The sequence below is a fragment of the Heterocephalus glaber genome, unplaced genomic scaffold (assembly GCF_053883595.1).
Source record: "Heterocephalus glaber isolate CG9 unplaced genomic scaffold, H.glaber_assembly_v1.0 deba00000122, whole genome shotgun sequence".
In the NCBI taxonomy this organism is placed as follows: Eukaryota; Metazoa; Chordata; class Mammalia; order Rodentia; family Bathyergidae; genus Heterocephalus; species Heterocephalus glaber.
In genome coordinates, this window is record NW_028258138.1 from 9,425,509 (window position 1) to 9,569,687 (window position 144,179).

Here is a 144,179-nt window from a genome sequence, read left to right on the forward strand (position 1 = left end):
CGAGGCAAACCAGGCCTGTGGTCAAGGGCTGAGTGAATAGAAACTAGGCTCCAAGATGCAGATGAGATAGCCAGGCCTGCAAGACTCCCCAGAGATAAACAATCCAAAGCTGTACTGTAACTAGCACCATCTGGTCAAATAAGCCTAAACCAAATAACAAACATGTAGAAACAACGTAACAAACATGTAGTTAGATGACTAAAACACTCTGAGACCTCATTCTTACCCCTTTCAGAAACGCCTTTTTCTCCATGCTATGTACCCTTGCTGCACACCTTGTTTTTCTCTTAGATCACTATCAGTTAAACGACTGTGCTTATAATCCCATAGGTTGATTGTAGTTTGACCCAAAGTAAAATCTGTGGTGTGATTTTACTGTATAAAACCCCCTTGTCAGAGAGCCTCAGCAGCAACCCTCTTCCAGGAACCCTCCTTCCTTTTGGGAGCTTTCTCTTGATAAAACTTTCATACTCTTCACCTCCTTTATCCTCAAGTCCATTCTTCCACCTTGTGAGACACAAATTCAGCACATCTAACAGGTTGGGAGTTACTTCCCTGTAACACTTTTACAGAGGAGGAAAGCCAGAGAAATGCTCAGAAACACAAGATACAACTTGGTGGGTGGCCAAAGCAGAAAAGCACAATTAAGAGAGTCCTTTGATTCTTGTTGATACTATTAATCTTAGCTTGTGTTGTGGTATGTACTCTTCGCATTCACTGAGGTTATTAGGTTCCTATACATGGCGGATCTTTGTTCTTCATATTTCTCCTCTCCCTCCTCCTCCTCTCACCCTTGTTCCCTTGGTCCTCTTCCCTACTGCAAGAGATCCATCCCCTTGTCCCCTTCTATCCATTCTTTATTATTCTCTTTCTTTGTACTTTGCCTCACTCCAATGAAAGATACCATGTGGTGTTTAAATTTGTGTCTGTTTTACCTCACTCAGCGTTGTGTTTTCAGGGACATCTATTTCCTGCAAATGTCTCAAATTTACCATTCATTACAGCCAAGTGGTATTTCATTATATAGAGATACCACATTTTCTTTATCCAATTTTCTGTTGATGGGTGTACAGGCTGCTCCCAGGATTTAGCTATTAGGAATTGTGCTGCTATAAACGTTGGTATGCATGTGTCACTATAGCATGATGACTTAAGCTCTTTGGGGAAGATACCTAGCAGGGAATAGCTGGATCATATGGAATTTCTGACTTGAGAAATCTCCATACTGATTTCCATAATGGTTGTACTGGTTTACATTCCCACCAACAATGAAGGAGCATTCCTTTTTCATCGTATCCATGCCAGGGTTTATTACTGTTCAATTTCTTGATGATTGCCATTCTTTCCAGAGTAAGATGGAACCTTAGGCTTGTTTTAATTTGCATTTCTCTAATGGCCAGAGATGTTAAACATTTTTTCACATATTTACTAGAGGAGGAGGGAGGGAGGGGGAGGGAAGGGGACAGGGATTTTAAAAAAAGAAAAAAGAAACAGCTTTCTATTTTTCCTCCCTGGCTGCCCAAAGACCTGCTGCCATCAGGAATGACATGGTAACTACCTAGACCAGGAAGTTCCTGACCAACCGACTACTTCAAAGGAAACAAAAAGTCATTGATGCCCTTCACCCTGGGAAAGCAACAGTACCTAAGGCAGAAATTCAGGAAAAACTCACCAAAATGTCCAAGACTACACCAGATGTCATTTTTGTGTTTGGATTCAGAACCCATTTCGGTGGTGGCAAAACAACTGGCTCAGCCTGATGTATGATTTATTGGATTATGTGAAGAAAAGTGAACCCAAATAGACTTGTAAGACACAGCCTGTAGGAGGAGAGAAAGACCTCAAGAAAGCAGTGGGAGGAACTCAAGAGCAGAATGAAGAAAGTCAGGGCCACCAGAAAGGCCAACATCGGTGCTGGCAAAAAGCAAGCTAGAGGGCTGGGGATTTAGCTCAGTGGTTTCGCCGCCTGCTGCGCAAGCGCAAGGACCCGAGTTCGATCTTCGATACCAAAAAAAAAAAAAAGCGAACTGGAGATTCGATAACAGCTGAAGGAGTGAAGATTCTGCAGTGATTGTGTGAGTTTTTCACGAGAGGATTAATAAACTGTAAAAACTTCAGAAAAAGAAATAAGCTGTGGTATGCACCTGTACCATTCCCCAAGATGATTGGAAACCACATGTACGCAAACATGTACTAATAAAATAAATTTTTTTAGAAAGTCATTTGAGAGTGTCCCACTCATAATTAGCAACAATGATCACCTGTTGGGTTAAACAAAATGTACCCACCTTTCTTAGAGTCTCTCCTTGAATAATTATATGCTTAAATCTCTCCCGGTTTATTCACTTTATTCTTTTCTTTTTCTGCCAAACAATTGAGTACCTACTACATACCAGTCTACACTACTAGGTATGGGACATAGATGGCAGAACCAAAAAGACACAATTCCTATACAGCATTTTTAACCTGGGACCATGTCCCCTCCCCTCAAGGGGCTAATGATTAGAACTCAGGGGCCTATCCATTTGGATGGGGAAAAATTACAAGTGTCTTCACTAGCCTCTTACTTCTGGAAATCATTGATTTTATTCCTTGTCAGTAGTTTTCTCTTTTTGAGAATTTCATATAAATGGAATTATGCAGTATGGAGAGCTTTTGCCGCTGGCTTCTTTCACTCAGCCCAATACCTTTGAGATTCATCCAGGTTGTTGTGTGTGTGTCAATAGTTCATTCCATTTTATTGCTAATTGAGAAGTATTCCATTGTAGGAATGTACCACGGTTTATTTATCCATTCATTCACTGAAGGATATTTGGGCTGTTTCCTGCTGGTGATTATGAGCAGAGCTGCTATAAACATTCATGCACAGATTTTTGTGTGAATGTAAGTTTTCAGTTCACTTGGGATTGCTGGGTCGTATGTTAAGTGTGTGTTTAGCTTTATAAGAAACTGCCAAGTGGTTTTTCAGAGTGGCTGTGCAATTTTGCATTCCCACTGGCAGTGTCTCAGAGTTCCAATTGGTCTGCATTATTGTGAACACTTGACGTTGTTAGCATTTTTATTTTCAACATTCGAATAGGTACATGACTGTATCTTATCAGGTTTTAATTCGTATTTCTCTACTGGTCAATAATGTTGATTTGTTTATGTACTCCTGAATATTTGCTCATATTTTGCAGAGAATTTTTTCAATGTGTCTGTGAGAGGTATTATCCTGTACATGGACTGCACCACCTTTGTCTGGTTTTGGTATCAGATTAGTGCTGGTCTTATAAAATAATTTGAGAAGTGGACCCTCCTCTTCTATTTCCTGGAAGAGATTATACAGAATACACTGTATTTCTCTTTTAAATATTTGGTAGCACATCCTGAGTGCTAGAACCTGGGCTTGGAAATTCTTTTTATAGAGACTTTTAAATTACAAATTCAGTTATTAAAACAGTAATAGGGCTACTCAAGTTATCTACATGCTATTTTGGATGAGTTTTGATAATTTGTGGGGTGTTTTTGCAGAATTTTTCCATTTTATTTAAATTGTGAAATTTATGAGCAGAATCTGTAACAATAATCCTTTGTCATTCCTGCTATTGATGATCTCTCTCTCTCTCTCTCTCACAGGTTTATCAATGTTAGAGGTTTTATCAACTTTATTGAATTTCTCAAAGAACAAGTTTTGGTTTAATTGATTTTTCTGTTTTTGGAATTATTTTCAATTCTATTGAGTTATGCTTTTGTTTTTAATACTTCCTTCCTTTACTTGTTTTGGTTTTATTTTGCTCTTATTTTTCCATGTTCTTAAGATGACAGCTTAGATTGTTAGTTTGGTATTTTTCTCTTTTTAATATGAGCACCGTATAAGTACTGTTACCTGCATCCAGCAGATTTTGATATGTTTCATATTTATTCAGTTCAAAATACTTTTTAATTTCTGTGAGACCTGTTCTTTGACCCATGGATCATTTTTAAATGTGTTGTTTAATTTCCAAAGATATGGAAATTTTCTTATCTACTTGTTATTGATTTCTAGTCTAATTGTATTAGGGTCAGAGAATATATTTTATGTGATTTGAAGTCTTTTTAAATTTGTTAAAAATTTGTCTGATGACCTAGGATATGATATATCGTGGTGAAAATTCCATGCAAACTTGAGAAGAATGTGTATTTTGCTGCTCTTCACTGGCATGTGTTATAAATGTTAATTAGAATCAACTGATTATAGTGTTGTTTGGTTTCTAAACTATATACCCTTGCTGATTTTGTGTCTACTGAGCTCTACTGATTACTGGAAGAAGAATACTGAAGTCTGTAATTGTGCATTTGTCCTATTTCTTAGTTCTGTTAGGTTTTGTGTCATGTGTCATTTCCAGCTCTGTTCTTTGGTACATACACATTTAGAATTGTTGTGTCTTCCCTTTTTTTTTATATACAAGGTCTTGTTATGTAGGGTAGGTTGGCCTTAAATTCACAGCAATCCTCCTGCCTCAGCCTGCTGAGTGCTGGGATTACAGGTGTACACCACGATGGTGGGCTCTGTAATGTCTCCTTAATGAAAAGCATTATATATTATCCTTTTTAATCCTTGGTAATTTTCTTCATTCTGGAGTCTTTGACTAATATTATTTATATCCACATTAGCTTTCTCCTATATATATATATATATATATATATGGGGGGGTACTGGGGATCAAACTCAGGACCTTGCACTTGCAAGGTGAGCATGGTGCCACTGAGCTAAATCTCTGGCTCATAATTAATGATATTTTTATTAGTGATAAATATATCACTAATGCATGGTGTCATCAATTTACCTTTAATATAATTACTAATGTTTTTATTTATGTCTACCATTTTATTATTTATTTTCTATTTTTTTATTTTTAGTTTCTGTGTTTTTCCTTTTCTTGTCTTCTTTTAGGTTATTTGAACAGTTTTTAGTTTTCTATTTTATCTCTTGCATTTTTGCTAAATAGCTCTTTGTGTAATTTTAAAGTGTTTATTTTAGGGATTAAAATATACCTACTTAACTTTTCACTGTCTGTGTAGAATCACTGTTTTATCTTCTCAGTGATATGTTTTCAACAAATAAGTATCTTTCTGTTGTGATTGTCTTGTTACATCAACATCTATTACAATCCCCACTAGACAATGTTAAACCTTTTGCTTCCAACCATCGATCATATTCTAAAGGACTCAAGAGAACAGTCTATTATATTTACCCAGGTATTTACCATTTCTGTTGACTTCCTTCATATCTTTCTGATATTCTGGCTTTCTTTATAGTGCAGGCTAGTGACAATGAAATCGCTCAGTATTCCTTCACTTGAAAATGGCTTCACTTCTTTATTCCTGAAGGATGTTTTTACTAGATATAGAAGTATGGGTTGACAATTCTTTTCTTTCTGCACTTTAAAAATGTTTCCTTTCTTCGAACCCTGGTACCAAAAAAAAAATGTTTCCTTTCCTTCTGGAAAAATCTGTAGCAATTTAAATCACATCGTCTCAGAAGTAATGTATTTTCTCTAGCTGCTTTAAATATTTTTTTCCTTTAGTTTTCAGCAGTTTGATAACAAGGTGTCTAGGCATGGGTCTTGTTTGGAATTTTCTAAAATCTGTAGGATTTTCCTCCAAATTTGGGAAACATTCAGGCATTCTTTCTTAAGATTTTCTTATACACCATATTCTTTTCTCCTTTCTTTCTAGGACTCCTATGACAAGATTTTTGGACCTTTTGGTATTTCCCCAAGGTTCATGAGCCTCGGTTCTTTATTTTGCAATGTTTTGGTATTGTTTAGATTTTGTAATTGTATTGATCTATAACACTCACTGACTCTTTGTCATCTCAATTCTGCTATTGAAACCAAGCAGTGAAGTTTTTATCTGTTATATTAGTTTTTATTTCTAAAATTCCCTCCTGCTTCTTCTTTAAACCTTGTATTTCTCTTCTAAAACTTGTTTTTCGGTGGGGGCGGTGCTGTGGATGGAACGCAGGGCCTCACACATGCTAGGCAAGCATATTACCACTGAGCTACATCCCCAGCCTTTTCTAAGACATTTTATCCTTTCATTCATTTCAAGAATGTTTACCTTATATGTTGTAATGTTTTTTGGGGGGTACCGGGGATTGAACTCGGGTCCTTGCGCTTGCACAGCAGGCAGCCAAACCACTGAGCTAAATCCCCGGCCCCTGTTGTAATACTTTTATAGCAGCTATTTTGAATTCTGGATCATCTTGGCATTGGCATTTTTTATTCTTTTCCCATACACACTGAAATTTTCTCAATTCTTCATATGTGATGAGAAATTTTTATATTAACCTGACATTTTGATGATTTTAGGACTCCTGATCTCATTAGATTCCGTAGAGAATGTTGCTTTGCTACCTGCTTGAGCTCGGGTCACAAGTTCCAACCAGTCTTCTGTGGGTTAGGGTTTCAAGATCAGTTCTGTTTTCCCAGACTTCAGATCTGTCCCCTTGTACATGTCCCATGTCCCGTCTGGGACCTGAGCATCGTTTGTTTTGTAGTTCAGCTCTCAACTGATGGTCTCTTATTGAGGGTCAGGTCTATTTTTGTACATCTCAGGATTGAGCCCAGAACAACTTTATAGGGTTGCTTTTCCTAGCTCATCCTTCTCTCTGGTACTTTCTAGTTCCCAGAGCTCAACTTTTTGGTCTGGTGGCCAGAAAGTAGGGAATTTACTTATCCTGCTCTGCTATGTACTTCCCACAACTGTATTTGTACCCTGGGACAATTAGTGGGAGGACAGAGAGGAAAAAAAAAAGGATTAAGGGTTTTCCTACCCTCTCCTGAAGTTCCTCCAATCTGGAGGAAGATTCCCCTCCCTCAGAATCTTAGGCTCCATCGAGTGTTGCCTAGGGGCTAGGGAACAAAAGAATGGGAAAAGTGAGTGAGTGAATGAATGAGAGAGAGAGAGATTTCTCCCAGGGCTCTCTCTGTTTGCAGCCCATGTCCATTTCTGTGTTTCAGGCTGCATTGACTCTAGGCCAGGCAGTTCTGGAAGAGAAAAATGGTAATTTATTACAGTACCAAATCAGGAGGACTTGATATTCTTTTTTACCAATCTGCTAACAGTGACTTTTCAGAGTCTTCAAGGAGCTGCTATTCATGGCAGTGTTCACTGGGAAAGAGAATGGAATGCGCTTTCTCCATCTTGCCCTGAACCAGAAGGACCCAGTGTGTTTTATCTCACACATTTAGAACATGATTCTTACATAAGATCCTCATTCTCATCAATAGCCAAAGAGGTCCATGGCACAGCAAAGACCCTTAGCTGAAGGGAGGGATGGATTTTAACAATAGTCAGTTGCAAACCAACGTTGTTCCTGCTCAGAAGGAGCCGCTGGGATCTTTGAAAGCCCTTGGAGAACAATCAAGCTGGTTTGGGCACAGGGAACCTTCCCAGTGAACAGAAGAAGAGTGATTTTGGCAGATGGAAAGGCACATTCTCAAGCCAGGAAAGCGTAGTCATATAGCAAGTGTTTCAGAATGGCCAGGATGGCCATGAGCTTCAACAGCCTCTTGAGACTATGCAGAAAAGAGAATCACATTGTTTTGTTAGATAGCATTGGTGAGCCATTAATTTCAATGAAATTCTCAATCCATTGGAAGCTGTCATCTTGATGATAATCTATCAGAGAACCCTACTGCAGATCCATCTCAGTTCTATACATAGACTGCTCTGCAGGCATTAAACATTTGAATAAGGAATCCATTCATTTCATATGCTTGGCAACAAACTCTGCTGTGGATACATATACCATTGGATAGCTATTTAAAATGGCTATTTTCAGAGATCAAAAATTCACTGAGGAGACTGAAAGAAAAATACAGAAGTGAAGACTGCAAAAGAATAAAATAGTCAAAGGGAAAATTTTAGTCCCATCTTTTCATTATTATAAACTAAAAGAACAACTACAAATAACTGACATAATTGGAATGTATTTCTCCATGCTTTTGAAAAAATTCAAATTAGTCAGAGCTTGAGGCAGAGCACAAAAATAAATATTATGATATGAAGAAAATACATTTAGAAATAAAACGGATCCAAATTCCTAAAGAAGGTAAATCCAGCATGCAATAACATGATTCAGGTCCCCATAAACAAACACAGATAGGGCTACTGTGAAAAATCCAGTGGCTTTGCCACAGAGACTATGGGCTGAATCTGACCTCGGGCATAGAATTTGTTGCCTCACCATACAACAGAAGGATATTCTGGGGAGAGAAAAGATCACATATTCACACTACGATCGAGTTGTTTACCAAAAAAATAAGACTGGCTGAGGAACAAAATGAATATGAAGAGAGTTCTTTTAATCGTCTTAAGAAAAAAATAGTCCCACCCCGGGCAATACAGTTTTCTTGAAAATCAAACTTGGCACAGAGAACAAAATGGGAGATTGATTCAGGCACCCAACTAACATTAATTAAGCAATATTATAATATTATAAGCCAAGCCTTCGTTGAGCCCTAAGGGTGTGTTATAAATTAAATTATGTCCTTCTAAAATTCTGTGTTCAAGGCCTAACCCCCAGCACTTCAGAAAATGACAGTATTTGGAGACATTTAAAGGGGCGAATAAGTTAAAATGAGACCACTAGGGTAGGCCCTAAGCCAATCTGATGGGGGTCCTTGTGAGAAGAGAAGATTTGGATGCAGAAAGAGACACCAGGAAGTGCACACAGAGGAAAGGCCATTGGAGGACACAGTGAAAGCATGGTTATCTGCAAGGCAGAGCAAGGCCTAGGAGAAACCAAACCTTCTGCCACCTTGATCTCGGCCTTCCAGCCCCCAGGACTGTGATAAATGCAAACTTCTGTTGTTTAAGCTACCCAGACCATGGTAACTTGTTATGGTGGTACAAACAAACTAAAACAGGTACAAAGGTGGATGCAACTCCCAGGCTTCTGAGGAAGCCAACCCAGAAAAAACAAATGCCAATAATAACCAGAACAGGTGGCAAGCCTGGGGGTCTGGAAACAGAGCTCAAAGGGGAAAGAGAAGTGATTCCGGGAAACAACCCAAAAGGATACACTCAATCAAAACTGTCAACACTGCTCCTTCCTCATGAAGCTGGATTCGTCCCAGAACTGGGCAGATTGAAAACACTGCCTGGGTCAGCCTGTCAGTCTGAAGCTGCCCCTGTCCCAAGGTGGTCTCCCCGTCAAGGGGCTTGGGATCCTATTGCCATCCAGGCGTAAAGCATCCCCAAGCAATCAGCACATAAAAGCAGGACCCAAAACTTATATGCATCTTTCAGCCTTGAAGTTTCTCATCATGGAACCAGTAAACAAGCTGACCAGAACTGAGAGAGACTATCTCAGAGCACGGAGCAAAGACTCAGTGAAATGAAGATCGCAAATGAAAATATTAGAGCCAGGGAGTACAGATTCAAGAATATTAGATACTGGGAGAATACTGACGACTAAATATCAAGGGTTTCCAAAAAAGAGGGGAAAAAGATATGAAGATGCAAACTTGAAATACAAATAGAAAAAAAAATGCTCTTTAACTGAATAAAGACCAATTTGGGGACCAGAACTTAAGTGCTAGGTAAGATTAACAATACTATGTAAGATTCACAATAATGTGAAGAGCAAAACAGAGAATCATTCCTGGACATAATCCAGTGAAACCCCCAAATTCCCAAATCTGGTGAAACTCCCAAATGGTAGCTGGGGAGATCCTCAAGATTGTGGACCCCAATCTGCACCACTTGAGGGGCAGGTCTCGTGAAACAACTCAAACTGATTGGCTCAGGTATAGCCATTAGGTTCTTTTTTATAAATGTCAGTGGTTCTCCAGGATTAGAAATGGTGGGGGGCGGGGGATGTAGCTCAGTGGCACCGTACCTGCCTTGCAAACGCAAGGTCCTGAGTTCGATCCCAGGAACCACACACAAAAAAAAGAAAAACAAAAAGAAAGAAATGGTGAGGGGTATAGGTTTTCTGCTCGCAACTTCCTACTAGAGCATGATAGGAGCAAGTTTCAGACCAAATTCTGCCACACATACTGACATTTACGTAGCAGCAAGCAGCTCCGTAAGTCATTAGCTCTGCTTTTTGAAGTCTTCTGACCAAACTTGGTGTAAAAGACCCATGAGAGGAAAATGTGGCAATATCCCAGAAGTTAGAGTTAGCTAGCATCATTTTTTAAATATTTTATTTTCTATCTTTTATTTGCAACTGTTTTAATTCTTATTGACCAAAATAAAATTGCATATATTTTAGTATACACCATGGTGTTTTGTAATACATATACATTATAAAGTGACTAAATCAAGCTAATTAACATGTGCATTCCCAGGTAGAGGGAATAAGAACAAAATACAACAAGAATTTTTGTAACATACCCAAGCTCATAACCAGAGAGGCCCAAGATGAATGGGCATCACAAAGTAGTGAGCAGATGTGAGATCTCAAGAACAGTCCATGGCCCAGTAAAGTCAAACACAGACAAATATGTGATGTGACCAAAACATACAGTGAATTCACATTTTCAGATGTTACATGTCTGAAAATGTCACCTCGGCACCACTGGGGCATCTTCTCAACATTCCTCTACACCGCTCGGCCAGCCTGAGGTCAGGTGCACTCTGTGGGAGATGCTACACATCGGAAAATGAGGCAGGTGTCCCACATTTTGGAAGATGTATGTCGGCAGACTGTAATACAGGGAAGTGGGCCAGGCATTGGGGCAGAATTTTCAAGAAGTATTGTGCTTTTTCAAAACTCAGTTTCCTCAGCTGAAAGTGGATGATAGCAACTATTTTTGAAGGTTATCATGTGATATGTAGAACAATAACTATAATCAAGAAATGAGCATTGTTATTATTACATGTTTAGGTATATATAGGGTCCTTGACTTAAAGTAAAAAAAAAAAGGCTCAATGGCTTACTTTTCAGTTTTGATTTTTAAACACCTTGCTAAACTTCCTAACAAAATTTGTAATTTGTGGACAAAAATGTCATGATATTAAAAGTATGGTCATTTAATAACATCTGCCTGAGTGATACGGCTACATGAGTGTAAGACTCTAGGAGGCAAAAATGTGGTAGCCCACCCACCTTGCCTGGGCCTGTAAACCTGTAGAGACAGCCGGGGTGGCAGAGTCTGAAACATCCTTGGTGGACATCTAAAGTGCCCCCTCAGCCAAATCCCTTCTGTAAGCAGAGGTCCCGATGCATTTCAAGCCCAGCACACTCTGTATCTCCTGGAAAAGCTAAATCTAGAAGTCCCCATGGAGAGCTGAGATTGCCCCCACATCCTCTGTCATTTATCATGCTGGGATCAGGAGTTTTAGGAGCCTTCCCTTTAAAAATAAGAGCTCTACCAGGATATAATTCCCAGGCCACAGTAGCCACCCATTTAGAGTATACAATTCAGTGGCTTTCAGTGTGGTCATAGAGGTGGGCAGCCATCAACATACCCAACTTTAGAACACTTTCATCACACTAGAAAGGAAGCCCTCTCTCACTAGCTGTCACTCTCCACTTGTCCCCAACTCCCCCACTAGTCTACTCTCTTTATATGGATTCGCATCTTTGGCACATTTTCTTATAAATGGAATCATACAATATGTGGTCTTTGGGGACTAGATTCCATTTCTTAGCATGATGTTTTCAAGGTTTGTCCATGTTGTACCATGTATCAGTACTGCATTCCTCTTTACTGCAAATAACTTTTGGCTGTATGAATAGATTACACATTACTTGCCCACTCATCACTGGATGGACGTTTGAGTGGTCTCCACTTCTGGGCTATTATGAATAATGCTGCCATGCATGTTTGTGTGCAACATTTTGTATGGACATATGTTTTTCAGTTCTCCTGCATATATACACCTAGGAGTGGAATTTCTTGGTTATATGCTAACTCTGTTTGACTTTTTTGAGGAACTGCCAGACTGTTTTCCAAAGCAGCTGTATCATTTTACATTCTCGCCAGCAGTGTATGAGGCTTCCAATTTCTCCACATTGGTAGGAGGTTTTTTAAGCAACCTGAAGAGCAAGTCAGCTACAGAAAAATGGGAAATTTAGCATGCCCACCTCTTTCCTGGAGAGCTTTACAAATTGATAAAATTCAGCTTCCCTTTTATCGGTACAAATTGAAACAGAAGCAGTATCTTTTGATCAAAGCCCTTCCCCTAAGTTGAGGGGACTTCGGGCAAGGCTGTGCCTTCCCCTGAGATCCCATTTTCTCTTCTAGAAATGAAGGTAGAAAAGAAGTCTCTTATTTTAGTTACACATGGCAAGATTTCAGTGAATGACAGACCACACATATCTGGTAATGGTCTCATAGGTCATATCATCTAGTGACACCATAGCCATGTTAGTCTGTGTAAGTGTACTCTATCGTGTTTACATAGGGTCAAAAATGATCCATTTCACAGACTATCCCCATTATTCAGCAATGCGCAACTGCGTCTACTGAGCCCAATACTGTAAAAACCAGGAGAAAACAGTAAGAAATCTAGATTCAAAACTAAGAATTTAGAACATATGACCAAGCTTTAAGAGAAAAACAACCAAATCTTTTCAAACCTACTTGAGCAATTTAGGAAGCTCCTTAATTCTAAGAGGAGACATCTTCCTTGACCTTTAACCAAGCACAAGAAAGCAAAGATCAGGCGACGGCGAAGTAGCCCAGAGACCCAAGGTAGCTGTGACCAAAGGCTCTTCCAACATACCTGGAGTTAGGCCATGTTTTCACCTGGTTTGAATAGAAAGGCACAAAAGCAAAATAAAATTGTGCTCAAACTTTCCAGCTCAAATGATCATGCTATGCAAAGCATATTGCAGCTTTGAAGAGTGCTATCAGTGATAGAAGAAATGGACATATGGTGTCATGCTGAGGTTGGCCGTACTTTGAATCTTTTCTTTTCTTTTTCTTTTTTTTTTTTTTGTTTTTTGAGACAGGGTCTGACCATGTAGTTCAGGTTGGCCTTGAACTCACAGCAATCCTCCTGCCTCAGGCTGCTGAGTGTACAGGTGTACACCACCACACTCAGATTTTTCTCTTCTTTTTGATACAGGGTCAAACTATGTTATCCAGGTTGACCTGGAACTCCTGGGCTCAAGTGGTCCTCCTGTCTCAGTCTCCCAAGTCACTGTGACTATATGTGGCCACTGTTGGCACTCATACTTTGAATCTTACATCCACTTTTGTTGACAGGGTGCACATGAAGAATTCTTTTGAACATAAAGTGCAATTCTGTTGGTCATAAGCAAAAAATTGTCATGGGACAGGGTGACCAACAGATTGTTATATCTTTTTTTTCTATAGTCAGCTACAAGGGAGGTAGTGTGGGATGGATATGCTTTTATGTGTTTCCTCCTTGCTGCAATCTCAAATGCAATGAGGTAGAATAATAAAATCAAATCTGTCGCCATGGAAGGAAACAAATTCCACTATAAATAAGGTTTATTACTCCATCTGAGAAAGAAAAAAGGTAGCTGGAGTGTATGTCTTTTCCTTTCAAAACTGAAACATAATCAAAAGCAAATGGGCTCAAAACCACAACAGAGATAAAACTGGAATTTGTAGCTGTGGCCACGGGGCATGTGGAGTGGGGCAGCAACCACACAAGAGTGCAGAGGAACAGGCAGTTTTACTTGGGGTGCCTCTGAGAAGCTCACACCTTGAGTAGGGCCCCCAGACTCTCTGCAGTGGGGACCTTCGATAATCAGGGATCTTCAGATCACGTGGCAGCCCCAGGGGGGAGGGAGGCATGGGGTTTAACAGTCTGTCGATAGCCAGCCGAGAGCACCATGGAGCCCAGCAGGTCCACAAGACTCTGCCCACTGTGGTGTGTTGCTTGGGAAGTGGGACCATGCCTCGTTAGCTTTCCTCACCTGTGGACCCTTGTGAGACACAGCAGGTTGTTTTCAGAGAAAGTTCTAGAATGGGATATCTGCTCCATACAAGTTGGTGTCTGAGAAACACAACCATGCCTCTGTGCCTTCAGGCAGCAGAATGGACCTCAGTTTCATTCAGATACTCAGAGCCTTTGGTTGTGCTGCCCAAGAAACTGTGGAGGTGGGGTTGGGCATCTCCCAGCCAACTTCTTTCACTCATGCATCTCATTTTGGAAACTGTAGGACATGGTGCAAAATGTTCGCCCCTGTGGTCACCAGTTCTCTCCTAGGCCCTTGTTCCCCCAGCTCCATGGCAGCCCTACTCCTTATCCCTGTCATGCTGTGTCCCCCATAAGTCCACCCTCTTCAGCCCATGCTCGAGGCCTGGCTCTCCTCCAAGCTGTCTTCTTCCCAGCAGGCCAAGGGCAGATGCTCCTGTGCCCACCCCTGGGTAAAGAGTGTGGAATCCCCACAGGTGGCCCCTACAGCTCCCAGCCACTCTCTGCCTGACATCCTCTGTTCCAGTGAACTTCAGCCCCCTTTAGAAGCTTCTCTACAGCCACATCCAGACCTCCTCTCCCCGTTTTCCTGCCTCTGAAATTTCCTTCTGCACTTTGACCTTGGCATCTGTCAGGGTTCTTTTCAGAATCCTTAATCGTAATAGCAATCGGAAGTCCCCTCCTAGCTGGTTGTGGTGGTGCACACCTGTAATCTCAACACTTGGAAGGCTGAGGCAGGAGGATCATGAGTTCAAGGTCAACCTGAGCAACTGAGCAAGGCCCTGTCTCAAAATGAAAGATTTTATTCTAAGGGCCGGAGATGTAGTTCAGGGTGAAGGCCCCGGCTCTACTCCTTAGTACTATAAGGGAGTCCCTTCCTCCTATTCTGTTGGCCCTGGCTCCACCCACATCGTCTTCTATAGACCTTGCTCTCAGCTGGCTGTTAAACAGGGAAAAATCCAATTCCTTCTTGTTGACTTAGGGGTTGTCCAGCCACAGGTGAGCTGAGTCCTGAATCCCCCTCCTCCTTCAGGCAATGACTGTGTACCGTACGCACCACATCCAGCTAAGAATCCATACTGTGCTCTTCAGCCTATGGCCCTTGTTTTACTCTCCTTCCAGTCACATTATTGTTTCAAAAGTTAAACAAATGACTCTTATACAAACATAAAATGAAATTTAACTCTCTAAACCAGTAGGACAGTAAAGAAGCCTCCAAGAGCAACTGTGGGATCTTACCAGCATTTAAGAACAAAACAGAATGGGAGAATAACTGACAAGTTAGATATGAAACTGGTTAGTTCCCTACATGGAAATCAGACAATATCCTTTGTGGTTCTCTTTGCTAAGGGACAGAAATCCACGAGTTAACATGTATATGTACTCTGTCTGGGCTTATCAACTAGTAATCAGTAAAGTCAAACTCAGGCATATTCACCTGAGGAATTAAACTATCCTTGGTTAAGTCTGTTAAACAATGTCCCAGTACGACATTGCAAGGACATGCCTCTCTGCCTTATTGCCAAGTTTTATATAAGATTTCTGAACAATGCCTCAAGAGAGAAAATTCTAAATCAGTTATCTCAAAATCTTCAACTTTACTCCTTCCTGAATTTAAAAAATGAATAGTAAAAAGAGAACCATAAATGCATCACTCACATCCTATTGAACTCTTGATCACCAAAAAAAGAAGACTGTCACCTGGCAGGATTTCACGCAGCATGACACAGCAATAGAGGCCATATGCTGGCAACCTTCCAATCACACAGATGGTCACCAGCTCTCTTGAAGCCAGTCCTGGCCAAGAACACAGACACTTCAAGTTCCAGGATAGTTCATTCAGGAATTGATTGACTGGATTTACACCTTCATCAAGCCATCACAGCATCGGAACTTCAAGGAATCTTTGGCCAGCCCAATCAGGAGAACTCCCTACACCTTCTACGACAGATGGCACTTCCCATATTTAGTCCTCCTGAGGTTAGCAGCCCACTGTCTGCCCATGCTACAGCACCAGCCTCTTGGTCAAGGGTTTCGTCTTCAAGCTCTTGATCAACTTAGGGCCACTTCCTTTAGCTCTGTTCTCTGTGAAAATAGTTAACAATTGATCAGTGTCTTCCATCTAAACCTCTATATGAGCTTAAAACAATTTTTAAGCCATAATTTCTGCTAAGCTAAATAATACAAACTCTTATCGTTTTAATTTTATCATTAGTTGTGCTTTCCTGAGAACCTCTTGGGTCTCTTGTAAGACCAGAAAGAGCATGATAAGGCCCCAGGGACACTGACTTCATAAACCAGGCATGCTATCTTCCAAATCACATTAGCTTTCTCTAAATAAAAGGTTGGCATTGCTCACATGTTTGCAACGAAGGAAGGTTTTCTCTGATGACCTTTTAGGTTGTTCTCACATTATTTTGCTTGCTCAATTTTTCTGAACTGTTATTGAATATTTTTGTAATGTGTTTTTAGCACATGATCATTGTTCTAAAAATCAGAAATTGTAGTTAACAAAAGAAGAAAGTAAAAAATACCCATCACCACCGTCTTCTGAGATAACCAACACTCACATGTGGTGCACAGTATTTTGGTCTTTTCTCCTGATTTTAAGGAGTTAAAATTGTACCTCAATGGTCTTTGTAAACTGCTTATTATTCACACAATAGCATGGAACATGGGTGGACACCGAGGGTCCCACACTCTCCTCTCCCTCTGGGCAGCTTCACCCTTCATGGTATTTGGCTGTCACCATCGCTACAAACCAAGTTCAAATTCAAAGGCAGCTCCTAGTCTCAGAACCATTCCTGCAGTGGTTCAGAAAGGTTTATGAGGCAAAATGTAATGGATCTGCCAACTGTGATTTGCCTGGAAGAGGAAGCTTCTCAGTCAATAAGAGAACACTACAATGGCAAGCCCTCAAAGGTACACTGTAGTCCTTTGCCACAGTGAGCCCAGGAAACTAGCACAAGAGGCTCTGGCTATGGTCTAGGACAAAGAGGATGTGTGGGCACTGGTGCAGGCAGTGCAGGTGATGAGTTGTTGGAGGCCAGATATATTTGGAAGGTGAGACAATAGTTTTCTCCCAGAAGACTAGATGTGGGATGGGAGAGAAAGAGAAGAGTTCCTGGAAGATTCCAAGACGTTTGGCTGAAGCCAGTGGAAGTGGGAAGACTCAGAAGAGCAGGCCTGAGACAGAGGCAGAAGCTCAAATTGTGGACAGGAGTCAAAATGCCTGTTTGGTTTTCAAGGAAAAATGCATACAGGTTGTCAGAGATACCATGGAGAGCCTAGAGAAAAATTCAGGCTGAGGACAGAAACTGGGAATACTTAGTATATTCACAAATAGCATTTAAAACCAGAGGTTGCGTGAAATCACCAGGATGAATGAGGGTAGACAGTCTGGCCTAGACTACTCCAACACAAAGAGGAAGAAATGAAGAGGAACCAGAAAAGGAGGTGATGGAAGAGCCCTGAGTCAGAGCAACCAGGTCTGGCTGACAACACACCAGCCAAAGAGGCACTTCAAGGGGAAGGGAATGAGCAACTGTGTTAAGTCGTGCTGGCAGGAAAATGAAAGCAGGGCTGAGAAGGAGCAGGAGGTTTAGAGACCTTGACACAAATGAGCAGGGTCAAGGCAAAAGCCTGATGTGAGTGAGCTCAAAAGAGTATAGGAGGACACATCATTACAAAGCCTGGGGTATCTTTTCTTTTCTTCAGCTATTATTATTTTTTGTCATCCTTTACATTTATTGAGGGTGGCAACTATGCCTTCTCCTTTTGTATTTTCCACTCTTAACACAGCAGTCATCTGGTAGACATACAAAAGATATACATTGGATGACTTAACAAGAACAACAGTGTAAACAATCTAGACTATCAGGTAATTGGAAAGAATGTGTATTCCTATTGGGGGAAGTCTACACATGATTTGCAAAGATGAGAATTACATGATTCATGGTTAGCTGATATTTGTAATTAGATTGCATTCCATGGGAATGCACATGTTGAGCTGAAAGCCACCCAAAACCTTCTGAACAATTAAGAGGCAACTGGCCCAGGGCTAATAATCCTTATAAAAATTAAATAGAATTCAATAACAATGCCAATCCCTTTATATTTATTTTTTTAAACCATGAAATCAATGGAATCAGGCCAACATTTATTAAATATTATAGTACATTAATAAGAGCTTATCTTATCATTAAGAGCTCTCCTTTTGGGTATATTCAAATTTTTTGAGTGCATGTGGGAGGGTACTTTAGCACATTTGGGGATTTTGGGTACCGGGGATCGAACTCGGGTCCTTGTGCTTGCGTAGCAAGCAGCGAAACCACTGAGCTAAATCCCACATTTGGGGATTTTGATCCTAGCTCTGAAAAATTCCTGATCTTCAGCTATTATTTTCATTGAAGAGACTGAGAAGGGAGGAAATGATACAAAATATTTTTGAAGAATTTCTTTCCAGGAGGAATTACAGTATTTTTTTCCTGATAAGAATGATCAGAAGATGAGGAGTTTGCTGATACAAGAGGGCAGGAGGACATTTTTTGCGGTAATGCCACAATAGATATGAGAGGACCAAACCTTGGACACAGAGGACACGCAAGCCCATCAGTGACATCATGAGTTCACCCAGGAGGGGAAATGGAGAACGCAGGTACAGATGCAAGGACAATAGATGTACTTTGAGCATTTGTGGAATTTTTCTTCTGATTGCCTTCATTTTTTCAATAAAATAGTTTCATGAGCAAGGAAACAGCTACTACTGGGAGAACTATAAGCAAGGCTGAGGCCTTGAGATCCTAGTTTCAGTTGGAGCAACATGAAAGAACTGCTTAGAGAAAAGGTTGAGGCAATCAGGAATTTGGCTGATGAGTGGGAGTTCTCAGGGTACTGAGAACAGATTTCAGGTTGGAGAGGAAGACGGGTCAAAGCAAGTGAGGACTGGGTTCCTGAGGGTGTTGGAGAGAGCCCTGGGATTCTCCTGGTGACCCTCATCAACAACAGCAAAGGGCATTGTCACGGTAATCCTGAGGTTCTCAAGGCAGATGGTGGAGGCAGGCAGTGTGTGGGTGGGGTGAAGTGTTGGGTTAGGCAAGAATGAATTCCAGGTGCTTCCAGAAGCATGCAGAATGTTCACTCCTGTCAATGGCAGAGGGAAACAGGATGGTGGTATTACACTCTCTTTTGAAGTGCATTTGTATAGATGATGAGCACTGTCTTTGTTTTCTTAGGTTAGAAAAATGACAGGCAATCTAGGAAGGAAATCAGCAAAGCATATAAACAAGCAATTAACAGGGAAAAAACCCCAAGAGGACTGTTACTATGAAAGTAAGTTTATGTGTAATAATAAAGAAAATGTAAGTTTGAAAAAGAGACACTTCTTTTGTTTGTTTTTGTTTTTGTTTTTATTTTGGTACCGGGGATTGAACTCGGGTCCTTGCACTTGCAAGGCAGGCAGTGGAACCACTGAACTAAATCCCCGGCCCCCAAGAGACACTTCTTGGCATTTTTAAACTGGTAGAATTTTTTTTTTAAAGATATAACACCACTTATTGGGAGGTGGCTGAAAACAGGAGCTCTCAAATCTTGCTGAAAGGTGTGTAAATCAATACAACTTAGTCAATAACTCCTACAAATGAAAACTAAAATACCAAATGTGTCAGCAATTCACCTTCTACTGAAAACCTGCATACAGGTCACAGGGGCTATCTACCAGTAAGCTTACTGCAGCACTCCTTGAAATATTGTCAAATTGAAAATGCTCATTAATAGTCAAGTAGACAAACTGTGACATAAAACCAGTGACTGAGAATTACAAGTATCCATATAAGCAAAATGATGGTACTGAATGAAAACAAGAAATGTTACTGAAGGCTACCTACCATAATCCATTTAGGTGATTGAAATCTACAAAACAATATTATGAATTATAGCTGTGAAAATATAAAATGAATGATGGTTACCTCTTGGGAAGAAAGGAATAGGATAATCAAGGGTGAAAGGATTAGTTGAATCTACAGATAACACTTTATTTCCCTAAAGGATCTGAGGTATATACAGCAAAAGTACATTATGTCTTCAACTTAAGTGCTAGTTACTTCCAATAGGTTGTATTATCTTCTGTATTTTGATGCCTATTTGAACTTTCTTAAAAACTAAAATGTTTCTAGCATCTAGTGCCTTTAGGGAAGGCAGTACAGTATGAACTATGCTGTGAGGACAGTCAGTGCTATGCTATCATGTTTCACCAGAACAGGTTTAACCTCAAACCATATGATTACGATTTGGAGGTATAATGGAGTACTGATCTAACAGATTTCCTTAACATTTCACTTATTAAATAACTTTTCCCATACTATTTTATTTAGTTCTGGTAAGAGTTGTACAAAAGAGGAAAAAGCATTTACACACTTGCTAATTTTATAAAATCAGCACCTTAAAATTCCTTGTGATTCTGCTAAATGAACAAACCTTGGCAGTTGTTCTAAAGTTAATTAGAATTAATTTTATTTAGAGTATTTGAAAAGCCCTGAGCTTTCATATACCTTAAGAGCAGAGTTGCTATCTGTTATAGCTTGTATCTAGATGTCTCCCCATTACTTTTGGGCCTTTTGGCTAAGATCGAGTGTAGATGTCCTCCTGGAAGCCTCATGTGGTCACAGGTGGGACTTTCTGGAGGTGGCTGGATCTGGGTGTGTGATGCTGGGATCAAGGATGTGATGCTGGGATTGAGGATGTGATCCTGGGATTGATTCACAGTTCATGCTAGGATTAAGGGTGTCCTACCCTGGGTGTGAGTGCTACCTGCCCTGAGGGAGGGTAGCCTGGATAGGATATGAGAGACAGAAAGAGGACTGCTGTTGCTGCTCATCGCTTGCTGCTTTTGCTGCCTTCTGCTCGCCTTGAACTGTTTCTCCTCTGCAATGCCCCTCTGCCATGCCACCTTGCCTTGAAGCCAGCCAATTATGAACTGAAACCTCTACAAACAGTGAGCCAAAGAAGCCTTTCTTCTTTTAACTTTGGGCGTAAGCTATTTTGTCTCAGCAATGAGAAAAAAGTAACTAAGACACTATCCTACTCATCTCATTATCTTCTTCCATGGCCGTTACTAAGCAACACCAGAACCACTCCTTCTAAGGCTGGACGGTAACAGGAGCACTGTGTCCAGTATATTACATTCTGGCACTTTCTGGCCACATCACCAAACCTTTCTGCTGCGAAACTTTCTAAGTGTTCTTGCAGAGAGAAGGTCACTGGCTCATGGAGACAACACAGCTCCCTGGTGCAAGGAATGAAAATATATGTAGTTGAAAACAAGAGACAGGATGGTGAAAGACAAATGAGACCAGCGGAGTAAGAATAATGGTGGGGATTAAAAACTTCCTTTATTGCAGATAAAAGTTGAAGAATTATAGAAAGATGTTACAGAGGTTCTCGTTAGAAAAACAAAGCACAAATCCCATAGTCAAATACAGTTGATACTTGTTGTTTGCACTACTTATGTGCAATAGTCATTGGGAACATTAAATTAGAGAATACCAAATCATTGCTCCCTGGGGAAATACAGGGTTAGGTTAGCCTCTGGTCATAGGGCTTATGTCAACCAATCAATACATGGCCCTGTTTTGTGCTTATATATTATTTCCAACATACTGTTGATTCAGTAACATTGAACTCAAGGCCATAATCTATCACTTAATTTCTCTGCAAGATACAGCACAGTTCTTGAGCTTAAGAACACTACCCAGCACTTGAGCACAACACCTGGGGGCTGTTTTAAACAGTGAAATGCAAAAGCAAAAGCGCATATGCAGAAAACACACAGACACGTAACACTGTTTTACAGTGTGACTGCTGAAACAAGGTAGAGCACTGCTTATCCCAATTTTTACCACTCTACATGCATCTGTGAGTGACCACAAAAATGCCACAAATATTTATTTGGGGTTACAAACAAATTTGAGCAAGAAATAGACTTCATAATGAAGTCTGTGCCACTTAACAAATCTTGACACTTCTGTCAAGGAAGACTATCTAGTTTTCTGATGAGATGCTTCCATTTGGGAATTCATTTGGACAAAAGGGCTACTACCATGCCTTATCATTTAGTTCAGTACACACTTTATGGGAATAATGGAGTCACCCACTTACGTGGAACCTAGGAATCCCATTTGCATAACCCTTACTTCTGGCATTGCCTGCTGAACAATGTACTTTTCCGCTACCAGTGGAGCAGTCTCGGGGCAAATCTCTGGAAAATGTGATGGTGCTGGTGTTTCTGTGACAAGGGTTCAGATGCAATAATACCCAATAATACATCAATTCTGGCTCTTTTAGCAGTCCAGGGAAGGTGAGCAGTATGGAGATCAAGTTTGGTTTCAGAAAGTCTGTCTAGTCTCACTAGGGTGCAAGGAAGCTGGGCGTGTCCAGGGTTATTGGATATTGCTACTGTTACAATACATTTAGAGGTTGATTTGGGGGCTTGTGCCGCAGTTCTCCAAAAATTATACTTCAACTCTCCTTGGTTGCAAATTTTCCTTCTATAGCCTATCGAATGCCTCTTACCTGTATTTGGCTCTAAGTCCACGTCCTTTCAAGCTTCATTTCCAGACAGCACAAACACCACGAGCAATTTGAGAGCAGTAAATGACTGTTCTGACCTCTGGGGTTCTTTACTGTGTTCTTGCGATTTTGCACGGTGCTTATTCTGTCTGGAGTTAGAGCAACAGGCAGTCCCCTCTGAACTCACTGGCAGGTTATGAAAACCACAAGTGTTTATCAGAAGATGAAGAGAAACAGGCAGGGAATAAGCCTCTGAAAAATCCTTCGAACACTTCCTCACCTCCGTATAGTACCCTACCAACTTCCTGGGGTAGCCCCTCTGGAAACCTGGCAGACAAAGACTTGAAAGGGCTCAAGACCATCTGGGTCACTGCATCTGAACCCTTGACCATTTTCTATACAAGGGGACTAAAACCAAGGGAAGAAACTGTCCATGTTAAATAGCTGGTGTGTAGCAAAGTCAGGTCCCTGGATCAAGTCTGACCCAAAGTTATATGCTTATTCCACTACTGAATCTTTCTCAAGGTGACCAAGAATCCCACAAATTGCCTTGGAAACTTCCCATCAACACCATACTCGCCTCTTCTCAGGCACAGGAAGACAGGGCAGGGATTGGCAGGTGGCATTACAAGGCCATGACAGGTTCAGTAAGGTCTCTGCTTAGCCTCCTAATGCAAATGGAAATAGCCCAGGCCGTGCAGAGGTAGAATGACTTGTACTCCTCAAAAGCTGCGACACGTTTCAGCGCACACCCAGTGCACCTGGGGGCCACTGAGCAAGCACCTCCACTCTAGTGAATCCTGCCCACCTGTGGACATTTGAAAAATCTCATCTCAGACCCCTTTTACTTCTCCACGATGAATCTATAGAACCATTTCCCTCCTCAGAAATATGCAGGCATTATGGGGTTGCTCAATCAGAAGGCACATTTGATACCAAGTCAGCATGCACAGGATCTTGGAAATATTCCTTCAAGAAACCCCTCAGCAGCCAAAAAGTATCCACTGCCAGCTGAAGCCTAGGTCCTGCCTGACTTCCCAGTCTAACCTCCAGTGATAGCCTATGGCTCTGATACTCCAAGCTCCTTTCCAGCATCACTTCATCTGCTTTCTCCCAGGAGCTCCCAAAACATATTATGGTGTTGCCACCTCCCAGTCCCTCCCACCCACGCTCCACAATAGACGCCCCTATGCCAGCTGAAACACCAGCTCTGCTGGAAAATTGCCCAGCCCCACCCCATGCCAAGTACTAATGAATACTCCCTCCTGTTTCCATAGCACTTGGTTTGCATCTCAGAATTACTATGGCCTTTTTGACAGCTGAGTATTCTCACCTCTCCACCCAGCAGTTGAGTGGCTGGAGTTCAGGGACATTGCCCAATGTGCATTGTGCGCACTATTAAGGCCCCCCTGGAGCAACGTGGAGAGAAGAGAGCTCTGCTGGAAATGATGGTGCAGAGAGAAATGTCCACCCTCCAGGAAACACATCTTTCCATTGTTCGGGGGGGGGGGGCCCTTTCATACCGGAAACACATCCCCCAGCAATCAAAGTTCTACTGGCTCCCTTCCTACATCAAGGAAGGCTGGGGCCTCGGTCTGTGTCTGGGACAGAAGGGACCAGGGGAGGTCACTAGAGCAGGACTTGAGCTGCAGGACCAGCAGTGTTCACTTCCAGAAAGGCACAGCAGAAAGGCTTCACTGGCTGCCAAAAATCGCCTTTGAAATCAGATTGGGAGGCTCTGAATTCCAACTCCTTTCTTTGTGGCTTTGGATGAGTTATTTTCTGAGCCTCAGGTGACTTACCTGTAAAATGTGCAGAAGGTCTCCCTCACAGAGATGTGAGGAGGGTAAAGAAACATCCACCTGAGCCCTGGCTGGACACGCTGCCCTGACACCTGCTCTTTCATACTCAGTTGGATCCAGAAGCAGGGGAAATGGGGCTTGGACTTTCAATAGTTCATAATCTTTTAACCAAGAATCTCATCTCTATCAACATACATTTAATCTTTAAACAAAAATCTGAAAGGCCCCACTTAGGTAGGCCTCATGGTCCTCCTCGGCTGACACTCCATGGTTCAGAGCTTAAGGAGTGTCCACAACTTGTAGATGTCACAGAAGGCAGCTTCCCCGAGGCACCCCTCAGAGAACAGCTTCTTGGGCCCTCAGCCTGCACCCTGTTGTCCATCCTGTTGGACCTACTTCATAGCCTGGTTGCACTGTGGCCACCACCTTTGGGCCACTGACTCTGGAGGTGTCACTATCAGGCAGTCTTGGTCTCCTTATAGGACGTCCACCTGGGTGGACAAGGCACTGTCCTTTCCTCCAGAAAGGAAGCAGAAATAGCTGGCAAAAACAGTGTTTTAGGAGACACTGGGTGTGATGTTAATCCTGTTCGCTTGACTGGCTTGAGAGATGCCTAGGAGAGTGGCATTAATTTTGGGTGTGAGCCATGGAGGGTTGTCCTTGGGGACTATATCTGGTCCTTGGGCCTGTCCTGTAGCTCTTTACAGGCCTTTCTGCTTCACTGGCAGCCATGAGTTGAGCAGCTTTGTCGTGCCTTTCCGCCATGTGGAAATACTGACAAGTTCCTCTACACTCTCCCTGTAAGTCCAAGTACGGTGTACAGAAGGGCAGCTAGATGAAGGCAACAACGCAGAGCAAACAAAGCACTTGAGGAAGATCAGTCCTCTCCAAGGTGGTCAAAGTTACAAATCTAGAGAAAATGCACCTTTGCAGGATGTGAGCCCATGGGGGTACTCATCTTGAGTCCTGCCCTCTCGAGCTTGTATCACTTCAGTGGTCGCCTATCCTTTCATGTTTATTCTTCAGGGGTCTCCAGCCTACAGATCTGGCCCTTCAGTCCCTTGTCATGACCCCTTTTCCCCTCCCATCCTCTGGTATTTCTACCCACGTCCTCACCCCCTCCTACCCTCTGCATATGCCCTTGGTAGCACTTTCCTTTTGGCACCACTGGCTTGTCTATCTCTCCAGCTATCAGCTCCAACAAGGTCAGGGACGTCCTTCAAGATGTTGCTCACCATCATTCACTAAAGGACTAGACCAGCACAACAGCCTCTCCAACCTCTCTGGGAAGGAAGACGGGACACTGGGCTCTGAAGGTTAATGTGCAGCCTGGAAATCACCTGCATGTTCCCTGCTCACACAGCCAGCATGTGACTGCCAAAGGCTGCCATAAGCTGCTGAGGGTACAGCTGTGAATTCCTACAGTGCTTAGAAAGAGCGACAGTGGCTGCACTTTAGCACCTCCAAAGAGGGGGAGTGGCGCTCCGCACAGCTGTCTTCCTTAGCCAGCCTCCTTCCTAAACTCTCACAGCTTCTGAAACCTTGTGTGACCTGGAATGCCAAATGGCAACACCTGCCTTCTCGGGGACTGAGAAGTGCAGGAAAAGAAAGTGCCAATGCCACACGCAGGCCATGACGACAGACACTACTCGCTGAGTGGTACCAATTCACCCCAGGTGCCTTGTTTAACCTGAGAGGTGAACACAATCTCAGTGGCAAAGGACAGGAAAGACCAGACAGCACCTGGGTCTCCAGTTCAAGGCCCCAGCTGCCACTTGTTATATGTAAGACCAAGGTCAGATCTGAGTCAGTTCCCTCATTCTCAAAATAGGCATAACAATCTTCCCTCAAAGGGATGAAAGGACTAAATAAGGTTAGTAGACAATATGTGTACAGCATGGCATATGGCATGTGGAGTAGAGTTAATAATAGAAAACATACCCACCTGGTAGAGAGTTTGTGCTTTTGTGCAAGACCTACCCAAGAGCCTGCAGAATCAGCACATTCCTAATAGGAAGTAGCATATTTCCCCAGATTATCTCTACTACACCCCTTTTATTTCTAGTCTGAAGTTCTTTCTTAATGACTCTCTTTATTCAACTACTGCTCTGAAGAGTTTTCATAGCTTTCTGCCTCTGGAGGAATTTGAAGCTAGATGCTTTCTGAGCTCTTAAGAATAAGCAAATAAGGTTACCACGTAAGGACAGAGGCTGGGGCTCGGCATGGTGGCGCGTTCTGCACTGTGAGAGCGCAGCGGCCGCTGGATCGCCATGCGCCGGCGGCGACCCTGACATGGGCACCAGCAGCTCCAACGCTCGGGGCCTTTGGCCCTTCACCTCGGCGGCGGGAGGCGGCGTCCCGGAGACTACGGGTGCTGAGCAAGCTTTGGTGAGGCCTCGAGGCCGAGGGGTGCCCCCCTTTGTATTCACGCGTCGCGGTTCCATGTTCTATGACAAGGATGGGGATCTGGCTCATGAGTTCTATGAGGAGACAATCATCACCAAGAACGGCCAGAAGCGGGCCAAGCTGAGGCGGGTGTATAAGAATTTGATTCCTCAGGGCATCGTGAACTGGATCCCCCCCGCATCCACGTGGATTTCCCTGTGATCCTCTACGAGGTGTGAGCTTGGTGGGTGACGGACACAAGGACCCCCTCTGACCCAGCAAGAAACTTCCAGTCTCAAGGTGTGGCTTCCATTGAGAAGCCCAGGCTGGGGCCACAGCCCTGCATAAACTCTGTTGGCCCAGAACCTTCAGCTGTGAGCAGGACAGTCCTCAGTATAAGTTGGGTATTGGGTTGTGTGTGGACAAGAGTGTTGGTGTCTGGCAAAGGCTAATGGGAGAGTTACCAGCAGAGCTTTCCCAGCCACGGGGCATATGTCAGTCAGGAATGTGTGGTTCCTGGTTCCTTGCCTGGCCTGCTTTCTTCCAAGCTTGCCTAGGGCCCAGTCTTACTAGAAGCTACAGCACTTTACATGCAAAGTCTGCCTTCTTCCAGCCCCTGGGCTTTGGGAGGTCTACACAAGTGGGAACTTCCTTTCCCTCACTTCCTTTACCCCCTAGTCAGAGCATTTCAGCCGTTTGCTACCTCAATTCTTCCTATATTGGACAGAGGCTGGGGAGAGCACCAGCCTGATTCTTCCCACCTACCTGCCATTTGTTCCCACTTTCAGATGGACAGTTTGCTGGCTGTTAACTGGAATGAGGACTGGTATGGGTAGCTTCTTCCTTTCCCAGGGCTTGGCTGATCACTCCCCAGTGCAACTAGTTATTGCCCTCTCCTCAGTTAAGAGGTACAGGCCAGAGTCAGAACAGGCTGTGTGGATGTCTGTGCCTATGGGGAGTTCCCCCGAGCCTATTCTAACCGCCACCCATGCCTTTGCACCAGCCGTTCCCCCTACCACCCGGTTGGGAGGGTCCACTACCCTGTGATGAAGAACAACATACTAGGGCTGGTGCCAGTAGGGCTATGAGGAGACCACCACCCTTCCCCCACAGTATCTTCACCCCTTCTGGATCAGTCAAGGGAAAGTACTACGCCCCTTGATAGGCACAGAAAGGAGGGCAAAAACATCAAAGGAATACTGTACTTAAAATGTGAAGATTTGTAAATAGTCTAGTCCATGCTGATGGTAGGGCAGAGTCTGATTTCTACATAGAAATGACTTTTTTTTTCTTTTAATTCCTTATTGTGCAAGCTCTGTGCTTCTAGCATGGGACATCGCTTGGGGATAAATTATTAGTAGATCCTGTAAAAAAAAAAAAAAAAAAAGAATAAGCAAATAAGCAAAGTGACAAAACTGATGATCCCATGCAGAAAAGCTAGCTTTAGAAAGGGAAGAAGCCAAGGACTAGGAGCTGCCGCCTGGCTCTAAGGCATCTCTTGCACACCTGTGTGCTATCTCACCCCTTCCTGCTTTAAGATGACCTGACCATATAGATCAACGTAACAAGGGATTCTCACTACCTGGTAGTTCCTCCAACATTTTGTCCATGTAGGCCTGACATCTGCAATGGTGGGAGACCTCCGTGCAGGATGCTGTGTGGTTAAGGAAGGTGGAAATACTGCTCAAGTCTCCCAATTCACCAGCCACGGGGAGACCTAGGCTAAGATTTAAGTGAGTGTTCCTGAAAAAGCCCTCATCCTCGCCCATCATGTAAGTCATCCCACTTACAGCCGCCTTCTTTCTCAAAGAGGCTGCCCAGAGCTGAGGGACAGTGAAGGCAGATGCCAAGGACAAAGAAAGGACAGGAAGCAGTGCCAGACACCGAAGGCCCTAGAACATACATGTCTTTTCACAAAAGGGCAGCACTTTCCACAATGACCAGTGACGCACAGGAGAAAATAGTTACCCGCTTTGCAGACTGACCCATGGACGAGGAACAGATTCATCTTCACCTCTACTTCTCCCAGGCCCTGAACTTCAGTGCCCCCATACTGCGAGATACCCCAAGACCAGAGCTGTGAGGCCTCAGGGAATGTACCATGTGGCAGCAGGCAAAGACACAACACACCTGATGGAGTTTATAAAATCATGTTTATTTCTTTGATCAAAAGTTGTCCCTATAATACAGGGGTCTTCAATTTTTTTTTTTTGCACGGTTATACACAGTCTGAATAAGTAGCTTGCAATCCAAGGCAGTTTTATGTTTTGCTCTTCAAAATGGTGTTGCTGTCCACACTGACAAAGAAATTATACTAATGAAAACAAAATCAGGTATCATCTGCAGTACCACAGGCTAAAGGGCAGTTCTCAGATAGAAGTTTTCTCACGTCTTGCTGAAAAAGGGGGATCAAAAGCAAAGCACTCCAGAGAACTCAAGTGGTATGGCATAACAAACTCTTGGCTGAAGGCCGCATTTATAAACTAGTCATCCATGCTGCTCTGGTGTGACAGAAGTCAACACAAGGCTAAAATGTGGTGGTGGTTCTCACTTCCTCTTCTTTGGGGCATATAATTTTTCTTCAAGTGGGACTGGGAACATGCCTTTACATTGTTTTACTTCCTGGGTCAGAGGGTGTTTTACGACGTTTGGTCTAATCACATCAATGTCCCGAGACAAGTGATCCAATATACTCTCCACGGCTGTTGGTGGTGCATAAAAATCCACTAAGAAATATCTGGAAAAAAAAATTTTTTTTGAGAATTCTCACACCCTAAAATACAACAATAGTACCATGTTAGTCAATGGTTTCATTTCACTCTTGGCAGACAGACATCAACCACTCACAAACATGCCTCTGTCAAATACACTCTCAGCTGACCAGCTGAGGAGTGCAGCAGTACACTCAACCTCCTTTCCGATCCCTTTCCCATTACACTGCTGTGAAAACATTAGCCTAAGCAAATTTTATAGCAGCAAAAAGGCATTGGCACTTACAGTGTGAAATACGAGAAAATCCGGTAAAATTATGGGTAAAAGGACAGAATTTTCAGCCCATCAACAAGATTGAATTTTTTTAAAACCATCAATTGATATTTTCTTTGAAAACATCTATGAGGTAGCCTTCTAATTTTCCAAGGGATTTTATAAGTGACTTAGTGCACCCAAGAGACACAGTAAGGGCCACTGGTCACCCTTCACAAACAAAGAAAAAGACTAAGAAAGCCATGAGACTCATCTAAGACTATTCTGTATGTTCAAGAAATGACAAAGAATACAAAGGAAACAATTAAGAAAAAGAATGCACTTTCATTTACTCAGACCACATTGCTACTAACAAACATCCCAGACAGCTCACCGGTCTTCAAAGATCCACAGCTTCAGCAGCAGTCTACTGGATGATGCTACAAGAAAATATGTACCCTTCCTTTTCTTTTTCTGCACATCTATCCTCTCAGTTCTAAAAGTTTGAGCTTCCTTTGTACTGTCTTGATTTGGACTACACTGTGGTTAGGGATCGTGTCAGCAAAGTAATCCAGAATTCTTCAACATTCTAAGCTGATAATTTTTTCAACATCACCTACTTCGTTCCAGTCACACCCTCTTGGAGCTCCCAACCATATTCCCTTCTAAGATCTTGGCCCTCACTATTTCTTTGGCCAGTACTGTTCTTTGCCCAAGTTCCACCCAGTTTATCCCTCCCTCACTTTTGCCAAATCTCCATCCAAATGTCACCTTCTCAGAGGTGTTCTATGGCCATTTCTCCCAAGGGAACACCCTCTCTGTCCTACCCATCAAGCCTCGCTACTCTCTCTCCTTTACTCAGTGCTTTATTCCTTTCTCAGAGGACTTAAAACCAATGGCATAGTATACATTTGTTTACTATCTGTCTCATTCCACTAAAACATAATTTCAGTACAAAGGACTCTGGACAGAGATTGACACAGAGTATGCCCAGCGTTAACTCTTTCGATGGTGGTGCTGGCATGAAAGGTAGAATTCTCCTGAAAGCAGAAAAGACCTTACTAAAAATGGAGAGGTTCAGCAAAGAATGAAATTATAAGAAAAAGGATGCCATTTTGTGTAATTCCATATAAAGAGTGTTCAAAACTTGTAAGCAAATTTCCTGAGTGATCACTCTTCCTCAAGGTTAGTGGTAAATATCATTCAAGTAAACAAATAAAAAGGACAGGAAAACACTAATCAAAAGACAGCTCTGGGCCGGGGATTTAGCTCAGTGGTTCCGCTGCCTGCCCTGCAAGCGCAAGGACCCGAGTTTGATCCCTGGTACCAAAAAAAAAAAAAACAGCTCAAGTGGATGAATCAGCCTTTAGAGCAAAGAAAATTACCAGCAGAGAATTCATAATGATGAGCTTACCAAGACACAGATGTAAGTCTACAGTACATTTACAATCACAGATGTAAATCTATCAGATACCAGAACTCCAACATAAAGAAGAGAACTCACGGAACCGAAAAAGGAAACACAAATTCACAATTACAACCTGAGATTTTTGATATTTCTCTCTTAGAAAGGGAGAGAATTAGTACACAAGAAATCAGCAAAGACAAAGAAAAGTGAAAACTAACATCAACCATCCAGAACTGACATTTAGAGAACCATTCACTAGCAAAAGCTGGATTTTTCTGAAGTGTACATAGAACATGTAGCAAGGTCAACCATATTCTCAGCCATAAAACAAGTCTCAATACATCTAGAGGGATTAAAATCATACAGAAAGATTAGAGGAAAATCCCCCAAATACTGGAAAAATAATGGAACAATGGACCAATGGCTTGAAGAAATCAAAACAGAAATTCTAAAGTATCTGAGAGTGAATGAAAATGGAAAAAACCAACATATCTGGAGATGCCAGTAAAACAGTACATAGCAACAAATTTATAACACTAAACAGCTATGACAAGAAGGACTCAAATCAATGAAGTCATCTTCCACTTTAGGAAACTGGGGGAAGGGATTAAATCTAGTAACCGGGAGGTAGAGGAGGTAGAACAATAGATGAGAGCAGAAATCCCTAAAATGGAAAACAAACAAAACCCAGAGAACATCCATGAATCTCAGTTCACTGAGATCAGTAAAATGAATATATCTCGAGGGAAACTGATCAATAAAGACATAAGACACAAACTACCAATTCTGGGAATGAGAAAGGTGAAATTACTCTAGACTCTACAAATATTAAAAGGATATTAAGAAATACAAATAACTTTTTAAATAAACTTGACAAATTCCTCAAAAAATAAACTCACAAAAAGTAGATAACAAGGGCCAGGGATTTAGCTCAGTGGTTCTGCCACCTGCCTCGCAAGCACAAGGTCCCGGGTTCAATCCCCGGTACCAAAAAAACAAAAAAACAACAACAACAAAAAAAGCTCTGCATCTCCAAAAGAAATTAAATTTGCAGATGAAAACATTTCTACCAAGAAACTAGAGTGGCACAGATAGCTTTGTGGGTCAATTATATCAAACATTAAGAAAAAAATACCAATTCTGACATAAATTCACCCCCAAAATAGGAAAACACACTTCAACTTGTTTTGAGGATTTTTATCCTCTTTATCTCTTTATAAAGAAGTTTTATCCTGGGGATTACACAATATCAGAACAAAACATCACAGAAAAAGAACAGATTAATGTTACTCATGAGCATAGATGAAAAAAATTCTAAACAAAGTATTAGCAAATTGTCTAATACATAAAAAGGACAATATATCACAACCAAGTAAGAGTTTATCCCAAGAACAAAAGACTGGAAAATCTTTATGAAAAATTAACCAATGTAGTCTGTCAAGCTAACAAATTAAAAAGCCAAAATACCAAAAAAAACCCCAAACCATATGATAATTTCAAGAATGCAAAATAAAAGCACTTAATGAATTCCCATTGTCATTCCTGATAAAAATTCTCAGCAAACCAGAGATAGAAGGGAACATCCTCAAACTTACCAAGATATCTTTGAAATCCTACAATTACTATTTCATCAACTAATGAAAGTCAGCTTGCCCCCAAGATTAAGAACAAAGAAAGATGTCCACTGTGGTCACCACTTTTATTCAACATTAGACTGGAGGTCTTGAGCAATAAGGCAAGAAAAAGAAAAAAAGGTATCCAGATTGGCACGAAAAAAGTAAAACTGTCATTACTTGGAGATGACATGAGTACTGGGGAAATCTGAAGAAATGTATTAAAAAGATATCAAAATAAGTGAGTTTAGCAAAGTTGTAAGATACAAAATCAACATACAAAAGTTAATTATATTTTTATGTATCAGCAACAAATAATCAGATCTTGGAATTAAATGGAAAATACTTAGGAATAAATGTGACAAAAGGTTGCTGGAAGAAATAAAGGAAACCTACACAGAGGTTATATACCTTTTTCATGTTGTGAAAGTTGATGTACCAATATGAAATCATTCTTGCCAAAAAATAGAGAGAGGTGGAGTCTCAAAGTAATGAAGGGGGAGGGTTCATGACTGTCACTCTGAGATAAATACTGTTTCAAGAAATTTCTAAAGTCCTAGGAGGGCCCTCTTTATTTTATGCGAAGCCTCCCGGGTATGCACAAATTTCTTTTTTTAAACCGTAAGATAAAACTTTATTTGAAGGACCCGAGTTCGATCCCCGGTACCAAAAAAAAAAAAAAACTTTATTTGGAAATAGGGTTATTGTTCATATAGTTAATTAAGATGAGGTCATATATTGACACAGCGCAGACCCTTAATGTACCAACTGATGCTCTTTTTTAAAAATGTAACACAAGGGCTGGGGATTTAGCTCAGTGTTTCTGCTGCCTGCCTCGCAAGCGCAAGGACCTGAGTTCAATCCCTGGTACCAAAAAAAAAAAAACCCCAAAAACAATAAAATGTAATACAAGTAGGGCCAGGGATTTAGCTCAGTGGTTCCTGCGCCTGCCTTGCAAGCGCAAGGTCCTGAGTTCAAGCCCTGGTACCCACCCCCCCCAAAAAAGTAATGCAAGTAGATTATTAATAAAGAAAACACAAGTTAACATCTATGATGGTATACACAAATTTCTGTAACAAAGTTTATCTTTAACATTATTTAAGACTGTTATAATTCAAAAATGATGTTTTGGATAGAAACATTTGCCCATTTACATCACCTTTACCAATGAGCTGATGCCAACTCCTGTCTCCAGTTTCCAAAACCAATAAAGTTTGCATCCTACTTTGGTAAATTTTATGTAAATCTCTCACTTTTTATTTTGAAAAACTGCCCTCTACCTCAACCTCTTGGCAAACATATCCCCACTGCAAAGTTCTCTTATTCCCAACTACATACTATTTTTTAGAGATCTCTCTGACTGTTATTTAGATTGGCAATGGGTGAGAATTCTCAGATGTATATGTGAACTCTCCCTAAATTAATCTACAGATTCAAGAAAATCTCAATCAAAATCCAAGACAACTGATTCTCAAGTTCAGATGGAAACAAAATGATGTACAATAGCCAAAACTTGGATAAAGAATAAAGGTGAAGGACTAACTCCATCTACATCAACAATAAACGTATTTCCAAATTCCTATATACCCACTACCTCCTGAGTCTTACAATCTAATGTTGCCCAGAAGACAGAGTCAGAAAGGTTCCATCACTAGCCAGAGCTCACTCAACTAAGAGGCCATACCCAGGATTCAAACACAGTCTTTTGATTCCAGACCTAAGAAGCCACTGACAGTTTTGAGACCAAATGGGCTCAAAATTATAGGCTGTAAGAGCTGGAAAGGATCATAAGGACAAAGCAGTCCAACCCTTTCAAAGGAAAGTGAAGCTCAGAGAGGTAGCTGATCTGCCCCAGATCACAACATTAAGAGACAGGCTGGGAGGGGGAGGCAATGAAAAAATTAAGATGTGTTATGTACATGTACCAACTCCCCACAATGAATGTAATCTTATGTACTGCGGACATGTACTAATAAGAGAGACAAGCTCAGGACTCCACAACTGCCCCTTGTCTACTCCATCTCTTGCCACTTAGCACCAGCACTCTAAAGGCTTCTCATGGATAAAGCCAAGACCTAGACAAAGCCCTGGAAACCCTAAATCTGGACAGTGGGCTTCTGGAGGCTCTCCACTGCTACCAAACGCCTTCTTGCTTTTACTTTCTTAACTCCCTTCCACCAGTAATGACACTCCTTTAGCAACCAAACCCAAACAAGAATGCTGGCCAAAATCAAATGGGTTTGTGCCCACAACTGCAACTTGTGATGGGTCATTTCATGCTTATCGACCTGCTGATCTGTGCCTGGGGCTGATGTGGGCAAAGCTACTTCCACTCCCATGGCTCCTTATTACACCACGGAAATTTCTCCGAAAAGGAAACATCACCAAATACAGAGGGGGGAAGTGGTGCAGAGATGAGCAGGTCTTACTGTACTGCATTCACCACTCTGTTAAAACTCTTACCTCACTAGCTCTCCTCCCCCACCCTGAGGGGACCAAGCAAAAGTCCAGGATAAACTCAATCCCTGTTTGCTTTAGTCGCCCCAGCACACAGGCTTACAGTCCATTATGACATTCACACAGATACAACCCTGACCAATTGCTGACTGGTTTTTATACTTATTTGGACAAATTTAACTAGTTAGTACCTCTCACGGGCAAACCTCCGAAAGAGGCCAAAACAATGAGGTGCATGTGGCCTTTTCTTCCTAGAACATTAAGTCCAGCTGGGGATAAAAGTTGCAAAGGTTGTTGTGCTAGCAGAAACCCCAGGTTCTGCAAAAGATTATGGCTCCTGTCTGAGACTGGCAATGCTGTGACAGTCATGGACACCCAAAAGTGGGCTGCTGGGCGTAGCTAACTACACATGACCTGAGGAATGACAGTGAGGCTTTTTACAGACATGACAGTCAACAGCCCTGCAACTTCCTTGGAAATGTGAGTCTGTGCAGCTTCTGAGGCCTTTCCATGATAGCTCAGGTGTTAAACAACCTAGAAAAATGGGAGTTCGAAGCCAAGTGTGATGGCACAAGCCTGTAATACCAGCATTCTAGGAGGCTGGGCAGAAGGAGCCCAAGTTCAAGCCCAGACTGGGCAACTTAAGAGACCCTGTCTCAAAAAATAAAAAAGGGCTGGGGATGTAGCTCAATAAGAAGGCCTTGGGTTCAAACCTCAGCACCAAAACATTTTTTTAATGGGGAAGGGGGTTAGGTTGAAAAAGTGACCTTGGAGCTCCCCTGATACCCCTTCCCTACATCCTGATGGAGGCTGCCATTTCTGGAACTCAGGAACCGAGTTTAAGGGAAGGAGGCAAAAGAGAGGTGCAGTGTCTCCAGGGGAACCTGACAATCCTGTGCCTCACCTTCCTCCTGCCCTGAAAGAGGGGAGGAACCACAGGATCCAAGAGGCACAATGAAGTGTTCGAGTTTGCTTCTTGACTTCATCAACCTGGTAGAGTCAAAACACAAGATCTAAAATCCTCACGCACATAGACTTCTCTAATCTCCATCCTTATCCTCACCAAATTCCCTACTCAAGACAAAAAAAGCTTAGAACTGCGACTCCCTGGTACTGTCTAGACATGCCCCCAAACTGGTATTCCAACAAGTAATAATAAAGTACTCCAAATAGAAAGATTTTTCGTTTTTCTAGTCAGTGATTAGAGTAAGTGGACAGATCATTTTGGAAATCACCTCAATAATCCCAAATCTAATTACATACTTCCAACACTTCAGTCATGTGCTACATGGTAAAAGGGAAAGGGCTCTGAATCTCAGGTAGGTAGCCTAAGCACTACCTTTGTCTACAACACAAAGACCAGCAGTGTTTACATTTAAACAGTGCTTTCCATGTGTGGTTCTAGTTACACAAGCTCTTCTTCTAAACCAATTCTGCAGCAATGGAGTAAAGAGATGACTGACACCAGATGACATGGAAAGGAGGGGCCAAAACAGGTACACTCAGGCATTTCTCCTTAGATGACAATGTTCAAAAGCCAAAGAATAGTAAACTACTTCTGCATAAACTTACCCACATGGTCTTCAAGGTGATGTTACCTCCCTTTGAATTTCTTAAGACATCCTCATACTATTAAACTCTCCACTACAACCACTGGAACTTTAGAGTTCTGAAAATACCCAAAGAAATGGCTTTCCAGAATAGGCTGTGCTCAGTGCTGGAAAACAATGCTACCAAGAACCCTCCATCCACAGCAGCAAGGGAACCAGCTGCTCAGTGCTCCCCCGCTCAAAGGGTCAGTCCTAGAAGCCGGATAATACTGGGTCAGCTTCTGCCACAAGCCTATGCAGACACCTGGGGCTTCTGGCCCCTAGCCCCAATCCCCGCCTAGGTGTTAAGAGAAAATGTGTTTTTAGTAGTCCTCTTAAATGTAACTGTTGTAATTTTTAAAATTTTACATTTGTCTTAACCCTGTATTTCCATGTTTTCCACAGAAAGAGCTTGCCTGAACTGGAGTTATATTCTTTGTCTCTTGTTTCTCTCAGACGCCTTCTCCTTCCCCTGGCAGACAAGTGGAAATTTCCACTGAAGCGTTCCCAGTGGGTGGGGGGTGGGGAAGGGGAGGGAGGGCTCTGGAGCCCCAAAGCATCTTGGAATCTTTTTGAGGATAGGAAACAGATCTGTTGATGCCAGTTCCTAGACTGCCTAGGTTAATTCTTTCTGGATTCAGGCTTCATGAAGGCAGTGAATTATTCACCTTAAAGCCGAGGCACCTTCTGCATGGAAAAGCCCTATCTCTTTTTATATCTGCTGGGTCTCAAATGCTTTAAAACCCAATAACCTGCTGCAGCATTTACAAATCTGGGGTTACTGCTGATTAAAAGAAACCTCTAAGGACAGAGCAGCCCTGCCTTACAACAGGTGGCAGAGCACCTACACACAAGAATGGGGTCAGGATGCTGGCTTTGACTTAATGCTGACCGGAAAGCACAAGAACACGGAAATGTTAGCTAATGAGAAAACTACAGAGGAGAATCAATCTCCTCTACAGAGGGTGCCAAAGCTTTTGGAGTAAGCTGCAGATACATTTGGGGAGCGATTCAGTAAAATTCCACTGATTCACTATAACAGTCAGTTATTTTTATCATTCTGCTTACCCGTAAATAGAAGAGTATCTTGTATATAGGCCAGCAGAACTTTGTCATAAGCACCTATCCAAATTTCAGAGCAGATGAAAACAGGGAAAGGAAAAGCAAAAAAGGCGAAAACCCCCTTCATTACTAGAGATCTTATTCAAAGACATGTGGAGGTCAGCTCAGTCTCAGGCAGTAAAATCAGACCTGGCAGAGTCAAAAGCCACCTGAGGCTTCCTATTATGACATGCACAAGGCCCAACAACGAAATGTAGACCCATTTCTTCTATGGTTCCCTCCCCTGCAAGAGAAATTGCTCTCTGCCCAGCCCCATCTAGTGGAAAGACAGTCTCAAAACATCTGCATCCCTGCTGTGAGACACTGCAGTGTTCTGGCAAAGGGGGGCTGTCACCATGATGCCTGATCCTTCTTGAAAGAGTCTATAAAGAATCATCTACTCCCTCTGCTCCAACCTATGTGTGTGACATCCTCCTCCCCTTTTAGCCAGTGAGGCTTACAGTAAGACTTTTCCACACCACCTTGCCTTTCCCACAGAGGAGATGAGGGCATCAAGGTGAGCATATGAAGGTACAGTGGGGAGTCTGAGAGGCTGTAAGACCAAAGCAAAAGCAATGGTTCCCAGGCCTTCTACGATCCCCAGGTCTGGGATGGACTCCAGTGATTTCCAGACACTGTCTGGTGGCAAGAGGTGGTGAATGGGGCCAGAAGCTTTTGTCTGGAAAGCTGGTCCAGAAGATCCAAATCCCTAACCACACTGACCTAGCCCAACCAGCAGGGGCATCTGGTCAACTCCACCCGAAGTTCGTAAGTTCACATGACTTGATTGGAAACTGACTTGGAATGTATGGACCTTGGGGGGAAAAAAAATAGTGTAAGTAAAAGTTGCAAGTGTGTAAGATATTGTCCTCATCCCTAATAAGGGTGACCAGACCCAGGCACCATTCTGCTGCCAGGGGAAACACAGCAGCACTTTAAAAAACAAGTTGAAAATGGTCCCCAGCTGCATATAAATGGTCCACCCAATTATAGCAACTGAGATTATAAATTAAGTAAATTTCTGTGAACCAGTCTGAGAACTTAGACATCAAGCTTTATTCCAGTGGGAAAACAAGTTCACAGTTATAAATAGACTTACAGATACATTTCTGGAATATAACCTGTTTCTAAAGTGGGGACCAAATTAATATTTGGAATATAGTGACTGTATTTTTATTGTTGACATAAACTGGAAATAGACTTGATATAATAATAAATACCAGGTACCACTTCCAAATTATTCCATCTTCCTCTGGAAAGACTTCCTTACTATTCTTCAAGCAGCAGATCTCTCCTACTCAACCACTGCTCTACCTATCCTTTCCCTTTCAGCCTACCTGGCCTGCGTGCAACAGGGGACTGTTATTTGGGGAGGAAGCAGGGATGGGAGAATGACATCAATTATCCGATATGCTGGGAAATAACTATGTGGTTATCAGCCACATAGACATGTGGTTGTCAGCCTGGGCTGGTAGGGCAGTTAGGGTAACATATAATCTTGACTGGCTTTGGGATTCATGGAGAAGATTAATGAAACATACTTCTGGGAAAGTAATGGTGTGGCATTTGGGTCTTTGGCCCTTGACCTCTTCTTCTCTAGCTCTGTTCCCCTGTTCTGCTTCCCAGCCACATCACGGACTTCTACCATAATGCTTCTACCTTGAGGCTGGCCATCCATGTACTGAATCCCCTGAAACTGTGAGACAAATTAAACCTCTCCTCCTTTAAATTGTGAATGCTGGATACTGAAAACCAGCAACAAGAAAGCTAATACTACTGCTGCTCAAGGCACCTTCAAACACACCTCCTTTGCTAGTGCCTAGGTTAACACTATGCAACCAAGTACTCAATTAAACTGAAAACTCCTTGACATCAGGAGCCATGCCTAAATACACCACAGAAACTATTGAGACCTATGGATACCACTAGGACATACTATACTCTAAATGTAAAAGCATAAACACATGATACCAGCAGCACCACCGTGAAATGTGGACTCTGAGAGGGCATTGTGGCTCGCTTCATAAGCCAGCTAAAAAAGTGACTCTCGCACTCCCATATCAAGATTCAATCAAGTTCAATGCACCATCAAAATAACAGATATATATATATGGCTTCCAGGGCTGTTGAAAATAAGCCAAAATTCTGAATGCTAAGTGCATATCCAACAAGTCCATTCTGTTTCTTCTTAACCATTTTTAAAAAGTAAGCCTTGCCAGCATGTAGCACACCCTGGTATATAAGAATCCACACAATGAATGTCTGCAATATCTTCTTGGCCATATGCAATGCACATAAAGAATCTGTCAAAAGAAGAAAAAGCCTGGTATAAGTGTGGCTGAGGTTAATGACTATGGGGGACAGGCTGAAGCCAAGAAAACATCCACTAACCTTAAGCTACCCACTGCAGACACCTGGACACACCACCCAATTCCAAATCTTTATTCAGGTAATTCCACATACACTAGCCCTCAAATGTTCTTACCAAAAGTACTATGGAGTATATTCATGGGTGCTACAAAAACAAAAGGTAACATGGTCAAATAAAACTGATCTAACTAAAGAGATCTTACTAAAGTGCACCTCACCATTTGCACACCAGTGTGGGAATCTCCAGAAGAGATACAATCATCAAGGCTTCCCACATCTAACTGATCATGCCCCTCCCCTCCTTTTTGTTGGACCTTATCTTATAATTAGTTTTTTCAGATTCTACAGTATGAAAAGCACTCAAGTTACTTAAATAAACACCAGATGTTGATGTATCCCCGGCAAGAAAACTTAAAACCTGACCCTTCCCTGCTGTGGCTGGCCACCTCTCTTCTGTAATTCACTGTAGAAATGTTGCTCCTACTTTGTGGAGCAGTCTAAAATAAAATAACCAGAAACATAATCTTTAAATACCAATGAATTCATTGACTATGACAGTCCTTGGTGAGGAACACAAACCTCATAAGGAATCCAATACAAGGTGCTTCTTCCAGGACCTGAATTTATTCAACCTATAAAGAAAAACCACACACGCCCCATCCCTGTCCCCAGTACGTACCAGCACTGCACAGAGGCATCAGCATTTCCTAGGCACTTGTTAGAAATGCACATTCAGAGGACTAGGACAGTGATGGTGAACCTTTTAGAGCTTTCAATGACACAAACAGCCTGGTGCTGCACACATGCCATAGGATGTATCAGCACTAAAGCACCTGCTGGATCCTCACAAGGAGGCCCTGGGTCTGATCCCTAGCAAACCTCCTCCCTCAGAATGTGCATATTCTAGGATGCTAGTTCCATAGCTCTCAACAAAGTCAGCTTCTATACCTGGAAAAAGGGCAGAAAGCAGACCCCTACTGGACACTCCGCAAGCACACATGGAAAAAGAAACTGGTCTCCTTGTTTAGGGCCTTCCACCCAAGAACCTGCTAGCACTTCCTGGCCAGATTTTACACATTCTTTTTTGGGGGGAGACAGGATCTTGTGATGTTGTCCAACCTGGCCTCAAACTCTCAGACTCAAGTGATCCTACCGCTTGTCACGGCCTCCCAAATATCTGGGATTACTGGTACCACTGCACTTGGCTTATGTTCTCTTTTTAAACAAAAAGGCAAAAGGATTCATAACCTGCTATTAAAGCCACATCCTTTTGTTAAGTTAAAGAAAAGGCAGGAAAGAGAAGGAAGGTAAAATGGAAGGAAGCAAGTAAGCAGGTAAGTAGGTGGGTTTCATATACATCTTTACCCCAATCTCCTGCCCTCATTACGAGTGTAAAAGAGGGCCCGCCACTGTGCATTTCCTGTTGCCTAGCAATGCTCAGGCACTCTTTTTCAGAGAAACTCTCAAGAAGCTGAACACTAGCACAAAACAAAGTAAAGCAATCAAAGGAGGAGGTCTGTAGTATGTGCCACATCTCAGGAGACAGTTTAAATGCACTAGAAAGCCTCAGTGTGAGGTGTGACTCCACCCAGGTCTCGTCACATGAGTTCCAACTGCACATGACCAGGACATTCACAAGGCTAAAGCAATGTTCTGCCCACAGAGCACATCTGCAGAGATTATCTTACCTGCTTCCATGACAAATGGACGGGAGAATGGACTGCCTGAGTTCAGGCCCAAGGAAGCTGAAAGACACCTAAGTTACTTACTTGCTCTAGTACACACAGAGCTGCAGAGTACCAGGAGAGAGGAGAGTCTTCTACCTATGGACTTTTCCCACTGTACCAAGAACTGACTCCCATCTTCCCTAACATTTACTTCTGGGAAACCCATCACAATGTAAGAAGATCCTTCCTTAATAGCAAAAATCATGGATGTAAAACTGACACCATTATGGCTCAGAGAAGCTTCAAACAAAACCTATAAACTGTTTTCAAAGAATTTTAAACTGTTTTCAAAGACAGTTATTAGAGAATCACATCCTTGATGTGTTTGAGGAAGTTGCTGTAACCTGTGGGTGAAAAAAATGCCAGCACAGTAAACTGTGATCATTAGCTGGAATAGTAAAGCCAAGTTTTTTTTCTTGTGGATTAGACTCTGATTATGTACCTGGTCAAAAGAAATATACTTTATCTGCAACCTATGTAATTACAAGGAACCACTGAGTATGCAGACAACACATTGTTCACTGAGCTGTTTTAAAGGCAAAGCAATGTCAGAAAGAAAATATGCTCAAACTGACAAGAAAAGCTTCCTATAATCAAGAGCTCATAAGCCTGCTGCTCATTAGCACAGGCTGTTTCTGTTCTGATTACTATCTACCAAAGGCCAGGATAACTGTACCCTATTCACAGCACAACACGGCTACAGTACCAGTGTGCACCTAAAGACACCTGACACAAGAGGGTCCTAATGGTGAAATTATGGTAATTCCTAAGATTAATCAGTATTCTTAACTGAGCCAATCAAACTCATTCCACATGCTTCATGAACAAACTTACCCTCCTCTCCAGTGCTGCTGACTGTGGGCAGAGATCTTGTAAGGAAGTGCTCGTTCACCCAGGTTTTCCAAGTTCCGCACTATGGCTCCTCTGTCCATCAGGGCTTCTATTGTACGTTTCAAAGCAGCAGCAGTCTCGGGCTGTGTTTTATTTTTGTATTTAAAGAGAAGAGAAAAAACCCCATGAAAGTCAGTATGAGAACCAGAATGATTAAGTCCAGTTAGGTTCCAATCCTAACAGCTCTACTGGTAGGAATCTCTGGGGAAAAGCAACAAAAAAAAGCTTTGACTTAAAATAGAGACCTTTTTATAGTAAGGATACAAGATTCTCACAGGAATGAAGGAAAATCTGGAGAACCAGGAACTAATGAGTGGCTTCTTCAGAGCACCTCAGCAGGGCTCAATCAGTGCCAATCACTGTCAGTTCTTGGAGCTCAAGACTCAAAATCAAATTCCAGGAGGAGAGTATCTTGGTGGTAGTTGACCTCTCCACCAAAACCACAGCCAGTGGCAAAAGGAGCTGTTTCCAAGGAAAAACTGGAAGACTAACTGAAAGGGAAAGGACAAAACCCAATTTCTGCCTTCACGGAGCTTACAATCTATTAAAGAGCTTACCACAAAAATACACATCAAGACCAAAAGGCAGAAAAACCAAAAGCTCATGGAAGAAACACACTCAGCTGGGTAAGAGCTTCATTACGGAAAGCATACCTGACAGCAGCCCTGAAAGTGAAGACTAGAGAGTCAATGAACCAACGAACCAGGAAACAATTAAAACAGCAAGGGCAGCAAAGTGTGAGCACACTAAGGAAAAAGCTAGGAGTCCTACAGGCTGAGGTCAAGGAGGGCTGAGAAGGAAGTCAGCAGGCTATGAACAAGAATATAAGTAATACAGGTCTGTTATAAAAACCAAAGCCAAAATTGAAACAATATTCAAACTTCATCATCCAGAGATAAAAGATTTAACATTTTGGTGAATTCTTTTCCAAATATATCTCTATGCATACACATAAACAAAAAATGTTAGAAGAAACAACACAAGGATAACCCTGAAAAGCCCAACTAGTGCAATGTGGAGAATGAGGGTGAGAGGTGAGGAAGGGACACTGAAATATTCTCCACCAGGCTGGAGAACAGCACAGTCATTAGCAGCTAAAGGAAATCTGGAGAAGCTGTCAAGGGACAACGAAAAGAACTGGGGTTAGGACACACTGAGTCTGGGATACCATGGCTCCCTAGGTTGACCTCTCAAGATATAAACTTTAAGGTTAAAACACAGGTGGGTTAGATGTACATGTTTTATAATCATCCACACAGAAGGTTCTACAGGCTACAACGAGGTGAGCTCACCGTAGGAGAATAGAGGGGGAGGGGAGGAAACCAACAACAAAACTTTAAAGAACACAGACATCTGAAGGCTAACAAGAGGACTTGAAATCATAGAAGCAAATTTAAAGCACACCATCAAGTAGGACAAGAAAAATCAGGAGCCTGCTTTCTCACAGGAAAGTAAAGCAAGGCAGCCTCCAGAATATGGGGCTGAGAATGGAGACAAAGAGCTGCAGGGTGGTGACTGCATGGGAACTTAGCAAGATGGGGACGGAAGGCAGATGGCAAAGTTTCCCAGGGTACAGTTACAGGGCAATGACAAAGGGACAGTGCCAGAACTCAAGGGGCAAGCAAGTCTGAGCGAAAGTGTAGGAGAACAAGAGAGAAAACACAGGAGCAAATCATAAGTTAAGGAGGAATGGGCCAGTCAAGAGATTAAAACGTAGAAATTTTCAGTAACAGCAGTGATGACAGCTACCATATATGTCTGACTGCTATAGGCCCAACACTGGTCTAGTAATTTATTGTTATCTATTTGACCTTTACTAAAAAAAGAGCCAAGGTTTACAGATTTGAAATTGGGCCTAAAAGAGATGCCAAGACAAAGCAGCTAGTAAGTGGAAGAGGCTGCTACAGGAAAAGGAAATCTGCCAAAGCATAACATGAGAGGACAGAGGTACAGCAGAGACAAAGGCAACAAATACAAAAGAGACAGGACACAAGCAAGACACAAGATTTTGAAGCACAGGAAGGAACTTAAGAAAAGGATTATCGATCCCAAGTTCCTAGGGCAGAGAACGTGAGCTGGTCCCAGCACCCAGAAGGAAGCTCCCCCACCGCCATCCCAAGCTCCTAGGGCAGAGAAGCTGAGCCGGTCCCAGCACCCAGAAGGAAGCTCCCCCACTGCCATCCCAAGCTCCTAGGGCAGAGAAGGTGAGGCACGCAGGCACCAGAAGCAGCCCCCACCCATGGAAATGAGAAGACATGTAAACAAGCCTCAAAAACAGACTTCTGGATCACCTATAGCAACCCCAAAGGGAAACGAGATGGAACAATCTGATACTCAACCACCTAGACTCTCTGAACTGGCAACAAAAGGGGATCTGGGAAAAATGAAATCAGAAATAATTACTCAGATAACAACAAAGATTTTGCTCATAATGCAAGACATGATTAATAAATCCAGAGAGGACACAGATAAAAAAATAGAGGAGCTGAGGAACATGATGGAATTCCAACATAGGAAACAAATGGAATCCATAAAATAGATGCAAACAGATTTCCAAGAGATTAAAAACTCCATCGAAAGTCTGCACAGCAGAATGAACTAATGTGAGGATAGAATTTCAGATATAGAAGAAAAGATTCCAATTAGTGACCAGGAAAAGAAAAATTGCTTTAAAATTGTAAGGGAACACGAGAAATCAATCCAGCAGCTGCTAGACCATGCAAAGAACAATAACATAAGACTGACTGGAGTCAATGAAGAAACACGAGAGAGTGCAGATGACATAAAAAACTGTTCACACAAGTGATGGCAGAAAACTTCCCAAGGAGGGGAAAAGAACTTGACATACAGATAAGTGAGGCACATCGGACTCCAAATAGTCTTAATCAAAAAAAGTCTACACATAGGCATATAATAGGTAGGATTCCAGAAAACCAACAGAAGAACAAAGTTCTACAAGCAGTGAGAGAAAAGAAACAAATCATATACAAAGGAAAGCCCATCAGAATCACACCAGACTTCTCAATGCAAGCCCTCAAGTCAAGAAGAGCTTGGAGTGATGTATTTCAAGCCCTAAAGGAAAACAGCCTCCAACCCAGATTGAGGTACCTTGCAAAACTATCTTTCACAATTGATGGAGAAATAAAAAACTATGATGATAAAGAGCACCTCAGGAACTTCATGAATATCAAACTGGCACTCCAAAAAATTTTAGACAATACCCCAGGAGAAGACAATGAGGATCACAACCCCAGGAAACCCAGCAGAATGAATCCATTGGGGGTGACAAATTAAACACAAAGGGGGAGAATCCAACAAAAAGTCATGACAAGGCTTTTAAAACTTTTAACTTCGTCTCCCTAATGAGTGTATAATTCAATCTTGTTATTGTACTGATTAGTATTCTTCTGATTCTAGAGTTGCACACCTTTCCTTGTGCTGTACTGGCTATTTATCATCTTATGTCTACTTTTTAATTGGGTTGTCCATTAATGAGCTCTAAGAATTCTTTATATATTCTGCTCATAAGTTATATGCATTGTAAATATGGTCTAAGGACTACTTTTCATTTTAATGCTGTCATTTAAAGTTCTAAATTTTGACGGAAGCTCATTTATCAATTTTTTTCTTTTATACATCATGTCTTTTGTATCCTAGGTAGTTCTTGCCTACCCTAAATTCATAAACATTTTCCCTAAAAGTTTTATACTTTTAGGCTTTCATATTTAGGTTCATAGATCCCTTCAAGTTATTTTTATGTATGGAAATAAAGGGTTGAGGTTAATTTTTTATATATGGATACCAGGTGTTCTAGTGCTGTTTGCTGAAAACACTCTCTCTTCCTCGGCTCTTGAATTGAGTTTATATTCTATAAAATACTAATGTTAAATAATCTTTCAAAACTCAGTGGGCCATATATGTGTGGTTCTATTTCTAGATTCTCTGTTTTATTCCAATGATCTATATGTCTTTCCTTACACCAACACTGCCTTGATTACTGTAGCTTTAGAAGAAGTCTTAAAATTACATACTAAACCTCTTCCAACAATGTTTTTTTTTTTAACTTTTCTAGGTTCTTTGTACTCCTACATAACTTTTAAATTTCAATATCCAATTCTTCATTTATAGCAAGTATACACAGACCTGAATTTTTATATATACCTTGTGTTTTCTAATCCTGCTAAATTCAAATACAAGTTCTAGGGGCTCCTAGAGATTTCTTAGTATTTTCTCTGTAGATGATCATTTCATCTATATATAAAGATTTTGCTTCTACCTTGCCAATCCTATCCTAGTTGTGTCATTTTATTGCCAGAGTATTTTGGTTGGGCCTAGGTTTCAAAGTTTAATGGACAGATAAAGAGTAAGCATATCTGCCCTTGTTCCCCACCTTAAGGAGAAAGCATTGTATCTTCTCCATTCATATAAAGCATTCTTGCTGGAAGTATGGAGTACATGTCTTTAATCTGTTGAGAAGGTTCTGTTCTACTTCTAGCCTCCTGATAGCTTCTACCATGAACAGCTGTAGAATTTAGTCCAATACTTTTTCTCCAACTAGTGACAGGATCATATGGCTTTTTCCTTTCCTCTGTTAAAATGATGACTTTTGGGGGTGGATCTTCCAATGCTGAACCAACACTGCCATCCCTATAACAAAACCACTTTCTACATCCTGCCAGATCTGACTTCTAATAGTTTGTTTTGTTAAACAAATTTCTATCTATGTTCATACTTTTTTCTTCTATTATCTTTATCCAGTTTTAGGATTAGTACAATGTTGAGTTCCTAAAATGAGGGGAGAAGTGCTCCTTCTGCTTTAATTGTTTGATATAATTTATCAGTTAAAATGTATATGAGCCTGCTGTTGTCATATAGGTAATTTTCAAGCTAGGAATATACTTTCTTTAATAGGTGCTATTCAAATTTTATATTTCCTCCAGAGTTAGTTTCATTAATTTGTCTTCCAAGGTACTTCTTAGAAGTTGTCAAATTTATTTCAAAACAGATTTTTGAAATATGCTTTCTATATCCTTTTAAATTCTGTAAAATTTGTAGTAATGTCTCCTAGATCTTGATATTGTAATTTTTTAAAATGTATAATTGATATTGTGGAAGAAAAGGTCTAAAGGTGCAGGGGAAGTGGGAGGTGCAGGGGAAAGGAAAGAAGGGAAAAGAAAAAATATGAGAAAAGGAAAAAATGGAAACAAAGTCTTTGCAAATAGGGAAGGGTGGAGGGGGTGAAGGGAGGGCAGGGGAAGTGGAAAAAAATAAGAATCAAGATACTCATGTAATGGTACAAGATCCCAATGATGAATGTAACTGTATTTTATACCAAAAATGTACCAATAAACTTAATGGGGAAAAAAAAAAAGAAAAGGATTATCTCCATTTGTATCAAATGAGAAGTGTGGAACAAGTATGTGTGTATTCTGCTGACCTCAGAAAATCCACTATATAAATTTTTCTTTTTTTGGTATCAGAAATTGAACTCGGGACCTTGCACTTGCAAGGCAGGTGCAGGAACCACTGAGCTAAATCCCCGGCCCTACATTTTTCTTCCTGACAAATTGTGCAAAGACAATACAAATACACAAAGTATTAGAAAGAAAAGTTTTTACTTTAATTTCATATTGCAGCCCAGGATTAAAATTTCTGACAGAAACATTTTATTTATATATCTTACCAATCTTATGATAAAACAAAGAGTTTTCCAGAAAACAAAATCACAGTCCAAATCTCTTCCCACTAATGTTATCTAGGGAAGAAGACTATGGAAATTTCTCCTTATAAGAACACTGAGTAAATATGGCTCTAATCACATGATTACTGAAATTCTCACTTTTCATTAATTCACAAAGACATTTCCTTACTTCTGGAGAAGCCTCATTATTAACAGCAGGATATTTCATTTCTATAAAGATGCTGTTTCTTGACCTGGTATTCTATCAATTAGCTCAAAATACATTGGAGGCAAGAAAAATACATTATTCCAAAGAAGAGGTCTAAGAAAAACCAACACCTCTGACTGACTACAGTCTTCTGATTAGTTATCAAAATCCTTAACTTTAATTTTAGTTTTGCTTGTTTAAAAAGGAATATATCTCAATATCTTTTATCTTGTTTAAATTCCAACTGAAGTGTTTTAGTATAAAACAGAGAGTACCCTTTTCTGAAGTAAGAGCTTGTGAAATAAATAAGATTTTCTTCTTACATTTGTCAAAAAAAACAGCTAGGCCGCCTCAAAAGAACAAAACTCACAAAAATATCGAACACATTTTGTTAACTTTGGTAAGTCAATGTCAAAGTGTAGACTGCTTGAATGGACACACTCATTTCGCTGTAGTTTCAAATTACCCAAATTTTAGAGACGGAAAAAGTACTGTAGGAGTTTATTAGGGTTGCTCAACATGTCCCATATACCTTACTTCACAAAAGCAGGATCAGCAAACCAGGGCTCATGGGCCAGACGCAGTTCATTACCTGTTTTTGCAAATAAAGTTTTATTGAAACACAGCTATAACATGCATCTGCATAGTGTCTATGGCTGCTGTTGTGCTTAAAGGCAGATCTATAACAGAGACTATATGGCCTCAAAGCCTCAATTATTTACCATCTGGCCAACCTCTGCTCCACATTGTGATAGGTTGAGGAAGCTGGCAGAGCCTCAAACCACTCACCAGAAAATGCAACAAAAATAATGCCATGAGCCTGGACACTGACTTAGATACAAATGTGAATTCTCCAAATGAAAGGTCATCAGGAAGACACATACGGCATCACCTAATGAATACCATCAGCCTCAACTTACCACAGGTCTCAGAACCAATTCTACAACTCACCATTCTATCCACAGGCCCCTAATCTAATCAACTCAAGTTACCAACTCCAGCTTCCCTTTTTTGATGAAACCTACAAATGTATTAAAATAAAAAATTTTAGGCTGGTGGTGTGTCCAATTTGTACAAGCATATGGTTTACAGAAAGCAAATGATCTTGCTGCCATCTCATTTATAAGTTCTCGAGACCATTTAATCCCATCTATTCTAAGAAGTTGTGGGTAACTCTTAAGGGCTTCTCTCACCCATCTGAAAGCAGCTCCCCAAGCTGCTTAATGTCAACTTCCAACCTACTACAATGTCAATGAAACAATTTTGGCAAGGGATAGTGGGGGGCTGAACATATTCAAGTGAAAAAAAACATAGAAAAGAAAAAAATGAATGCATTTGAACAGGAACTAGAAAAACAAGATTACAGTTCTCAGCTTATTCACTAATGAGTTATATAGCCTTGGATGAATAGCTAAAACTTACTGATTTTGCAGTCATGCCTTAAGTTTCTTCTGCTAAATTAATTAATGGTTCTCCATTTTCGTATTTCTACAAGCCTCACATGAACATTCCTATTGCAATTCTCAAAATCTCCTGGGGGCACACTGTTTGATAAAAGTCTCACTCTCTTTTTTATGCCCCTCATCCTCATCACTTAAAGTGTCCCTTCTAAGGGCCAAGGATTTAGCTCAGGGGTTCTGCCATCTGCCCCGCAAGCGCAAGGACCTGAGTTCAATCCCCGGTACCAAAAAACAAAACAAAACAAAAAATAAAGTGTCCCTCCTACCCCAGGTACTTCTGACACACTTTAAATCTAACAGCACTTGTGGCAATCAGTAAATATCCTTTCATTAACTAGAATGTAAGCTTTAGAAGATCAAGCACCTTTATCTTGATCACAACTGTTATTTCCATCATGGTAGAAATGCTAAAGTGGTATAATGAATTAATCTATTAATCATACCTTCCCCCAAGAGCATCTCTTACTTCATTACTCCTGTCTTTTCTCAAGGAACCCTGTTTCCTACTGTCTCTAATACAATGTGAAGCCATCATTCACATACAACAATGCAAACTGCCAGAGAGGTGACTACTACTGAAGGCACACTTAAAATACTAGTGTTTTCCTATTTGCTTCATATAGTACTAAAGGCTGTTAATACTGATATTGTATCTCAGAAAGATCCAAGCCAGGCATGACGGCACATACTTAAAACCCCAGCTACTGGGGAGGCTGAGGCAAGAGGATACCAAGTTTGAGACTACAGCAAGACCCTATCTACAATAAAATAAAAGAACTGGGGATGTAGCTCAACAATAAAAGCATTTGCCTAGCATATGTGAAGCCTTGGGTTCAATCCCTAGTACTGAAAAACCACCACCAAAAAAAAAAAAAGCCAGAATTAATCTAGTAGAAATGAAACTAAATACAAACACATGTAAGTTAACACCGGGGGTGGCATACATTCTGAGCAATTTCATTGTGGCACAAAATCACTTAAATAAATTAAGATGGCAATGGCTTTACTGGGTCATATAATCTTACAACATTTCATACATTGTCCATCATTAAATGAAATGTTATGTGACAATATTAAATGTTTCATGCATTTTAAAAATACCAAGTTCATACTGCCCCTCTCCAAAATGCAAATCCAATTACAGTGCACTAGGATTCCCCATCCCCTACCCCCATCCCTCCACTGCATCACAATGCTACCATGGAGAATACAAAAAAACAATAAATGCTGGTAAGCTTGGGGGGGCCTTCAGTACTACTGGTGGGAAGGTAAACTAGTATATGCATTATGGAAATCAGTATGGAGATGGCATACCTGCATATTCATGTCTACTGCAGCACAATGCACAATAGCCAACATATGGAGCCAGCCTAGATGCCCACAGAGATGAATGGATATAGAAAATGTGGTATATTTACACAATGGAGTACTATTCAACCACAAGGAAGAACAAAATTCTGTCATTTGCGAGATGCAAAGACCTGAACACCATCATGTTGAGGGAAATAAACCTCTCCCAAAGACCTATAGTGTATTGTCTGTTCTCCCTAGTATGTGGTGCCTAAAAATGTTGACTGATAAAGTTAGTAAAACACAAGTTTTAATGATAAAGTCCACTTACATATGTTTTGTATGCTATGTAGTAGATGCAGTGAAAAGCATACAAGAACCAAGAGAGATCACTTTTATTGTGACACAAAGCTTACATGAGGGTCCGGGGATTTAGCTCAGTCATTTTGCCGCCTGTTGCGCAGGCGCAAGGACCCGAGTTCAATCCCCGGTACCAAAAAAAAAAAAAGCTTACATGAGAAAAACTGCTCAAGTGGGGTTTCAGAAGTATCATATAGTATTTTAAAGAGAGTTTTACAAACTTCAGTTCACACCAACAGCAACAAGAGTCAGTCAGGAAATTATCACAGCAGCACAGTATGCCTTACGCTGACCTTGAGCAGTTATGGTACAATATAGCACCTTAATCACTTCTTGGCCTTTTGGCTAAGATCAAATATAACATAGCACCTTTACGGTTGTTTGCAATTCTAGTTTTCCCTTAAATGCAAATGGTGCCGTGTATGGTCTTTAAGTATTTGGTTGCCTATGTCTTGATAAACTCTTACTTTTAAAAATAGACCTGTGTATAGATAATGTGTTACTAAAAGATAAAACAGACTATTTTATGGATCCATGACATATCTTTTTAGTCTTTTTCCATATTTATAGGCTATATACTTTGTCTGAGAGCTTTTCCAAGCTCTCACAAATCCCAAACAAACAAATCTGCATATACAGTAAATGGACCTAGTTTGCGCAAACCCATATTGTCCCAGGGTCAACTGGACTACTTTCACTACAACCTCCTGCAAGAGGCCCTAGGAAGCCAAAGTGTTCTCAAATCATGTTTTGAAAACCACAGTTTGGAGATTCTAATTAGTGAAGTTTCTATAACAGAGAAAAGAAGTAGGGAGAACAAAAGAAAAGGCATCTTTTCCTGCCCTAAACTAAAATTCCCTACCTGCAAGGTTATTTAAGCTAAGAATTCACAGCAGTATCATAAATACCACCACTGGTTAATGACCAAGGCTGAATCCAATTAATTGTATTTATATCCCAGAAGAGAAAGTTGTCAACAAAATTATCTGATTAACCAGACTCTATGGCAAAGAGAGTTTTGAGACAGCAGACCTCAGTGCACCCAGAAAGTATAACACACCCTCCCGACCCACTAGGAAATTAAAACAACCAGAACCCACATTTAATGGCACACAGCATCTTTACGCACCTCACCTTGGCTTCTTCCTTTTCAAACAGATTGCCCTCAGGGAAGGTAGGGCCAGGACAAAAAATGTCAAAACCTATGAAAATGAAAAAGCTACAGTGCTACAAGCCCTCCTACTGACTGGCTGATTAAACAAAGCTGAGTTGAGTCGGATCCTGAAAAGCAAACACTCTTTCAAGAGGGGGAAGAGTCAGGCAGGGTGCTCTCAGAGCAGGTCTGAACTAAAAGTAGGACAGGAGGCCAGAGGAAGACTCTGACAGAATTTATAATTGGGGCAAATCCATGTGGGCACTGTTATTTGGTCCATTTTCCTATCCATGACAGTATTATGCTTAAGATTTCAGTTTCTTCAAACACTCATCGATAATGCTGGTAAAAACATAAACTTTCTGAAGGATGATTTGGCAATATACAGCAGTTTTAAATGTTTATGCTCTCAATCTCACAGTCACTTCAAAGGATTTAAGCGAACTAGCATACCCATATTCAAGGTTTTAGCTATAAAAATATTCCACGAAGTTACGGAGATAGTGAATAAACAGAAATCTAATTGTCCAATAATGAAAGACTAGCTTAATAAATTACTTTCACTAGTGAACAAAGAAAATGCTTCTGTGTAGCCATGAAAAAACAGGATAATGGGCTGGGGATTTAGCTCAGTGGTTCCACCCGTTGCCTTGCAAGTGGAAGGACCGGAGTTCAATCCCCGGTACCAAAAGAAAACAAAAAAACAGGATATTGATCCTTACATACTAGCATAATAACATTTTAATTTAAAAAAAGTAGGTAGAGTGCATCCACATTTTTTTAAAAGAGTAGCGTATACACATACAAGAGGAAAATATAGATACAAAACATTATTAGTCTTCCCTAGGTAATGAGAGGAATCTTCACTTTCTTAACTTTATTATCTGATTTCTTTTACAGTAAGCAATAAAAAGGTGTCTTAGAAGTAAACTTTTAAAAACCTGACACATTGTAATTGTACATTTTGAGACACAATGTATTTCAATACATGTACACAATGTGTAATAATCACATGGGGTAATTAGTATTATCTGTCATCTCCGTGCATGTATCACGTCAGAAACATTCTCAAAATCTATTCTAGTTTGAAATGTAGAATAAATTACTATTAACTAGTCATCCTACTGTACTTATACATTAGACCTTATTTTTCCTAACAGTATTTTTGTATCCTATTACCAACATCTCTATTCTTCTATTCCTATCATTCCTAGCCTCTGGTAATCAATTCTACTCTCTAGCTCTATGAGTTGAACTTAGTTTCCACATGTGAGAACATGTACTATATATTTCTTTTTGTGCCTGGCTTATTTCACTAAATACACTGTTGTCCAGGTTCATCCCTATTGTCTTCATTATCTTTATGAATAAAATAAATATCATTCCACTGTGTATATGTACCTTATTTTCTCTACACATCCACTGATGGGCACCTAGACTAACACCCTATCTTAGCTATTGTGAATAGTGCTTCAGTAAACATAGGAGCAAAGCTATTTCTCTGATACACTGATTTCCTTCCCTTGGGGAACCTCCGTATTTTCTTCCATAATGGTTATTCTAGAACTTAACTTCTTTGGGGGAAATTTAGTTTCTTTTCTTTTTAAAGATGCGTCATAATTTGTGAATTCTGCGCAAAACACCTAGACCTTGAATACTTAGATCTCACTCACTTAAGTTCATACCCACGCTGGATTCCTTTTTTTTTGGGGGGGGGGGTAGTACTGGAAATTTAGTTACATCTCCTAGCCCTTTTTTAAATCTGAGGGACAAGGCCTTGCCAAGTTGAAGGTTGTTCATGTTGGACTCAAACTTGAAATCCTCCTCCTTGGGCTCCCAGAGTGTTGAGATCACAGGCGCGTGCTGCCATGCCTGGCTTCCACATAGCATTTCAACATATGATACAGTTGTATAGATGGATGGCTTTCTGAGGCTACTCAAAGAGCCAGCCCCAGGTGGCACACCTTGTAATCCCAGTCCTTCAGTAGTCTGAGGGATGAGCATTGAGGCAGCCTGTGCAAGTTAGCAATAGACTGTCTCAAAAGAAAACATGAAACAGGAATAGGGATGTAGCTCAATGGGAGAACACTCCTGGTTTCAATCCCGAGTACCAACCGTCTTTTGGGAAATCAGGAAAACTGGAATCCAGAAGTAAAGATCTCAAAGCTCACTGGCTCTGGATGTGGAGCAGGCACAAGAGATGTGTGCCAAGTCAGGACTTGACACCACAGTGGCTGATGAGGAAAGTAAGAAGAGCTTGCCCCTTTACAGCCATGAAGCCAAGAAGACCCTGGAGACCTAGAGAATCCCACATGAAAGTCTCCTTTGGGGCATGTGATGAAAATGAAAATAAAAAGAACACAGAACTGAGTGAGGGGCAAAAATAAACCAGAGAGTCATGTTTTGTTTTCCTTTTTCCTGAGAGGTAACAATTGAAGGAATTTGCAAATGCAAAAGGCAGTAGAAGAACCAGTAAAGTAACTTCAGCTACAAAGTGAGAAGAATACCTGTAAGTCATAAACTAGACTCAACCATACAAGGGATCCTAGCAGCTAGCCCACACTGAGCTATCAATACCAGAGCTGGCATCAAAAGCCAGAAATCGTGAGATTGGATTGGTTGCATTACATGAGATCCAACCTAGCATGAAATTTACTGGTTGTCAGGTACTTATGATCCAAGATTAACATTGTATCTGTGTGGTTCAACTGTAATGCAATTTTATTCCACAAGCATCTTGTTTCTGGAGTCTGAAGTCAAAGAATATTATTCAAATGTCATTTAAGACATTCATTAAGACATTTATGATGGGATAATTTGCTTGAACCACTGGTGGTACAGGCATGATAGAATCAATGATTAATTTCATGATGTGGATAAGTCAAAGCACATGGCTACAGTCACCGTGGGTTTCCTCAGCACACTTTGGAATCAACTGGGAGCTTTAAAAACAAATGTGTTTTGAAATATCTTTGCATCATCTGAGAGTGTAACATCTCACCCTCAGATATTTCAATTTGAATGGCCTGGGGATTCAAAAACCCTAGGCACAAACATTTTTTAAAGCTCCCTATGTCCATACAAAGGTGAGAACTATCCTGTAGTAGGAATTTGTTAGCTTCTCATCACTCTAAAGACGAATGGTCCTGGCTACACTGCACTTCATAAAGGATTTTTAAGCAATGCTCTTCTCTAAACTTAAAGACTGCAAAAGCTCATTCTTTCTCGCAGTAATAATGGAGTTCTCACTGGATGAGACTTGGAGAAAGGTGATTCCAATAGGTGACTACTTGTAGTAAACACTCCATCAGCTGGGAAACAATGCCAAAACTAAGAGCCCCATACTTGCTATTCCAAAGCACACAATCTTACCAGTTCCATTTCTATCCTCCCCTTCCCCCTTCCAGAAGCACTTACAGATGAATAAAAGAAGGTGGAAAAGGCATGATTGGCAGGAGGCCTGTTTACTATGGTAGCAAGTAAATGAAATGTCTAAGCTTAAGAAATGGTCAGAAAGAGCGGGAATCAGGTAGAAATTACTGAGCTACCTGCCCTGCTTGTTGCTCTCCTTCATGCACAATCCAGTTCCCTACCTTTGCCTTATATTTCAGCCCCTTTACAAAGCAGAGGGCGATAGCACTAGAGTGACAAGAATTCCAACAGGAGGTAAGACTCAACCACTGATTTTGATAGTACAGACAAAAGTTTTATAAGGAAATTCTATTTAGTTCCTGTGTATCTTTTAAATGCCTCTCCAAGGTTTAGCAAAAATCTCAGATGACTGAGTTAAGAGAAGCGTTTAACAATATTATGTATTGAAAAAATATATACATATATGTATGTATTGACAAAATTAGAAACATGGGCTTTAGGAAGAGAGTCAGATTTGCATATCTTTCTGGAAAACAGACCAAACGTGCATCTATCAACCAGGCCACCAAACTAAATTCAAGTTGTGGGAGGAAAGCACTTAACAGACTATTGTACTCTGAAAAGAAAAGGGGGTCAAAGTACGAAGGAATTACAGAAATAAAAGCACCTAGCAAGATTCAGCTACTTCCTAGAAGTATGCCTTTCCTCTGTAATCCCACAGGTAGCTTTCTTGTTCTACACACATCTTGCAACTGTAATTATTTAGGAGTCTGTCCCTCCCACTAAACTGAGCTTCTTCAGGTTGCATCTTAGTCATCTTTACAAGACAATGGAGATGGAAAGAACCTGACACATAGCATGTATTCGTAAATGTCTGATAAGTCCACAAATCAAAGCATGGAAATGAAACCAGCTAGCTGTATTTAATTCAACTAGAAAGGAAGAATTAAAGGAGTCATGAAGTGTAAAAAATAAGATCTTTATTGTAAAGAGGAGAGGAAAATAGCACCATTTAAAAAAAAAAGGCAAGGAGACTGTGAGGACCTTTCCACACACCCACCAGCTTAGCTCAGGCTGAGAGGTCCCTGACCATCTGGAGCCCCGCCCCATCCAGCTAGCAATGCCCACCTGCTACCAGGGAGACCTTGAGGACTCCCCTCAACACACCCACTGGCAATCAGCTTAGCAACCCCCCCCCCTCCTGCCTCTGGCCTCCTGGGTGTGCTGCAACCGGGTTCCACACTACAGAGGCACAGGGGGGGATAAAGGCCATTGTCCTGAGCTGCAGAAGTAAACAACAGAGAGAGGGCCTCTCTCAGGCTCCCTGATGAGAACTGAAGCCCACTGGAAAAGTGAAGAGAATCTCTGCAATAAAGGCACACCAGACCACTATACTTGGTAAGTTGGAGGGATCATCACTTCCCATCGGAACCTGGACTATCTTCAGGGGAAGGGCAGCTGAAACCTGCAGTAAAGCCTTGCAGAGTTCAACCCTGCAGGAGGACAGGGAGCTCAACTTGAGACCTGCAGCCAGAAATCTGCCTGAATTTCACGGGTCTGCGACTGGCTTACTGAGACTCATTGACATATCTGCACACTGCTGCCCACACTGTCTATTGTGACAGCAGAGATACACCCTGAAAGAGGCCCTTCATTTTTATTTTTTGTCATTTTCAAAATTATTAATTTTTTTGCTCTTATTTTTAATTTTCTCCTGCTCTTTTCAAATCTTTATTTTTGTTTTTTCTTTCTTTTCTCTTTTCTCTCTCTCTCTCTCTCTCTCTCTCTCTCTCTTGCTGTCCCACATTGTTCTTCATCTCCCTTTGTGTTCCTGTTCTGGCCCTAATTCATAGTTCTTTATTTTTCTTTTCTTCTCCTGCCTGTGTCCTCTGGCCCCACTGCTAACCTTCCCCTATCCTACCTACCTATCCCTTCCTCCCCAACTCCTTCTAACTCCCCATCCCTAAGGGTAAAGTTGCTATATTGAAGAGTTTATTCACTATAAACATGTTGGGTTGGTCCTCGATTTTGATTTAATTCACACAGTTAAAAGCGATAACTACCACAAATTGTCATTTTCTAAGAGGTACTTGATGTAATGATGGTGCTGATTGTATCGATTGGGTTAAGGTGTTGTAACTGATCTAATCAGTTGTCCTTCCTGGTATAATGAAAATGAGATTATAGGCTTCTCAGAGCCACTGGAGAATTAAAAATTAAAGGCCAGATATATCTGGAAGACACCTCTGAGAAGCAATCAGTCCATAAGGGCTGTAATTGCAAACAACAAAGATACTTACAATAAGCAACTTTGAAGTATCAACCCAGGAATTAAACCAAGGACAATACCAAAAACAAAAATGAGAAGACATTTAAGGAAGGCACAAAGTCAGACTTCCATGCCACAAAAGGCAAATTCTGGGGGAAAGGAGGTGGAAAAGTCTAATAATCAATCATCTGGACTCCCTGAACAGATAGCACAGGAAGTAACAAAACAGATGTATGAGGCTCTAGAACAATTCAAAGCAGAAATAATCTCCTAGATAACTACAGAGATGGGGAACAGAGTGAAAGACATGATTAGAGGCTCTAGAACAGAAACAGATAAAAAAAAGAGATGAGCTCAGAAACATGCTGGAAGCCATGAATGCCCAGCATAAGAAATGGAAACCATGATCACCCAACATAAGAAAGAAATGGAACCCATTAAACAGATTCAAACAGATATCCAGGAGATTAAAGACTCCATTGAAAGTTTGCACAGCAGATTAGGGGAATGTGAAGATAGACTATCAGATATAGATGACAGGATTGCTGTTAATGACCATGAAAACAGAGATTTCTTAAAAATAGTAAGGGACCATGAGAAATCAATCCAGCAGCTGCTAGATGATGGAAAGAAGAATAACATAAGACACAGGAATCCATAAAAAAAACAGGAGAAAGTACAATTGACATAAAAAAACTGTTCACAGAATAGTAGAAAACTTCCCAAACAGAGGCTGAAAACTGGACTTACAGATAAGTGAGGCATTTAGAACTCCAACTAGCCACGATCAAAATAAATCTACACGTAGACATATAATAGTCAAGATCCCAGAAACCCAAGAGAAGAACAAAATCCTACAAGCAGTTAGAGAAAAGAAACAAATCACCTACAAAAGAAAGCCCATCAGAATCACAGCAGACTTCTCAACACAAACCCTCAAGTCAAAGAGAGCCTGGAGTGAAGTATTTCAAGCCCTAAAAGAAAATAACTTCCAACCTAGACTGTTGTATCCTGCAAAATTATCTTTCAAAATCGATGGGGAAATTAGATACTTCCATGACAATGAACACCTGAGAAATTTCATAAACACAAAACCGGCACTCCAAACAATTCTAAACAATATCCTAGAAAAAGACAATGAAGGTGACAACTCCATGAGGCCCAACAGAGGGAAGCCACCAGGCAAGGTAAGGAACTAAAGGGAAAGGGGGAAAAATAAGAAATAAAAGAGTCAACAACAGTAAAACCTCATGACAAGGATGAGTCAGTATCAATTATAACCATCAATGTTAAAGGCCTCAATTCACCAATCAAAAGAAATAGGCAGAATGGATTGAGAAGCAAAATTTAACAATATGCTGTATACAAGAAACACACCTAACTCAAAAAGAAATTCATAGACTGAAAGTAAAAGTATGGAAAACAGTTCTCCATATGACAGGAACCCAGAAAAAAGCAGGGGTAGCCATCTTATTTGCAGACAAAGTAGATTTCAAACCAAAACTAATTGAGAGAGACTAAGATGGTCGCTACATGCTTGTGAAGGGAACAATCCAAGAGGAAGAGATGACAATCATAAATATATATGCACCAAATATGAATGCCCCCAACTAAACAAAACAAATATTAATGGACATGAAAAACCAAATAAGCACTAATACAATTGCACTGGGGGACCTCAATACCCCACTATCACAAATAGATCATCTAGACAAAAAATTAATGATGAAATTCTAGAATTGAACCAAGCTATTGAACAAATGGACTTAATAGATGTTTACAGAGTATTCCACCCCACAAAATCAGAATACACATTCTTTTTGGCTACACATGGATCATTCTCCAAAATAGACCATATGCTAGCTCATAGGACATGTCTAAGTAAATGTAAAAGAACTGAAGGTACCTCCTGTATTCTATCAGACCATAGTGCAATAAAATTGGAGATCAATAACATAAGAAACTGCAAAACCCCCACCAACACATAGAAATTGAATAACACTCTCCTGAAGAACCAATGGGTCACAGAGGAAATTAAAGAAGAAATTAACCAGTTTCTACAAGTAAATGATAATGCCAGTACAACACACAGGAATCTATGGGACACAATGAAAGCAGTTCTACATGGGAAACTCATAGCAGTGAATGCCCATACTGGGAAAACAGAGAGAACTCAAATAAACAACCTAATGCAGAAACTCAAGCTCCTAGAAAAAGAGCATAACAAACCCAAAGCTCGTACAAGAGAGGAAATTATAAAGATCAGAGCAGAAATCAATGCAATGGAGACTAAGAGAATGATATCAAAAAGTCAATGAATCAGAGAGATGGTTTTTTGAAAGAATAAATAAAATTGATAAACCTTTAGCCAACCTTATCAAAAAAAGGAAAGAAAAGGCTCGAATCCATGCAATTAAGGATGAAAAAGGTGAAGTCACAACAGACCAAGCAGGAATCCAGAGCATCATCAATACCTACTTCGAGAACCTGTACTCTAATAAAATGGAAAACACAGAAGAAATGGACAGAGTCCTAGATACATACAAACTTCCAAAGTTAAATAAAGAAGATATAGAGATTCTAAACAACCCAATAACAATGAGTGAAATTGAAAATGTAATAAAATATTTACCAACAAGGAAAAGCCCAGGTCCTGATGGCTTCACTGCTGAATTCTACAAGACATTTCAAAAAGAACTATCGCCATTACTCTTTAAACTCATCAAGGAAATTGAAAGGGAAGCAAAACTTCCAAATTCATTCCCAGAAGCAAGTGTTACGTTGATTCCAAAACCAGGGAAAGACCCAACCCAAAAAGAGAGCTACAGGCCAATCTCCCTAATGAACACAGATGCAAAAATCCTCAACAAGATACTGGCAAACTGAATACAGAGGGTTATCAAGAAGGTCATACACCCTGACCAAGTCGGATTTATCCCAGGGATGCAAGGATGGTTCAACATACATAAATCAATAAATGTAATAGACTGTATTAACAGAGCCAAGGACAAAAAAACATATGATCATCTCAATAGATGCAGAAAAAAGCATTCGACAAAATCCAACACCCACTCATGATAAAAAAAAAAGAAAACCCTACAGAAAATTGGAATAGAAGGTCTGTATCTCAACCTGATTAAGGCTATCTACGAAAAACCAACAGCCAACATCATAGTAAATGGTCAAAAACTGAAAACGTTCATACTAAAATCAGGAACAAGACAAGGATGTCCACTATCACCACTCCTATTCAATATAGTCCTGGAAACATTACCCATAGCAATTAGAAAAGAGAAAGAAATAAAAGGAATAAAGATAGGAAAGGAAGAAATTAAACTGTTATTACTTGCTGACAATATGATACTTTACATAGAAGACCCAAAAAACTTGGCCAAAAGACTTCTAGACTTAATTGACAGATTCAGTAAGTAGCTGAACACAAGGTCAACACTCAAAACACAATAGCCTTCTTATATGCAAATAACAGACTCACAGAGAGAAATTAGGGAAACAATTCCTTTTACAATAGCATCCAAAAAAATGAAATATCTAGGAATCAATCTAACAAAGGAAACAAAAGACCTCTACACTGAAAACTACAGCACTCTGAAAAAAGAGATAGAAGAGGATATAAGGAAATGGAAAGACATCCCTTGCTCCTGGGTAGGAAGAACCAATATAGTGAAAATGGCCATACTTCCAAAACTACTATATAGATTTAATGCAATGATGATTGAAATTCCAACAATATACTTCACAGAACTAGAGAAAACAATCCAAAAATTCGTTTGGAACTAGAAGAGACCTAGAATAGCAAAAGCAATTCTAGGCAACAGAGACATGGCAGGGGGTATCACAATCCCCAACTTGAAACTCTACTACAAAGATACTGTGATAAAAACAGCATGGTACTGGCAAAGAAACAGACCTGAGGATCTGTAGAATAGATTAGAAGATGCAGAAACAACTCCAGACATACTCAGCCACCTCATCTTTGACAAAGGAGCCAATCACCCTCATTGGAAATAGCTTATTTAATAAATGGTGTTGGAAAAATTGGATTTCAACCTGCCAAAGATTAAAACTAGACTCCTATCTTTCACCATGCACTAAACTAAGACCAAAGTGGATTAAAGATCTAAATATTAAGAGAGAAACACTAAACTTGCTGGAACATAAGTTAGGTAGAACTCTTGAAGACAATGGCATAGGAAAAGACTTTATGAACAAAATCTCAGTAGCACAGGAACTAGCACAAAGAATCAACAACTGGGATCTCATCTTATTACAAAGCTTTTGTACTGCAAGAGAAACCACCAACAGAGCTGAGAGACAACCTACAATGTGGGAAAAAAAATTTAGCAGCTGTACCTCAGAAAAAGGACTACTATCTAGAATATATAAAGAACTGAAAAAAATCAGACCCAATTCACAAAAGGGCATCTGAAATGAACAGACATTTCTCAGACAAAGAAGTAAAGGAAGCAAACAAACATATGAAAATATGTTCAACATCACTGGTCATTTCAGAGATGCAGATGTAAACAACACTGAGATTCCACTTCATCCCAGAAAGAATGGCTGCTATCAAGAAATCAACCAATAACAAATGCTGGTGGGGTTGTGGGGAGAAAGGAACCCTTTTCCATTGTTGGTGGGAGTGCAGACTGCTACAACCACTGCGGAAATCAGTATGGAGATACCTCAAAGAACTAGGACTAGAGGTCCCATTTGACCCAGCTATTCCCCTGCTGGGTATCTTCCCAAAAGAATTAAATGAATCATACCACAGCGATATATGTGCACCTGTGTTTATAGCGGCAGTTGGTAATACCTAAAGCTTGGAAACAGCCCAAGTGCCCATCAACTGGAAACTGGAGAAAGAAGATGTGGTTTTTTAATAAAATGGAGTACTATTCAGCCATAAAGAACGAGAAACTAGAGACATTTATAGCTAAATGGATGCATATTGAAGCCATACTCCTAAGTGAAATAAATAGGACACACGTGTAAATACCAAATAGTTTCTCTAGTGTGAGAAACTGAAAGTGTAAATAAGGATTAAAACGAATAATTGATAATTTGAAACAGGAAGAAAAGGTCCAAAGAGGTAGGGAAAGAGGGAAGGGAAGGGGAAAGGAAAGAAGGGAAAGGAAAAATTATGAGAAAAGAAAAAACTGGAAACAAAGTCCATGTAAATAGGGAAGGGTGGAGGGGGTGAAGGGAGCACAGGGAATGGGGAAAAAAGAACCAAGATACATCATGTACAGGTACAAGGACCCAATGATAAATGTAAATGTACTGTATACGTAAAATGTACCAATAAAAGAATTTAAGCAAAAAAGAAAAAGGCAAGCACACAATAAAGCCAAGACATAGCCTATCAGTCAAAAACTGATACATTGTAAAGGAACTAGGAACAAACAAGGTTAAAGGCAAACAGAATCAAAGGTACGTAATGTACCCCCAAACATCTAAAATTTCTTGGGATGAAGTAAAAAAAACCTCAGTGGATTGTCTCTCAACTCCTAGTGTATAGAGAATGTCACAGTAACAAAACCCAAACTGAGAAGCTACAAAAACTTCAAGCAGCAAACCCTACGTGAGGACAATAGTACTCTACAGGGCATCTGACATCAGCTGGGACCAATGAGATTTCAAATCAAACATGGAAGGAGAACCCAAGGAAATGGCAGTCCTCATTTTGTTGCTCAAGTTCCTCTTATTACAGATTGACATAATCCTGCAGCACTGAATCCAACTTGGAGACTGCATGTGAAAAGGGACCTCAACTACCTCTAAGTTGTCTAGGGAAAAAACAAAAGACCAAGGTGGTCTGAAATTCCATGTTCTGTGTTACATACCTGCTGTGGTCTGAATGTGTCACTCAGATTTCATGTACTGGAAACTTAATCCCCAAATTCGCCAATGGCATTTGGGTGGGACCTCTGGGAGGTGGATAGGTCATGAGGGCATGGATTAATGGACTATCACAGCAGTGGCTTTGTTAGAAAACCAAGCTTCCTCTGTTCTTTTGCCCTGTCTTGCTATGGGATATGTCCCACCATGTTATTAGCAACAAGGCCTTCCCCAAATGGGAGAAAGATGCTAGTGCAATGCTCTTGAACTTTCCAGCCTCTGGAATCATAAGCCAATCAAACCTCTACTCTTTATAACTACTGCTGTCTCACTTATTTTCTTATACCAACAGAAAATAATCTAAGACAATATCCCAAGAAAGGAGAACATTAAGCCTCAGTATGAGTACCTTTATTTCAAATAGTCAGGCAAAGATAACAGTTCAGAGGCATAAGCTAGGAGTAAAGAGATATGGAGTCAACAAGAAAACCTCTTAAAGTCACAACTTTTTGAGAATGGAATGAGCATACTTGGGACCAGGGTTGTTGCTAATGATGTTTTTATTGTGGATAGTGTTTATATATGTGCCTGCTTCATAAATGCAGCTGATTCTCATTATCTGGGAAATCTATATTTACTAGTTTGTTTACTTAATAAATTTTGTGTTGGTTCTCCAAAGACCTGAGAAAAACAAGTCATATCAGAGAGTCTTTTTGTATGTGTGTGGCCTATTTCGTTCCATGGTTTTTCCATTCGTGTGTTTGTTTAATTTGCTGTTTAAAATGGTTGCTAGCTGTTGTGCTGAATGGCTATCTTGTGATCCTAAACACAGGGATGTGATGTGCCTTAGGGTGAACATATATTAGATAAGCTTCATTCAGGCACAAGTTGTAGTGCTGCTGACCTTAATCTCAAGGTCAACAAAATAACTATAGGGTGGGGGATTTGGCTCAGTGGTTTCGCTGCCTGCTGCGCAAGCGCAAGGACCCGAGTTCGATCCCCAGTACCAAAAAACAAACAAACAAAATAACTATACTATATTAAACATGATGTCTTTAAACCTAAATATACATAAAACAAGGTTATGGATTATTAATCAGTGACAAAAATGAGCTCACAGGAACCTGTGACCCTGTATTTGTCCAAGAGGCAATGATTCAGTAATTTGCTAACTCAATGTTCAAGGTAAATTTATAGAACTTAGCCACTACCAATAATAAGTACTACACTGTATTTGTGTTGTTTAATGAACTGTGTTAAAAATTTTCAAAATAAAAATCCATGAATGTACCAGGCATGGTGGTACATGCCTGAAATCCCAGCTATTTGGGAGCTGAAGCAGGAGGATCCAAGTTCAAGGTCAGCCTGGGCTATTAGCAGATGTAGTGAGACCTTGTCAGGAAATAAAAAGGGCTAGGAAATGTAGCTCAGCAGTGCAGTACCTTGGATTAATCTTGATAATGGGGAGGAGATTCATTTATTGCACAAAAGAATCACCTGCATAGCTTGTAAGAACCATCTGAAATGTGAACAGTCTTCACAGTTTTGCACTTAGAAGCTGAATTTTAAAACTCCAATCTTGCACCGAGGATTTAGCTCAGTGGTTTCGCCTCCTGCTGCGCAAGCGCAAGGACCCAAGTTCGATCCCCAGTACCAAAAAAAACCCAAATCCTTTCTTACAAAACTCCAGTCTTGCTTTCAATAGTCAACATATGCCTTCAGAGGAGGGCAAGAAGATCTGGAATTTCAATCTTCAAAGACTAATTCAAGAGTGGATACCCGGATTTTCAGGCAAATTGGAAAATTCTACTCAAGTACCTAATTCTGCTCCCCTCAGAAAACCTATTGGAACTACTGATCAGAGATGTTTTTCAGTTTTACAGATAAAACTTGTACACATTCTAGTGTTCTAATCTACATAGAGATTGTGTGGGATCTTTTTTTTTCAAGGTACAGTATTGTAAGAATGGTAGAAAGAAGGGACAACTGCAATAAAATTCTGGAATAAAGTAGGTGAAAAAGGCAACATAGGGGCAAAGTCCAAGAATTAAACATATGTATACTGCAGAATTCCATAAATATCTGGGAAATAACAACTCTGGGCACGTCTGAAAATAGGGGTAAGTATGAGACTAATAAGGTACAGAGCTGGTGGAAAGCTGAAGGGACACCTAGATCCCTAGATGCGTATCTCTCAAGTAGACACTACAGGAGGAAGGTCTCTGAACTGGAGACCACAGGCACAGTGCAAAGTGGGGATGCCACATTAAAAAGGATTTTTTTAAAAAAGCAGAATGAATGCTGAGACCTCTATGCGCTTTACCCACTTGGCTCTCAAAATGTCACCATGAAACTTTTACATTTCCATTAAAAGCTTTCTTTGGGGAATCTGACCTAAGATAACAGTAAGATTTGTCCTATAACCAGGCCATGAAGGCCAAATGTTGGAGCAGAGAAGCTCTCCACACACATTTGGGGCATTTTTAGTTCACCTTATTAAGTATAAGCAGACAATCAGGATCAGCATACATTTGAGAAAGACCAAAACAAGAAAAAAAAAAAAAAAAGAACTGTTATGAAGTAAATAATCTAGAAGAAAAAAAACTCTTCAGAGATGAGAAGATACAGCAACTGAGAGAACAAAAGGTTGTAAGAATGATTCAGTGAACAAAAGAGCTCTTAAAATTAAAAACATAATAGAAATTAGTTTAAAATTACTTTTCAACAGAGATTGGAAGACTAAGTTTAGAAAAACCTCTAGAATGGGAAAAAAGACAAAAATTAAAAGATCAATGAAACAAAGTATAGCAATCCAGGTGGCCCAAGAACTAAACAAAAGTGATTTCAAAAAAAAAGAACCATTATACCAGAACCAAGGTGCCATATTGAGAGCTAAGGGCCAGTAGAAGAGAAGAATTTGCAAGACATATAATTAAAATTTCAGAACACAAGGACTAGGAAACTAGTCTTACCCTTCTCCATTTCCATTATTTTTTTATATTCTAGTCCTTGTACTCTGAAGTGCTTTCCCACCTAGAATTCTATAACCAGCCAAACATTTTTAGATATGCCAAAAGAATTATTTTCTTAATGCTAAGGAGCTACAGGATTGAAGAAAGCTTGTTAATATCAGATGTCTCAGTTGGATAAGGGAAATGTGAAAAGAATGAGGGAAGCCAAAAAGAAACCTCTCGTACTGGTTTAGAATTAGAATCATCAGTAGATGGGTATCTGTATACCAAAAGGCAAAGTCATGACATCCCTGTGGCAGTGAGCATACACACACAGACCCATTCCCTATGCCTGACCCCACTGGGGCAAGCCTGGAAGATTATTGTGCTGGAAAATAAGTAGTACTCAAAACACTGATGGAAACATCACAGAACACAAAAACTGTGTTGAAAGGGATCCTGCCATTAGCAAAACTTGGAAACGTGGTGGTGGGGGTGGGGGGGTGATGGATTATAACCCACTGAATAATCCAGTTGTTCATACTGGGCAGGAAAAGGCCAAAAATCAAGTTCAATATAGCCAAAATTAAGTTAGTAAATAGCCATTTGTTCACAGTAGTAAATTTGGCAAGAATTATCAGTGGATGCTAAAACCGGGAGGTTCAGAGTGTAATGCAGAATACGTTGCTTACAAGCCTCTGATCTTATCTCCTCACAAATTACTTACCAAAGGGAAAATCAACCTGACAGTGAAGAAACCTGACAGACACGACTTTACCAAGTATCAAAGTAAATGTCAACAGTAACAGGACAACAACTCACATGTCCCCTAACGGGAAGTTTTTAAGGATGTGCCATCACATATGTTGTATTCTGGGCCGGGGATTTAGCTCAGTGGTTCCGCTGCCTGCCTCGCAAGCGCAAGGTCCAGAGTTCGATCCCCAGTACCAAAAACAAATTCAGCACATATGTTGTATTCTTGTCAAAACTGCAGTCTGAATGTAATGAATAAACAGAGTAAGAAACTGAGGTACAAACTCAACTCTGAGACATAGAGCACTGTAAATTTCAGGGGACAGATGTGTTCATGCTGAAAATACTCATTCACAAAAATGTTAATTTTTCTTTTTATTCAAAGTTGGTACAGAAGTGCTAACATTTCCATAAAATAATTACTATACTTCAGTTACAAGACAAAATACCACAGAAAGGAATGTACTTGCAAGAAATGTAGTTCACTTTAAGTTTCCAAATACTTCTGAAGGCTAATGCAGCAGCTGGCAAAATAACACACAGTACACAAAGAACAGTGTATTTTACAGAGTCAGTAAGGAAAACTGACAGCTTTTTAGCAGATTTGCTGCTTTTTTTCAATTTTTTTAAACAATAACACTTTTAAATTACATTAAATCAAGGATCATACATGTCTACAATTTTAAAAATCAGATTGTATACAGTAGAAATCAGAATTATTATGAATGGTTAAAAATTTTAAATCTACAATTTTAATTGTTTTCCTTTCAATATGGAAATAACCTGGTTTATACCAAATTCTGCTGGCAACTAAAACATTGCACAATGAAATGGACTCAGTTAGTCAAACTTTAAAACAAAAAGCTGTGAACAATGGAGGGTAAATTGGAAATCAGTTTACAATTTAAAAAATTCATTAACAAAATTAATATTCATCAGCTTCATTATAATCACATTTGGTCTACAAATTCTAAAAGACTAAAATGATACATAAACACAATACAACTCCCAGTGTACTGACTGGACTTTTATAAAAAATCTGAACAAAGCATAATAGACAGAACACTGGGAAAAATATTTTGCAACGTAGACATTTTTTAAAATGCATGAATACTTAACATATCAAAATTACTAGATAAAAGCAGCAGTACTCTGCTGACATTTGGCTTAAAAACAATGGAATGAATGAAGCAATTTCACAGGATATTATTAGAAAAGGAATTGGTTTTCTTCTTGAAGAAGACTACTAACTTTTGCACAGCAACTATTTTTGATATCCATCTTATTAAAAAAGAAAAAAAAGCACTGAGAAGCCTAACACAGTTCATACTGTGATTGCCAACACAAGTCTGGACACAGAACATGGGACATCCAGGCAAAGAATGAATGGTAAATCCCTGATCTATTGCTGAACTCTGCTGGCAATCTATAAACTGAAGCAATAATGGCTGGGGAAAGCAGGGTTACAGATTCCAAACCATTATCTGACACTAATGTAGTATGTCATTATTAAAAAAAATAAAGCTTTTGCATTTTAACAACCCCACAGAAAAGTCCATGAGCAAAAGACTTGTTGATCTGTTTGCCACTCAAAGTCTGAGATCTCACAGTGAAATTAGAAAATTCTAACTATACATATTTACACTGCTAGGAGTACTTTTCACCTAGGCTAATTAAAGCAGTTTTCCATGGAATTACAAATCCAAGATATTTCTGCCAAAGGAATTTTCGGAATGCGTTCTTTCATAAAGTTCTTATAAACTTCTTTTTTTTTTTTTTGTACCAGAGATCGAACTCGGGACCTTGCACTTGTGTGGCAGGCGCCGGAACCACTGAGCTAAATCCCCGGCCCAATAAACTATTTTAAACTTAAAGGTACAGAATACATAATATCTAGGACTAACACATTGTAATTGCTTTGCATTTTCACATACTGCTAAGCCAAGGATGCTGCTCAAACTTCTCCAGTTTCCTGCATTTCTGGGACTCTTCCCCCCTCAGCCTCCCAAGCCTAAGGTTTAACATTCTAAAATAATTTTGTGGGTAAACACCTACCCAACTTTGTGCTGGAAAGAGGAAATCTCCCTCAAAGTGTTCAGGTTAACTCATCTAAAACATTTCACATTAGTCTGCACCAGCTATAATCCTCATTCTAGACATATTAAGAGTTGAACAAGCCTATCCCTAAGAAGATAAAAATACAAAATACAGAAGAGTAGGAACAAAGTGGTCACTTCTCTCCTAAGAGCTGATATCTGACATCCGGACAAAATTCAAGATAGAGCTACTTATTCATTCTTGGTAAGCATGGACCATTTGAAGGTAAATGAAGTGAGAAACAGAGTAAGGGAGCTGCTGGGTGGAAAAAAATGCATTTTCATCTTTTGCAAGCACATTCATAGATTTCCTCTAATCTGATCTTCAGGATGATGGGACAGGTAAAGAAAGAATCCTTCACTCTTAGTACCATTGTGCAAAGCAAAGTAATTCTTTTGGCAAATTTGTCTCAGGATTAGTTTGATGCTCAGAACACTTGGATCGAATGCTCTACTGAAATGAAACAAACAAAAAACCAAAATAAAAAAAATGAAGCATTCAAGCATATGAAGAAAATAAAAGATTACTTCATCTCTCCCATAAAACTTACACAAAAATTAAATGTTATTTACCCTACAAAAATGTGAACATCTTCATGTTTTTTTAGAGTATTGTTGATGATAGGTATTATTTTCACAAGGCAAGATTAAAAAAATAAACTCCAATGGCTCTATAGCTTAGAGCAGAAGGTTTTATGAGTTCTCACCAAAACCCTAAAAGTCTGTCCTTATTTCTTTATTTTCAGATTATGGAAATTAGCCCAGACTCTATCTTTGCTAGTAACCCCCAAATACAATCACAGTATTCTTGAAACCTGTATTCTCTCTCCACGAAAGCAGAACAAACTTATATTACTACCTTGAATCCCTTATCACTTAGGTGCCACCTGTAACTGAGATACCTCATTTTCCAGAGCTGTCAATACTGCGGTCCTCATAATAACTGAGACAAATACTTGGGGAGTTTATGACTGGCACTTGTCGGTTACTAAGAATACTATCAGTTTTGTGCTTTCTATGTGTAGAGACACACATACTTCAATGTGACTTTGTGCTTTCTATAGACTATTAATTTTTTCTCTAGGAGGAATCTGAACTGTTATCACATGTGTTCTCAGACATACTTATAAACCTACAAGGTAAAATGATAAAATAGATATATGTGACTAACATTTCAATTATGAATATAAAAGCAAATAAACATAAATAGCATTAGGCTGCAACACAACTGTCAAGTTACTTTTTTTCTTGACTCTAAAGGCTGCACGTAAAATACGTAAATATGTGGAGTTCACTTTAAATGCTCTCCATTAGTTATACCAAAATGTAAGATCAACAAAGAATTTTGTACTAAAAAAAAAAGTAAAGGTACACAGCTATTAGCTAATAGTGGCAGCCAGAAGGCACTAATCCAAACACTCAAATTTCAAAAGCGGGTTATAGAATGAAATACCATTATCTATTGGCCTTTGCCAATTTGGTATTTCATTAACAAGTCTTACTTCGATTTTCAATTATCATGAGAAAAAAGTGAGTTACTAATGAACATTTATTCTACTTGTAAGTCTAGGCCCATGATGGTGAACCTTGTAGAGCTTTCGATGATACAAACAGCCCACTGCAGCACATATGCCATAAGTTCGCCAACACTGGTCTAGGCTATATTGATAAACTGAAAATTTACCTACTCTGTCTAAAAACAGTAAGTAAACAACTCCTTCATCCAGCAGCACTAGGGAACAGAGTGAATTCAAGGTAACATCAGGTTGTAAATATCTATTCTCAACTTGGGCCGTTGTGAGAATTTCCCTTACTGGTAGTGTGCACTGAATCCATCCTGATGGGGGGAGGGGGGTTGTTACCTATCACAGGCAACAGCAAAGTGCTTCTCTCCCTTTCTGAGGACAACAAAACCACTGCTCCTTCACAAAGAGAATGAGTGCTCTCTCTTCAAATACGCTGTTGCTGGTAACCAAGTTCAAGTGTTGTTAACACAGTAAGGTCACCGGATTGAGTCAACAGCCACAGATGATTTATGACACTCCCTTGAAAAGTAAAGTGCATGATACAGTTTTCTGAGTAAAAAGACCTTTTTTCTGCTAATGGTTACACTGTTGGTTATCCGATAAATGGAGGACACACCCCAACCTTCTTAAAGGAGTTGAGACAAGTAAAAATAACAACATTTTTTTAAAGGTGCTCACTGGGTTAGTCCCAGGACTGGCAGGGGAGAAGTTTAAAGGAAAACACTCACACAACTGAGTGAATAAATAATGGTGTAGGACTTAGAACCTTACCCATTCTCTACTAGGAATCTAAGTAGTTGAGCAGCTACAGTATTCCAACAGAGGACAGACACGATCTTAGTAAGAAGGGTCTGTACCCAAGTTAAACCAACAAATCCAGTAATCTATAAGGATTATGCTTTACACAATCCAGCCTCAAACCTACCAGTACAGAAGGCTTTCTCCATCTCCCAACTGACAAGTTTCAATTTTTTATCTTTATTTGCTGAGAGAACAAGACTTTCTGGGCATCAAAATAAACTACTGCCTCTCTGCATTCTGATCTATTGTCATTTCAAAAGGACTCACAAATTTTCACTCTCACTTTCTCCCTAATTTTTGTAAATGATGTTTTGAAAATAAAATACTGATTATTAGTGTTTATTATTAACCAACACAAATCTGAGAAAATTATTCTCAAGAATTAACATTTTTAGTCAACAGAAATTTAGTAAACTTAAATATAACTATTCAATGAATCATTATTTTGATCTAAGTCCTTAATTTTGGGGCAAAGGAGCAGTTTTAAATACCAAGACAATATGCCTGAAAGTGAAGTAAGCCAACCAAAAAAGGAGAAGGAAATAAGAATTTGGTAGGTGTTGAAAGAACAGGTAAAGAACTAACAAAGCAATGTGAGAGGAGACAAAAAGACCAGTGTCTGAATGTTAGAAGGATGTACACATATACAGCAATGTGTGTCATTTATAAAGTCTACTGGGGCTAATATAAACAATAAAATACTTTAAGCACCTTAGCACCTGGCTTATAAGCAATCTTATGGATATTGAAGCCCAAAAGTATTTTTCATACTAAATTATCAGTATCCTACATTAGCCATTTTAACCATTACTATGTTAACACATTTGTACTTCATAATACGTAAGCTTAAATAAGAGTTATCCAGTTGGATCTTACTCCGGGTACCCTCATTTACATGGGGAGTGGTTCAACATGTTCACAACTGGACAAGGCTGGACAGGGCTGGATGGGGCCATATGGGGCTATAATGTGGGGCTGCCAGGCAGCTCTGAGCCATCAGCAGTGGTCCAAGCCAGTGGGGATTTGTTAAACTAGCTGACTGCCAAGATGCTTAGGGTTCTAGAATTAAATGAATATGCTTTTACATCTCCAAATTTTAAGCTAACATTTGTCCTTTACCAACTTATTCTCATCTCTATCACCTAGGTATTAACCAGCATCTTAATAGTTTTTCTAATTTCCTAGGAAAATTTTATCCTGGCAAGGCTCTGCGATTACATCATTTAACAAGAGTGGTCTTGTACATATCTTCTCTCAACTCAAACCCAGGGAATGGTGAGGTGTCACTGCTAAATACCTTTCTTGTCATCATGCCTCAGATAGAGACAGGGGGAGTAAAGCATAACGGAATCAAGTAAACCTAATACTGCCAAATGAGAACACTGAAGGACCTAATCTTAAGTCAGTAATGGCAAACCTTTAGAGCTTTCAATGATACAAACAGTCTGCTGCAATACATGTACCACAGGTTCACCACCAAACAGGTGATTTACTTGGTGAAAAAAAATGAGAATAACCCATGAGCTACACTAAATGATTTTCAAAGAGGGGGGAAAGCTGTACACCTTGTATAAAGAATAAAAAGCCACGGATTGGTTATGTAGAAACAAAGACTCAAGATTCTACTCTAGACAAGACTTTAGGTAAGAGAAGTGAGTAACAACTACTCTAGACTTTTGCTCGAGGTAAGAGAACTGAGCAAGAACCCTCCCACCCAGTTCTTAAAATGGGAAATTTCACAGGGTGATAGGTCTCTGCTAATTTCTTGAGAGGGGAATCTCTAAGAGCCAAGGCAACAGGATCCTAGCCAGACTGTATGTAAAAGGACAATGGATCATTTGAGTCATGTGAAAAGGAAGCCCTGAAGATCTGGGATCTATTAAACTTGGGCCAAAAGACACACCACCACTTCTATTGTTTGACGCTCTCTAAAGACAAAAATAGTAACTTCCCAGGAAAGAATAGCTAAAGAAGAAAGGCTGGCTCAGCTGGTTAGTCTTCTGAGATGAAGAGGAAATAGGAAGTCCCACAAAAGAGCCAAGAACCATGCTGCCTACCACTGTACTTAAGCCTTACTCATCCGATCCGGAAGCAAGACTGTCAAAGACAAAAATCTAGGAGCTGGGAAACATTCACAGGTGAAGGGATGGTATTTTTTCCCCACCTTCGAAGATTAGTATCCTCAACCTCACCTCATTTTGACTGCTAGCCACTAGCTTAGTCAATTATCATTCTAGGTAAACTCTGAAACTTAGCTTGAGCAAATATAAAAATATGCACACATTAATGTCTAGAGAGCAATGTCATCTATAAAGTTTGAACATTTTTCTAACTTAAAGACAGTCCATATATCATTCCAGGAACAATCATTCTAATGAAATACGGACTGAAGTAAGTCTCCTGAAATGAAGCTGCCACCAGCAATTCACATACCTATTCAAGCACATTATCTATTAGTGGGAAGTCATAGGAATGGCAAGCTTCAGGGACTTCAGTCTAAATAAAGTGATGTTTATACTGACAAGAATAAACAATTCTACTGGAAATACTAATAGTCATTACTTATTTACAGACATTAGTTCTCTAAACTTGACCTACTGCTATATATACATCAAGACACAAGATGGATATATTTTATGTATCTTACTAAGTCAACAGCAGAGAGAAGGTAGGGGAACACTAATAATCCAACCTATTAAGACTCAACATTAAATAGAGAAAAATCCATATAAATAGCTCCTATTCACTTATGCCATAAAAAGAAGGAAGAGTGCCCAGCCAATGTGTCAATTCTCACTGCTGAGTTACACAGCAATATATTTAGTCAAACCAAATGTTAATTCCTACTACTTAATGCCAATTTTGAAAACCCAAGATTCTATTACTTTTCCCAAATACCAAAAAGCTGTCTTAAAAGAAGAGTATTTCCTTTGGGAAAATAACACAAAGCACTGTCAGACACATATGGACAAACACTGAGTCCAGATGTGGGGACCCGGTTTCTGTTCTTCCCAAATAGATTTTATAACCTTAGAGAGGTTATAGCCTCAACTTCCATAAAAAAAGATGGTCCCTATATATCTACCCTTCAAGGTTATAAACCTCATGAAATTGGGAGAAAAAATTCTACAAGGCACTCTACAGCTCTTCAGAAATACATGCTATTCACACGTGAATTTTTTTTCATCTACCTACTCCGTCCATGACAAAGCCTCCTGAAGATGGGAAGACATTATGCTCTACCTGATAATTTCTAAAATCAACTTCAGACTAATTAAGTCTATCATAAACAAACAAGTTTATATATACACTACAGAAAAATCTGAAGTCATCGGGGCTGAGTTTTGAATCAAAATCTACAAAAGCATCTATAAAAGTAATTTTCCCTAATACAAGCTTAATAAAAATCATGCAATTTTAAAAGTATCAGTTTAAAGAAAGTAGATACACAATTAGTTTTCTTCATCTTTCATGGAGGACATAGTACAGTGCTGACACAGAATTACATCATCTATAGATATTTCTTCTAACATCTTTTGTACTCTGTGCTCAGTAAGGAGAAACAGCCTGTGAAAAAGATTCCATCCACGGATGTTGCAACTGGGTACCAAGCCATGTCAAGATAAGAGTCTTATAATTACACAAGTCCTGTAATATCCTCCACAAGCACACTACTAAACCCCAAAGTTCTTGTTCATGGCACCTCATGAACATGCTATCCATCATACAAAAATGACCATACTGAAAATCTACCAGTGGCAGGCATGCACTCTGAGTTTTCTGTTACTGATGGTCAGTTTGCACTGAAACATCCTCATGCTCTAATACATTATATAACAAAGATGTAGAGGCAGGTGTACAGATGGCAAGTTGTTCTGGGGAAAAAAAATCAGTAACAAAGTTATCAAGAATGTCGTATGATTCCAGAACTAAAATTTTCCTCTAAAAACCCAACCTTAATATATCATGATTTAATCAAGTGGGGTAACCCACCACACAAAAGCAGTGTCAATTTTTCTGTAAGATATTTGGATATATCTTCCAACTAAATCCACTGGGATACTTTTCTCTACCTTTGAAGATTAATATCCTCACTTCATCTCATTTTGACTGCTAGCCACTAGGTCAATCAATAATAAAGAATGTTTAGTCATAATAAAGAATGCTACCAAATTATGAGTGGGGAAAAAAAGAGCCTGGAAACTGACAGAATATGGATTACTCATCTGTTCAGCACAGGTTAATCAAACACTGCTTGGGAACCAGTTATTCCTAAACTATATAAGATCCTTAATTTGGTCAGCAAGTGTGGGGATCATTTATTTCACTCCCACCTCCCAATTTAATAAAACTGTGACATGTAACTTTATAGATACCTTGTCATTTTGAGTACAGTTCCCTTAAACTTCAATGAAGGGGGTGGTGACAACACACTAGAACAAAAATTTCCCCTCCAACATTACACATACAGGTGGTACAAAAATACCTACAGGCAAATATTCTAGCTTTCTTTTGGCAATCAGAATCCACAGACTCATGCTAACAAAATGGACCTCGCAACTAACTTGTCCTGAAATGAGTACAAGCACATTCGATTTTTCAGTACATGACTGACTGTACAATGTCTCAGACTTCATTTTTCATTAATGGTAGTACGAATTAGAGAGACAGAAAAAAACTTAGAAATGAGCAAATCTTCTACTTCAGCAAGACTTGGCAGTGCGGACAATACACTATTCATGATACCTTAACATATATTCTGCTCTAAACGATCTATGAGAATAATTGGTCTCTCCTTACTTTGGTATGGAAAAATTTAAACCACATTTTTGCACAACAGAGTCTGTTTTGCTTCATTTAAGTTGAAGATTTACTCTCATCCATCTCTGGGAAAATAAAGTCTTGCAAATAGATGATTTTCTGCTAAGTAAAATTTGGCTAAAAATCTACAGCGTAAACAATGCCTGAGAGATGCAACAGTTACATAATTTTTTCCAAAGACATGTATTTTTTTAAGTTAAGTGTCTCACCATACCCTTAAGTTCATAAGGAAAAATAAACAAACATGAAAATTCCAAGTGAACACACACCAAAAAGTCCAATATTTAGTATTACTTTAACTTTTGGAGTCTCTTCTAACATTTGTAAACAAACAGCCTCCTCTTCCATCAGATCTCTGAGACTCCTCTTGCTGAGACTCTTACTTTTAAAGCCACAAAACCAGTCTATGAACTTCCAGTACCGGCTTCCACTCTCTGTTTCTTTCTTTCTTTCTTTCTCACCCATGAGAGCTGCTTGCCCATTGGAATAAGCATCTACCGGTGTTTCTGCCTCTGAATGACCCAAGGAAGCCACTGCGTTGCCCTCTTCTCTGCAGGTCACCAACAGATTAACATCTTCAGGCTGCAAGCCCTTTATGCTATCTTCAGATTTCCCATTGGGAATGACGTGGTTAATGGCCTCACTGTTCTCGCTGCATCGGAGAATGCTCTTCTCTTGCATTTTGTATAGTTCATCTTTCTGAGAGCAACTCTCCTTGGCCACCACGTTCTTCTTAGACCAAAAGGTGGTGGTACGAATCTGTTCCTTTGTAGGAGGTGGTGTGAGGAGGCTAACAATTACAGTAATGAGTCCTGTGACCCAAAACAATGCTGTGGCCACGTACATATAATGGACATCTTTGATGAAGCCCGGCCTATTATCAGGTTGGTCACACTCTGGGGCACGGTAGGTGAAGGCTAGTATCAAACGGACTGCTCCAAGGACAAAGCCAGCCATTCCACCATAGAAAGCCCCTTGTTCATTGCAGCGCTTCCAGAAAATTGCCAGAAGGAACAGGGCTGCCACTGGGGGTGTCAGGTAATCTGCTACCTCCTGAATATAAAGGTACATCTGGCCTCCTTGCATCTCCACGATGATTGGCACCCATGCTATGCTGATCACCACCATAAAAGCCACAAATATCCTCCCCACAATCATTAGTTCCCGGGAGCTTGCACTTTTGCGTATGAGTTTGTACACATCAAGGGTGAATATGGTACTGGCACTGTTAAAGATAGAGTCCAAGTCACTCATCAGAGCTGCAATCATCACTGCCATCATCAATCCCCGAAGGCCCACAGGAACCAGTTTCATCACCAGGCGGGGGTAAGCAATATTGGAGCACCCAGCTCTGCTTCCACACACTTTCATGCAGTGCTCGGGGTTGATGCAAGCTATATCATCAACAAACAGTATCCTGGAAATCATTCCTGGAACAACTATGATAAACATTGGCAGAAGCTTTAAGAAGCCAGCCATAAGAGTAGAGCCTTTGGCATGAGCAATGTTTTTGGCTGCTAGGACCCTCTGCACGATGACTTGGTCAGCACACCAGTACCACACCGAGGCTGGGGTTTGCCCAAGAATGAAGCCAGGCCATGGAACATCTTCATCTGTTGGATCCCGCAACATTTTTAGGGCTTCTTCCGTAGGGCCGACATTACAAGAATTTGTGTTGGAAAGGTTATACGTCAACAAGATGGAAGACACATTGGGAGAGGCCAACATGTACCTTCTCTTAACTTCCTCAAACCCGCCAATCTCCATCATGCTAATAATCATAAGTGTGAGTGCTCCAACAATCATGAGCAGAGCCTGCAGAGTGTCTGTGTAGATCACTGCAACAAGGCCTCCGGTGACAGTCAGTAAAGCAGTCATGCCAATGAGCAGGATGACAGACACATAAAGGTTCCAACCCAAAGACTCCTGGATAAAGAGGGCACCCGAATACAGGTCCACTGAGAGTTTGGTGAAGATATAGAGAATCAGAGACAAGGCTGCAAAATAGACCTGAATCCTATGGCCACCAAATCGCTTGGACAAGTATTCAGGCATGGTGTACACCCCTGATCGGATGTAAATTGGGATAAAAACCCATCCCAGAAGTTGCAAAAGCAGTAAGGCATTGAATTCCCATGCGCCCACTGCAAATCCACTTGCAGCTCCAGATCCTGCCAGCCCAATGAAGTGCTCACTCCCAATATTGCTCACAAACAGAGAGGCACCAATTGCTACCCAGGTCATAGAGCGCCCCGCCAAGAAGTATCCACTCACGGTGCTTCTATTAGATTTCCACATGGCAAAAAAACCAATGCACATGACCAGGATAAAATACAGGGCCACTATGGCAATGTCTGCTGTCTCCAGTACAGCCCTCATTCTGGTAACTTCTGAATAAATGTCCAAATGACAGAAGTGTCCAACTTTTCTTACTTAATAGTAACCCCAGTCAAGTTTGTAAACCATACGTGAACTGGACTACACAGAGCAACACAGCAGTTCAAAGTCTTTGTCCTTTGGTTTGCTGTCTTGATGGTGGTGATAAACTTTGAAGGAGACAGTTAAATTTTCCTCCGCTTCTTAATTGGGATTGAGAACTTAGCTCGTACTCTTAATCCACTCTCCACAAGACCATCAGCATTTACTCAGGTGCTGGAGGAGAAATTCTGAGTTGCAGCTAAGTCTAGTGAAGCCTACTGTACCAACCCTGCAAGGCAGCAAAGACAAAAGACAAAGATTGAATTAGAGGAGGGTCTCACCAAGCGATGAGGAAACTTTCAGTCAAACAAACACGGCGCAACAGACATTATAAAAGGAAAAAAAAACTGTTAAAATACACTTTAGTTCCACAGCAAAGACTAATCTACACTATTGCAGCTGATACATAAAAATCAGGGACCATTTTAGGTATCATTCTAAACTAAAAATTCATCAACTTCAAAACTAAGTGGTGTAACTTTCTTGAGCCATTAACTAATCGTAATAGTGTCCTTTCTTGTCTTACTGTGGCAGTCTCAGTTTAGAACAGGCATCGAGATCTTAAAGTACCCTCAAGGAGGTGTTATTCATAAGGGCACCAAAACACATCTGCAAGTACTAAGAATCCTAAGAGTATTTGAGGTTAACTTTATGGTTGTTAGGGTTCTAGATGGAACAAACAGCAGATGTGTTCACTCGGTGTTAGCATCTATCCCCAGATCATTTACATACAGAATACTGTTCCATCTATACAAACACATTGCTAGAAAACTATTCTAAATTCCTACTATAAATGTATATAGTTATTACACAGTAACCTAAAACTTACAAGATGCCTAATGGGAAACAAGATCTTCCACACAAAAAACTGGAAACATACAAGTTATAAAACCACCCTAAGATTTCTGTTAGCGAGAAGAAAAGATAAAACTTTAAAAGAGGTAATTTCCTTCTCTTCCTTTTCTTCAGGCATTATTTCCAAGAAAGCCTCTGATAAAAGTACTGCCTCAGGTGTAATTTTGTTGAGTATTTCTTCCATCTAATACCTTTTCATTCAAATGATATAGAAAGTAAGGAGGGGAAGTAGTTTTCTGGAGTATTTTATCTTCCAAACCTGAACAAAACACACATTTGCCCACCATTAAATAAATGATCTTCAGTAAGTCCATGATTTTCAGTCCTGGGTTAAGATAATCATTCTGCAAAACAGACATTTAAATTTACCTAAAATTATTTTTATGAATTTGACGGTTTTTCTGCTGGTGAAGAGACAAATACTAATTCTTCGAAAGTAATTATAATTGCACCTGACAGGCAGGTTAAGAAAAACATTATAATTCAACCTAATGCCTCAACATGTTATTCTAAGTAATTTCTCCTTCTCACTGACAGTTTCAGAATGTCTTTCCATACTTGAAAAATCTGCTGCTTTCTGGTAAATATGGTATTTTTTTTTAAATAAACAGTAAATGTAAATCCCACAAATGATACCAAGGCTACTTCTTTTCAAAACTGTTCAAAATAGACCACAGTGCTAAAAACTTATAAACACAATTCTCACTGACAATAAGTTAGACGTAATGCCTCAGGACTAATGCTCTATCAAATAGGTTATTAGGCCTAATTCATAAAACTGCCTAGAAAAAAATGTCAATCCCATCTTTATCCCTTTTGTAAACACAAAGCACTATAATAATTATGCTATGAAAAGTGATTAAAATCCTGCTTCCTTGAAGTCAGAGTCAATGGCTGGCATCAATAAAATTGCCAAAGGCAAAAATACTTAGAAGTTAGAATTTGTATCACATTATACTTGAAAATTCCTGAATTAGTCATATCTTATTACCACCTTCCCCATACCCAAAAGCTTTTAAGTTTTTAAAGAAATTACTTGGAAATGATTCACAAATAACCACCTAATATTTTAATGAGATCTCACATGAGTAATAAACCTATGTTATTTAAAAGCATACTTTTAAATGTATCTGTGTAAGGGATAGTCCCTCACTCAAAGTGTTGTTGGTAGGTAGGAAATCCTGCGTTCAAAGGAGATCCTCTGGCTCCCAATATCTAAGTCATATCCATGTCACCTGTTCAACTTAACCCTAGCACAAAGGAGGTCAGAAGACCTTTCAGGTATTGCTCTTCTCAATGGGAGTGACTATGTGCTCCCTGAAGGGAGAGAAAAAATATCTAGTGCCTTTTTGTTTTTATTTAGAGGGTGGAGGTTTCATTTGTGTATTTGTTCAGAGATAAAATGCTCAAAAGTAAAATAAATATTTCCTTTCTCCATCACTATAAAGCAGCAGTAATATCAGTAACATTTTCTGCAATCCAGGTTCTGCCCCCTGTGAAATGCTCAGACTCTTTGACATTACTATGCAAGGCCTGACTCCTAACTTCCCCAGAATATGTCCACCCACAGGGGAGATAGCTAAACCCTAGGGAGTGGCTAAACCCTAAGTTAAGGCTGAATTCAACTCTTTCTGTATATTACCTCTTCAGACCCTTCAAAAGCTACTGCTGACAGTCCGCTCAGTGGACACCATATCAGTTTGTGGGTAGGGTTTTTCTTTTGTTTTTCATCATTTACCTTTTTTGGGGACTGGGGAGGTTTTTAAGACTCTCCCAATTTAAACAAGATGCACACAGAAACCAGCACCTGCTAAAGTGGAATAAAGGAAAAACAAAACCAAAAAGAGGTCAATTTAGTTTGCAGAAAGATATAAAATACTATGACTACAACACAGGTAAATGTCATATTCTTGTCATAAATAAAGATTGTGAAACCTTTAAATTTCAGCCTTTCAGGGGTTGGAAATAAAAGCTTAATGCAATTTTTTCTTTTTAACGAATAAATATTTCTTCAAAAAAAATACAACGAATACTGTCCAGAGTTCCTTTATTCTTAGGAAAAATACACATGGAAAAATCTTTTCTTCAGCTAGTGTGAAGCTTTTTAATGCATTTTATCTTATCTCTTTTTATTTATGCCTTTTTTCATGGCTCATAGTTCAGATAAAGGTCTTAAATGAGAAAATGGGACAAGTAATCAAATAGGTATAATAATGAAAAGTATGAGGGTTGGTTCCTTGGTAGTGCATTTAAAAATTACTTCTACAGTAAAATATATAGTTGTAGAATGTATAAAGATATGGTTCCCTAGTGATAATGGGTAGTCAAACTTCAAACATGAAGGTATTTTGAAAACAGCAGATTCCCCATAAAAGAGGACTGTCTTCTTAGAAAGTAGTATTTTATTTTTACAGAAAATTAGTATGCAACTGACACTGTCATGTAATCTCAATGAATTAAATTACAACTGAAGAATTGAGAGAAGTATACATAAAAATCTATTGTGCTTGACCAACTAGATAGATCAAATTTAAATTTGCTATTAAACTCCTTCAGGTGATATAAAACATGCTTACCAAAACAGAATTAGTTATAATGATCAAATCTCTCTTCTACCATCTAAGGCAGTGATCGTGAACCTTTTAGAGCTTTCAATCAATCAGCCTGTTGTGGCATGAGTGCCATAGGTAAAGGGTAACCTCTACCAAGCCCAGAAATCATTCTGATATAATCTGTAAAATCCAGGTTGTATGGTCACTCTATCTAAAAAGAAAAATTACCTATATTAAAAGTTAAACAGGGAAAAATGAACCCTAAACTCAATCAGGGCTCCACATCATAAACAAGTACAATGACACACGTGAACTAATAAAAGAGTAGAATTCAGTGCCCCTACAAGTAACCAAACATCTTTAGCTTTGGGGTCAGTTTATAAACACACACTCAGAGGGGCAAGGTGAACAGGCCCTGGCAGCATTGTGCAAAGCAGGCCTGATGAGTCCTGTTACATGAGAACCGAACCAAATGAAGACTATTCACATGGTGAGCTAGGGTTATGTAACACAGACTCTTCCAAAAATCTGAATGCCTGAATTATAATCACCTTTTTCTAACCTACCACAAAGAGAACATGTATATACCAGAGGCTTGCTTTCTCACTACCACCAGATTTCATGACTTTGTAAAGGTGATGGGTATAAACGACCACCAGGGACATGCAGATGTCATGGAACAACGGAAAGCAGTCAGCTTTGAAGAGGTAGGTTTCAAGCTCTGCCACTTCCTAACTGTAGGATCTTGGGCAAACAACTTATCTCTATGAACTTCAACTGTCTCACCTATAACACACAACCAGTGCTTAGCTCTGAATGGCATAATGAAGAATAAAATATAGAAAGTGGGCAATACTGCCCAGTACAACAGGCCAATGGCTCAATAAATGTTTCCACAGCCTGAATGGACTGGTAATGTTATTAGCCCTTTCAAAGTAAATGTCAACTATGTGCCAGGCATATTCAAATCTTCAAATTTACTTAAATAAGAGACTAGATTAAAAATAAATAATATATTAAATATGCTGTTCTCACAAATATTTTAATCAGGCTCCCATATACCTCATCAGCTCTTAGCTCCTACTTAACATCACTTCAAGTAAAATGTAAAACATTTATTTATTTTCATTTCTGTCATTTCAAATCAAGGTCCAGCAAAGGAAATTTCATGAGTGGAACACTAAATGGCACTTGGTACTGAGCTGTCCTCAATTCTGCTTACCTCAAAGATGTGAACCACAATATGATAGGGCTTATCAGTGACAGGTGAAAGTAAAAGTGAGTTTTCCTAATAAAATTGACATGAACTCCAATCAATTTTAAATCACAAGTGGAGCTGAAGCAACATTTAAAGGTAATTGTGCAATATAGTACCCCTGAACATTTAAGAGGCTTAAAGCCTCTAAAAAACATTTCTATCACCTGTAACTTTGACTATTCAGGGTTTTTTCCTCTGTTCTGCAGCACTATGTACAGAACCCAGGACCTTCACACTACATCCCTAGCCTACCCACATTTCTTTTTTGGAGACAGAGTCTTGCTAAGCCCCCTAAGTCTGCCGGGCTACGGCTGAACTTGCGTTCCTCCTGCCAGAGTGCAAGGATGATAGGTGTGCACCACACCAAGCTGGCTAGTCAGGTTTTTTAAAGTACGTTATGTATAAAAATCCTGGTTGGAGTCAAAATACTGTTCCAACTGTATTCCGGGGACTTTCAGTTCCTCATGCACCATAATGGGTAGAAAGGGAGGCACAACCTCTCACAACCACTTATGAACCAAAACAGCTCTATTTTGATCAGTATGTGTGTGAACAATATCCCATGCAAACAAACCTTTTCTTCAAATGACATCTTATTTGCCTAGAAAAGCTCAAAAACCACCACATTTATCATTTCATCCACATCTACCTCTTCCCCCAAAATACTTATTTTAATCTCTATCAATGTTTAAGAGTTGGCTCACAATGGATTTAGTTTTGGGTTTCTTTTTTAAACTCTCTGGGAAATAGGAACTTTAGATTATAAGGGAACAAGTGTGAAACTATCACTTATTTTAACTTTTATGTGGATGAAACCAGATCATGTATACAGTGAAAACTCAACCACCTCCTTTTTGAGAAAAATGAAAATATAAAATAACAGAACCATGCCAATGATACTGTATCATATAATCTCAATGACTAAACATTTATGTAACTCAGGGGGGAGAATTCAAGAGGCTCAGCACTATCTGCTCAAAAAAAATATTTATCAAAGACAAGTGAGTTATAAATGGAAGATTAAAAGAAACAAACAAACCTGATCTTAAGAACTAAGTCCTGACTAACTAGTTCTGGGTGGATTACTTTAATCCTCACAACAATCATGAGATAAGAACAATTGTTATGACCATTTTACAGACAAGAAAACTGAAACCAAACAGGTAGTATGCAGTGTACGCCAGAATGTGCTAGTTATTTGCGTATACACCAGGTCTTGCACTCACATGTCCATGTCTACATAATTTCTCCCCATAATCACAACACAATACTCTCTTCAAAGGAAAAGACTTCGTTTACTGACAGGAATAACAACATTGATACAAGATCATTCCATATCATCCATGTTTAAAAATTTGCATATACAGAGAAAATACCAAAGGTGGACATACAACTATTAACAAAGACTGCAAATGGCACATATGACAAAATCTAGTTTAAGTATTTACAAATAATTATATGTGAATGAATAGAGACATAAAGAGAATATAAGATTAAAAATAAGTTCCAGACACTGGCTTCCTAGATTAAGTAAACACAGATTAGATACCTTGACAAGTCAGCTATAAAACCACAGCTTATCAAAGTTCTCAGTAAGTCAAAGGCTTTGCCTTCATTTTCTCTATCACTATTAATTAATCCTTCCACCAGACAATAATAAAAGAAAAAAGCTACATCTCTACACTTGACCTACTTGCCATAAGCCATGAATCTATCCAACCTAATTTTTACCTGCTAACTTCCAATCTTATGACATTAGGTTGAAAGGAACCAGTTGCATGATCTACAAATGTGAGAATTATTAACATTATGAACCACTGTTCTCACTGAATGGGGCCTTGGTGACTGCCTTGTTGTCTTTGGGAGTACAATCTGGCTTCGTCTCCTAGAACCTGATCTACTCTCTCTTCCTCATGTCAGTGAAAGGCAACACCATTCTTACTATTGCTCAGGCCAACATCATCAGTCATCCGTTCCTGCTGGCTCATTATCTTTCTTAACCCACATGCACATAAGCCATTAGCAACGCCTGCTGGGTCTATCTTTAGAATACAGCCATAATCATATCACTTACACATCAACCACTATCACCCTAGACCAAACTTTGATTCCATCTCATCTCCTCCAGATGACTGTCCTGGTCTCTTAAGTTGTCTCCATGCCTCTGCCCTTGATCCATTACAAGGCATGAACAGCCTTTCAATACAAAGCATCAAACAATCCTCTGTATCTGGCTGTTCTCTGTGCAGGAAATACTATACACCCAGATTTCCACAAGACTTGCTCCCCTCTCCTTTTAGGTCTTCCTCAAAAATAATCTCCCTGACCATCTCAATCCCTTCCTAACACCTTCTAGAATATTACACAAGTAGTGTTTATTCTGTCTCTTCACTCCAAATGTTAAAACTCCATCCAAATAGAGATTATGGTCTACACTGTTCACGGATGTGGTCTGTGTCTAAACACCACATCTTGCACACTGCAGATCCTCAAATGTATGTTAAATACACTAATCAAATATTAATAAGTGCACTCCATCAAGACTGCTCAATTTCCGCTATCATGCACAATCACTAACCAACAACAGTGTTTTTTAAGCAACGATGGTGGCTTAAAAAGGACAAGAAGGAATAAAGCATCTCCCTCCCCCAATCTCAAACAGCTTATTACAACTGAGAGTGTGTGGAATGACAAAGGTAAATAAGACTAGGCAAGAAAGCTCTTTGTCCAGATAAAAATCTCTGGGCCACGACACAGTGCATGTCTATATATGGAGCAACCATCTCCCTCAACTACTCACCACAAGAGGGGCCCACTTCCCTTCACTGTACAAGCTCCATTTAAAAATGTGCTCCACGTTTTACTGCTGCTTTCCCTGTGCATGTTTGTCTGGTGGCTGTTTTCTCAAAAGGGCAGGTTGAGATGTGCAGGCAGCACTTCATTCAGTTCGAGGGAACAGGCAGAACAAGACCAAGCTTCCTGCTGATGGCCACTCATTAAGAACTTCTCCCTTCTATTACATTTTAGTTCAATGTTCCAACAAAACTGAGCTATTCATTGTATTATTATTTGGGGGTGGGGGGTGAGATTGAACCCAGGGCCTCATGCATGTTAGGCAACTGCTCTATCACTGAGTTACATCCCCAGGCTCAAAAAGTTAAACTAGCATTTACCAAACTCCATGTGCCAAGCACTATTTTTTACTACATGTATAAGCTCCACTAATTCTCACAAAAAACTCAAAACATAGGCATATTCCCAATGTATAGATAAAGAAAACTGAGTACACTTTAGTGGATCACTGAAGTACAGGAATATCTCATAAAGATGAAGAGTATCTCTTTTAACAAATGTTTTTCAGGAAGGTATACATACATACACACACACACACACACACACACTCATCAGAAGCAAACACAAGTCAGAAATAAAAATCTAATTTGATATAAAAGAAATGATGCAATAAGAAATCATCACTTGCAACCCCTAATGCAAGAATGTACATAAAGCAATGATTATAATGGATGTTACCTCTATAAGACAGTCACATGTGCCTCTTGATGTGATGCTATCCCCAGAACTATTTAATTGTTCTTGCAAAACAAAACCCAAACCTAACCAAATTTCTACCTATCAGTTTACAGAAAATACCTGGAACAGGACACCTATAAAATACCAGGAAATGATCAAATAAATCCAGATGGGGGAAGCTATTACAAAGTAAGAGATGTGAGACTTGAGTAAATATAACCTGTGGATCTTATTTGGATTTTAATTCAATCATAACTGTACACAGATAATTCAGGGAATCTCAGTATGGATACCACAGGTTAAGAAACTATGGTCAGGGGTCATAAAGGTGCTGTGCGTGGTTGTCTTCGGAAGTTCTTATCTTTTAGATATATACTAAACATTTTTAGGTGAAAAGATAATACTTCTTTGCTTTAAAGTATTCCCAGCAATAACCAATTCAGAATCATTACAGATGCTAAATCCAGGGGATGATTGTTAGAAGAAAACATTCAGTTTCAAGTTTGTCACTCCATATATCACTTATTACAAAAGGTACATTTACAATGGGGCTGTATCTGGTGGACACTATTCAAACCAAATGACTGCCCAACATTCCCAACCATAGACAAACCAATATCCCTATGAATGTTTCTGCCAACAACGTTTAACGTATCTTTAATCATGAGAAAGCAACTACTGTATAGGCAAATCCTAAGTGAGGAATTCTGAACAATGTGAGGACCTCTTCAAAGTGCCATTCTTTAATAGTAAAGGCTTTAGAACTGTGAAAGGACTATAAACAACTAAATGCATGGTCCTTTGAATACTGGATTTTAAAAAAACAAAACCAAAACAAACTAATAGAATGAGAGTCTTAAGTTTCAAAATGAATGGAGTATTCTGTAATACTATTTTATCAATGTCCATTTTGACTGAAGGTTAAGTTGTGCTTGGGAAAAAGCCCTTTATTCCTAAGAAAGGCATATCAAGATCTCTGCAATACAAACAGTGCAGATAAAACAAATATGTTGAGTTCTAACAATGAGTGACCCACGCAAAAAAGTAGACAAGCATTAAATGAGCTGCTCATGTAACAATCAGAAATTTTAAACAAGGTTAAGAAAATCTAACTCCAACAACCAACCCCCCCCAAAAAAAAAAATTGGGGAGGAATGCAAAATTGGTAAAATGATTATTAACTCCTGGAGGAGACTGATGGGTGCAATATGGACACTTATTAAAGCTACTTAATTCTCACTTCTATAAAATGGGGGGGAAATGCACCTCAAGGCAGCGTCAGGTTAGACAACTAGATAAAAAGTCTCACAGAAAAAAGAATTAACCACTGGGCGGGGGATTTAGCTCAGTGGTTTCGCCACCTGCTGCGCAAGCACAAGCACAAGGACCCGAGTTCAATCCCCGTACCAAAAAAAAAAAAAAAGAATTAACCACTAAACAATTATATGCCCTGCCAATTCTTTGGAGTAATGCTTTCAGAGGACCTAAAAGAAAAATTCTCTGGACTAAGTACACCTTCATACAATCACTCCGACACTCCTTCGTGTTCCCACTCTTCTGCCCCAGTAATCACTCAATTTTCTGCCTTTCCGGAACACCATAACCAAAATGGAACTGCCACATTTTGTCCTTCTATCCTCTTTGGTTTTCTTCACAGCATTTGCTAGTTTGTCTGTTACCAGAATGTACACACCATGAACACGGTATTTCCCCAAATACATGGCAGTGCTGGTGTCCAGTAGATAATCAAAATAGTGAACCATTTCCTTCAGTTTAAAGGGACTTTACTGTTCTATAACTACAGCATAAATTCTTCTTTACAAATGAAGTCATTAAAGCCATGACTAGCTCAAGGCTGTCTCAGAAGACCAACTTAGTCATTTACACACCTTCTTCCTTCAGTTTGTTCATTCATAGAATGTTAAATCATACTATCTAACCCATAAAAGGTTGAGATTCAGGGGCCAGGTATTTAGGTCAGTGATTATGCCGCCTGCCTTGTAAGCTCAAGGACCCAACTTCGATCCCTGGTACCAAAAAACAAAAAAAGGTTGAGATTCAAAAAAGGGGGAAAGATACATATTTTACACACATATTTACACATGTTCGTGTAAGTCCCTGCTCAATCAATCACTGAGGTTAGGTATTACTACCACTCATCTATCTTACTTCCAAAGCTAACAATTCTATGGTTTATTAGTGGCAAAATACCCAACTAGGTCAGCTTTGTGGTTCACCTTCATGTTTTTTTGTTTGCATCCTACTTGGTTCCAATTTTATGTTCCTGGAAAACTTATTCCTAGAATAGATACTAGTTTTTCCTCATTTTCAACTCTAATGAGGCAGAATACATAAACACAAGCATCTTCTTGGTAAACCAGATTCTAACTATCCCAGGAAGCCAAGTCATAAACAGATCTTGAAGCTGGATGTTTCCTCAGAAAGATAATTTTGGTTGGAAAATTTAAAAACCTCATTTCCCTCAAGGTTTGGAGAATGTAAGATTTTTCAAAAAGTTAAGGTGCAGGACAAGTGAGATAACTCGTTAAGTGGATGTGGAAGGACTGATAAAAAAATACGTCCTGAAATGAACCTTAGAAAGTGAACATACACCGGGGGCATGGTGTTGTAGATTATGAATGCAGCTAAATTTTCCTCGTGTTTCAAACAGAACATTCTGAAAATTACAGGTTAGTGTCCAATGACTCCATCCTACTCAGATAAAATAATCAAGAAAATGACACTAGGAAAAATTTGTTTTTTCATTTTCGCTTATACATAGATTGAATTTGAAAAAATTTACTTAGTCAACACGTGAGAATGGCATTCTTGTGATGCCAATGGTCCACTGGCATGGACTTTCCCTGAAGGAAACCTGGTGTCTCAATGTGTCAAGATTGTAAACAAGGAGTGATCATATTGTATGGTCAATGTTAAATTTTTAAAATTTATTATAGTAAAAGACAAACAGCCATTAACTCCTCAAAATACCCCACACACTTCAAATACATCTCACCATTCTTGCCACTTTCTGAAACAATTCTGGAAGTCCTCTTTCATATCTTTAAGGTGTGATCAAAAATACAATGAATGCTGCTGCCAAGTGCCATCTAAGGGAAAGACAGGCTCGTAAAAATATGATGGGGTCCTCATCCACCTTACTCACCAGATCTGACTCTTCCCCAAAGTCAAAATGACCATGCCAGATAAATGTAGAATCAATGCAGCCACAACAACACAACTAAAAATGCTTACAAAGGTGAACTTCCAGGGCCGGGGATTTAGGTCAGTGGCACCACACCTGCCTCACAAGTTCACAAGTGGAAGGTCCTGAGTTCGATCCCTGCTAACCCCCCAAAAAAGAAGAGGACTTCCTGAACTGCTTCAGAAAGCAGCAAGAACAATGGGATAAATGTCTGAAGCAAGGGAGTATATTCTGAGGAGGATTAATGTCACTGTGTCTTTCTTACTACAGATTTTTTAAAATTTAAATACTGTATTTTTGGATGATACCTCATACTTCACCTCAATGCTTTCTCTTGACTGCTGGCAATCTATGACTAGGGCATTCACTTAAAAATGTCCAGCAATTTAAAAAGTAAAAGTTAGGTACACCTGACAAAGAGCCTACCCTCAAATGTAGCTTTTTCTTCACCAACATCAACTGGATCAAAACCAGTACTGGATGGATGGTTTATACTCATAATCCACACACAGGGCAACTGAACACAAACCAAAAACAGGACAGATGACATTAGTTGATTCTGCACTTTTCTAATGGAAACGAGGACTGCACGTTTTCCACGAGAGCCTCTAGTGCAGCACTGCATTTTCCTTCACCACAGTAAGAAAGTTCTTCAACTAGACTACATCCACAGCAATCTGGCTGTTAACAGCTGCATTTGGGTTTCTTCCCCTGACAAAATCAAAGCATTTCTAGCCAGGGTAGATGTCAAGAACATTTTAAAAACTGAAGTCTAAACAAAAACAAAACCAAGAACTCTTGATTCTGGTGCACCAGTGACTAAGTGCCAGTTTAGTTTATGTTTTCACTTGTCATTTCATTTTTAAGCTCTTATCAATACCAGTGTCTGCTGAGGTATTCCCAAAGTGGATAGGATTCCCTGAACGAGGGCACTGTAATCATAATAAAAAGTTACAGTAGAGAAGGGAACAAAACAAGTCAACTGAAGAACTGTGGACCAAAAGATATGTTACAGCAACAACCTGAATCTGGGGTTTTAAATTTGTGATTTGGTGCTAGGTTTCTGGAGTGGAAGCTGAGTAGGGGAAAAAAACAAAAAAGAGAAAAACTGATATAACTTGGTTTGTCATCTACAGAAACATGAAGGCTAGTCAAAAAAGTTATCATTTGATCCCCGGTACCAAAAAAAAAAAATTATCACAATCTCCTTATTCTAGAAAGCTAAATTTCTTTCAAATACTTAATTTCCAGGGATCGTGGATAATAAGGCACTATCTCTGCCTCTATGCAGTATTTCAAACCCCTAAATTCTTAATAGGCACAAATCAAATTGTATTAATACATGCTTAAAATAAGTGATTTAGACATCTGAAGTAGATTATGAATATCAATTGCTGATAGCTTAAACTGTTGTCCCATACTTCAGTCATGTGCAACTTTGAAGTCAAGACTTCAAAGACACTGCAGCCTAAACGGACACACATAATCCAACAATCCGAAACTAGAGATTGGTATTTCGTTCAAGAATTGAAGCCAGGTGTGGCAGTACAAACTGTATTCCCAGCACTCTGGGAAGCTGACACAGGAGGATCACAAGTTCAGCCCAGTCTGGGCAACTCAGTGACTTAGCAAGACACTGCCTCAAAATAAATAAAATAAAATGAGCTCAGTGTAAAGGTCCTGAGTTCTAAACCCAGCTCCAAAAAAAGAAAAAGAAAAAAAGAATATGCTGGCCATTTAGTGGTTGCTATTAGTCCTATAGAAAACCAAGACTGATTAAAGGGTGGGTTTTGTCAATATAAATACAGAAAGAGGTTTAAAGTCTATTCATTTCACTTGGCCCAAGGTACTTAAATATTTTTGAGTTAGTTGTCAACATCTTAATGATCAGATTTCCTATAAAATCTGGATTTCTAGTGAGAGAAAGTCTGTGAAACCAGGCCCACACATGGCAGTAACAGATCTTAGAGTGGAGTGGTAAATACCAACATCAGTAACTCAAATACTGAGCAAAAAAACTGCATTTCAGGTTTGATTCAATCTTCTGGAGTCTTGTCAGTAAACAAAGGAAGACTAAGCAATGAAGCTCAGTAACTGCCTGAGATCACAAAGCCATTCTAATGATATACTAAATACTATCTCCAAGGTCGTGTTACCACTGTATCTTCAAAAGCCCTCCAATAAGGATTACGCCCACTTAACAGACGAGAAACTGAGGAACCAAAATGGTTAAGGTGCTAAGAGATAGGTGCTAGGACCCAAAAACAGGTTCATCTCCCTTTAGAGCTCTTTCTGTTCTCCCAATGCCAATTCTGTTTGTTCACCATAACACAACCAGTAACTTCACTTGTGATCCTATGTTGTTCTATTCATTTAGGGAAGAAAAAAAATCAGAGCACATACTGAAGAAGTCTTCATAGCCAAAACAATCATATTCAATCAAAACACCCTAAATACATACCTTAAACCTTTTACTCAAGTTTAACACACAAATGTCCACTCACTTGCCAACCCTAACATGGGGCCAGGGGCCTTGGAGCGCAGTATCATGGACGCTTTGCAGTTTCCTGCTGGCTGAAGCTCCTTCTGCTTGACCTAAGCCATCTACAAAAGCACCATCCAATTTCCAGTTTGAGGTTTGTTAAAGTGCAAAGCTCTGAAAGATCCTTGTATAGCAGTCTACACAAAGAATCCTGTACCATTATTCTTCCTCATAAATTTTTCATTATTTCAGCCACATCTAATTCTACAGCCATTATTTTAACAACTCACCTTTTATCAATTCTGTCCAAAGAATATAACTTGGTTTTCAGGGAAAACAAATTTTCTTCGCACTCATTTCATCAGGTCACCTGATATCCAAGTTGTAACAAGATTATCTACCACAGAACAGTCTTGGAAATCAACACTTCTGGGAAGCACACAACTCACCTAGTCCATGGAAGGTGCACTGACTTGAAAGCAACCTACCAACACAAGAGGTCAATGTGCTATATCATGACAAAGAACTGTTACAGGGTTCAGAGTAGTAACCCTTAAGACAGCTAAGTGGGCATCTACTATACACGCAACGCACAGCAGAAGACAGAAAGAAAAAGATTTAACCCTCAAGAATTGTAATCTAACAAAGAAGATACAGTCACAAATTAACTGTTAATACAAAGTAGAAACTATGTGAGAGACAGAAAAACACTATGTAATCAAAGAAAAGCTCATACTCTATACTCCAAATGATGCAGTGTCCTATTTTAGGTATTAAGTTAAAATGAACTTGAGGCAGATTTTCATGGTGATGAGGTAATGTGGAAAGGGAGTACACTCAAAGAAGCACTGTGATGCAAGAAACCAAAGAAAATAAAGGCAAATGACATATCCAGGCGCTGCAGCAGCTTTGTTTACTCAGTTGTAATGAAGAAGAAACTGAATGAGGTTTAATGAATAGGTTGAACCAGGTTTAAAAAGTAAGTTGAGGCATGATGGCACACAATTGCAATTCCAGCTACTCCTGTAATCCCCACTACTCAGGAGGCTGAGGTGGGAGGATTGCCAAGTTCAAGGCCATCCTGTCTCAAACTTTTAAAAGGGAGGGGGCTTTCCCTAGGTCAATGCAAGAGCACTTATCTATCATGTGCAAGGCCATGAATTTAATCCCCAGAAGCAAAAAAAAAAAAGGCTGGATTCATACCAGAGACCTCATTCTGAATGTCTTTGAGAAAGAGAAGTGTGAAGTAATTTGGCAATGGTGTTGACATACTCAAGGAGTATGGCAATCAAAAAGACCTCACTACACAACACTACTATTTCCTTGTCAAAAGTGTATCTCAGTTTAATTCTTTTAAAGTATCTCAAGAACAAATATATTTGTACTCCAAGTGTATTTATGGGTATTTACTGCCCTCCCTTCAGCAGTACATTAGAAGAGACAGGGGCTGGGGATTTAGCTCAGTGGTTCCCCCACCTGCCTCACAAGCAGGACCCAAGTTCGATCCCCAGTACCAAAAAAAAAAAAAAGACGAGCTGAGAAGGTCCAAGAGTCTGAGACAGCTGAACAGCTCAACTAAAGCAGAGAAGAGACTATAGGGGATTGAGACTATAGGAATGAAAAGAAGTGGATTTGTCAGATGACACACAAGATGACAGAAGAGAAGCATTAAACAGAAATAAGGAAGCACTAACAGAGGAAAGTTTGGGATAAGTAACTCATTAAGTTCTGAACCATCCAGCAGGCTACCACTAGCCAGAGACAGGGAAAAGTCAGAGCTGTCAGCTTGTTAGGAAAATAGAAAATCAGAGAGAGTGAGATACCATGAGAGAGGGTGGGAAGGATCAGAGAAGAAAAGTTAGAAAACAGCACCATAAAAATCCAAGACAAATGATGAACACTCTCAATCAGGGACCAGGAAATTTCTCCTGTAAAAGGCCAGATAATAAACATAAATGAACAGGGTTGTGTCCCAATACAACTTCATTCAAGGACTATAAAATTTGAATTTTATATAATTTTCACAAGGCCATAAAATATAGTTCCAACTTCAACTATTTAATTGTAAAATCCTTTCTTAGCTCACAGGCCACAGAAACACAGGTGTTAGGTCAAACCCGGAGGTGAGCCAGTTTGCCAACCCCCGAGTAACAATCAGGGTGAGATTGGATTAACTGGCCTTTTCCAAACTCCCGAGCAGTTTTTTTCCTTCAGAGAAACTGACACCATATTTTCATTTGGCTAACTCCTGAAGTTTTGATTCCCTAAGAGTAAACTACATGTGTTGATAATTCCTGCTGGGTTTAAAAATATTGCTTCTTAAAAGGAGGTACTTGTTATCTCAAACAGATAAAATCATGAGAATATGAGAAGTGAATTCTAACACAAAGCGAGGAGATAAGTGAAAAATCTGATAAATTGCAACAAATTGTTGTAGGTATGAATAATCACAGCACAATATATCATTTATTCTCTATCCTTCCTTCCCTCTTTATGTAAAGTCAAATTTCTGTATTCTAGTTTTCTTTTAGATGAGTTACACCTGTAAACACAGAAAGCTCACTACTTTTTTTTAATTGCTTAAAACTTTAGCTCATTGCTTTTGAACATTTTAAGGTAATTTTATGATCAAACTGAGAAGATTCAATAAACTGTACATTAATACAGGACATATTCTAAGATTTTAAAAATCTTTCATAAATATTGAATGTGCAAGTCAGGAATAACAAAAAAAGTATTAAGGCAGAATGTCAAAGTCTGACAAGCGGTCTCCATACATACAAACCATTATGTGGTGAGGAAGGACTCCTTAGCCCCAAGCCACTCCTTGCACCTGAGCTGTAGCTCAGGGGCAGGAACAGGACTCCTTCTTCAATCACTTGGCGCGGCAATAAGCTGTAACCCAAGAAAACTTTAATACCACATGAAAGTACAACATTGTCCACAAAAGCTCACGCCTTTCATTACTGGGTAACTATTTTACACTGTCTTGTTTCACATAGATAAAGCACAGGCAACACTACACAAGATATAAACTAAGGTGTTCAGAGGGCCCATGACAGAAAAAAAGGCTGACATGGTCATCTGACACTAGAAGATGCTTCCACTTTTGAACTCAAGTTTCCCACCAACTAACAGCAGAGATGTTACTACTTCCTAGTTGCCAAATTTTGTCAAGCAAGCCGAACTACAATGTGTGTAGGTTGGCTAGCCATAGACATTAAGTTCATTAGCACCCTATATCTCCAAAGGTATCGAAAAGCAAACATTTTGTAGGCAGTACTTGCCGACTATCCTAAACTGGATTCAATTCTAGAATACACAAACTACGGCCAGGTTTTCTAATCAAAAAAGCTTCAGTAAACAGAAACAGAAAGACTTCACTGCCCAACCAGAAAACCTACTGCTTTCTAGATTTCCAAAACTGAATTGTCACTGTTATTTTTCTGTGTCTAAATAAAACCAAATCATAAGTTAAACTCAAATTATATCATAAAACTCTTTACTTATGAAAGACAACTGGTTATATTAAACTATAATCAGCTTTGCAATGAAATTAAAAATAAGTGAGTACTGAACATAGTATCCTTTAACAAGAACTTAAAATTTCCAAAGTAACTATTTTTCTACTATAAATACATATACAAGAGGATATGTAAATGTTTACTTTATCGCATTCATTTAGCAATTGAGTTAGTTATTAAACCATTCTCATTTTAAATCCTAAGTGATGATTTCAGAAAAAAATATTCTCAGGGCTTTTAGAAATCTAGGACAACTGTGATAATCTTCTAAGCAAACAGAGTAAGGGATGATAATTAAAGTACTCCTAAACTAAGTAATCAAAGAATATTTAAGTTCTGCACATATTTCCCCTTAAAGTTCTTCCTATACTCATTCCAGATGTAAAACATTTTTACTGTTTCCTACAGCTTTTCTAGGTTCCTCCAGTGTGTAGTTACTCCTCATGTACTAGCAACCAGCTTTTGCCTAAGTGAAACTAAATAACAATCTTTAAAACCTAATTACAAAGTGAAATCAAAGATTATCAGCCATTTCCCCAGATTCACAGGAAGCAACTCCGAAATCCGTATCAGAGCTCACCCACCTTCTCTCCTATCCACCTCAAAGTTCCCAATGCAGGGGTCAAGGTGGAGGAGAGCACTCACCATCTCACAGGCAATCCTTTTTTCAGTTGCTAGAAAAGGTCTTCCTCTTATTGAGTTGAGATTGGTAATATGAAGTCTTGGTCTTTGCAGCTATGTCTTTCCACATTACCGCCTCTGAATACTTTGTTTTCCAGTAGTGAACAAAACTCTTCAGATGTTATTTGATATGGGGGTAATAGGATTTCGAAAAATCTTTATTCTGGAGACTTGTATAAATATGGTCTAAGCAACCACTTTTTCAAATGACTTGTCATCACCTTCAAAGCCCTGGTTTCACAATATTCATTACTTCATTGTCATTTTTAGGGTGTACACTTTTACCTACTATTTATGTTAAAGTAAGAGTACGGAGAATACAGAAATTACAACTTTTTTATATATACACATGAAAAGTCAATCTAAATGATACCTGCAAATAAAGTTCTACATTCACAAATGCACAAATTAGCAAGTTGAACAAAAGCAGAGATTCATAACCAGTTCTCAACTGCAAAAACGAGAAAGACATTGAACTTCTGAGTGACTAAAATTTACACCATCAGGAAATATTTATTCCATGTACTGCACCTTGAAATCCTTCCATGTTAACTGCCACAAGTGATTCTGCTACAATAGAGATGTTGTAAGTTTCAACATGTATCTTTCTCTTAATGTAAAAATTCAGCAAGCTCAATATGAAAGAGCACAGGTAGAGATCAAAACAATAATGAAGGTGCACAGGGAAAGTAAACATACCCCCCACATAAGAGTAGGGACGCTCTTCGGACAGGCAAGAAACAGTACAGCTCTTGGGTGCCTAAGAAAATGCTGGGAAAACTAGTCTCTAAACTCCTGTATCTACTATAAAAATTACCCAATATATTTCCTCAATTCCAAGACACATACATGATTAGAGGAAGGGCGAACACTATCAACGGACCACACTGGTAAGTAAACTTCCCAGAATCTAAAATATAAAAGATATGCAACTTAGAATTGAGGGTTACAATAGCTTTCCCGTAACAGGAGCAACAACTGCCTTGGGTAGGAAATAAAGGTTTTCAGACCCTGCTAAAAGTGATCAAGCTCTGATAGTGTGAGCTAAACAAACCTAGTGTTAACATTCATTCATTTTCCCCTAAGTATTCATTCTGGTTAGAGTACAATTTTCCTAAATAGAAAGCAGCCAAACTGTTGATGATCTGTAAATTGTGGGGTTTGTTACACATCTACAACCAGCTCAGAGATAAGTTCTTGAACAAAAAAACATGAAAGCGTATTTAGGTTGAGGAGCCCAACATAATTTCAACAGTTTTATCTACTGCCATGGATGTCTCCTCCTCCCTTCTGGGGAGTTCTTGATTATTTGTAAGTTTTTGCTGTTGTTTTTTTTTTTGTCCCCTGTCCTCAGGCAAGGATTTTAGGGAAGGTACTTATTTTATTTTTTATTTGGGGGGGGGGGGGGTACTGGAGATCGAACTCGGGTCCTTGTGCTTTCCAGGCAGGCAGTGGGAAGGTACTTTATTTAATCAAAGGAAACTTGGCTTGTCTGAACTAGAGTAAAAACTGTATGCGCCACTGAAGATTATGAATTCTGGGTGTTACAGTACACAAAAAACAATACCAGCAGCATAATGAAAGAAATACATTTAATCAATATACTTGCAGCCATGTCAACCAGAGTGCAGTCCTCACTTCAAAGGTTTATGGAATGAACAAATATGCCTACACACTGCCTCTTCAGTGATCACCTGCTCCCTCCCTAAGAAAAGGAAGGTAAACAACAGTAATTTCAGCAATTTCTGACATTTCCCAGGTTCTGTAACATTACCTAAAAAGCAGTTAAAGGGAGGGCTCAACAATCTCCACTTAATTCAAAATGCTTCCATTCGAACTTGCTTTCCTCCCCCATTGTTCCTACCCTTTTAAAGAAGTGTATCCCGGTAAAGGAGAGGAAGGCCAAGAAAGAGCCATCAAGAGGCAAAACAATACAATCTTCTCCCAAAAGCGGGGAGAGCAAGCTTAGGGCCACAAAGGCATGCTTGACCAGCCTTCTCTGGACCTGATCAAACAACCCTGGTGCCTTTTCCCAGCTGACCCTACGCAAAGCATACTTTCTAACAATCAATCTCCTCTTGCTCCATGATTTCTGGTTTTTCAATAAGAGTTTAGAACCAGGGTCCCAGGCTTAAGTTCAAACAAACTTACTCTAAGAAAATAACCTAAAGCCTAATTCAAACATAAAAGGTAGAACATCTCTAGCGCTGCAGAAAGGAAACTTTCCAAAGTTCAGACGAGGAGCGACGATTATCTTTTTATTGTACCCGGTGGGGGTCGGAGGGGCAAGAGCATACACCACACTCTACTTTACCGAATTCTCGGAAGAATGGGGATTTCGGCGACGACTTGAGGAGTGCCTGACCCAGAACTGAGGATGAAGAGCTGCCTCCAGCCGCCGACCCCTGTCCTCGGCTGCGCCATCACCTGAAGTGAACGGGCTGCTGGTTCGCTTACCATCCCTCCAAACCTGAAAGCCCCTACCTCAAGATCAATCAAAAGCTGGGGGAGAAAAGTCTTCGCAAGGCGCAAGCAAGGCCACAACTTGGATGAATGAAACCCGGCAAAGGGCACCGGGAGCAGGATTTTCGCTGAAGTCAGAAAAAGAGAAGTCATAGATTTTTTTTTTTTTAACGTGAGAGCGGTTACAAGCGAGTGGGATGGGCAACTGCACAAACACGCCTTAGGTGAAGGTTTTATTGAGCACGGAGGTTTCGGGGAGGCCGGCTGGCGGGCGATTCGGCGGGCAGGCGGGACGGAGCGGAGCGGAGCGGGCGGCGGGGCCGGCGACGAGCAGCTTCACGACAGGCGGGGCGGGCCGGGGCCGGGCGCTCGCGCGTGTCCTCCGCGGGCCTTCCACTGGACTCCGCGGGCCGGGCCGATGGCCGCCCCGCCCCCCACCCTGCCTCCCTGCCTCCCTCCTTCCCTCCCGCGTGCGAGGCACACCCTCCCGCGGCCGCGCACACGCGCAGGCACACCCCCGCCTCCCGCGCGCGCGGCCGGCCCACGCGCGCCCCCTCCTCCCGCCCGCCCACCCACCCGCTCTGGCCCCCTCGGGGCCGCGCCCGGGCGCGCGGGGAACGGCGGCCTAGCGGCGGAGGGGACGCCCGCGCGGGCAGACGGGCTCGGAGGGAAGGTCACTTACCCGCTGCATGGCTTTCAGAATCAAAGCCAGCTCGTAGCGAGGCATGTCCGAACGCTCGGCGCGCGTGGCTCCGGACCGAGCGGAGTCCCGGGAGGCAGACGGGCGAGGACCCAGTCGGGAAGGAGCGGACAATCGGGCCGGAAGGTTCCCGGGCGGTGAAAGCACACTCCGGCCGCGCGCGCCCGGGCTTTAAGGCTCGGCAGCTGCGCACACGGGGCGCCACGCCCCTCGGCACACCCCGCCCCCTCGGCAGCCCCGCCCCTCGGCGCGGCCGCCCGCCCCGCCCCCTCTCGCGGGGCCCGTAGCGCACCGTAGTTCGGCTGCCCGCGGCTCCGACCCCGTAGGGACCCTCGCCCCGCCGGCCGCTGCGGGGCGGACCCGGCCCCCAGAGGCTCACGGAGGCCGCGCGCGCCCTCGACCCGGTCCGGCCCCCCTGCGGCCCCGCCCCCGCACCGCGCCGCGCCTTCTACCTACCGCTCTCGAACCGGCTGGAACTTTCCATGCCTTCCGTCTGCTCCTGGGCGGCGGGCGAGCGTGTGCGCGTGCGCTGCGCTGCGGTCCTGTCCTTGCGCGCGCCCCTAGCCCGCGACTCCCCTCTGCGGGAGACCCTCCGGGGTAAGAGCGAGTCGCCCGGAGCCGGGGCTCTCGAAGTCGCCAGCGGGGCTTCCGGAGCGTCCCCGCTTGCTCCCCGCCCACAGTCCGCGGCCAGCGGAGGCCCCTCCAGGGCCAGGGGCGCTGGCCGTGGGCTGCGTGCAGAGCGCGGTTGCGGGTCCAGCCCCATCCCGGGGCTGCTGCGTGACCTTGGGAGAGCGGCTTTTGCGGAAAGCGGGGATGCGGTGCCTTTTGGAGTGAACGGATGCACAGCAACTGCGGAGAACGCGCCTGGGGCGGACATGGTGGGGGCCGACGCGGACATCTGTTGTGCGCGACTCGCCTGACCCACGTGTTGTTGCCTAGGGAAAGCTAATACTTTGACTCTAGCCAGTATTCTTTCAGTGTTTCCTCAGCGCCTGTTGAAGGATAGGCAGAGTTTAGCTGTGAGTTTAGGTTGTGAGCCTGCCCTGGAGTAGCGAATGAAGGGCGGGGGCGCATTTTGCACTCCCTGAGCCCTCGAAGGAGTCCCAGGGTTCGCCTCTGCCTGGTACACCATTGGTTGTGCTAAAAGTGAGTTTCTCCACCTCCCCTCCTTTTTAAGATTGAGTACCCTTCAACTGCCACCTCTGCCCCTTCCTTGTCCCATTAAAAAGTCTGTAAGCGGAATATTTGTCAACTTGAAAGTGCTTTAATGATAATTGGTAATATTTATTGAGCACTTAGCCTGTGTCAGGCACCTTGCTAAGGCTGTTACGTGTATCTCATAAAATTCTCATAACAGCCCAGTGAGGCGAGTACTGTTAACCCCATTTTAGGTATTAGGAAATACGGACACAGAGATAATGTAACTAGTCCAAGGTCACACATACAATAGTAGAAACAAAACTCCATCCAGACTGTCTAAAAAACTATGTCTGTACTCGCCCCACACAACACCTTTGAGCTTCCAGACCAGGGATGGCGAACCTTTTGGACACCAAGTGCCAAACTGCAACCCCAAACCCACTGATCACAAAGTGCCAACACTTGAATTTAACCTGAATACTGAGGTTTTCATTTTAAAAAAATTCAGAGGTTAACATCTTTTGTCTCAAAATAACACACACGCCATAGGTCCCCTACCACTGTGACCTAGATGGAGGTACTGGTGTAATTCAGTGGATTAACTGTATTCCATGCAAACCACAAATGGAGGGTACCTTTGTCACCTTACCCAGAGACCCTACCTTTATTTTAAACCTTCTGTCTCCATACTCCACAAAAGATGAGGGTGATTAGAAAACAACCTTTGTGTGATTATCTGGGTTTTAACATTTTCTGGTTTTAGTCTTAGTGACAGCTCATGTTCTTCTAAATCACACTGGTAGCAAATCCAAATTCATTAGTGTCAACTACCTTCACCTTTGTTTAAAAGTAGCATACTATAAAGAAGTGAGTTAGTTACATGCCCGGGATTTAGCTTAGTGGTTTCGCCGCCTGCTGCGCAAGCGCAAGGACCCAAGTTCAATCCCCGGTACCAAAAAAAAAAAAAAAGAAGTGAGTTACAGATTTTTCTAGGATGATCCCCATTTCAACTGTTCTTCCTATGTCAATTATATGACCCACTTTGGAATGAGAAAATGAGAACTCAGCATTTGTCTGCCAAGCCAAAGACCAAGGCTCCAGACTTCAACTTGGAGCATTTCCTCTTGGAAGCACCAAAGTTTTTCCTAGTGCCCTGGGGTGAGTGAAGGAAGACCTGGCTTCTTCCTCCACCCCTCTTTCTAATTTAACAAGTGGTGTAAGAGAACTAGCCTGATTGCATAATGCCTCACTGGGGAGTCAGCACCCCCAACCCTCCCACACTGCTGGCCACCCAGGCACTCATTCCATTTCTTTTTTTTTTTTTGGTACCAGGGATGGAACTCAGGTCCTTGTGGTTGCACGGCAGGTGGCAGAACCACTGAGCTAAATCCCTGGCCTCATTCCATTTCTTAAAGGGAGAAAGAAGACCACTACCCTGATTTTTTGCCTTCAATCTTTTTTTAATAAATGGTTACTGGTGACTTTTTTAATGAGTGAATGCTGGTGGCTTCATTACACATTTTTTTTTCTTAAAATCATGAAACACACTGCTTGCTGCAATCTTGCGATTGAAACTACAAATTTAACCAAAATAATTTTAATGTTATACTATATATAGCATATATATAGTATAGAATTATAAAGCATTGGAGTATCAATTTTAAAAAGGACTACTTGTTAGGGTCTCCAAATCATTTACTATGATGGGTGTTCAAAATTTGATTAATCAGAAGATTTGGTTAATTTTTAAATAAGTTCATCAGGGTGGGTGGATAGGAATAACAGAACTTGGAATCCACCCCTATTAAAAAAAAAAAACTTCAGAATATGCCCTGGGTTTGTTTATTATGGACGGCTAAGTTAGTTAGAAATATAGGCAGTCTGACAATGCTAAGCCCTTGAGGGAGTCAGTGCAGAAGATGAGAATACTTTACAACTGTGGCTAGAGGTGCATCTGTTGAAGGCCAGGCCTCAAGATAAAGATGGAATGACCAGGCCTATATGCCTTCCCAAGTAACAACATGCTATAATTGGTATCACCTGGTCCAGTAAAGTCTAGAGAGACATCAGTCACCAGGTGGGTAACTAGGACCTCCGGACTCATCTCTTCCAAAAAAGGTCCTTGTTCTTTCCATGTACACTTGTTACACAACTTGTTTCCTCATTGGATCAATAGTACCTTAGCAGCTATACTTGTGATCTTATTGGTTGATCATAGTTTTATCCAATGTTGTACCCACCTTGTGATTTTCCTCTATAAAACTTCTGTTAAGCGGGGTCCACTCAGGTCCCCTCCTGCCTCTCAGGAGCTATCTCTCTCAGTAAGTATTTTCTACTCTTAACCTCCATCGTTCCTTAGAATTCATTCTTTGGTTTTGGGGAACACAAACTTGCCACATCTGACATCTAGCAGGTTGGGAGTTATATTATTTCTCCTATATCATTTGGAGGTCTTATATCAAGTTTAATCACTTTTGCCTTCTTAGTTCCTATTTCTGTATAATGATACTTGACCTTGAGCTCTCCACCATTAAGTCTCAAAGATAGCTGTTATTTTTATTACCAGATCTAACATTTTGAATATTCGCTATGAGCCAGGAATCATTGTAGGTGTTTTGCATGTATTAACATTCACTTCTCACCACAAAGATGGATATTATTGTTCCTCTCATTTTACACCCAAGGAACGTGAGACTGCATAGATCTTCAATGACTTGCCCCAAATCATGCAGAACTCCAAATCTGCATACCTAAGCCCCATACCACACAGCATCTCAGTGTTTACTAACCAACGAAAACTGGGCAACCGTTAGGCAAATCTGCAAACCATTGACACCTTACTTTCCACTACACACACGTGTGGCATGTGCTTATGGTCTCCCACTTCCAGAATTCCTCTAGTTGATCCTCCCTATCCCTAAGCACAGGCTTCCTCCTGCTAGCAGTCACATATGTCACTTCTTGCTAGAAAAAATAAAGCCTTATCTTAACCCTGTTGCACTCTCAACTTATCCTTGGCCACATTAACCCCACTGCCTCTCCTCCAGCCCTTGTGGTCTGTGCTCTCCCAGGCCATCACCCCCTCCCCTATTTGCCCAGCTTGGAGCTATTCCCCATGTAATCCCTGCCAGGGACCTCTCTGCAGCCTTGAGTCTTTTCTTTGCTGTCCATGACCTTGCATGTGGGGGTTTCCCTTCCCTTGTTGGTACGCTTTACCAGCTCCTTTTTCCTTTCCTGTCCCTAATTTGACTGTTCTCCAAAGCAGGGAACTATCCCAACAGCAAGGATTTAAGGGAGGACTGAAACATAGCCTGAATTCCTGTCATTCAGATGCATTTTCTCTCTAGCTCTGAAGGTCTTTCCTACCAGGGTTCCAGCCTACCTTAACAGTGCAGGTGGGCAGTGGAAAGTGTATGAAATGAGTGGTCTCCCTGTTTGTAGACAAGGAATCTGATAAGAAAACAAATCCAATTATTCATCCCCAGCCATATATTCCTGGATTGGCCACACACACACACACACACACACACACACAGACTCCTTTGTTTACTAATTCTTTTTCCTGTGTGCCCTTTGCTAAAATGCTGGCTTTACTGTCCCTAATGGATTAATCCATAGGGAGCATGATCTTCCTGCATTCTAAAAGTTCAGTTCTAAATACCACTGGGAAGAGGTAAGAGAAACACTTATCATTCTGCTCTTGTAGCCTGATATCTCTAAATATACCCCTTAGAAAGTGAAGAAATGAGGATGCTTTCAGTGAATGGAGAAAATGATCCCGAAGTAGGACCCAGTCATGTTTTAAGCTGTCAGTCATCACTGATCATCGCCGATCATCACTGTCCCCTGCCAGTCATCCCCCTGATGACAGTGAGCCTCCATTTGGGGCAAAGTGCACATCACCTCCTGAACTTCCCTTCATGTAGATGGGAGGCAAATGCTCCCAGGACCTGTGCCTGTAAAGCCCCGTTTCTCAGTCTGGCTGCTCAGTATGGACTGGTGTTTCTCAGTCCATAGCCCACATGAAGTCATAGCATTTCAAACTTACTTTGTTTTTAACTGTTTTACCCATGACCCAACTGGTCATTTGCAAACCCTACAAACCCCCTTTCACCCCTTTGTAGATCTTTGGGGCCATATCCACTTGCCTTTGCTTCTCTTTTTCTTCTCAGTAAGCTTCTAGGTACTACCTAATTTTTACCTAACTTACATGTGTATTATTATGCATTACTTGCAGGATGAAATAGTTTGTGCAACATTTGATCTTAGGGCAGGCATTTGGGGAGCTCTTTGAAGATTTTCTCTCTTTTAATCCACCAATATCCAAATTTTTTTTGTACCAGCGATCCGAACTCAGGACCTTGTGCTTGCGAGGCAGGCAGCAGCACCACTGAGCTAAATCCCTGACCCCTATCCAAATTATTTTAAAATGTTGATTGAGTAAGTTCGCTTGGGGGAGGAGACCTTCACTTAGAAGAAAATAGGGAAAGCAAAGGTTTCCCAAGTTTAATTTTTCCTTTCTCCCTCAGTCTCATCCTCCCCTGCATTAAAAAAAAAGTTACAATCCATTTCTGGGAGTTGTTCTTAATCACTATCATTTTCAGGAAAGAAATATTTAATATATGTATTTTTTAAATGACAAAATACTTCCTGCGCCTTCTCTTGCTGAGTTAGTTTTTCTTTTAAAATTGTTGTAAAGTGTCCTCCAACAGCCTGTCCCGGGCCCACAAGGGTTCTTGATGTTAAATGTCAGTAATGTTGGAGGTGCAAAGCAGCTCTATGTTCTTTCTGCACCAGTGCAAAATCCAGAAGAACACATGCAGAGAAGAAGCTTGGATTTTGTAAAAGGAACAAAGGCCACCAAGGAGAGGGTTGCAGGCAGATGAAACGGTCTTTGCCAGGGTCCCCAAGGGGCAGGGCCAGGAGCTTAAAAAGGCCCTCTGGAGGACCTAGAAAAATAAACCAGGGGCAGGCATTCAGGGTGAGGCCCAGAGGTGTATGGGACAGGCTTGCTGGTCCATACAAAGGGGTTTTAAGGCTGGAGGAGAGAAGACAGAAGGGGATGCAGATGGAAGGGACTCAGATGGGCACAAATGCCTGCAGAATGCAGGTGCCAAGCAGCTCAGAGGGTGCGGTGGCAGGCAGGCCAAAGACTGGTGGGTTGTGGTGGAGGCTGAAGGAAGGATATCAGGAGACAGAGACTGCGTTGGCAATTGATTGGATGTTTGATTTGGCCGGCAAGTGCTGACTTCGGTCCTGAGTTCCTTCTTGAGAAACATTCTGCACCAACTCTCCCTGGTTATGGCCACACCCCCATCTGGTATTTCTCTTAAATAAATCACAAAACTTACATTATAATTCATTAATTATCCGAATGGTTTATCTTCATAAATCTTCAGAGCAAGATTATAATTTTTTATGCACTGAAGTGATATGTTTCATTGCTCTAAATAATGTCTTGTCAGGGCTTTAAACAATACAAGAAGGGGGATAGCCCCACAGCCTGCAGTGGGGGGCGTCTCCTAAATGATCTGTCATCTAGGAATGTTGACAGAGAGGTGTCATGGCCACTGGTCAACACTTCCTGGTAAGAAGATCAATGTACAAGAATCCTCTCGAAGTCCAGCCCCTTGGCTTAAGATTCATCCAGTCCCCTGTTGCTGGGAATGACTGGACCCAGCCCTTGTCCAATAGGGAAAAGGCCCTCATAATCAGACAGGGATGAATAGATAGATATTAAAAGGAGCAAATCCCATAGGCGCTAAATTATATGTATTGTTATGCAGCTCCCAGTGGCTCAGGGTCAAGTTTTCCTTGACAAAACAGAATGAGGTCCTTGATCTGAATTCTTCTGGACTTTCCTTTTACTAAGGAACATGACAATAGGTCATAAATATTTAGGAAGAGAAAGAATTCTGGAAATAAATGACCATTTACAATGGAGAAGATATCTCATAAGATAAACCCTTCAAAAGCCACTCTGAGGCAGGTTTATATACATTCTATAGTTTAGAATGTATTGGGTCAGTATGTAATATTTTCATATTACATAGCATATATTGTTTTCAAATTGCTTATATTTTTTAAATAAACCCAATTCCAACAATGATAGCAGGTATCTATCCTATCTAAAAAAAAATTCCTTAGGGGCAATTAAGATTACAAGATAATTGGAAGTGATCAGATGATACCACCCACAATAAATCATCTTGAACTTTCAGCCTAGGGTTATTGGACCTTAGGAGAATATGCAGGAAATATCTTGGGAATTTAGTTCCCAACTTGAATAAAATCCACGTCACTAAGGAAACTTTAAATAACTATGTTGACCAGATGTTCCTCTATAATATTATTGCAAATGGGAAATGTCATTTTAGACATAAGGCATCATTACATATAATGCTATTATTAAAAGATTCCTACAGTGGGGTAACTTTCTGTAATAATTAGTTACTTGCAAATCCTCAAATCTCCTCTTTCCTTTTCTTCTTTGCTCCAGGCTTCTAGAATCAGGGATGACTCTTTCTCCTCAATTGAATATTAGCTCGGTTGACATTGGAGACCAACTAGACAAGAGAATCTTCTCTTGTTATTAATAATTCAGTGATTTAGAAGTGACATGTCCCTAGATGCAAGTCCAGTGCACCATGTGGTAGCATAGGAGGGCCATTCATCTGAAGGTAAGGAAACTCAGCCTCTGGCTTTGAGGACAGTGCTATTAAATTCAACTCTAGCTGTGGGTCCACAGCGCTGCTTGGATTAAGAGTCCTGGGAAAGTGCCAGTGCAGCAGCAGCAACTCCCTAAAACTAAGAACACTTCCTTCTAATCCCGCTTTACTGCCATTCACCTGGTTACAGTGAGGCTGTGACCAAAGGATCTTTCTGAAAATGCAAATCTGATTCAGTGTCTCCCCAGTTTAAATAACTCAACAGCTTCTTATTGCCCCTTCTCCACAGGGTTTCTGTAGGGGCCCCTGCCTGTCTCCACTCCTTTGGCCACTCTTCACCACATCATTGAAGAGGGTTTGCACATCAAAGTGCTCTGCAGGCACTGTCCCTCCCTGGCCTTTGCCCCCTGCCTGGAGCACACGCCCTGCCCTTCTCCTGGCCTACTCCTATTTCCCCTTTTTTTATTATGAGTTATATCATACAAACAGAAATTGCATAGAGAATCTGAAGCATAATAATTTAGCAAACACCCCAGAATCCCTTTCCAAGCCTTTGTAGAAACAACTCTCCCCAGCCCCTTTCCTTGCTTTGCTTTGTATGCATTCCTAAGCAACAGCTTATTCTTGCTTGTTTTTTTTTAAATGTTGTCTGTCTTGCCTTCCCCTTCCAAAATTATGAAATTCATCCAGTTATTAAGTATGTCTTAATTTCATTGCTGATACTATTCTATATACAACTATGCCACTATTTATCAATTCTACTGTTGATGGATAGGGACTGTTTATTTGGGAGGTAGCTATTACAAATACTATTTGGACCATCCTCGTACATGTAGACTTATGTCTATATTTATGTGTGCGCGAGGGTCTCTAAGGCCTGAACCTAGGAATGGAATGCTGTCACCTGTGGAATGCAAAACTTCAGTTTTTCCATATAATTCCAAGTGATTTTCCCAAGTACTGGTACTAGTTGGTACTTCCATAAGCAATGTATGTGACTTTTCTAATTCTTTGGTTTCAGCCGCAGTGCCCTAGAGGTCTACCCAAACCCTGAAAGACTGGCTCATCTGGATTCCATTAGCATCTGTACCTCTTCCATCAACGCACTGATCATATCTTGTTGCATGCACACAACAGGTATGAAAAGATGCTGCTCAGATGCACAGTTGCTATCCTTCTAGGCACAATGCTTATTAAAGCTGAGGCCACATGTCCCTCAGGCTGTGCCCAGTCAGTGGCTGAACATAATGGAGGTATGAAATCAGGCTTATTTCTATTACACATAGGATTGCTCTGTTGAAAGATGTGATAATCAGGGCCAGGGATTTAGCTCAGTGGTTCCGGTGCCTGCCTTGCAAGCGCAAAGTCCCGAGTTCGATCTCTGGTACCAAAAAAAAAAAAAGAAAGATGTGATAATCAAAATATTTAGGGTTACTCACACCTCAACAATAGGAAAGCAGAAAATGGGCAAAAAATCTGAACAGACATGTCATAAATAAGTCAGCTTTGTATGGCAGATAAGTACTCGAAAAGATGTTTAACCTCATTAGTTTTAAGAAAATGCAAATTAAAACTATAATGAGATACCACTACATGCCTGTTAGTGTGGTTGACACTAAAAAGACTGAAAAGACCAAGTTTTAGGGACATGTAGCAACTGGACCACTCATACACACTGCTGGTGAGAATGTTGAATGATGCAGTCATTTTGGCCATTTCCTAAGTCACATACCCATATATATTACATGACCCAACCATTCTACTCTTACATATTCACATAAGATAAATGAAAGCACATGCTCATGCAATGTTCATAGAAGCCTTATTTGTAGTGGTCAAAAACTGGAAGCATGGGATACAAAATCAGCATTAAAAGATCAATAGCTTTTCTATATCATAATGAACTAGTGGAGAAAGAAATCAAGAAGACAACCCCATGCTTAACAGCTTCCAAAAAAAATGAAATAATATTAGGGTTTATAGCTAGATGTCCCTCAAGAGCTTCATATACTTACGGGAGGGGCTTTTGAAAGGGGATTGGATTATGGAGGTTTATAGCTTGGTTAGGTTGCAGGCTCTGGTCAGAAGAGGTGGACCACTGGGATCGTGACCTGGAAGGGCTCATCTCCCTCCCCAGCTTCTCCCTTCTCTCTCTGCTTCCTTTCCACCATGCTGTGAGCAGCTTTATTCAGCTGTCCTTCACCGTGCAACTCTGCCATGCCATCCTGCATTGGAGCCAGCCAACTATTGACTGAAACATGAGCCAAAACAAACCTTTCCTCCTTTAAATTGTATTAGGTATTGTGTCTCAGCAAGGAGGAAAGTAACTAAGACAAATACCTAAAGATCAACCTAATCAAGAGGTAAAAGATCTCTATAGTGAGAACACTAAAGAAAGAAATTGAAAGCACTAGAAGATAAAAAGACCTTCCATGTTTATGGATCAGCAGAATTAATATTGTTAGAATGGACATTTTACCTAAAGCAGTCTACAGATTCAATGCAATCCCTATCAAATTACCAATGACATTGTTCACAGAACCAGACGTAACAAGTCTAAAATTTGTATGGAAACACAAAAGAGGCAGAGTAGCCAAAGCAATCCCAGACAAGAAAAAAAAAAAAAAAAAAAAAAGGCTACACACATCACAATACTAAAATTTACATTATATTACAGAGCCATAGTACCAAAAGCAGCATGGTAGTAGTACAAAAATAGACCAATGGAATAGAATAGAGAGCACAGAGATAAGCCCACACAACTACCATGAGCCATCTCATTCTTGACAAAGGCAGCAAAACGTACATTGAAGAAAAAACAGCCTCTTTAACAAATGGTTCTGGGAAAATTGGATATTCACTTTTAGAAGACTGAAACTAGATCCTTATCTCTTACCCTGTATAAAAATCAATTCAAAATAGATCAAAGACCTAGGTATAAGACCTAAAACTTTGAAACTACTAAAAGTAAAGAGGAGAAGCACTTGAAGCCACAGGTACAGGCAAAAATTCCCTGAACGGAACTCTAATAGTATAGGAGATAATACCAAGAATCAACAACTGAGACTACATCCAATAGAGACAGCCAACAGAATGGGAGAAAAATTTGCCACCTACTCTTCTGACAGAGAATTAATATCTAGGATATATAAAGAATTTTAAAAATTTAACATCAAAATATCTAATAGCCAATAAATGGGCAAATAAATTGAACACACACTTCTCAAAAGAAGTCCAAATAGCCAATAGGTATAGGAAAAAATGTTCAACATTTTTAGCCATTAGGGAAATGCAAATCAAAACTACACTGAGTTTCCATCTTGTCTTGCCCCAGTCAGAATGGCTATCATCAAGAATGGTTATGTAAAAAATAAATGCTGATGAGAATGTAGGGGAGAAAAAATTCTTCTGCACTGTTGGTAGGAATGTAAATTAGTGCTGCCATTATAGGAATCAGCATGATGGTTCCTCAAAAAACTAAAAATAGGTGTACCAGTTGACCCAAGTATACTATTTCTTGGTATATACCCAAAGGAATTAAAATCAGCATATTATAGATACAGCATACCTATGTTTATTGCAGTACAATTCACAGTAGAAAAGATATGAAACTAGCCTAGATGCCCATCAATAGATGAATGAATAAAAACATGTCATATATATATATATATATATATATATATATATATATATGCTACAAACAAGAATAAAATCATGTACTTAGCAGGAAAATGGATAGAACTGGAGATCATCATGCTAAGAGAAACCAGCCAGACTCAGAAAGGCACATATCTCATATTTCCCTGATATGTGTGTAATTGTTAATCATGATATGTCAGCTGAAATGGATTAATAAACACCTCATGGATTGGTAAAGCACAGTCCTGGGTGTCTCAGTGGATGATTGAGATGCAGGCCAGCAAACTGCAGGGGGAAGACGCACCCTGGATATGAGGGCACTATCCAATATGCTTGTAGCCTATTGGAGGAGAAGAAGAAGGAAGTAGCCCCATTTTGAAGAGCTCCAGTCTTCCAGAGAACATCTGTCCTTTGCTGTCATTGCCTTTGGACATCACTCTCCAGATCTCTGGTTTCTTCAACCCTCCTCAGATCCTGTCAGCCCTTTGCATAAGCATATATATTTTTGCTATTGATTCTGTTCCTCTAGAGAACCCTAACCAATACAGTGTGGAACCAAAAAAAAGAGACATGAAAGTAGAAAATGGAAGGGAGATTATTATTAAACAGGAAGAAGGGAATAGGGGCAAAAGGAAGGGCTGAAAAGTAGAGTAATAAGGAGATGGATGTGACCAAAATACACAAATTGAAACTAAATTTTTAATAAAATTAATGGGCACTAAAAAAAAGAAAAGAGAAATTAGAAACAAATTCAAATACTATCAACAGTAAATGGATAAGCAAATTGTAATATACCCGTATGTGCAATACTGCTCAGCAATGAAAGTAAATATATTCAGCACTGTGGATGACACTCAATTCTGCTGCGTGAAAGAAACCAGACAAAAAGAGTATATACTAAGTAATTTTATTTACATAAAATTGGAAGCTGAGGCAGGAGGATCGCAAGTTCAAGCCAATCTTGGGCCACTTAGTGACTTAGTAAGACGCTGTCTCAAAATAAAAAATAAAAGGAGACTGGGGACACATCTCAGTGTGAAGACACTAGGTTCAATCCCCACTCCTGTAAAAACAAAAACAACTTCTAGAAAACACAAACTTACAATGACATAAAATAAATCAATGGTTGCTTAGTGTGGGAGTGAAGTAGAGATTGCATAGAGGATTGAAGAAACTTTGGGGACATGATAAATATATTTATTATCTTGATTAGGGCAGTGGTTTCACAGATGAATACATATGTTGAAACTTATCAAATTGCATACTTTAAATGTGTAATTTATTATATTTTAATTACCTCAAAACTATAAAATTATAACTCATTCACTGATAAGTATTATTCTCTGAGGACAGTAATTTTAGAGAATGATAACTTTATCCTCATTAGCTCCTATTTTCTCTTCCTCAAATTCTCAAATAAAGGTGGAGATTACACTCATATCTGAAATTTAGTTCAATTCAGCCAAAGCAAAAAGAAAGTCCATGTGGAATGAATTTTGTTGTTCTATAGATGATGCAAACATACATCAGAAATAGTCCATGTCCTCAAGAAGTTATGGCCTGAGTAGCAAGAAGACATAAATATGTTTAAAGTTAAATTGCCTAACAAGATTTAAGCACCAATTCTAAAAACAGAAAATACACAAACAATGAGTGTACAGGCAAAATTTTCTAAAGAGAGATTATTTTAAATTGGGATGGTTTGGGATGGTTTTGGAATGTGTTGCAGATGTATCACTTAGAGTTTACAAGAGTAACAGACACACACGCACACACACGCACACACACACACACACACACACATATATATATATATATATATATATATATATAATTTACAAGGTGGTCTTACAATGGCCAACTGCAGAGTCAGATGTAGAGAGTGCAGAAGGTCCAAAGGCTTGCAGAGAGGTAAAGGATCCAAAGGTGGAATACCTGAGCTCACCGCAGAGTCCCATTGGAGTGTGTATCAGGAAGCCGAAGGGTCTATGTTGGAAGGCTGAAGAGTCTGCCCTAGAAGGCTGAAGAACCTGTGCTGGAAGCCTGGAGGGAGATGTTCAAAGGCAATGGCAAAAACTGGGACTCCTCCAAAGAAGCAGAAGCCAGCCTTTCTTCTTTTTTCCCTTTTTATTTCATTCAGGCTAGGAGCCTATTGGTTGGTGCCACCCACACCCGGGGTGGGTCTTCCCTCTTTAGTAAGTCCCTCATTCAGCCACACCTACAACTATCCCAAACCCAACAGTTGGGTGTTTCTTACTCAAATTGGCACAACAGTTAACTCTCGCAGCAGAATGTGAAGAATGCAAACACTTGGGTAGTAGGAGAAGGGAAGTTAAGCACGAGATAATTTGGTGGGTCAGATGATGGTGGCATTGAGGGAATGGATTTGATATGAGGAAATTTCTCCAGGAGAATCACAAGACTATAACAGTGAGACCAAAGTTGGAAGCTCTTGAGTCCCAGACAGAGGATCTAAACTCCCCCCTTTGATTTCTTCTTAACATGAAGTACTAAGGAGGCAGCGAAACTTTCATCGCTGGAATCATTCCTCAGAGAAAGTATGCACGTATGTGAGGAATGTGGAAAGGAGATAACTTCCTGAATAGACAAGTTTTTTCCATTCCTGCGATGCTGGTTGCAGATTTATAGGCTTTGAAAGCATCACTGAGGTGGCCCAGGATATTTGTTTGAAGCAACTTGCTTCCTCTTGAAGGTGGTGCCTGACTCTCATGCCAGAGTCAACTGGGCCAGATTTTTCCCTAACACACCCCATATTCTGCCAGGGAGAAGATAACCCAGGCACCGCCAATCAGACTCTGTCCCTGATTTTTTTTTAATCCTGAGTGAACAACACAGTAATATGAATAGTTAGAGGTCATTCATCATGTTAACTAAGCCCTTCCTGAGGCTATACTTCCAGGTAGCTAGACCCACAGAATACTCTTGGTTCCTTGCCAATTCCCTGGTCTCTGGTTAATTCTGTGGTTCCCCCAAATATCATTCCAATAAATTTCATTTTTGCTTAAGACAGAGTCTGTCTCTGATATATTCAGCCAAGAACCTCAGTTGGCAGAACTCTCTGAATCTTAGCGCTCCCGTTCCCTGCGTACCCTATTGGCCTTTAGTTCAGGCCTCAGGGGCCTCAGGGGCCTCAGGAAGCAAGTCCATCCCCTCTTCCATGTGAGCTCTTCCTTTCTGCAGACAAATTTCTGGCCTATCCTGAGCCCTCTCTTTCTTGGCCAAATGTTCTCATATTCCTTTGGGCACAACTCATCTCCCATGAGCTGGATAGCTTCACCAGACTTTTTCCAAGGTGCTGAACTATCCACATCCAGACCTCTGTGACTTAGTAAGTATTCGTTGAGTGACTGAATCTCATCAATTTAGAGTCTTCCTTCTTGACCACAATGACTTTTGTAAGAATACTCATTTCTTTTTTGTGTTTCCATAGAAACACAATGTTAGAGTACTGATTTAGGATCTGAAATAAAAGTCAAAATAACAGTAACTTAAACAAGATAGTTTATTTCTTTTTCATGGAAAGGTCTGAATGTAAGTAGTGCTAGGAAGCTGAGCTCTTTCTAGTTTTGTTGCTCTGAATTTACAGTATATGGCTTTTATCTTGGGGTCTAGCATGGCTGTTCCTGCTCCCAGCACCAAGTTCACATCCCAGGAGCAGGAAGTTCTTGGCTTATTCTTTTTGAGAAAGTGGCCCAGAAATTGCACCCTTCATTTACACTCATACTTGCCCTGCCTTTAAGAGCTGAAAAATCTAGCTTTAGTTGAGAAAGAATGCTGAACCAGAACTTTCTACTGTAGGCCATAGAATGAGATTTGGTTATTTTCCTATGAATTACTCTAAGAGTAATGAGATGCTACACCAGTATATGTGGTTAATTGGTTGTAACTTTCTTATACTTGGTCAATGTTGTGTATTTTGCAAATGACTATCAGAGTAGAGTTACTGAAAGAGTTGAATTTTAGGCAAATCTGATTTGATGGGGTTACCAGGGAATATGATGCCAAGGATTATCTCTGCAATAGATTTTCAACTAATTGAAAGAACCAAGCAACTGTTTCTTTTAAAAGCAAAGCACACAAGTTTGTTTCACACAATGCATCTGATGTATTTTCGTTCACGTTAGAGAAAATTCTCTTGGTATAAATAACAGAAACTAACTCTAGCTTGTTTAGAAGGGAAGGAGGAATTACAAGTATACCAGATGTCTCCCAGGACTCAAAGCAATGTGCAGCTGGTTGGGTCTCTCAAACTGACTAGAACTGGGATGCTCTCCATCTTTTCTCCCTGTTTCCCTGTCCATCAGCTTAATTCTTCTTTCTTGAAAGGACTCTTTCTCTGCTTTCCATTCTGCACAATTGATGGTAGTAATTCTTAGCTCCTTGGTCTACATATACTCTCTTTAACCACCTACAGATAGTCTGAGGCTCTCCTTCAGTTGGATTTCTGATTAACCCAGTTTGGGTTAGTGGTTCACCCTCAACCCAGTCAGCCAGGTCTAAATCACATTGGTATGGTTTCCAACAGCTCCCTCTAAATCCTATAAATTTGAGAGGTTATGACTGAGGAGAAGCAGTTTACGTAGACAGGTAGCACAATAGATAGCTCCTCCACCTATCCACACATTAAGTGTTATCATAAACTTAGAATCACAGCTGCAAGACCTATGACCCTAGGACAGATAAAAACATCCGATAATGGAGATGGAGGAAAAACTGTGCCCCGCTCAGGATTTTCTGGTGATAATAGAAGACCATTTGCTGGTTCTGCTGTAGTTTGAATGTGTCGGCTCCAAAATCCAGGTGTTGCTAATTTGATAGTATTAAAAGGTGCAACCTATAAGACTTGATTAGGCCATGAGGGCTCCTTCCTTGTGAATGGATTTAGGTGTTCTTCTAATCACCTGCAATCCCAGTGATCTGGGGGGGTGGTCTGAGGAAGGAGACTCATAAATTCAAGCTCAGCCAGGGCAATTTAGCAAAATCCTAACTTAACATGTAAAATAAAAAGGGGCTGTAGCTGAGTGTGAAGGCCCTGGGTTCAACCTCCAGTACCACACATATACACAAACACACAAAGGGGGGTGCTTCGTGGAGGGAGTTTGTTTTGCTTGCCCTTTTGCCTTCCACCATTTGAAGCTGCAACATTTTTGTCTTCCTAAGGATATAGTGTTTAAGGCACCATCTTGGAAGAGGAGATTGGACCATCACCAGACAACCAAAATCGTAAAGACCTTCATCTCAGCCTTCCCATCCTCTAGAACTGTGAGAACAAAATTTCTGTTCCTTATAAATTACCCAGTGTCAAATAATTTGTTATAGCAGCACACAAAAAGACTAAGAAAGGCCCTTAACATGTCGAAAGTTTTAATGACTGAGAAAGCCCTTTATATGCAGAGGACCATTTGCAGTTACTTGTTTTAATATTCCAATTGTTAAAATCATAATGTTTAACTTTACATTTAACTCACAAGTCTTATCCTTCTTAATATCTAGTAATTTCTAAATAAAAATAAGATTAATCACTTTACTTTTTCTTTAATTAATGTTGAAGTGACTCTTAGTTTGACATACTAAATTTTCCCAAATAATTAAACTTATTTATATAATTATTATTCAGTTTCCTAAAACATTCTGAGTTCATTTAAAATTAAAATATATCTGATTCTCTAAAATACTTCAAACACCTGACATGGCAAATTTACAAGCTTGACAAGTGAGATCTTTCTAAGCCTTTAAGCAATGACTGAAAATTAATAAATCTAGTGAATGAAGTTTTCTTAAGATTTATGGTGGGTAACTGCCAACTGTTTTCTGGTGTTAATTCTCCCTCTTTTTCTTTTAGCTAAACCCCCTTAGTTTTAGTTTGACTTATACCCATCCAACCATGAACTACATTCCCCAGGCTCCTTTGCAGCTAGCTATGATAATGTTAGTCACATGGGTTAATGGACTATAAGTAAACATGGGCACTCCAAGCAGCTTGTGTCTTAAAGACACTTGTCATGAACTCTCACTCTTCTCTCTTCCATCCCACTTTTGGATATGGTAATGAACCAACATTGACCATGCTGATGGAGATGACACAGGCCATGGAGAGTCAAAGGAAAGAAGAAAACAATTATTTAGAAGACCTCAAATAGCAAAACTGCGTGGTCTCCAGTCCTGACCACTCACTACTTGAATGTTGCTTAAGAGTGAAATAAACTTCAGGCATCTTTCAGTCATAGGGTTAAACTGTATTCTGATACTACTACATTTCATTACTACTGCATTTTTAATACCAGTATGGATAGTTTTCAAAAACTATCCATTAACTTAATTATACAAACAAATGTTTTTAATTAAAATTGCAATTCTGATATGCCAGGCCCCTCAATATGTTAAACTGTCACCAATGTTCCCAGGTCTTTATATAATACACAGATTATAATGATGATTGAAAACTTACTCCTAACCTTTCCACCAGAAGATTGTCTTTTAGTCTGTTTTGTGCTGCTATAACAGAATACCACAGACTGGGTAATTTGTAACAAACAGAAATTTATTTCTTACCATTCTGGAGACTGAAAAGTCCAAGATCAGAGGGCCAACACCTAGTGGGGGTCTTCTTGCCCCCCAGAGGGTAAGGTGAAGAGAAGCATGCCATTGCTTACAACTGTTACAATTGTACAATACATCCAATTTCCAAGATTTAAAAAGCATGGAAGAAAAGGCCAACTTGTCTGAGTGTGTGTGTGTGTGTGTGTGTGTGTGTGTGTGTGTGTTGCTTGGAATTGAACACAGGGCCTTACATGTGCAGAGCCATTCTACTACTGACCCTAAGGCCTGTTCTCTTTTAAGAAATTCACTCCCAGGGCCAGGGATTTAGCTCTGTGGTTCCACTTCCTGCCTCACAAGCGGAAGGTCCTGAGTTCGATCCCCAGTACAAAAAAAAAAAAAAAAATCCACTCCCTCAATAACAGCATTAATCTGTTCATAAGGGCAGAGTCCACATGTCTTAACCCCTTCTCATTTCCCAATACTATTGCATCGAGGATTAAATTTCCCACACATGATTTTGGGGGGACACATTCAAACCATGTCAGAGTACTCATGAAATGCATCTAAGATGCAAGTTGCAAAATTGTTTTATTATCACTAAGCTAGAAGAAATGCCATCACTTACAATTGTTACAATTTTACAATACATCCAATTTCCAAGATTTTAAAAATGTAGAACACCATGATGTGAGAATTTAAAAGAGGTGATACTCTGGTTTTGATTCACTCATCATTGATTCTACACTGACCTCTACATTTTCCTGGAGTTACAAAATCACTTATTCAACACAAGGGGAGGGGATTTGTTAACCACCTTTTCTTGTGAGAGATTCAGGAAGTAAGTTCCTGGTAGAAGAGTGAAGATCAGACCTGAAAACTGGTGCCTGGTACTTCCAGAATGATTTTCCTTGAGCAGATACGGATGCTAGAGTTGGAATGGTTAAGTAGGAACCTGTCTACGGTGTCAAGTCAGGAACCTGTGCCTACTACACCTTTCACAGAGGTTTTAGTTTCATAACAATCTACCATGTGTTTCCTGGGTGCCTTTAAAACTTCACCTTGTGTCAATTTTAATGAAAACCTCAGTCACCTTTTTGTCACCAGGTTTAAGTAGGAAGATTCTACAAATACACACATATTCTCATTCATGCACACATGCACTAGGCTATAACTAATGTCTCTGCTGCAAGGGTAAGGCCACTTGAATGCTGTCTGAAGCATTTTTTACATACTTTATACTTTTGACTATCTCCTTGACCATCATTTTGTAATTATTTCATAGAAAAAGCAAAACAGAAGCTTACCATAGGATTTGAGGGTAGATCATAGGATCCAAGAGCAAGATGTACATCAGGGGCTCCCGAGGAACTGGAAGTGATATTCTTGGTTTCTTGGGACTCCATATATCTTATTTCTTCTTTATCCTGGAAGGGCCTCACCCTACCCTACTTTTCCCAACTCCACCTTGTCTCTCTGTCCATCTTGTCTCTCTCTGACCTCACTGTGAAAGGTGGCTAGCCTACAGCCTGAGTGTGCTTAGAACATGTGTGCTGTGTTCAAATGATGACAGATACTGTCTTTCTCAGCTTTCCCATTGCTGAGACACAATACATGACACCCACAGCTTGGAGGAGAAGAAGTTTAATTTGGCTCACAACTGCAGAGATTTTCAGCCCAGGGTCAGCTGGCTCCAAAGCAGAAACATCATGGCGGGAAGGTGTGGTGGAGTAAAGCTGCTTAGTTCATGGTGGCAGGGAAGCAGAGCAGGGGAACAGTGCCAGAGAGGAAGGGATGAAGGACCAGAGTAGGCCCCAAGGCCACACCTCAATATGAGAAGTATGTTTCACCAATCCTCTGGTTGGATCCCAAAGCAAAGAAGGTTGAAATTCCACCCTTATCTTGGAAGAATGTCACTTGGAATCAAACTTGGAATCCATCTGAACAAATGAGAGTGCAGTGATGATTTTAAAATTCTTGATTCCCAGGACAGAGCTGCCCTGTGGAGTGACAGGCAGAACAGATCTCAATAAGGTGTCTGTCTAAGTGCAGTAAACTTGGAGATGGCATGAAGCCTAAGGCAGATTGCCTGAGTCCAATGACTGTGATCTTGACCGCAAGTAATTGAACTTCTATGTGGCTTGGTTTCCTCAACTGTAATATAGTCACACTTGGGTCCCAGAGATGTGGCAAGGATTACATATGCAGTACCTGGAAAGCATGAAGGAACCTGCCTGTTCTATGCTAACCATTTGTTGTTATTGCCACAAAGGGAGCCTGTAGAGGTCCAGTTTTTTAAAAGAAATATTGGTTCAGCTGATCAAGCCCTACGTCTTGTTTCCCAAATGTCTCCTCTTTCCATTGCTGGATAAACTTGGCTCCCCTTGGCTCAGTGGCACCCCAGGAACTGGGAAAAAGCTGATCTTAGCAAGCAGAGGGATTTAAGTAACTCTGTTTTGGCTCCTTGACTCAGCCTCAAGTCATCCTGCTGCTGACTAGGTCTCGACCTTGAGAGTCATATGTGATAAGGAACCTCCAACATTTTTCCTACAGGAGCAGGGGCAGAAGGGTTGAGGACCTGTGCCCAGATGCGGGCAGGCTCTGGCATAAACTGCATCCTCTTATCCTCACATAATAGGCTAGGAATAGGAATTATTCCTATTTTTCATATGAAAAAAATGAGAACTAGTGTTCAAATATATGTAGCATTTTGTTTGCAAATGACCCAACTAGACAGTGATGGAGGAACCTAACATCCACATGTGTCTGATTCCAAAATGCCCACTCCCTGAAGACTGCTCCTACATTACTCCTCGGGGGAGGACATTTCTTCTTCATGCATGCATACAATATTCCAGAAACAAATGTCTACAGGTCACTATTGGAGGGATGAGGGAGAAACGGGAGGTAAGAATGATTCTTTCCTGAGAGGGCTTGGGTTCTAACTGGAGAGGCAGATTAGAAAAGAGGTTCAGGTTGTATGAACTTGTTTCCTACCTCAGGTGTTAGGATTATAATGTTTATTTCATTTTAACTTATTAATTTTGTTTTTTTGAGACAGGGTCTGACTACATAGTTCAGGCTGGTCTTGAATTCACTATGTACCCCAGGCTGGCCTCGAACTTGCAACAATCTTCCTGCCTCTGCCTCCTGAGTGCTGGGATTATAGACATGTGCCACAATGCCCATCCTACTTAATTAAATAATTTATTGTAATGTTGGGGATTGAACCCAGGACCTTTAGACTGAATGACATCCCCAGCACCCCCAGCCCATAATTTTTGTTTTGTGACCAGATCTCACTAAATCACTAAGTTACCCAGGCTGGGCTTGGACTTGAGATCCTCTTGTCTCAGCCTTCCAGAGTGCTGGACTTAAAGGTGTGTGCCCTGTGTCTGGATTCTTTATTTTATCTTCTAAACTGGATCATCTGATCTGGCTTTGACCTGCCAACACTGATGCAGGATTCCACCTTGGTCCTCATATGCCCGAGACCCTCGTCCTCTGTCAAGACTGAAATGATGCACCCAAAGCTGGGGCCCCATCCCTCCTCACTAAGTATGGCTGTGGAGTTCACTGAGTCACTCCCCAGAGGCATCATTCTGTGTGCCTGGGCTTGTGACCCAGCAGTGACCAAAATCACATACATTTCTGCCTCTTGGAGAAAAATGTGTGTTCAAGTCAGCCAGGCTTGGTGACTGAATGGGGAAGGGAGGGTGTGTTGGTCCACCTTGTGTTACTGTAACAAAATATCTGAGATAATCACTTTTAAAAAGGAAATTTTCAGTTCATAACCAGTTGGCCCCATTGCTTTTGGGGCTGTGATGAGGCAGCACATCATGGCAGGACACATGATGAAAGATGTTGCTCTCTTCATGGCACCCAGGAAGCAAAAGAATAAAATAAAATAAAGAAGAGGGGCCAGAGTCCAGATATCCTCTTTGGAACCAAGGCCCCAAAACCCCATAGAACTGAGTAACTTCTAACTAAGCTCCATCTCTTAAAGGTCCCACCATCTCTGATAGCACCATGGACTGGGAACTATGCCTTTAACACATGGGCCAGCGGGGGACAGTTATCCAAACCATAACCTCAAACTTGTAAACAGAAGATGTTTATTTGGGTTCAGGTTTAGAAATTCCAGTCTATGATCAGCTGACCCCATTGCTTTGGGCCTTTAGTGAGGCAAGGCATCATGGCAGAAGTGCATGGTGAAGCAAAACTGCTTTCTTCATGACTCAAGAAGCAAAGGAGAGAGAGAGAGAGACAGACAGACAGACAGACAGACAGACACCAGGGCCCCACAATCCCCTTTTAAGTCATAACCCAAAGCCCTTCCACTGGGTCCTACCTCTACCTCTTTATTTGGAGGTGGGGGTGGTGCTGAGGATTCAAATAAAAGACCCCACCTCTTAAAATTTCACAACCCCCAGTAGTACCAAGCCTCTAACACATTAGCCTTTGGGGGGCCCCACAGATCCCAACAGGGCATCAACAGTGACTTCTAGGTTCTTCATCATTAAACACTGGTGGCATTTAGGAGATGATGTGAGAGCACATCCTGGTGAGCACATCCTGATGATGTGGCATTTGGAATCTAGCTACTCAGTTTTCATTCCATCCCTGTGCTCCCCAGCTGTGTGAAATCAGCTGCCTCTTTCTCAGGTTTCCCCTCTGAAAACAAAGTAATTGCCCTACCCCATAGGCTACATGAAAGTGAAATAAGTTTTAAGAATACAGCATCTAAAACAGGATCTGGCTCCCTATCATTAGCATTCAGCACATATTGGGCTAGAGACACCTTTGGAACATCAGGAGGATGTCAGCTCTAGACAGTAGGGCCTTGGCCTCATCACAGTTGGTTCCTGGCCCTAAGACAACATCTGATACAGAGAGGGTGCTCGATAAGTGCTTGGCAGCAGGGATTTCCTCCAGATCGGGGGCTGTACCCCCTGAGCTGGGAATAGCCTGTGATCCCCATTTAGGGTAGTATCTGAAGCCTTCAGCTAGGCTGAGTCCCTAAAGAGGGAGTCAAGAGGGAGGAGGGCCTCCAACTGGAGGCTTGGGAGCCTCAAACTTGGGACTGTTGTTGTGCAAAAGCTCGGTCCAGGGCCGGGGATTTAGCTCAGTGGTTTCGCCACCTGCTGCGCAAGCACAAGGAGCCGAGTTCAATCCCCGGTACAAAAAAAAAAAAAAAAAACTCAGTCTACTTGCTGTACCATGGAAGCCTAACAGGAGCACAAGACAGTGGTAGACAAAGAACTTTATTATGAGGAGCTGGCTGATCAGAAAATGGCCAGACAATCAGCCTAAGGACCATGTTGGCTAGCAACCACATGTGAAGAACTTACATAGGAAATTTAAGGATGTCTATTTTTAGACTAAATAGGTGGGTACTAGAGTAATCACTAATCCCACATTGGTCCATTTCTTTGATGCACATTTTGATATTATCTGAAGGTCACTTGATGTTCTGTGTTCTTTGGATCTAAAGAAAAATTCCTTTTTCCTAGAATAGCTGACTTTAGCAGGTAATATTATCATCATTTAAGTGCAGATTTTCTTTAGAATTTAGAGTCCCAGGTAAAGGTAGAGAAAACAAAAGCAAATTTGTCAAGGACAACTTGCAAGGACAAGTTAGCCCATATCGTGGCTTCCAGGTCATGATTCCATTTGAGACAGGTCTCTGCTATTTCTTCTTCCACCTTCCCTTCCACTGAGGGTCCCTTCAACATCATCCCTCTTAGGGGGCCTGAAACACAAACATTCTCAGGGATGTAGAGACAGCTCCAGGCTCTCTATCCTACAGTGGGGTGGGGAAAGAAGGGTCTTCTCCTTTCCTGAATCCACAGATGTGCAAACAATAGCATTGCAGCTCCATTGGGGTTTCCTCCCGCTTTGAGTGAAAAATATTCCTCTTGCCCAGAGTCAGCTACAACACATGCTGAGGTCCTATTCCTGTACCTGGGTCCTTATTTCACCATTGGTTCCCCCCTCTTCCTTTTGTTAGCTGATCTTCCAGGTACCAATACCAGCCCCTGGACCCTGTCAGAAAGGGGAGGTGACCCTACCACAGCCCATGTGCCCCTCTTTACCAGCTTTCCACTGGCTTACAGTTAGAGTTTCCTGGAGGGGACAGCTATGATGCCACTCCCCAGCCTCAATGGCATTATTTCCTTGTGACCTGCCAGTCTCAAAGTTACCACATGAGCCCCACCCTGGGGTTTTCCTAAACATTGGGTGTCAGGGGCACATTGTGGGAAATGGGCCTCAAGAACTTTCTGGTAGCTTCCCTGCTCACTGCGTGCAAAGCTTTAAAGCTTTAATTGTTTCTGCACATTTTAAAAGCCAACACCCTAAAGATAGGGATTTGCTGCCCCTCCCCAGGGAGAGGACTGTTCTTGGGGGAGGCCCTGTCCCAAAGCTCTGGTCTCTGCGAGCCTCCCTCGATCAATAGGCCAGCCCCAGGACAGTAGGGGAGCCAGACCAGGCACGGGATAGGGATAGCCCAGTGCTTGAAAACCCAAGAAGGGAGCTATCAAACTAGGCTTGAACATTTTAAAAGGTTGTATCTTTTGTTATTTGCATTTTTGTCTTGTAAGATCTTCTAAATATGACTGAAAACTTGGTAAACAGAAAAAATAAAAATATGTCTGTAATCCCACAATTCTAGCACAGCCACTATCGGCACTTTAGGAGTTTCTTTCTAGACTTATTATGAACATGTTGTTTTTAATTACATCCTTGTAATTGCACTGTTCATATAACTTTGCATTCCTTTGTTTCCCTTGATGTCTAATCAGGGATATCTCCATTCTCTCTCTTTTTCCTTTCCCAGTACTGGAGATTGAACTCAGGGTCTTTGCACGGAGCTACATCCCCAGGCATGCGTTGTATTTTTTATTTTAAGACTTGGTCTTGCTAAGTTGCCCAAGCTAGGCTCAAACTTGCAATCCTCTTACCTCAGCCTCCAAGAGTGCCAAGATTACAGGTGTGCACCACCAGGCCCAGTTGTCCCTGTTCTTAATGCACCTTCATAACGATTATTTAAAACTTCTCAGAAGAAGTGTCACTTAATCTTTCCCCTAGTCTCAGCTATTTCAGTTCATATTTCTTCATTCTACCTTCTTATAACTAACTCCCAGGTGAACATCTTCATGTCTTTAGTTTTTCTGCATGTAGAAATGCTTCCTTTGATCTGCCAAAGTAGAATTTCTCAAATCACTTATGGCTCCTTGAACCTACTGTGGTATAGTTTGGTTTTATTTCCCAAAAAGGGTACCATCCGTACAGAAGAGGGCAGAGAATAAGGAGAAAATGAGGTCTGAGCACCAAGGATCCTATGTTCACAGTACCAAAAAAAAAAGGGCAATAAAATTCCTCCATGGCTAGGGTAAGAAGGCAAAAGGTCTAGGATCGGACACAGAGATGACCGGAAACGCCTGAATTATGTGGAGATCTGTGCCAAAAGAAAGTGAGTCATGAATCTAGACATGCACTTGCCCACGTGCAGATGGGGCCTCCAGCTACACCACCCCACACAGCTGATTGCTCCAGTGCTTCCTCCACAGTAGCGACCAGCAGGGTGGAGAATTACAGGCAAGTGCACATGAAGGCCAGGAGCCACAGGCATAACATATAAAGAAGCCAGGAGGAGCCATGGAAAGTTACACAAAGGCAGAAACTACTATTTCCCACGGTTTCTGGAAGGCACCCCGCCTTGCACCTCACCCAGAACACCATATAAAAAGGGAGTTCCAGCACCCACTCCCTACTGGATTCCACTCTGCCGGCTTCAGGCCATTCCTCCCACCTTACTCTGTCCTGGGTTCTATTCTTTTAACATTCAGTTTTATGGGTTACTCCCTCACCCTCCAAAATAAAAATGGCAAGGTCCTTTTGCTTCTGACTGGCTCCCCCAAACCCCCAAATGGTTGTCCCACTACCACTGGCTAGCCAGTCCTGGGTCACCCCTGCTGATTTCTTCCATGTGCCTCCCACACCACACAGCACCACCTCGATGTCCACATTGGAGGGCTCCTTTTCTGAGCTTTCTTCTCCTGCTGCGTGGTTTCCAGGAGTAGCTAAACCCTGATGGTGTTCACATGTTTTTGCAGCCCACACATCCCTCCTGGGCTGCAGGACCATGTTAGGACTGACCATTGGATCTTCTTCCTGGATATTTCCAATGCAACTAAGACTCAGGAGTCAGATGAGCCCAGCAGCTCCCCTATAGGTCATTCCTTCTCTGCTTTCTAGTGGTACCACCAACGTCCAGGCCTCATGCCAGAAATTTGCAAACTTCCTAGACTTAATCTTCCTTCTCGCCTTCCACCTGTGAGGTCCAAATTGCTCTCCAATCCAGACCATTTCTCCCAGCCACTTCACGCCAGTGTCCTCCAAAGCACTCCATGATCACCACCTTACCTACCTCTCTGACAGGGCTATGCTCTCCTACTCCATGGCTCCCATCAAAACAGCAATATGATTGGGTTGCTTCCCATTTAAAACCCTAACTGCTTCCTGGAGCAAGGAGTGCTAGAAGGTAACGTTCTAAATCCATCAGTCCATTCATTCACTCACTCACTCATTCAGCAAATGTTTACTGAGAGCCTTCCATCCATCAGGCACTGTGCTAACACTGGAAATATATTGGGAAACACAGTAGACCAGGAGAAATGATATCCAAGGTCATCTATGCATGGCTCATCCATACACACCCAGTTCAATCTATGGCTGCATCCTTCCTTGCCTTATACCACAGTTATACTGACTACTTCACCGTTCCCCCAAAGCATTCCGCGTTCCTGCCTTTGACAAGTTGCTTCCCCAACCTTGCATCTATTTTCCTATTTTTCTTTGGATAATTATTATTTATTTGTTCTTTCCGACTCCGCTGCACTCTCGGCTCCTCTTGAAAGTTTCCCCAACAACCCTCAGACTGACTTGCCCTTCCTCTATGCTCGACACCTGTGTTTACCTATCTTGCTGTATTTACCACACAGTGTGGGTAAAGGCCTGGATTTTTTCTTTTATCACCAGTCCCCAATAATGCTTATTACACAGCCTGCATTTAATAAATGCAATGAAGATAACGTATCATTTTTACAGTAGAGTTAATAAAATATCATATTGAATATATTTATTCATCTAGCTCATTATAAATGCAAGTTAGTATCTTGATTACCTTGGATACGACATTTAATAAACTCTATAGAGAATAGCATCAAGTTCATCAACCCAGTGCACACTGAACAAATTTTTACTGAGTGTCTATTATGTGCCAGGCATCATCTTGGTACTAGTGATAGAGCAGTGAAAAACCTAGACAAAGCCCCTCTTTCCGCGGAGCTTGTATTCTAGTGGGAAAGGCTGATTACATAAGTGCATAGGAATTTCAGCGGGTGATAAATGCTCTGAAGAAAGTAGCCATCATGGGGGAGAGAATTCTCAGAGACAGAACAGGGACTTCCATGCTAGCTTGGGATGATTTGGGAGGGGTGCCCTTTGCCTCGACTCCTTATTAGTGAGTTGGGAGTGATAACCACAACTCCAGTGCTGGGATGCTTGAAGGATTACTTGAGAAAATATGGATACAGCACTGACGCTTAATAAAACATCATCCTTATTGCTGGGTTTTATGCAGGGGAGAGAGATGATCTGATTTACACTCTTAGAGAAGCACTCTAACTCCATGTGGATTGCAAAGGGAGGAGGAAGCAGGGAGAACACTCACAAGGCTGTTGTGATGGAAAAGCCAAAGCTACTAACTTCATGCTCCGGAAGCAGATGCTGAGCAGTGCCTCAGAAATCCACTGACACTCACCATGGGAAAGGCCAAGTTTAGAGGGTGAGCTCTTGGATATGAAAGTCTTTGCACCCCATGGGAACATGCCAAAAGATGCTTGAGTATCCGGTCCTGTGCAGAAATCATGCACCTATCATGCCTCTATTTCTATCATGACTGTCACACCGGGGCAGTCATTTGCATCTGGTTCACAGCTGGCACGATTGTGTGCCCCCTGTCTATGGCTACCTGACATGTCCTCGGGTTTTCATTCCACCGCTGAGTACAGTGGACCCTTCCTTAATGCTTCATCAGCATTTCCCCCTGAAGTTTCCTAGAGTTCTGCAAGCAGCTTAGCCATTGTTAGACTTTTCAGTTTTTAAGCTTTATTGAACTGAACAAATAAGAACGAATATAATCCTTAGATTAGGTAAATAGACACTCCAGCCTTAGCACCATGATCTACCCAGCTCCTGTTCACGGTGGAGTGTTTGAATGGCATTGAGGTTAAGCTTCTGTGTGATCACCAAGTGTTTGCCCACTTAGTGGCTGGACTGGAACATGAATACTACCGATAGCTCTGCCTTGAGGAAGACCATACACTGTGTTTTCTGAATGAAAGAATGAATGAATTCTTGAAACTTACAGTGGTCTCATGGATGGAAGCAGGAAAGAAATGTCTACAGAACGTTCCAGGTGAAGCTGCTCAAGATTATTTCCAGTGTGATCAGTGAATACCCAGCCCCCTCCTGAGAGGTGAGCACTGTTTTTAGATTGATATGTATACTTCTCAAATTATGGATGTATGAATACATGTATGTACAGTATTGCTTTGTTTTGATATCAATATATCACACTGTGTTCGTCATCCTACAAATGTGTTTCCTTTTCTGTATGGTAATGGTATATCCTCAAAAATTCTTCATAAAAACAAAAAATAAAATAAAAAAATAAAAGGTTAGTGTGGTGATGCACACCAGTAGTCCCAGAATTTGGGAGGTTAAGGCAGGAGGATCACCTGAGCCCACAAATTCCAGACCAGCCTGGGTGGCATAGCAAGACATTGTCTCGAAAAACTTTAAAAAATAATTTAAAAATCTTTCCATGTTACTACATATAGATCTACAGTACTTCATTTTTTAAAACTGCTACCATCATACCATCATTTATATGCATCTTAGTGTATTTAACCACCTCCCCCCACCCCGTAATCATGTGTTTAGGTGTATGATAAAAACCAAATACAGAGCAGGGAAAAATCAAAGTGAACAACAATAAAGTGAGTTTAAGAAGTATGATATTAGCCAGGGGTAGTAGTGCATGTTTATAATTCCAGCCCTCTGTCCCAGCCTCAGCAATTTAATGACTTGGCGAGACCCTGTCCCAAAACAAACAAATAAAAGGGCAGGGGATGTAGTTCAGTGCGAAGTCCCTGGGTTCAGTCCCAATGCAAAAAAAAAAAGAAGGCTATTAGAAGGGTATTACCAGAGGTCCCTTCCATATGTGTCACTGCACCATACTGCTCTGATGAGGGTACACTATCCTGGTTTTATGGAAGGCACTTCCAGTTTTTTTAAAAAATAGTTTTAACACTTGTATCCTTAATGCTCAAGATCAGCTTTACCTGCTTTTTGAATTTCATATAAATAGAATCTTGCAGTTTACATTTCTTTTTTGCACTTGGATTCTTTCACTCAAAATTGTCTTGGAAAATTCACCCATCTTGTCTCATGCTGCTACAGTTTTTCATTTTCACTGCTTACTAAGTTTTATTTTATGAATGCAGCACTATTTGTTTATCCATTCTACTTTTAAAGGCCAGTTGAGCTGTTTAAAGTTTAACACTGTTGGGAACATTCTGTTTTGACTATTTTTTACACATTTCCTGGTACGTACCCATGTATGAACATCTTTATTGATCTATGGGTATATTATATATTACATATTATATATATGGTATATGGAATTGTAGGGTCCTAATTTATATGTATCTTCAATTTTAATAGGTAATGCTAAGCTGTTTCTCAAACTGACTGTGGCCATTTATTCTCTTGCAAGCTGTGTATAAGAATCCCCTTTGTTTTACATCCTCCTCTGCAGCTAGTATTTAACAGTGTCTTTAGTTACAGCTGTTCCAGTGAATGTGTAGTTGAATTTCATCATAGTTTTAATTTGCGCTTTTATGATTTATATAAGTTTATTGATCATTTCGATAACTTCTTTTGTGAAAAATGCATCCTAAAGCTTTGTCCTTTTTTCCTACTGGCTCATCCCTTACTTATTGGTGTGTAAGAGTCAGATTATTGTTATTTGTTTTAAATTCTGAATAGTTGCTTGCTTTTGCGCCCTCTTAATGGTGTCTTTTAATGAACAAAAATTTTTAATTTTAATGAAGGCAATTTACTGATTTAATGACCAATATAGTTTGAGTCCTGTTTAAGTAGTCTTTCCCTGCAACAAAATAGGAAGATATTATTCTACACCATTAACTAAAAGCTTTATTTCACTTTTCACAGTTAGATCTACAATCCACCAGAAATTTAATTCTATGTATGGTATGAGATATGGATCAAGTTTTGGGGGTTTTTTTGTTGGGTTTTTTTTTTTTTTTTGGTACCAGGGATCAAACTCAGGACCTTGCACTTGCGAGATAGGTGGCAGAAACACTGAGCTAAATCCCCGGCAATATGGATCAAGTTTAATGTTTTACATATGAAGATCCAATTGTCCTAACACCATTTATTCAAGAGAAATTTCTCAAATATCCAGCATCCAAATATGTGTATGTTTAGTCTATTTGTAGATGTCTCTGTTCCACTGATTCATTATCTACCCATGCACTAATATAATTTATTTAATCATTGTGGTTTTATAATAACTGAATATCCAGTTGAGCAAATCATTTCACCTTGTTATTCTTCTAAATAGTGGTTGGCTATTTTTGGCCATTTGTGTTTCTATACATATAGGCTCTTTCAGATATTTTGCATGTACTATGATATCCTGTATGAGTAATAAGATCTTTATATTTTCCTTTCCAATCCATATATCTTTAATTTGTTTCTATTGCTCTTCATTCAGAGATCCAGTACAATATTTAAAAGGAATGAAAGTGGACATTTGTCTTAATCCCTGCCCCCTTTTGTTTTTTGGAGACAGGGTCTTGCTGTATAGTTCAGGCTGGCCTTGAACTCATGGTGAAGCATGCGTCACCATACCCAGCTTCGTTCCCACTTTTATTTATTTATTTTTTGGTACTGGGGATAGAACTCAGGACCTTGGTGCTTTGGAATTAGGTGCAGCACCACTGAGCTAAATTCCCACCCCCATTCCCACTTTTAAAGGGAAAAGCTTCCAACATTTTACAATTAAGTTCAATGTTTGCTATTTCTTCCTCTTGAAGAATTTAGTAGCATTAAGGAAATTCTGTCCCATTATTAACTGTATGAGAATTTTTTTATGAATGACAAATTTTATCAACAGATTTTTCTGTATCTCAGGAATAATCATAACTTTATTTTTGATATACTAAATTGCACTGATTAATTTTCTAATGTTATTTTTAGAATACATTTAATTTGGTCATGATATTTTCTTTTACATAACTGAATCTGATTGGCTGATGTTTGGAATTTTTGCCTGTGGGTGCTAGGGCGTGATTGTCTTTAAGCTCATACTTTCCTCACATGGAAGGTTTGGATGCTCCTTTCTCTATCTATCTTCTCTTTAAATAATGGGTTCAGTTTCTCTGCTTTTCTTCAGTCTAGTATTTTGATATTTGGAGTTTTTCTAGGAACTTCCCATTTACCGTGCTCATTTCATTTTCGCCCCAAAGTGGCTTCCTTGTCTGTGTTTATCTTTTGAGTGCCTGGATCTGCAGCGCTGTGGATCTTAAAATCTCTGACTATGTGGGCTGGGGATTTAGCTCAGTGATTTCACTGCCTGCTGTGCAAGCTCAAGGACCCGAGTTCGATCCCTGGTGCAGAAAAAAAAAATCTCTGATTGTGGCCTACTTGAAATCCAGTCAGGCCTGGATATTCACACATACCTTTTCTTGTTGCTTCTCTCATCTGGAAATCCAGGCTTCACTTGGTTGCCCTATCAAACCATACTTAACAACTCAGAGTCTGCAAAAGATTCCATGGTCTTCCTCACGGAAACCACTCTTTTCTGGACATGTATATATATATATTTTTTTATCTCATATCCTGATTTGTTTTTAATTATACACTTTTTGTTTTATTATTTTATCATATCTCTCCTGCCTCCATCAAACTATATGTTTTCTGAGGGTAAGAACAAAGACAGACATTTCCAAACTTCCCATGACACTTAGATGGTGAAAATTATACAGAAGACTTCAGCCAAAAATCATGATTTAGAGATAATAGGTTAATCCTATAGTGCATGTACACTCAGGATTGCAGAAATGTCATGAGGAGAATTAAGAAAAAATTTGTTGATAAAACAGTAAAATAAAAGTCAGGCATGGTGGCGCACGCCTGTACTCCCAGCACTCAGGAGGCTGAGGCAGGAAGATTGCTGTGAGTTTGAGGCCACCCTGGGCTACATAATGAGTTCAAGTCCAGCTTGAACTACATAGCAGGACCCTATCTCAAAAAACCAAAAAACAAAACAAAACAAAACAAAAGAACAATAAAGTAGGATAGGACAAATAAGAATACAACTGGAACTATTCACATATCAACACTTGAATAATAAAAGAGCAACAGGCTTTTACACTGGGCTCCATTGTAGTCTTTGTGGTCATAAAAATTTAGGTGTGCACATAAAAGTGACACTGTGAAGTTACAGTTCATAAACAATACTGTAGAGAAGGAAATCAGCAAAATATAAGTATGGTCCATAAGAAAATTACTTCTACCTAGAAAGAAGAAAAATCTCACTCATTTATTATAAACTCTGAGAAACATAATGTGTGACATATGCCAGATATGACATAATGTGTGTTAAATTGAAAGCCCAAGTCTTATGCCATCCTACAATGCACAGGGCTGGTGCAGTGGGAGGCAAAAACCCATTTCGGGAGCCACTGCAGATGGAAAAGCATAAAGACAATGGAAATCCTGCAGAAAACATGAGGCAAGTTTCCAAAACTCCTAGTGTTTAGCCTCATTCATTTTTTATTTCATAGCAAGCTTTTATGAACATGCAAAATATATCTTGGAATTTTAAAAATGTCTTATTAGTACATGTTTGCAGTACAAAGCAATTACATTTATTGTGGGGAGTTGTTACATGTACATGACACATCGTGATTCTTTCCTCATCCCCTACCCCTCCCATCCCTCCTTGCTCCTTCCATCTCTCGGGCCTCTTCCTATTTGCAAAAACTCCATTTCCATTTTTTTTCTTGAAATCTTGTTTATCTCCTTTTCCCTCCTCTCTCTTACCTCCTTCCAACTCCTGTTCCCTTTCCATTTGCAAAAATCTCCTCTAATTCCTATTATCTGTCTTTTATTTTGTTCTTTATAGTTTGGATTTCTCATATAAGAAAAACCATCCAATATTTAAGCTTGTGTATCTAATTTATTTCATTTAACATTAGCATCTCGGGATGCAACAATTTACCTATGAATGCCTCAAGTTTATCCTTCATAATGGCAGGGTAGTACTCCATTGTGTACATACTACATTCTCTTTATCCATTCATCTGTTGATGGACGTATAGGCTGTTTCCTATATTTAGCTATTATAAATTGTGCTATTATAAATATGGGTATGCATGGATCACTGTAATATGATGTCTTTAACTCTTTCAGGGAGACACCTAGAAGAGGAATAGCCAGGTCAAATGAAATTTCTAGTCTTAGTTTTTTTGAGGAATCTCCTCCTGACTTCCACAGTGGTTATACTAGTTTATATTCTAAACAGCACTGTAGAAGGATGTCTTTTCCCCTGCAGCCTCACCGACATTTGTTATTATCTCATTTCTTGATAATAGCCATTCCTTCTAGAATCTCAGAGTTGTTTTAATTTATATGTCTCTAATGACCAGCTATGGTGAACATTTTTTTTCACGTATTTATTGGCCATTTTCACTTCTTCTGGGAAGTGTCTATTCATTTCAGTTGCTCATTTTCTAAGTAAGTTTTTTGTTCTGAGAGTCTAATTTTTTTTTTTTTAGTTCTTTATATAGACTAGATATTAGCCCTATGAGGAATACCTGGTAAAATTTTTTCCCATTCTATAGGCTGTCTTTTCACTCTGTTGGTTGTTTTCTTTGCTGTTCAGAGGCTTCTTAATATGATCCCATTTGTTGATTCTCAATATATTCCTTGTGCCACTGGGGTTCTGTTCAGAACATCCTTGCCTACACCTATGTCTTCAAGAGTTTTACTTATTTTATTTTCCAGCAGATTGTTTCTGTTTTAACATTAGGTATTTGACAATTTTGAATTTAGTTAATATATGGTGTGATATGTGGATCTAGACTCAATCTTCTGCATGTGGACATCCAGTTTTCCCAGCACCATTTATTAAAGAGGCCTTCTTTCGTTGTATATTTTTGGCCCCTTTGTCCAAGATCAAATAGCTGAATGTGCCTGGGGTTTTCTCTACTTCCTCTATTCTGTTCCATTGATCTATATGTCTGTGTTTGTGCCAGTACCATGATGTTTTTATCATTGTAGATCTGTAGTATAACTTCAAATCTGGGATTGTGATGCCTCCTGCTTTGTTCTTATTACCTAGAACTGCTTGTGGTATTCTAAATCTCTTGTGGTTTTCTATGAATTTTAAGTTTGTCTTCTGTAAAACTGAGAGGAATACTGGTGGTATTCTGATTGGAACTGCATTAAATCCATATATCAGTTTGGAAGTATAGCCATTTTGACTATATTCATTCTACCTATCCAGGAATGTGACATATCTTTCCATTTTTTGATGTCTTCTTCTAGCTCCTTTTTTGGGGTGATATTTTTTATTGTAGAGGTCTTTACTTCCTTGGTTAGGTTCATTCTTAAGGATTTAATTTTTTTGATACCATTGTTAATACTGTTTTCCTAATTTCCTTTTCAATGAGTTCATTATTAGTGTTCAGGAGCACTATTGATTTTTGTGTGTTGATTTTATATCCTGCTACTTTGTTGAACTTGATTATTAATTCTAGGAGTCTTTTGGTGGAATTATTTGGGTCTTGCAAGTAGAGGATCCTATCATCTGCAAATAACAATAGTTTTACTTCTTCTTTTCATATGTCTATCCCTTTTATTTCTTTCTCTTGCTTGATTGCTCTGGCTAAGGTTTCAAGGACTATGTTGAAGAGGAATAGTGATAATGGACCTCCTTGTCTTGTTCCTATTTCTAGAGGAAAATCTTCAGTTTTCCCCATTTAATATGAGGTTGGCAGTAAGTTGATCATAAATGGCTTTTATTAGATTGAGATCAAGTCCTTCTACTCTATTTTCTTCAGCGTTTTTATCATGAACAGATATTGGATCTTGTCAAAGGTTTTTTCTGCATCTATTGGGGGGACTATGTGATTTTTGTCCTTGCTTCTGTTTATGTGGTGGATTACATTTATTAATTTGTGTGTGTTGAACCATTCTTGCATCCTTTGGACGAAACCTGCTTGGTCATGGTGTATGATCTTTTGTTACATTCTGTTTGCCAGTATCTTGGTGAGGATTTTTGCATCAATATTCATTAGGGAAATTGGCCTGTAGTTCTCTTTTTTGGTTGGATCCTTGTCTGGTTTTAGAATCATGATGATGCTAGCTTCCAGGAATGACTTTAGGAGTACTCTTTCCCTTTTGATTTGATTAAAGAGTTTGAGAAGTATTGGCATTGGGTCTTCAAGGAAGTTCTTGTAGAATTCACCAGTGAATCCATCAGGTCCTGGGTTTTTCTTAGTTGTAGGTTTTTATTATTGCTTCATTTTCATTGCCTGATATTTGATTATTCAGGGTTTTTAAGTCTTCCTGGTTCAGTTTTGGTAATTCATATGTATTTAGGAATTTATTTATTCATTAATTCTAAGTTCTCCTAAATTCTTCTAAGTTTATTGGCATACAGCCTTGTGAAGTAGTTGCTAATAATCTTCTGGATTTCAATGATTGCACCTTTTCATTTCTAATTATATTGGTGTGTGTCTTTTCGTTCCGTTTTTCTGGTAAGATTGGATAAGGATTTGTCTATTTTGTTTGTTCTTCCGTAGAACCAGCTCTTTAATTCATTGATTCTTTGTATTTGTTTTTACTCCATTTCATTGGTTTCTGCTCAGATCTTTATAATTTCTTTCCTTATACTAACTCTGGATTTGAATTGTTCTTGTTCTTCTAAGAACTTGAAGTGCATCATTAGGTTGTTTGTTTGTTTGTTGGCTTTCTCTGTTTTTCTGATGTGGGCTATACAGCTATAAAATTATTCTTAGGGCTGCTTTCATTGTGCCTCATAACTTCTGGTATGCTGTGCTAGTATTATTATTTAATTCTAGGAACTATCTTATTTCTTCCTTAATTCTTCTGTGACCCATTTATTATCAATGGTATATTTTTCAGTATCCATTCATTTGCATAATTTTTGTGGTTTCTTTTGTCAATAATTTGTAGTTTCATTGCATTATGATCTGAAAATATGTATGATAAAATTTTAATTCTTTTGTATTTACTTAAGCATCATTTATTGGTTAGTATGTCCTCTATTTTGGAAAAAGTTCCATGTACTGCTGAGAAGAATGTGTACTCTGTATGTATCTATTAAGTCTATTTTTTAAAACCAACAGCCAACGTCATACTAAATGGTCAAAAACTGAAAACCTTCATGCTAAAATGAGGAAAAAGACAAGAATGTCCACTATGTCCACCATGCCTGTTCAATATAGTTTTGGAAACATTAGCCACGGCAACTGGACAAGATAAAGAAATAAAAACAATAAAGATAAGAAAGAAGAAGTTAAACTGTCATTATTTGCTGATGATATGATACTCTACATAGAAGACCCAAAAAACTCTGCCAAAAGACTTCTTGACTTAATTGACAGATTCAGTAGAGTAACTAGATACAAGGTAAACACTCAAAAAACAATAGCCTTCTTCTACACAAATAACAGACTCACTGAGACAGAAATAAGGGAAACAATTCCTTTCACAATAGCATCCAAAAAAATGAAATACCTAGGAATAAATCTAACGAAGGAAGCAAAAGACCTCTATATTGAGAACTACAACACTCTGAAAAAAGAAATTGAAGCGAATATAAGAAAATGGAAAGATGTCCCTTGTTCCTGGGTAGGATGAACAAATACAGTGAAAATCGTCATACTTCCAAAACTGCTACACAGATTCAATGCAATCCCGATTGAAATCCCAACAGTATATTTCACAGAACTAGAGAAAAAAATCCAAAAATTCATTTGGAACAAGAGGAGACCTAAAATACCAAAAGCAGTTCTAGACAACAGAGACATGGCAGGGGGCATCACAATCCCTAACTTGATACAATACTACAAAGCCACTGTGATAAAAACAGCATGGTACTGGCAAAGAAACAGACCCAAGGATCAGTGGAATAGATTAGAAGATACAGAAACAACTCCAGACATACTCAGCTACCTCATCTTTGACAAAAAAAGCCAACCATCCTCACTGGAGGAAAGATGGCCTATTTAATAAATGGTGTTGGAGAAACTGGATTTCAACTTGCCAAAGATTAAAACTAGACCCTATCTTTCACCATGCATGAAACTAAAATCCAAGTGGATTAAAGATCTAAATATTAAAACAGAAACACTAAACTTGCTGGAAGATAAGTTAGATAGAACTCTTGAAGACATTGGCATAGGAAAAGACTTTATGAACAAATCCTCAGAAGCACAGGAACTAGTACAAAGAATCAACAACTGGGATCTCATCTTTTTAAAAAGCTTCTCGGGCTGGGGATTTAGCTCAGTGGTTCTGCCGCCTGCCTTGCAAGCGGAAGGATCTGAGTTCAATCCCAGTTACCAAAAAAAAAAAAAACCACCAACAGAGCTAAGAGATAACCTACAATGTGGGAAAAAAATTTTTTTACCAGTTGTTCCTCAGACAAAGGTCTACTATCTAGAATCTATAAAGAACTCAAAAAAATCAGACCCCCCAAATATAAAGACCCAATTCAAAAATGGGCATCTGAAATGAACAGACATTTCTCAGACAAAGAAGTAAAAACAGCAAATAAATATATGAAAAACTGTTCAACATCACTGGTCATTCGAGAGATGCAGATGAAAACAACACTGAGATCCCACCTCATCCCAGAAAGAATGGCTGCTATCAAGAAATCAACCAATAACAAATGCTGGCAGGGTTGTGGGGAGAAAGGAACCCTTCTTCACTTGATCTTAGCCAAAAGGCCGAGAAGAGATGGAACCCTTCTTCATTGTTGGTGTGAATGCAAACTGGTGCAACCACTGTGAAAATCAATATGGAGATACCACAAACAACTAGGATTGGGGCCGGGGATTTAGCTCAGTGGTTCTGCCGCCTGCCTTACAAGCACAAGGACCTGAGTTCGATCCCCATTACCAAAAAAACAACAACAACAAAAAACAACTAGGATCAGAAGTCCCATTTAACCCAGCTATTCCTCTACTGGGTATCTTCCCCAAAGAATTAAAAGAAGGGGGTGAAGGGAGGGCAGGGGAATGGGGAAAAAATAAGAACCAAGATACATCATGTAAAGGTACAAGACCCCAATGGTGAATGTAACTGTATTTTATACATAAAAGGTACCAATAAACTTAATGGGGAAAAAAAAAGAATTAAAAGAATCATACCACAGTGCTATATGCTCACCCATGTTTATAGCGGCACAATTTGTAATGGCTAAAACTTGGAAACAGCCCAATTGCCCATCAACTGGAGACTGGATAAAGATTTTTTTTAATGAAATGGACTACAACTCAGCCATATATAATGAGAAACTAGAGACAGCTTAAGGTTTGACTCAACTCTAATATTTCTTCATTGATTTTTTTTTTGTCTAGTTGATCTATTTGTGATAGTGGGGTGTTGAGGTCCCCACTATAATTTTATTGATATTTATCTGATTTTTTATGTACAGTACTGTTTGTTTTATGAAGTTGGGAGCACTGTTGCTTGGTGCCTCTATGTTGATAATTGTTATCTATTCCTCTTCAATAGTTCCTTTAACTAATATATAGTGTCCTTTGTCTCTTCTCAGTTTTGATTTAAAGTCCACTTTATCTGAAAAGAAGATAGCTACTCCTGCTTGTTTTCACGTCCCTGTTGCATGCAATATTGTTTTCTATCCTTTGATTTTTAGTCTATGAATTTTTCAGGTTAAATGTGTTTCTTGTGTGCAACATTCAGTAAGATTTTGTTTCTTGATCCATTCTGCCAATCTGTGTATTTTGATTGACAAATTGAGACTATTCACATTGATAGTTATAACTGAGATGTACTGTCTTATTCTTGTTATTGTATTATTTTCCTGCTGCCAATTCTCTTTCCTTCCTTTCTACTTAATTGCTCTCCTTACCTGGTGCATTCATTGCATTGTTGGCCTTTGCCTCTGACCAAGGATCCAATCACCTTTGTTTACTTGGAAGGGGAGGTTGAAGCTTATTTGGCCCAGTACTCACTTCTCTGGGAATGAGCTGCAGTATTGTTTATGACCTTCATGCAATTCGGAATTGGCAGAGAAAAATAATTGCTAGCACTAACAATGTCACCATGGCTATAGTAATAAAATCAGCAACAATAATAGCATCCAATACAAACTGGATGTTGACCAACCCAAAGAACCAATAATGTACCACCCTTAACCATAGAAAATGGATCTATAATTATAGAATAAACACTAAGACAAACAGGATATTGACCTACAGTAAATATCTACTAAATGGAACAACTTAACTTCTACTAATAATAGAACAATATTCAACAGAAATAAGATATAGATTCATAAATATCAATGGCTATACTAGTAAGGTCAGAAGGTGTGGGGAATAAGAACATGAAAAAAGCAAAACTTGAAAAATTAAGCAATGGAAAATGAGAAGAAGGTGATAAAAATGAAAAAGGGCCTTATGAAGGAATAAAAGGAAATTAATTAGGTAAAACTAACAGAGACGAGAACAAGGAAAAGGAGAAATAAGAGGAAATATAAAATAAACTAAAGGGGAAAAAAAGAAAAATAAGAGGAACCAAATAAAAGAGAGAAAAGAAAAAAGGGCCAAAACTACTACTACTAATATTATTATTAAGAAAAAGAAGAAATAAGAAATAAAAGTCCAAATAGCGCATAAATAAATAAATAAATAGGAAAAAAGGTCAAAAACAAGTTCTTATGTATTTCCAAATAAGTGGTTACCTTCCAGGACCTGCAGTCTTTGGAATCCAGCAAGTCACAATCTTCTCCACACCATGTTATAGCCTTTGCATTTGTGAGGTAACCCACCCTACTCAAGAGGTCCCCGGTCTATAAGCCCCAGACCATGTCTGCTGTCCAAGCTGAATTGTATCCTTACTCACACTGGTACCCAGGGAAGCAATCAGACCACTAGTCTCCACTGAATGTAGGTAATGGGGCAGACAGAGGCTCAAGCAGACCACTAGACTCAATGTCATCACCTTCAGATCCAGCCACCTCTAAAAGCCATACCCACCAAACCTGGCCTCCTGCCATGGAATGCAGTCTCCACATCCTTCTTGGCCTGAGGTTGGACTTCTCAGGAGATCTCAAGGGTTCTCTGTCTAGCTTTTACCCTCTCAGTGTTTATCTCCTGTGGCTGTCTCACCAAGTCTCTGTGGTGGGGTAATACTTCAGTCCTGGAGTAAAACTGTAGTATGTATAGGTGTTCTGTAACTCAGTCCTGCACAGTCAACTCCTTTCCAAAATAGCACCTGATTAAACTCCCTCTGGAAATATAGCAGGCACTGCCCTGGGTTTCTTCCCCAACTCTATCCCACCATGAAGCAGTCATCCTTATGATAAAACTTCACACTGTTTTTGCAGTTTACCACAGCTGTGGGCTTCTCTTGGGGCTTGTGCTGCTGGCCCATTCATTATTTCTCCCTGAAGCATCCAACTCTTCGAGGCTTGTCTCTTCTCCAGGGGGCAGGCCTTGTCCTCAGTTAGGTTGGTTGCTTGCTAGTCACCTCCAAAGCCCTGTGCTGAGGGGAACTAAGGCTCAGAGCCAGGTAGGAGTTGGTTTGTCCTGTGCCAGTGGCCAGTTCTCCTCTATGAGGTCCAGTGGCAGGACCTAGAATTTTAAAAACTATATCACAATAACTTCAATGGGAATATGGACTAGCAAAATGAACACTTATGGAACCCAATGTATGAATAATACAAAAATTCTCCAACAGTGAAAAACAAGTAGACAAAGATATGAGATGTGAGGTAGTACCTAAGAATCAGCCACTTAAGTGAGTTCACCAGATAATAATTCAATTGCAGGAAAAGCCATAATCCAATAAACTTGAAAATGTCACCACACAGAAGACTTGGATCTTTACATCAAAGAGTTGTACTAAACACTAAGAAACAATACTAAAGAAGATGGTCAACAAAACGCATCATGATGAAATTTCAGAATCTCAAAGCTAGAAAGTCATTCACAGAGGTAAAGAACATGAGCAATAGCAATCTGGGAGAGAATCAAGAGTCTGATTTGGAACATGGTAAAAGTTTGAGATGTGTTATGGTTCACATTGGATTTTCCCCTAATGCCTCATAAGCTCACAGGTGTGGCTTTTGAAAGGTGATTGGAGGGCCAGGGATTTAGCTCAGTGATTCTGCTGCCTGCCTGGCGAGTGCAAGGCCCCAAGTTCGATCCCCAGTACCAAAAAAAAAAGGTGATTGGATCATGGAGGTGGTATAGTTGACTTGCTATTAGAAAATGGGGTCTGGTCAGGAGAGGTAGGTCACTGTGAGTGTGACCTGGAAGGGTACACACCCTTCCTGGCTCCTCCCTAGATATCTCTGCTTTCCAGTTGCCATGTCATGAGCAGCTCTCCTCAGCCATGCCCCTCTGCTATGCTGTCCTGCCTTGGAGCTGGCTGACCATGCAAGGACTGAAACTTCTAAAACATGAGCCAATATAAACCTTTTCTCCTTTAAATTGTGGGTGTGGGGTATTGTGTCTCAGCAATGAGAAAATGACTAAGACATAATGGCTATTGGACACTTAAGTGGACATGACAGACTGTCAGGTTGAATTCAGGAGAGAGGTTAGGGTTGAAGTTATAAATTTGAGAATTATCTTTGAAAGGTGATGTGTAAGGCCATAGGGACTGGATGAGATCATTTAAGATTTGGATGAATGAAAAGCAAAGAGGTCTGAGGACTCATTATTGGGGCCCTCCAACATTCCAGGGCTAGAAAGGTAATTAAAGAAAAAATAATGGGACTCTCCAAGAGATAAAACAACAGTGAAATTATGTGGTATCATAGAAACCACAGGAGGAAAATGGCTTTAAGAAACCAATACAAGAAAAATCATTGATGGCATGGTGGTATCATTTAATTTAAAGTTGTTTAACAGAGACTTAAAATAGAACACATACTGTTTAAAAGAGATCCCTAAACAATATGATAAGTAATTTGAGGTAGTAGTTAAGAGCTTAAGAGAAACAAGATAATGCACATAAAACAAACATGATCCATGATATTTAGCATTCAACAAGTAATAATTACGTATTATTTCGTTATCATCAACAACAACAAACTCTAGGTTGTAGAGAGGTATAGGAGAGGAAAATGATGTTAAATTATGTTCTGGAGATGGAGAGAAGAGGGTTATATATGTTGTTTAGCTCTTGATGTTGGTAGCGATGTGGATTTAAATGGGCTTCTTAAAAATTTAAGGATATTTTCTCCCATTTATTTCAAAATTATTTTTTTCTGATTATGTTCTTCAAGGACCTTTAAAGACAAGATTTATTTTATAGTAATTTTTTAAAATTAAGTTTATTGGTGCATTTTAGGTATACATTATGATCACATTCACCATTGGGAATTTGTACCTGTACATGATGTATCTTAGTTCTTGTTTCTTCCCCTTGCCCTGCCCTCCCTTCCACCCCTCCACCCCTCCCTATTTACAGAAGCTTTGTTCCTGTTTTTTCCTTCTTTTCCCCTATTTTTTTCTTTCACTTCTTTCCTTTCTCCCGCCTCCCCCTACTTCCCCTTCCCCTTTGAGTCTTTGCTTCCTATTTCACATTATCTATTATACATTTTGGTCCTCATTTACACTTTCAGTTTCTCACACCAGAGAGACAATTTGGTATTTACATGTGTGTCCTATTTATTTCACGTAAGAGCATGACCTCAATGTGCATCCAT

At 40.2% G+C, this 144,179-nt stretch overlaps 2 protein-coding genes and 1 pseudogene across 3 annotated transcripts; 1 reads left to right on the forward strand and 2 right to left on the reverse strand.

Moving 5' to 3' along the window:
• The first annotated feature begins 26,277 nt into the window (after positions 1–26,277).
• LOC101701585 (tumor suppressor candidate 2 pseudogene) lies at positions 26,278–27,012 on the forward strand (annotated as a pseudogene).
• A 1,749-nt stretch (positions 27,013–28,761) lies between these two features.
• Positions 28,762–101,228, reverse strand: Mrps6 (mitochondrial ribosomal protein S6). Its single transcript, XM_013071312.2, has 3 exons — positions 101,058–101,228; positions 42,691–42,830; positions 28,762–29,364 (listed from the first exon to the last, which is right to left on the reverse strand). Exons 1-3 carry the CDS (start codon positions 101,100–101,102, stop codon positions 29,175–29,177), a joined length of 375 nt encoding a protein of 124 aa, XP_012926766.1. The 5' UTR covers positions 101,103–101,228; the 3' UTR covers positions 28,762–29,174.
• On the reverse strand, positions 68,465–101,624 carry Slc5a3 (solute carrier family 5 member 3). 2 transcript variants are annotated; one of them, XM_013071311.3, is made up of 2 exons: positions 101,532–101,624; positions 68,465–80,053 (listed from the first exon to the last, which is right to left on the reverse strand). In XM_013071311.3, exon 2 carries the CDS (start codon positions 79,723–79,725, stop codon positions 77,569–77,571), a length of 2,157 nt encoding a protein of 718 aa, XP_012926765.1. In that variant the 5' UTR covers positions 79,726–80,053; positions 101,532–101,624; the 3' UTR covers positions 68,465–77,568. The 2 variants fall into 2 exon arrangements, with proteins under 2 accessions (XP_012926765.1, XP_004842388.1); XM_004842331.4 differs by lacking the exon at positions 101,532–101,624 and adding an exon at positions 101,058–101,219.
• Positions 101,625–144,179: the final 42,555 nt, after the last annotated feature.

Excerpts from the sequence above, each read along its gene's own strand:
- Slc5a3 (XM_013071311.3), bottom strand. The coding sequence starts at position 79,725 with ATGAGGGCTGTACTGGAGACAGCAGACATTGCCATAGTGGCCCTGTAT.
- Mrps6 (XM_013071312.2), bottom strand. The coding sequence starts at position 101,102 with ATGCCTCGCTACGAGCTGGCTTTGATTCTGAAAGCCATGCAGCGG. Across the intron at positions 42,831-101,057 it reads TTCTGAAAGCCATGCAGCGG|CCCGAGACTGCTGCTGCTTT; the intron begins GTAAGTGACCTT and ends AATAAAACACAG. Across the intron at positions 29,365-42,690 it reads CAGCAGCACTGGAGAGGAGG|ATATTTCTTAGTGGATTTTT; the intron begins GTAAGTTTGTTC and ends TTTTTTTTCCAG.